This window comes from Ixodes scapularis, unplaced genomic scaffold, assembly GCF_016920785.2.
Source record: "Ixodes scapularis isolate PalLabHiFi unplaced genomic scaffold, ASM1692078v2 PGA_scaffold6__148_contigs__length_123643588, whole genome shotgun sequence".
Lineage (NCBI taxonomy): Eukaryota > Metazoa > Arthropoda > Arachnida > Ixodida > Ixodidae > Ixodes > Ixodes scapularis.
Window position 1 is genome coordinate 102,400,093 of NW_024609881.1, and position 135,759 is coordinate 102,535,851.

The following is a 135,759-nucleotide window of genomic DNA, read 5'->3' on the forward strand; positions in this document are numbered from 1 at the left end:
TCTGGTGTCGAGGAGGAAGCGCTTGTATCGAATCAAAGACAGGAAAGGGGCGACCAAGAAAATTCGCCATTAGAAAAATAAAAGCCGATGCGTTCTGAAATATTGAAAATCAGCCCTTCGTGGGCACAGCGGTTGATAGGGACATCTTTCCTCCAGTCGATGAGTGACGTTGGTAGACTCTATAGTTTTAAAAACACAATGAAAGTGAGAAAAGCTACACCATTGCTTTACGCGATTAAAACAAGTATATTTAATTTTAAAAAGAAGCCAATTGGATGAATGAAAATATTAGGAGCTTATATTTCTATTTGTGCTGTGCGTCTAGAATCTGCTGTGTTTCACATTTTCGTTGATCGTTGTCTCTGGGCGGCAAAAGTCTGGTTGTCTTAGGTTCAACATCTTCCAGCCTATATCACCGCGGGAAGGACCTACATTGGATGGTACTATATGCATATCCCAACAGAGCACCTTCCATCACTATAGTATTTTAGATGACAGCACTTCAATCCTCATTATAAAAAAAAACGCATGGAACTTGCAATGGTTTGTTTGCAAACAGTTTCGAGAGGCGTATTTAATGTGACTCCAAGTATGATCAACGGCACTTAGAGTTGAACTATTGTTGGTTGTTTCTGAATCTCTGAGTGATCATTGCTGCGAATAACTAAAAGAAACAACACTGGAACTAGGAAGATGACAAGACACAAACGAGTCTGTCTGTTCATATGGGCTTCCGTGTTTATGTTATGTCGTGTTAACCGTAATGTCGTTTGTTGGTAAATTGAAATCCTTCGAGGGGCACTTTAATAAAAGCTCATCTTTGACTTTTGTGTGAAGAAATCGTACGGTCGGTTTGATTTTTAGATATGTTGGCCCTCGTTTCAGAATTAAAATTAACTGCGTGTTCGGCTAGTTATGTAAACGTCTTAATTACAAAAGCGCAAAGGACAAGGACAGAACAAAGATAGGAACATGACAAGCGCTTACTATCAAACAATCAGTTGATAGTAAGTGCTTGTCCTGTTCATATCTTTGTTCCGTTCTTGTCCTTAGTGCCTCGTGCGAGATTCACGGGCTAAATGAGACATTTAGCCAGTGAATCATCACTGCTAGTCTACACTTTTAAATATGCCTCTACGTCTACTTACCCGCAAAACGCTCGAAGAGCCAATTTCTGCGATGTGCTCAATCAGCTCAGCGAATGATGAGGAGGACCTCCTGTTTAGGCCTCAAAAATTAAGTCACACTGGGGCTTTATGCAATGTAAGCAAGGCAGTTTGCATTGCATAACGTCACAGCGCAGACTTCATTTTTAGGTCTATACGGATGTTACGCCTCATCATTCGCTCAGCTGATTTCGTAGATCGCAGTGATTGGCTTTTTGAGTGTTTTGCGGATAAGTAAAAGCGCACGCATTTTTAGAGTGCAGAAAATTTAACGTGAATCACGCAGTAGTGCCCATGACCGTACGCCACCATCAAGCTCATCCACATGGAAACAAGCAAGGGTGGTCATTGGACCCAGGATGCCTCAGATCTACAACGCCAGCTTCCGCTTCACGTGTTCCGAGCTCCGGTACGCTAACACACTCGGCCACTGCCCATGCAGTTCAAAGTATGTCAATGTAACAGATACACAATAGCTTCTAGAATAGACGAATTTATTGCGAAGTGCATGAGATGCCAGGATTTCAGTGCAGCCTCCTCGTAATAAGGACATTCACTGCGGGTGGATAATAAAATGATAATATATTTTAATAGCTTTGGATATCGTAACAATTTTACCGGCGTCCTCATATTCTGTGGAAGACAATCCAAGGCCCCCTTCCAGGAATTGACACCATGGCATACTGGTCCAGGGGCATTTCTCCCTGAGTGTAACACAAGAATGTAATAGAGGACTCCATTTTAGGATGGATTGCTTAGTATCGCATGCAACAACAATGAAATTCACCAAAAGAGCTCATTTCAACATTAATATTTTGTTTTATTCACAATATAAGCACGTACTGTTGGAGTTGTACAAATCATTATTCGTAGAGAATTACGCAGTATCAGCCCTAGTTTAAACGTTCTTCAGAAAACCGTGAGCTTTTGTATTCATACGGGTTCTTTAAGGTCAAGGAAACTGTTCGTGTTGTTGCAAGCTCTAAACTGTCACCTCCCAGTGGTATGAATTTTTGTTTTACTTAGTCGTTTATTGACATGTTTATGCCTTATAATCTTTAAAAGAACTCTGTGATGTCGGAAATGTCATTGGAGATGAGGGTAATTTCTTTCTTTAGTTCTTTTTATAAATAGTGTAAGAACATTTTCTGGTTTTATGCGCTTATTTGTCTATACCGTGATATAAACTGGAAAAGCATGTCGTTCTTTGTCGGCATCTGTATTAAATGTACATAAAAACAAACAAACAAAAAGTTGTCGTTACTTTTTTTTTGCATTGCAAAGACGATTCTTGACTTGGCCTTTTTTTATTTAAAGCGACATTTGCACATTCTTACTGGTTATTATATATACCCGAATGCAGAGTGCTTAGCTGCTTTAGCTGCTTTATTCGCTAAATGATAACTGAAATGAACACCAGTCTTCAGAAACAATAAGCAAGTACGAAGGGCGAATATATTTCGATATTTTTATTCACTCTACTTCTCCCTTTCGCTCGGCAATGTTACCATACTCAATTCAGGTATAATAGTGAGCTCGCAAGTAATCTCTTAAGATATACGGTCATTTTCAATGTTTTTTCCTAAGCCGAGAAATGGCATTAAACGCAAACTTTTGACGTATTTTGTATAACAATCTACCTCTTCCATCTTAAATGAATTTCAAATAAAAGCGAATATATTATATTGGCAAACTAGCGCGCTTTCTCTATTATTCAGATTGAGCCCGTGCGCCTCATAAATGTCTAATATCAAACTAGAATTAAACATTTTTAAATAGATTTCAGACTAACTTCATATTAGATATTAATAAAGCTAACTTCTATGCTTTATATGCTTGCCTATCAAGCTAGTCTAGGCGTCGAATCGAATTTTCCTGTACAAACTTATACTCCTTCACTGGTAGTCTAAAATCCCGTCAAACATAAATAACACGGTAGTAAAACAAGCAACAATTATTGATTAAACTAACATTCACTGCCCTGAGTGTACAAATTCTTGTACAGCAATTGTGTTTCATGAATATAAATTGGACTATATTCGACAAAAACTCTCCAAGTTATCATAACAGATGAACTCAGAAGAAGGCTTTGCGTTACGGATAACGCTACTGATAACTCCTGTCTCAAATGCACATCCAGTCATTCTAAGTGACGCATATGTGTAACATTAAGACCTAAAAACTGCATACCTTTTGAGATTGGCCTAGTTCCCAACGGTAACGGTGTGTCATCATTGCAATTGTGTAGGTGATTTCCAACAGCGCGAGCATAGAACCGACACAATTTCTGGGTCCCAAGCCGAAGGGCTGGTACGCAATTTTTGGAAAGCTTCCGTCATTCTCGGCGCTGAACCTGAGGCCAAAAATTCAAACTGTTTTAGAATCATAAAATCTGGAACATGGCATCCCGCAATCTGCAAACCGCGTCTACGAACTAGAGAGCACATTTGAATAGGTAGTTGATTACTGAACTTTCACCGAGTTTTAGAATCACCTGCAGCTTGAGAGACGCATGGCGCGTCTTAGTGTGTTCAGACTTCCTTCTTCGTGATAGGCACTTATGTGTTCTCTTTGGCTAAGGCCGTCATCTTATTGGCGAATGGGCTATAATAAGACGGACGAGACTCAATACGCCCTGCGTTTCTGAGTGAAGTTATTAGCAACTGTGGATACTTTGATATAGGTGCAAAAAATATCGCAAAAAAACGAACAGCCATAGCAGAAAACATTTCCGAATGAATAAACACCGAAAACTGCATGGATACATCTCCCATTTTTGAGCCGTAATGTGAACTTGTAATATTGCATTTTCGTCTTCCTGTTTTCTTTTATCGCAGAAACAACAGCTTTCCCTTAAGTTTATATGAAAAAGGCTTTGGCGGCTACAAACTCTGGTAGCCTTCAATGTCCTGCTTTCAATTCAGCAAAGGCTGCTGCTTTCTGCATCATTTACCAGAGCGGTCTTCTTCTTTTCTGTTTCAAGAATCGCCACCAAGAGTGTAGAGGACAAATCGAATGCAACGAAATGCAATTTTACAATAGCGAGGCCTTGAATGAAATTATTTACCTTGAACACTGAAAGGCTGATACTCGCTATGCAGTGCAGCGGAAATCCCGCCTCATGTAAACAGCCTCAATATTGACCTACAAGTTGCGCCATAGTCACGCCCATCAACATCATCATCATCACCATTATGAACATAAATATTACCACAGTGTAGACTCAGATCTCTAAAGCGAGATTAGGTAAATCTCTTATCAAAATCTTTGCAAAGTTTAGAACGCCTCAAAATAACTGCTGATAACAAATATCAGATTTTTAGGGATCGTTTAACGAATGATTCAGTTTAATAGCTATTGCATCAGGTAACAATGACATGCGCCGGCCACCCTGGTTTACCGTTTACCACTTGCCAGTCTCCTTTTTCTGTAGAGATAACCAAAATACGACAGCGTGGCCGTGCAAAGTACCCCTAACAAAACCTAACCCCTTTTGGGTTACGTCCTTTTCCCCAAGACGCACTGCACTTCGTATCACATTAAATCCAACCCGAGTCGATGCTACGATTTAATGGAGTCAGTCAAGCGACGCCAAAGGAGCATGGTCACGAAGCTCATTCTCTTGGTGTGCTCGCTGTCAGCGACTAGACCAATCGATCATAGAAATAAGCGCATGAACGCCGAGTAATCGCTGAGCCTTATTGGTCTAGTAGGTCATATCAAAGGCACCAAGGCGATGCGCGCTATTGGAGGTTGCATTTGTGGCGCCCCTGGGTTGACTCCATTCAATCGTACCTTCTGTCGCAATCGGTCTTAACGTCAAAGAGAGTGTGTGTGTTGTGTGTGTCTGTGTGTTTGTTTTTCTCACTTTTTGTTCCTTGTCTCGGGTGTTCAAGCTGCCCGTTCTATTTGAACCTTACGTGTCTGATGAATTTAGAGAAACGCTTAGTGACAGCTTCGATGAAATATCGGTATGGCTTTGGCATTCTTCTCCATCGCTTGATCGTGAAAAGTAGGTTAGACCATCGACGCGAGAAAATATGTGATTATAATCGTGATTACCCTATTGGAAAAACGTGCGAGAAACATGGCTGCTGCTCGTACAGTTCTGGTATGACACCACATATTTTTGGTTATTATGGATGCAGCTAGTTTGGTTTGGCGTTCTGCATAACTGGAGATAGCGGCACCGCTATGGCTTCGCATCTGACTATACTGGCAGCCAGTTTGCTTGCCAGTATGATTCGGTGTGGCTGGTATCATTTTGCATCCGATGGCCGCAACCGACCGCCATCTTTCCAAAAAAACGCTCGGACCACAGGAACACCGGTATCACCAAATCATACATGCAGAAAGACGACCGACACCTTCCCACAAAACGTCCATCATTTACCAGCGGTATCGTTACGTTACCATACATGCCGAAATGGAACGTAGGCCGACGTTGAGCTCCACACAAATTCCTCGGTCAACTCTTCATGGCGGCGTCTTGGGGCGACTGTATCGAATAATGTGCACCACAAGTATTCGACAGCCGCACCAGCCGTACCGCATAGTAAAGCCAAAGTGCATGGCAACAAACCGAACGTGACATCAAGCCGAGGATGTCGCATCTCCGGTCGACAGCGGCAAACGGGCCGTTGATCGTCCTCGGCCAACTCGGCGCTTTTTCGTGGCTCGGGAACCACACCAAACGGTGCGGATCAAGGACCTTGTGCGTTTCCATCAAAAACACATCATTTGGGGGTGCAAAAGGAATTTAAAGACCTAGTTTTGTTTGTATTGTCCTATTACGCATCGACTCCTTCGACTAAATGAAGAGTCGACCCAGCCTGTTGAAAATATAATGCCTGCCAGATAATTGTTTTGCATTTAGTTAATATATCAGTATTCGGTTAGATATCCCAAGTCATTAGTCTTTGAGACGCAGTCTCTCTGTAAGTCAGTCATTTTTAACATTCATAAAACTGCTTGTCAAACAACGGCACTGTCGAGGTAATGTACTCAGCTCGAACAATCGCTGGGCACAAGATGATCGTGTGGTTACAGGCAGCAAACAACCCGGTTGGAACCTCTGAGTGCCTACCTCGCAATGTAGCTGAAGACTAGGCCAGGGCCCCACCCACAAACATCTATACTTTGTATCTCTTTAACCTGGGCCACTTTTGACACTACAAGCCATTGCAGCGAAAACGGCGTGACACGTGATTATAAGCTCGACCTACCATGGCCTGCAACTACAAGGTCACATGGCTTGCTTTCTGCACTGAATTCGCAAGGATGGCTTGAAGCTTCTGCCAACTTTAAGCTGAGATAGTTTGGAATAATGCTTTCGGTGTTTAGTGTTCCCCGGCACGGTTAATAATTTGGTGAGATAGTGCTGCATTGAAAAGTTGGCAGATTCATGACAGGATCACCTAGTGAATGCATGCAAGCTATTAAACTCTCCGTTCTGCAGATAAATGAAATGCACTGTACTTCCAAATGCAGTTGCTTCTGGAACTTTATTCTATGAGGCAACTTGTGACTGCAAGCTCTGACCAATTCTTGTTTTGTGGTCTGCGCAGGCCCATTGCATGGAGTCACTCCGAGAGCCTCACTAGAGTTTCCTGCTCGTGGTTGTTCTAAATTTTTCAGTTGTACGTATGCATCCTTTCTGTCTTTCCCTTAATGGTACTCGGGCGTATTCCTTTCATTGCCGTCGAATTGCCTCAAAATTGGTTAAGCACACGAATAGACGCTGTAAAACTGTGTCCCACATATTTTTGTTCCGATAATTTTCTTTGCCAAAGTTGGCTTTTTTTGAAGGTTGGTCTTCCTTGTTTTTATTAACTAATTTACTTGAGTCTCCACGGGCAACTCTAAAACGTTATGCTAGTGGCGAGGACAAGTTCACTGCTCGAACTTGTTCTCAACTGATTGTAAGGAATTTGGTTGTGGAGAATGAATGCCGAGAAACCGCCTTCCAGCACTTGGCACGAAAAAAAATATACGCAGGGCATACCCTGTTTTTTAGACAACTTGCTCATTCTGCAGGTCTGCCTGCCATAGATGTCGTGCTACTGGAGAGAGCAGGCGAATTCGATTGCTGGTTTTTCCATTGCTTTTTTTAGCGGTTGTCTCAATAGTTCTTGTAAATTTAGACTTTCCTGAAGAGCAAGCCGGGAAGAACATTTAGTTTGATTAGGTAGCTAAAAATAATGATTCAGCACCCTTTAGTCAGCAAAATAGATACTGTGTACCACTGTTAGTGCCAAGTCGAAATCTGCGCTTTTCGATATTTTGCTCAGAGTAGTACCCATTTTTATCGGTTAGCCTCTTGGTGCGCCAACTAAAATCTTCCTATGCAGACGCCTGCCCTCTGCTGGTACACTCTACCCTCATGCTCAGTGAATGTATGAACTGGAGTTGTATTCCCAGTCGACACTTGTTGAGCATGAGGGTAGAATAATCTTTCCGTTTCAGTAGTAGCTTTTATAGTCTTTACAGTTGAATGTGAATATTCGACAGAAATTTCTCTGGTTGAGGCGAAGGAGGGTTAAACGAACATGCTTAATCATTGGCCTTAATCAGGTACCCATTATTTCAAGGCTTACATGGCCTAGTCCTCGAGGTTGACTATGGCTGTGGCAGTAACGGAGCAGTTTTTTTTTATAAGTACAAGTACAAAGCATAAAAATAAAGGATCTATGTGCTGATCACGAAAGAATATGCTAGACATTCTAATGTATCTCTGCCAAGTACTTGAGTGTGATTTGTTTTTATTTTCAGGTACATTGGTGCCTCAAGATCTGGGGATCCTGGTAGCCACGAACCTGGACTCTATCTTCTACTGTGGCCTCGCGAGGACCATGGGCGAGGCAATGCGAGCAACAAGTACATCGCAGTATCTCCTTGCCTGTGACTTTTGATTTGCGTCACGACAGGGGAGTCCTTGTGCTCCCAGGTGTTAGGTATGCCACTCGATATAAGCGTTCTTCTTACCCATCCCTTAAGTGAGACAGCAAAAACACTACTAAACCTAAAGTGCAAAAGACATATTCAAATCTTGGGTTGGATGGAGTTCCAATTACAAAAAGGAGTCTGCAGACATCATTAACATGTTGAACTTAAAGCCCGCGGATGTAGGATCGTCGGTGTCACAGAAATAACTTTCCGCAGATGACTTCGATCGTGCAAACAAATTCTTAAAATAATCTTTGTATTACCTTGGTGCCATCAATCATGTGTACCTATCGCGCCCAGCAGTCGGGAGATGTGAAATATAAAAAAACTGGAACTTTCACAAAAAAACTGGAACTTGCACAAGATCTATATAGTGAAGAGAGCATAGCACGGTCAACTTAAGAAACAATTCAGTGCAGGCCTTGCTTCAAGGTTCTTACATGTGTAATTGCTCTTCATAATGAAGTGAAAACTGCTTAACTACAGGCTTGTTATTAGTGTTGAAAAGTGTTATGGTGATTTAAACAGCTCGCATTAATTATTTTTCTGAAATACATAGGTTCATGGTAATTATTATGTGGATGTTTGCAGACAGTCGTGGTGAGACCAATCTTTAATGTAAAGTGTTCCACTTATTCAGAGTTGGTTGAGCCGGTAAATATTGTAGGTCGCAAATTAAATTGTTATGCTATACTATGGGCACAATCATCCGTAAGGACTAGCTCTAGCTAGGGGCACTTTATACATTTACTACGGCCAGATGGTTTTGCAAAACAAACTATTTCTTTGATTGAACTCCTGCACTAAACTTGTCTCTAGAAACATTTCATATTTTTTACGATGCAGAGATAAAAATCTGGGAATAGTTTTTCTAGAACTATGCTAGATATTTCAAGTTCATCAGCTTTCTCGCAAAGCATTCGAGAATTCGAGAAAGCCAAACCCTGGAATGTACAAAGCAAACTAACCGAATGATGCGGCTGACAGTTAGTTTAAATCTATAAGAAACAGTCGGCACTGTATCAGTAGTAATGACATGTCACTCGCTTATGCAATGCTCATTGTCGCAGATCGAACTGCCTTTTCTGTCTACAGTCATTTTCGGTAGACTCATTCACTGAACTCCTTCTGGGGACTGCAGCGCTTGGTTCTCCAAAGTAATTTGCATAACTATAGATGCAACGGGTTTCTTTGAGTGTGTGTCTAACGCATATTCTTCATATTGAATGTGCTAACTGTATTCATAAGCATATCCATAATTGTATCCACATTCCACCTAATAATTTTTATTCTGACATTTGAGTCTTTGACAGTACTTTTTTACACATCTGTGCTTGTTGAGCCGTACTCAGGCCCATACATTTTGTCTTTCTCTATTACATCAATATATAAAAGTGTTGATGCCGAGTGAGATTTCAAGGTACCGAATCTGTCATGCGAGTTAAGAACCAAGAAAAAGCTCTATAGAGGAAATTTTGTTAAAGAGGGCTGTGTGGGCATCAGAACAGCACCATGCCACGCTAAACAAAATTGCAAACTCTTGTTAGGTATGCAAGGATGGCAGTGGTGCGCCATTTCTGATATGTCACAAAAGAAATCAGTGGCATGCAGTGTTCCTTATGGATGTTTAAACTGTCAAATTCAAAGCCTAGAAGTTTTATTGAAGAACGTTTCTCACTACAAATGTATTTAGAGATCTGAGCCACCGACGCATGCATAACTGTGTGCCGAACATTCATTTTCACGTGCATTAGGGTTCAGAAGGTCTAGCCTGCACTGATTTATTGCATTCATGCTGAAACTGGATGGGGTTCTCTGAGTATGAAAAACACATAAGCATTTCTTGAAATCAAAATATTTGAGAAAGGACGAAAGGAATGATATTGAAGCGGTGTCTTGGATTCGCTTTTTTTTGTCTTATCTCTAATTATCACTTTATTTAATCTGAGGTATTTCTTTTTTTAGAGCGGAGCTCTTAGGCGCCCGTTTCCGCGTTTCGCGGCATCACGATCGGCGCAACCGCCCCGCTAAACTTGGCTAGAAATTGAATTAATATTGAGGTCATGTGGCGTTAATTTTTCCGCTAAATCTAGCGCAGAAACTGAATTTGTTTATAGGTGACGTGACACAGAGTCATGTAACGTCATTTTCACCGCTACATTTAGCGGGAAAACTGAATTGGTGTTGAGGTCACGTGACATCAATTTGCCCAGTAAATTTAGTGGGGAAACTTAACCCGCTAAATTTAGGGCGAAAATTTTCCGGCTAAATTTAGGGAAATTTCCCTCTAAATGAGAGGGCGCAGAAGAGGAGGAGGGGAGGGGGAGGAGTGGAGAGAAAGGAGGGGCATACCCTTCCATCCTCCTTCTCAAGGGCTGCACTCTAATTTCGCATTACAGAGTATTGTAAATTTCTTTCATTTTTCATTTCATGTTTATTCAATTTTCATATCGCAGGTGTGCTCGCAGAACAAATCTGGCTTGTACTGATCATCTATGCACAAGTTGGGAACTCCTGAGAACTTTTAGTTCAGTATTGAATTTATAATTATCATCTTTTGAGCAAGGTTAAGCTTTGCTGCATGCAATTCTTCTAGAAATAAATACTTGCTACCAAATTTGCCACGTCACTACATTTCGCCACTGCTGTTAGTGCTCCTCGAGGGCGTCAGACAAGAGCGTATTGATGTGCAAACATCATGCTCGCTGATATCCAGCGTTCCAATGGAACACTGGATGTCCGCGGGTCTCTCCCAAACGATGGAAGTGGGGAAGGAACCATGCAATCATATCGTATTAAGGGACATTCTACAGGGCGTTTTTTGTATGCTTTACAGATTTTTTTGAAAAAAGAGAAGCCGTAAAAGCTACGCTTACGCGGTCTGTGCACGTGAGTTATATCGCCAAGGGGGCATAGTCAAAGGGCTAACTGTAATGATGAGTAGGCTTATTAAAGGAAAGTGCAAGACTTCTCTCAGAAAACTAGATGAAGGTTGATTCTAGCGTAGTTTTATCGCGTTAATCTGGATACCACGTTCGTTTTCCCCAAAGATATAACTAAACGTGAGAAAACACAATAGACATCTGACAAGTAGTGACGTCGTAAGAGGATCTTTCGGCCGCAAAGCGTGTGTCGCTTAAGGGCCGCGCGCCTAATCGCAAGCTTTCTAGGTATATTCTCCCGCACTGGCACCAGTCGTGACGTCTTTTTCTGTCCTTAAAAATAGCGTGTGTGTGCATAGCTTTGATGGGCACTGAAGATGCGCGAGCGGAGATTTCGAAAGCTCCTTTTGTGACGTCACTCTCCGGAAAAGAAGGCCTTCAGCGGTACTTTAAAAATGATTCTATGCAACCTCGATTCACCAAATTAAGAAATAATTTTTGTATTTGAGATTCCGGAGGTCAGATGAAGAAGATTTAAACGTGTTTCCTCAAATACAAAACTAAAGCACTGCGGCAATCATTGAGCTCGCCCTGAATCGGAGCTTCTAGTCTAAGGCGAAAAAAGTATACATTAGCGATCTTTGTTGCCAGCACTGCAAGAGAAGCTGACTTGCAAAGTGACCATCTTGCGCGTGTCACGCGCGCGGAGCGTATTTGCCGAAAAAATAACGAAAGGCAACACCTCCCGCGGCTCGCGCGCATTTAAGTGGTCAATTTTACGTTATAATCTCCACCGTACCTAGAAAGCGTGACAAGCTGTCACGAGGACCGCCTCAAGAAACCGTCAAAGGCCCACACCATATATAGCGAACTAGGTCCCGCTAAGTTAAAAGTTACGAATGCATTGCAGAAATGCAAAATTTGACGGGCGAGGTATCGCCCACCAAATTTAGCTCACGGTTGTCACGTGACATTATCAGTGAGGTGTGACCACGTTTCTTCATCAGCATACCGTCGTCACGTGATACCAACCATTTAACAATGTCACGCTATACTACACAAGGCACGTGACTTGACACCATGGCGTGACACTAAAAATCACGATGTCAAGATACTATGACATAACTCTACATTGTGTCACGTGACGTGACGTTATGACGCGACACTGTGACATCACGTGCCCCAACCATGTGACCATTGGACATATTGTACGTATGAAAGGGTTTAGAAAATCCCATAAACAAACACGCAGCGCAGCTCATAACACGCTGCTCATTTTGTGTCTTGAGTATGCCCAAAGGATTAAGATGAATTTTAATTAATTACATTATGGTCATATTTAAATAACTCGTTGAAGAACGGCAACTCAAAAATGTGTTCACACGTTCACTTAAAAAACACATCATTAATATAACTGCGCGGTAGAAGTCCGCGTAATAATTTTTCTTTTCGTGTGCGTGGCGTTAGTGCTGCTTGATATTTTTTTTTTACCTTGATTTGAGAAATTAGATGTAATATCGTATCTTCCTTACAAAAAAAAATGCTTTCACGTCCTGGAGAAACGTTCATGCTCCAACGCAAAACAAATTCGTATTTCATTTATATTTTTTATTCAGGAGCCCCAGGTTCGAACCCCAGGTTCGAACCCCGGGGGTTTGGCAATTATGTGCTAGGAATGAGTGATGCACATCTATCATGCACCATTTATGGTTATATAAATTCAGTTACTTTCTTATTATGCGCGAGAAACAGCTTTTTACTGCTCTAAACAGCCCTGAATTCATTTACAAAGCCCTGCCTTTTGTTCTTTTAATGACCTGGGCGCTTTGTAGAATTAACGGATTGCGAAGAAAATAGTACCATGATGTAGCTGGAGAACTGGAGCTTATATAACCGTTGAGAGCAACTCGGAATACGGAGTAGTTAGTTTGTAAATAGAGTTTTAACTCAAATATTTCTCTGTAAATCACCGTACACACTAAACATTATAACACCCATAATCGTGTAAAAAGGGTGTAAGTTAGGAAAAACACCCTTCTTACACTTCATTTACACGATATTTGAATATCGGTGGGTGTAAAAAGGGTGTGCTGATGTTTTTCATCCCTTCCACACCCTTTTACGACCTCGCTTATTGCGATGGCGTCTGAAATCGCGTAAAAAGGGTGTATGGGCGAATTATATGCCCTGTATTAACACGGTGTGAAAGGGGCGTTATGGTGATGCCACCCATGATTTCATATCCGTTAATGCTTATTGCTTTGCTGAAACTGTTGCTGATGTACGGCGGTATAAACATCCAGTATAATTAATCGCTACACGAAGTCGCGTATGGTTAGGAAGTGATGGAGTATAGTTTTTGCAACTCCGAACGAACTCTTCGTCCGAGAGGAGCCGAAAATTACGTGTCGCGTGTGCGTCAGTTTCATCAGTTCAACTTCGACTTAAAAACAAAACATCTCCACTCGCAAAAGATGAACGAAGACGTGTCAATATACAACCCAAACAGCACACAGCATTGCGCCGATATAGGATCAAATATGAAAAATTGCGCCGTTACCATTTTGGTCCAGCCAATATCTGTGAAAAAAAGGATGGGTCGCGGCGACGCCATCCTGACATACCGTAGGCGATGCCGTTTTTGGTTGAGCGTCAAGATTCCCGCATGAATGGCCTATGCCGGCGAGGTATGTCTATTTATTAACCGCCTAAAATCCGACGTTAAAAAAGAAAAGAAAAACAAGATGAAGCAAAACGGAATCTGCTTACTTTTAACCAGAGAAAGACCTCCTGCGCTGAACCACTGAACAAACTATGGGCCGTGGCGCCCTCATTTCGTGTATTACAAACTCACCTGACTGGTCCTCGCACTACTTATAGCACCTTCACTGAGATTTTATTTTTGTGTGTAGTTCTAACGAAACAATTCCGCAAGAGAATCGAAAGTGCCGAATTTATGACACCCCGGCTATAGTACGCGATCCTTAGTTGACACCAAAATATCTAGCCTCCCGACGCTTTTTTTTCCTTTTTTTTCTTTTTTCGTACGGGTGAAATTGCATCTCTTGTTTCATGCGTTCGAATTTGTTTTATGTTATTTATTTCGTGATTTCGCGGTCGGCATCAGAGCACGCACGCCACTGCGTGAAGCAAGTCCTGACGTGTCCCATTTTCCGACCCTCCTTGGGCAGCCCAGGTGGCTTATACAAAGCCGCAGAGGGAGATTAGCTGCTTTGTCCACCCCTCTTTGACCTCGTCTTCTGATAAGCCTCCACACCTTCTTTTGTGTCTTCGTGTGGCTGTGAGCGAGTGCGAAGGCCGCTTCTAGCAAATCAGAGGGGTGGTGTGTAACACGTGACCGTTCTCCGTGGGACAGGGACGCTTGGACTATAATATGTCACGTGACTCGCTCCGACGCGCTGATGGGCTCACTGGGGCCGAAGTCTTTGCCGTATTCCAAATTACGGTGAGTGTAGGGGCCACGTAGGTCCGGTTTCTAAAAAGCTTCCGTCAGGCGTCAGTGTTCTTCTGTTTTTCGTGCGTTGCAGTCGCAGCCGTGGTTTTTCGTCTTGAACGGCCGGAATACGTTCATACTAATTTTTTGGTAATATTTGTGAATTTCGTCGGAGGTATAGAATTATTGTGCTGTGTTTGTTGGACGCGTTTCGACAAAGAACTAACTGCTCGTCGGCGCTCGTGAGACTTCCGCTGATTGTGATCGACCGCCTTCATCCTCGACATTGTGTTTGCGTAGTTTTGTGCTGCCCGAGTCGGATTGTGCATCTATCACGACAGAGAGCTGCTCATCGGCGACGGCGAGAGTTCCGTTGAATGTGAGCAACCGCCTTCATCCTGGACGTTGTGTTTGCGAATTTTTCTGTGGTGCCCGAACCGGATTATGCAACTATCACGGATTACATGAGATCGGTGTTTTATTTGTAAGTGCTCTGCAAGCATGCTTCTGGTAGTAGTCCTGCTTCCGTCTCAATAGACCATTTTACTGTTTACAAGCATGAACTGCTGCTTACGCCTCAATCAACTCCCGGTCGTTCCGTCTCTGCCAGCCTGTCGAGTTTTGCCTACGTCAGCAGAGCTAGAAAGCTTTAAAGTAGGTTTAGGCGAAGGAAAGCCTTATTTAAAGTTTGAGTGCATTTATTTTAAGCCTCGAAGAATTTTGTAGCTTTGTCACAAAAACTTAACACTAGGTCACAAATGCCAGCATTTGAGGTTTGACATGGGTTTCTCGCGAATTCGCGAAAGAAGAAGATGAGGTCCATGCACGTTTTTTCTGGATTCAAAAAATAAAGTGTTCCACATGTTTCAATTTGTTAGCAATCATTTCTCCGTAAATACTTTTTGATGAAGTGCTGTGTTACACATTTAGTATGACTTCTTGTAGCTGAATGAAGTGAGAGTTACTGCGCAGGCGAGCTGGTGAAGGATCATAGTGAAAAAAACCCAAGACTAGGACAAAAAATCGGGACAACACAACACGTCTCAAGACATTTTGAGGCAGTATTGTGTTTTCCCAATTTTTTTGTCACTAGTCTCGGGGTTTACCCACCATGCTCTTCTAGCTGCAGTACACGTTTTTGGTAGGGTGTACTGCTGCCATCACACCCTAATAAATAGGTGTAGAGCAGAACCACTCCTTTCTGTGTAGGGTGTAAGGGATTACACCGGTTTTTGAGGGTGTGAGAAATAACACAATTTTTCTAGGGCGTTTTTGTACACCAATAAGGGGGTGAGTTGTGACCCATGCCATTTACACCAATAAGGGCGTGAAAATGTTTAGTGTGTACTCCCATACGTATAATGCATTTTTTTCCGATTGCCAGTTGGCTCTATTTATCTTAGACATACAGTCCTTAAATTTAGCACAATGAACAGAAAAGGTGTCTATTAAAAAAGTGCGCTAAGAGCAATATAATGCACCGCTTAGAGTTTCGTGAAATAAAATATATCTAGTTCGTCCCATTGAGTTACGGGCCGTCCCGCCACCGCTGCCGATAGATGGCGCAAGTAGTGTCGGCGCGCTCCTGTCCCAAAATCCTGGGTATGTTTCGTGAAAATAGACCCATGGTACCAATTAGAAACTTGCTATGCCTCGTCGAAGAACAAATAAGCTATCTCTTTTTATAAAGATATATAAGACAGGAGCAGCATTTTACGGTGTTCTAAAAAAATACTCAATTTGGGCGTGTTTCCAGACTTCGGTTTCTTATCAGAGCGCATATTTGCGCCTGCAATCCTGCTGCACGCTGGCCGCAGTGAGAAGCCACCCCCTGGCCTCCCTCGTAGGATGGAGGGAAGCATGGCTCACGTGTGTTTCGCGTCTAAGCCCCTCGGCAACAGGACCGTGGGCGAAGAGATGAGCTGCGATAAGAAACCGAAACCTAGAAACGCATCCAAATGAAGCATTTTTACAGAACGCGTAAAATGCTACCCCTGCGTTGTAACCTTCTAGAACGAGTGGATTTAGTGGTTTTCGATGACTCTCATCAAGTTTCTAATTGAACACATCTGTTCATTTCACTAATTAAAAATTTAATTAACAAATTGTCTTTAATTATCAAACTGATCGTTACAAATAGGCCCCCATACTACGTACCCCTGGCCATATGACTCAGCTGCGCAAACCGCATAACTGTAGCTTTTATGAACTTTTTAAACAAACATGTAAAGCTTAAAAACATCGTCCTGCATAACAGTGAAAAGGTGATGCCATAAGGATGGAGCCATACGGTTCCACCATGGTGGTATCGCCTTTTCGCTGGTATAGGATTCCCATAATATGTTATGCTTGTATGGTTCCGTGCGCCTTCATGGTTTCGTCATAATCCACTACGCTGGTATAGGATGTCCCTTAATACGACACGCTTGTATCGTTCCGTCTGCCTTTAACGTTCCGCATTAATCCACTATGCTGGAACCGACTTTTGCTCGTATAGGGTGTCCCAAATTACGGGTACGCTTGTATGACACTTTTTCCATCATCTTTGCATCATCAAGATTTTCAAACAGGGTGCAATAAAACCAAAGAATAACTAAACAAGGGGGACATAACCTGCGTCCCGCCATCCCCCCCCCCCCCCAATATATTTTTTTTATTTCCCATGGATTTGGTTGTTTTTTATCGATATAACTGTGTTGAGTTTACATTAGGTAGTTTGCTAAAATGCTTTATGTTCGGGGATTAGTACGGTGTATTTACCTGTCTGGGTCAAACTTCGTGGGATCGGCGAAGAATCTCGCGTCCCTGTGGATCTGAAGGGTGGGGGACATGATGCAAGTGCCGGCCCTGTACTTGATGCCCTTGTACTCGAAGTCTTCTGTCGCCTGCCTTGTGCTAAATCTGGAGATACGAGATGGAAAATGAAGATTGAGTGATTGGAAACATCTTGTCAGACCATAATAATTTTTCACCGGTAGTGCTGATGTAATTAGCAAGTTGAAAGACGTTCTGCTGTCTGGCACTTGTCCCGGTAAACCGCTATGCTAAGCGTGACGGTATAGACTGCGCTTTTAAGGTCTGAACCTATTTTATGCATCCTCATTTGCCGAACTTTCTTTCGAAGGATGCAGCAGTTGGCTCTCCCAAGTCCTTCCTGGGAAAGTGGACTCTCCAAATATCTTAAAAAAGAGGAGACTCTCCATTCAGTCCTAAAAAGCGCTGCTAATATTATGCCGATAAAACGCGCCCCAAATGAACTAAAGTATTTTTCCAAATTGTGATTCCTGCGCCGATGAGAGCGAAGTGCTTAATGTACGCTCACGTGAGTATAGGCGGCCAAAGCCGCAGCGCCTCATTCACAACCTGTCCGAGGTACTTCAGTTTCTGTGTCACGGCCTCATAATCAAGACATCCCTGAAACGAACAGAAGGATATATGTTAGTAACCGACGACTGAGAGGATATCCGCCTGCGCAAAGCAGGTTTTCCATATGCGTCTCCTATAACTACTGAGATATTAAGAATCTCAGTGCGCGGCGAGGTTTGAGAATACTATGAGCACTCTTCAGCTAATGAGGTTGCCGGATAAACTTACAGGGAAGGCTGAAAAGTGAATAGCTAAGCAAATATTTAAGTGAAAACGTCACGGCTTGCGTTTCTTAGACTATTAGAGACAATGATCGTACCTCTAAACGACAGCTCTTATGGGAAAAATACATATTCTCGATTGTTCCATTGAACATTTGAGGCTGCCTGCAACGTTTTCCACTCAATTTCAACCCGAAAAGGCGAAGTATTAGACGTAAAGTCGGAATTGGGGAAGATCGTTTGTAGCCGCATTATCTTATCGAAAATTCGGGCCGGAACCTATTGCAAATAGCGTTCGACGTTAATGCGGCATTCGCGACTGAAAACATGTGCTGATCTATCTGTCAATCAAGCCGTGATATAAAAAAATAAATAGCATAAGGATGCAGGCGAGCTGGTGAATATTAACGATGTTGGGTGAACCTGAGACTGGAGTAGAGATGTGAAGAACTTTATATGGGGGTCGTCTGTCTATTTTCTGTCTCTTCTACGCTTTGGTGTCTCTGTTCTACCCCGGTCTCAGGTTAATCAAACATGGTCATATTCAAAACTTTATTTTTTTGACAAACGCCGCGATATTCACGTTTATTATCCGCCTTCCTGGCACGCGTCACCGCGGCTTTCTCGAATGGTCCCTGTACGGAAATGACATGTATCGCCATATCAAGAATTGGGCAAATGAGATTTTATATAGCCGTCATATTTTGGTTGCTTACGACCGGGTGCGCAGCTGCACAATCGGTCGTAAGCAGGCCCAAACGGACGGTTATTTATGATACCTTACTCTCCTCCTTCTTGATGAGGCTCATATATCATTTCTGTACTGGTCGGTTTATCGCCTGCTCCTTCCTCGTCTGTCTTGAGACAACAGGGGAAATGCAGAAACAGAAGGCGCATACACACAGTCGCGTTTGAGCGCAGTGCGTTCAATTGCGGCGGGCGGATGCAGCGCGTTTGTTACAAGTTTGTACACACGCTTGCGTTTACACGCAGTCAAGAGGCAATGAGAAAGCGCTATCATCGCTTGCGGTTCACCGTATGCAGGCGAAATCCACGTCAAATAGAGCGGCGATCGGCGACAGCGCCAACAAGGCCAATTTAGGTGGCATCAGTTTGACTTTTCCGACTTCTCTCCTGCCTAAACCATCGCGACCTTGGAATAACCTGCTCTCATGTTCCCACCGCTCCCCACCAAGCCAACATCCCTGACCGAACAGCTCTCTCGAGGGGTGTTCTCGACGACAGATGACAACGGCCACCTCTCTGAATTTAAAACGTAACATTCCATAGCTACACACGCCCAGCTGTTTCATCTACACAAAAGCTGTAGGTGCAAATGCCACTGTTTTTTTGTTTTGTTTTTTCCCGGAGTGAGTTTTTTATTGAACTATTTAAGCTTACCGAGCCGTGGAGTGCCTCATTCACCTCGTTTCTAACTCTCTCCTGAACACCCGGGTATTTTGCGAGTGCGTACGTGACGTAGCATAGTGCAGTCGCAGTCGTTTCAAACCTAGATGAATTTTACTTTATTAGAGCACATTCAAAAGGATTTTTCTGTGAAAACAATCTTAATGTTAAGACATTTCATCTCCTAACTACTTATGATTGAATCACTGTTCACAACCTTTGTGCAGCAAATATTTAAAAGCAGCAGAGAAACCACGTGGACATTTTAGGGAAACGTACTTCTGGCAGAAAGGTAATTTTTTGCTTGTCCTAGTTGGATTTGACACCCACCAACTCAAAAATCTGTTATGTATTAAAGAGACGGTGCAACAATGTGTGTAGTTTAAGTAAATACCGCCCTATATTATTTCTGGGCATTTATAACCCAAGAAACAGGCCCGTGTTTCTCTCCATTCAATGGAAGTCGCGGAAACAAATTAAAGAAAAACGAGCAAGTTCACCCCCTCAACTCTCAGGCAGAAGAAGCGGTCATGCGACCTGAAGCCGATTATAATTCCGATGTATATCATAGTCAGCAACTGGGTTAACAAACTAGAGGGCACACGCTGAAATCCACAGAATGTTAAAGTTCGGCTAATCCCGTCATAGTTGGGATTGGGTAGGAGCCACTACCCGAATCAAGGTGAGGCTTTGATTTTCACTGCCATTTATTGAATGCTTACGTAGTGCCTCTGACCACTAAATGAGCCGTATCTTAATATTCTCAACTCGGGTAAAGCACCGCTTTATGATGAAATCCTGAGGATAGAATTTTTCACAACACCAACAATACAATCTCCAAAGCTTCGCCACCAACGTTTGCGAAAGAGAGACTGAGAAAAAACAACCAGTTTTTTCTTTGAAATTACGTGGAGACAAAGAAGCTACTTGATCAGCGGCACTGTGCGCGAGTAAACATGGCTCCCTGTAGTACCAAGCTTGTGTTGAATGTAAAACATTCCTACCCAACATCGTTGCACTGCCCCTTTAAGGCAACATTGTCTTTGCGAATTGAATTGAGCAGCTTCACTTGTATCTTCACTGTGTCAATCTACTACCACATGCTTCAAGGTGTGTGCTGCTTTCTAGAAGAACTGTGCAAAAACAAAACGTATATATGCATATCCTGTGTCAAAGTTACTGTTTACATTAAAATGTGACACCTATAACTAGCAACGAGTCCTCACAATAAACAAAAAATAAGATAATATATTAAAGACAACCATGAATGTTTTCAAATTGGGACATTGAGGTTCTCAAGAAACCAGCAATACAATTCAGAAAAAAAAATTTAACACATCCTACATATATAGAGCTGTTTTGATAAATTTATGACCTCACCAAAAGAAGACCAACGCGCGGCACTAATTACAAACCAGTGCTGCGTCATTGTTCGGCTGAGAGTCATGTTCAGTCAGTGAGATAAAGAGTCATATTTCAACGCTGGCACAGCACTTGATATTAATCTTTGCACCATGTTGGCCTTGTTTAAGTGACGTCCCAAATTGAACAGTCCGACCTTGCTGGCTAAAAGCTGTGTAGCCTCACCCGGCGAGGAATAGAAGGGTCGTGTTCATCACCACTTCTTCAAAACGTAGTCTCCTTATCTTGTCACTGCCTGGAACAGGTTGCATTCTTAATTCTTCTAAAATTGGTGGCAGCGCAAAACATTAATGATTCAAATATGGCCTTCAAAATACGTCCGGGGTGCCCATTAATGGTTTAGGCTGTTTATTCAAGCTCGTAAATGAGTCGCGCGTTTCAGAACTCGGACGCTTTACCATCGTCGGAACGGAACCCGACAACTAAACGCCCGATACTGAATATTCTGCCCCATATGTCGCCTCAAAAAAACTTCAAAAATATTTTTTTTTTTAGATCTCGAGTTAGCGATTCCAATGTACAGCATGAGCAAGGAGATTACTTGAAGCCTTCATGATTCACTGGATGAGCTCTAAAATATTTAGATACAACTTCTTGCGCAATGGCGTTCACGAGCCCAGTCTTTAGCGTTTATGTTTGGAATTCTAATATGGTGAGGTGTGCAAAATGTGCTGGTCCTTGAGGCCTCACTCACCCCGTATAAATGCTTTTCTTCGCGGATTTTGCCCTACATGCCAGAACGCCTCTTCATAACCAAGTTCGCGCACCTTCCGCCTTAAGTATTGTGACAATCCCAAGCACCACGGAAAAAAAGGCCTGACTTGGCCCACGTTCGGTAATCCTAAGGGCCTAACTTGAATTTAGCTAGGTTTCCCTACAGGACGTTAATGATGGGCAAAATCTTTTTCTTCGGCCCTAACTGGAAAATGATATGGCAAGTCTGTTTTTTTTTCTTGCTCGTCACATAATTGTTAAAATGCCAGACATGAACCTAAAATGCCATGTCACAACTGATCTACATTTCTCAAGCCTAATTCTTAAATATTTTAGGAAACCGAGGTCTAAAATGCCCGGTGACGACTCAACGACCGAGCTGTGAATCTTAACTTCGGCACGTGTTTGGCAATTAATGCCCATATTCCTAGTGAAAAACTATCTGTATGAGAACTTTCTTCTGTCCAATAAGCACTACGAATCATACAAGATATATGAGAACATATAAGAATCATATAAGAACTATATAAAACTATATGAGATATATAAGAACATATAAGAATCATATAAGAGACTTTTAGGAAACTTCTTACAAGTTCCCCTATATGGTTCTTATATGTTCTTGTATATCTTATGTAGTCCTTATACCGCGCTTATATGGTTCTTATATGTTCCTTTGTATCTTGCATGATTCACAGGTGATTATTGAACACAGATATTTTTTTATAAAAAGGAGATTTTTCAATAGGGATACATAGCTGATGAAAATCAAAGAAAACTTAACTCCCACTTCATGTTTTACAAAAAAAAAAAAACTGTGGCCCTGGGAAGTTAGGTGACGTCCAAACTCCCAAGCAGTGAACCTAAACTTCTGGGCAATATGTATGGTTAAAATACCCCTATAATGGCCAAAGAGGCGCAAGTTTTGTTGTACCATATCGACTTTTTGGGCCTCCAGGGGTGCCCAAATGGCCAGACGAAAAAAAAAACTAATTTTGGGTTCCAACCACGTTGCTACTTGGGATGCCATCTCAAAAAACTAAGAACTGTTAGACCAGTGGCTTTAGACTAGTAGTCATCAAGGAACAACAAAAAGACGCAGGCATGATATGACACCCAAACTTCTTATTATCACTGCACAATCACTGTGATTATGGCGTTAGGTGATAAGAAGGCGAAAGGACTAATAACGAAGGAAGAGTCATTAACGTTATTAAGCACACCCTGCACTTAGTAAAATATCGGTGAAAATATCTGCTTGCATAGTCACTGCCAACCTAAGAAGTACAAGGTGTTGCTAGTTCCGAACACCTCATTATTTGTCCGCAGTGAATGCGATTCTCACATTTTCCGTTAAAACCATAGGACGAATCAAATGCGATAAGTGTGAACATCATAGGTCGCGCCTTCGATGTCTTAAGCCGTCAATGTCTATAGACCCTTTTTATGGTAAACGCCACCAGGCGGTACATCTGTATGTGACGTCTCAGAGCCCTTTGCACTGGTAGAGTTTGGCGCTCTTTTGAAGATACCGACAGTCCACAACCACAGCTGGAGGTAAGGCAACCAGGAGGTGGCACCTTGCCTCTTCCTGGTTGGAAAAGTGTTTACCGCTAACGTATATGTTTTGACGCTGCACACGTAGTCAGAAGCTCAAACTTACTTATCTGCTACGATCTCCTAAAATTATAAGAGCTTACACTTACTCCTCTTTTGTGAAAAATGAATTTTTAATACTTTCTATATTAGGTCTAAAAATGACCACCGCTAAAATAGAGTGCCGTGACGGGTGCCATCTAGGAGAGCAGCTGCGAGCCCTTGAGCTCAATCGCCAGAATATTTTTTTTTTGTTTGAGAAAGCCTAATTTTATTTAAAACCAGAAGAAATTAAGCTATTTTGTAAGTTATGTTTTTGGAGATCAGTAAAGGATGGCCAGTACTTGAATATAATGACCAATTACATGCCTAGCAAAAAAATTATAGTACAAGGAATTGTGTTCATAAAACAACTACTAACCTCGCATTAGGATTAGCGCACGAAAGTGGAGTGGCCAAGAGCAGAATCCTTCATTTTGTGTTATCGTAAAGTCCGCTTGTTTTAGCGAGCGACAGGCTCCACCCATTGGCCAAACTCTCCCAGTAAATAGGGCACTGTGACGTTCGGGAGAACTTGCGGTTCATAAAAATAATAAACAAAGACCCCCTAAACACCACTGCTTGAAAAGTCAATGAAACATTGAACCACCAATTGTCCGGGTGAACGCCCAAGGACCCAAGAAGCGGAATATTCGTTCAGATATTTCGAATATTATCGTAAAACTTGTCTCTTCCAAGATTTTAAGTTGTACAGCCAAAGGCCCTCGTTAAATCTCCAGATTTGTTTTCTGTGCAGTATTTATACTTTCTAGCACTGGTGACATAAGCAAGCTCGAAAGGCTTGCAAAGATGGAGCGACCGGAAAATTCTTGGGACGCAAGCAGCGGTTCGTGTTTGTAAACAGCAGAAGGGTCTACAGTACATTGACTTCCACCGCGGCTCAGAGCTGCCATCGTCTGCGAGTCTCAGTGTCGAACGATCGTTTTGCACAGAAAGGGACCTTTGGAAAAAGAAACCTCGGGAACGTTTTGTATACCTAGAGTCCCAGTGGTCTTCGTTTGTTCAGAAACCGTCTTTGGAGTCGTCGGAAGTTCCTCATACTCTGCGTCAATAAGGTTTTGAAGTATGTCATTTCTTCGTAGCTGTAGATGAAAAAAGGAAAGGCGAGGTACATGTACGCTCGGTTGTGAGCAAGCAACTGATATTTTCAAAGGTCTTGCTCTTTTATACGTCTAGAATGAAGCCTTCATATGTTGGGACATTTTCTGTTAACTCTGGTTTGAGCATTGTAAGCATTGCAAGCATTGTAAAAATTCTGCAAATTATCCGCTATGTTGTTTGGAGGCTTACGCGACACCATATAATCTGGCACGTGAAATTCGCCTGGCTTGCGCATTTATATGTGTATTATGAAGGGGCAATAGCGTTTAATAATATTTAAACAAAGAGCACTCTCTATAGGCTTTTATCGAAATTGATTTCTCGTTAAATTTAGCGGGAAAATGGTGACACGGCATTGGGTGACACTGTAGCGTCACCTTACATAGTGATGTCACTTAGCATTCTTACGCCCTTAACTTTGTGACGCCATGTGACAGAATCACGTCACTTCAAAAAAATGTGCGTCGGAAACAAAGAGGACCAAGACGAAGTAAGACTACGCAATTGTTGTCTTACTTCATCATGGTCCTTGTTTTCTGCGCCTTATTTTTTCGAAACTATGAAGCAACTAGCCCAATTAACGCACGTTGCTACATCGTGTGGCACAGTAATGTCACGTTACGCTGTGAAGTGAATGAAACTAGGATATCACGTGGCACTGTGATGTCACATGACACCATGACTTCACGAGATATTGTGAAGTGATGCTGTCAGACCCAAACAACCAAGCTGTTGTTTTAAAACATGGAGTGTGATTAACGCACTTCAGGGTTGTTTTTCCGCAGGCGAATGACCTTTGCCGCGTGTTCGGCAAACTTTCGAACTGGAAATGACCCGAAAATCCAATTCAGCCATAGCAGCGGAGTAGCCAAATTTCCAAACGAAGTCGTGCACTCTGTAACGAAATAGAATAAACAAAGCAAAATAAACTACGGGAAAACTTTGACGATGTACGAATTTGTTAGAGGCATAACCAGCATTTCAGAAGGTTGGCTGGTAGAATATCTTACGAGTTCGCTTGGGCGAATTAGGGTATTGGTTTCAATCGAAAAAGACGAGTGCCATTAGAAATATTGCCCGTTGCAAAATTAATGAACACGGCGCCCCAGATATCTAAACACTGTGAGAAAAGTGTAATTGGTTTCACTTTCTAGCATACGTCGCCATAGTGTATAAAAACGTTCATCGATGAAGGAAAAGGAATAAATAGCGAATGCTCAATAAACACAACTTCGCTCAGTCTATTTAGTACCATGCAGATTGTTTATAATAAACACACATGCTGACTCTGATCACTGACAACTGGATAGACTGAGGGCGTGACTTGTTTTGTTGGCGCTTCATCTTCGCCATGCGTTTTTCGTTGCTCTTCTCGGCTAATTAAAATCGTGCACACTCGGTATAGTCACAATAAGGTGCTATGGAGTCTCCACGTATTTTTTTTGTGTCAATTACCACAGTTAAACGTGAACCCCCTTGAGACATTCCATTTTATATATAAGCACCCCTATTGCTCGAGAAAGGCATGTACCAATGAAGAAATTACTTTTCTTTTGGGTGGGACTTCAACCTTCTAGACAATGCTACACTCTTAGGACACTGGAGGAGCAATTGCCTTCCCGCAAAACACTTGTGTGAGACAATGGCGAATGACGAGACGAAACTCATGTGAATAAGAGTAGCGGATAAACAGGATTTTCGTCTCGTCGTTCGCCCAGCTCTTCAGGAAAGTACAGCCTAGACAATCCTACACTCTTAGGACACTGGAGGAGCAATTGGCTTCCCGCAAAGCGCTTGGGTGAGACAATGGCTGTACTTTCCTGAAGAGCTGGGCGAATGACAAGACGGAAATCATGTTTATCCGCTCCTCTTATTCCTAATCCTACACTCTTAGGACACTGGAGGAGCAATTGCCTTCCCGCAAAACTCTTGGGTGAGACAATGGCTGTACTTTCCTGAATAGCTGGGTGAATGACCAGACGAAAATCATGTTAATAAGAGTAGCGGATAAACATGATTTTCGTCTCGTCATTCGCCCAGCTCTTCAGGAAAGTACAGACATTGTCTCACCCAAGAGGTTTGCGGGAAGTCAATTGCCCCTCCAGTATCCTAAGAGTGTAGGATTGTCTAGGCTGTACTTTCCTGAAGATCTGGGCGAATGACGCGACGGAAATCATGTTTATCCGCTCCTCTTATTCCTATGGGAATAAGAGTAGGTGAAATACCGCCTCAAACCAGCCAAACAATAAAATGAAAGTAAAGCCGGAAGTAGAAATCGCGGTTGGTGGAAACGCCCCCAAGGGCGCCAAAGTCCGCTCAAAAGCCTTCAAATGTGCCGAAGTCTGTTTAATAGCGTCTTTTGATGTTGGTCATCGTTGGGGGTGTTTCTCTTTAACCGGAAGTCTCCCCCGGCTTCCCCTCTGGTGGGGGCATGTCGCATCCAGCAGCTTCGTGATCACCTCCATGATCTGCTGACTTTAAAACGCAGGAGTTTCTGTTAGAAAATTTGTATTTAATCCTTTAAAATGTAAACATAAACCGAAGGCCGCCGATGGAACTCCGGCATGGTAAGTTAAGTTTTATCTCCGCTCTTTGCTTATCTTTAATGTGATATTAGTAGTAAATTAAACCACTGACTCGATATATTTTTTGGTTCCGGAATCACAATGCCGAATGCTCGAACGTGTGAAACAGTATTTACAGCACGATCATTGGAAAACATCTATTCCGCTTCTTTGTTTTGTGTGATTATGATGGACAAATGAAACGTTTTTTCTTCAGGGAAACAGAAACAAAATGCCGAAACTTACGAGCCAACATGTGAACCGGGCCGGTCATGAGCCCATGTGCGGCCTCTTTGGCAGTGATGAGGAATGGGTGGTTCAGATTACGCTGGAAACTCGTGTCAATTCCGAAAGCTGCTCGGCCGAGGTAATCCATCGTGAGCCCCTGGAACTTGCTGACCATATGAACCTCTCTGCCGTTGTCAGCATCCTCGCCGAGGACATCCATGAACACATCACACATTTGTGCGATGTGGCCCATCATCTTGCGTTGTTGAAAAAACAATACCTTGTTTACCAATGACGTCTGTGAATCCCACAGCCTCTAGCATAAAATCTCCATGACTAGATGATGAATCCATTAATGCTTGGTCACACACTTGCGTTTGCTTGAGACCGAGTTCTGGAGATCTCTTACGACAAGAAAACACACTGGAACGCTAGCCCCATCTATGAGGTGTTCCTGGAACTGAATTTCTGCAGGGCGAACTTTTTCTGGTAGCTGCAAAATGAAGTTTTCATACAATTTCTTGAATGTAATCGTTTATAACATTGACGAGGGTTTTTGTTTTTATCCCAATGATATATACTGTAACTACGAATGTTACACACCTCCCCGGCGAATGTCGCCAGTGTGACCTTTCGTCGCAAGAGATTTTAAAAGGTCTTAAGGCCCAACAACATAGGACATATTCTCAACATATTTACGTGCGTTTCAGCGGACGTAATCACCGTATTTGGCGGGTGCGCGTTTTCAACAGGAGGGAAGAGGTCGCCAAACTGCACAATGCGCATTTCGTTGACGTCTCATCAGCGTTTTCTGCAGCGTAGTCCGACTCGCGTTTTTCATGAAACGAGGCAAAATGTACATCGGCTATTATAATATTCCACTCCGTAAGGGGTGGTAAATAACTGATTGTTAATCAACCACGAAGATCTGATTCGCAAAACCTTATCCAAAAATGATCGTTGCAATTATTGCAATCGCCAAGTGGTCCACAAGTCCCTGCAGGAGGACGGCTGCAAACTCTGCACGAAACCTTCCTTTTATAATTTTTTTTTTTTTATATCTTACGCAACATAGATGGTTGTTTCTTCAGCCTAAGTCGTGCATCGCTGGTTCGGAAGAGATACAGTGTTTCCGAAAATTTCGCCGATAAGCCCTCGCGCTCGACAAGCGAGCTCATATTTTGGCTCCTGAGTCAAGCCAGCGAGCCGGCCGCATAGCTATACACAAACTCATCTCTTTTACGTCACGGCGCGGTGGTGGCGCGTCGAGCGTACTTCCGGTCTGGGGCTTTGGGAGGAAGCCGCCATGGCGGACGTGCATTCCTGTTTTACTTCGGAAGAAACCGGACACAAACCTGTATTCTCGTCGAAACGCCGCGACTGGGGCTTTATCAAAAGAGTCGGGAAAGGTTTGAAGGTCAGTTTTCATTCGTTTCCTGCCTCCTCGGTTTGTCCGAGAACGTAAACAAGGGCCTTTAAAAAAAAACAAAAAGAAACAGACGCCGTCGGACCACGACTACTTGGGCGGAAAGCACTTTGGATTGAATTCACGGATACTTGTGGTCGTCAGATTTATTTATTTTGTTCCAATATGAACGCGGGGAAACTGTCAAGTTGCACGGACCACCTGCGGACTACGTTCAGTGCGTCACCACGTTCAAACGGCCGCCTCGTCGTTCGAGCTGTCGTCTCTTCTCTCAAACGTTTCTGCTTGTCGTCTGCTCGTTCAAACGAGACAGCGGCCCGTAGACCAAACGTTGACCCGGTAATTGCGCTTAGAAGTGCAGACCTCAAAACGCGTTTTAAGTCTGAAGGTTGCTTCGGGTAAATAGGCGCGGTGTAAACAGTAGATTTAAGGAGATGTTGATAATTGTTACCGGTAGACATCACCGACTTGTTATGCCTGATTCACTCGGTCCGATTCTGCTTGCGATTTTCAGTATCGACATCGACATCGAAGCTACTTTGCAGCAGACATTTGCAGCTCGAGCGACGTCATGACTGAAAATAGCTATCAGAACCTCACCAAGTGAATCAGGCTTTAGCGTCCATTCTGCGGCGTCCACGCGGAATGAATCGCCTCATGTTACGTTATTCATGCGAAGTTTTGCGGTGTAATGAGCCTCGTTGATTTCGCTGAGGCCGCTCAAGTAGTCAGACATTGCCAGAAAGACGTAGAATCAACAAATCCGATGCGAAAAAGAGCACGGGGACTCACACCGACGCGGACGTCATTCCATTTCAGTGGTTTGTTTATGGGTGACGGCAAGCTTCTTGTGCCATCGCGCATGCGCGCGTCAGTGGCGTCCGCTAGGGGCGCTCCGGTTTGTTTGTAAATACGAATTGGTGTATAAACAAGCCAACTCTCGAGCAACTTCCATATGTCAACTTCTTAGCTGATTGGCTGTCACTGCATCGTACACTTTCGGATACGCCACGCCGAATTACGCCGAAGCGCCCAGATCTCTCCCAATCGGATCCCCAGATACGCGCATATTTATGCCGACCTTGGGGCGTCGAGGAAGCGCTCGGCGCAATGACCGCTGCACGTCGGGATTACGTCCACCGAAACGCCAGTAAATGTTTCGAGAATACGCCCTATGTGGTTCGGAATTTAAGGCACGCCGTCGTGAGCAGTCGCAAGTGTATGAACCAGCCGTTATTCTTACCATCATCATCAAAAGGTGTCTCTAGTAATTGGGACCTCAGGGTATAAAACCGCTTTGTAGAAAATGGTACTGAATAGGGTCCTCCGGTAAAATGTATTGTACGGACAACATTAGAAACACAACATCATCGGCAGTGGAGCGATATAAAGAAGCTCTAATGTCGTCACCCCCCAAGCTTCTTAAAATGTCGGAGACAATGCTTTTAATAGTCACCTGCTTGATTTTGGAGCTTGTGAAACCGGAGGAAACGCACTGACGCGTGCTCTTCCAATGTGTGCCCTTGGCATGAACCAGACACTGACTGAGGTATGGATGAATCTCGTCCGATCGAATGGTCACCTGTGAGTCGACACTTAGGTCAGCGTCTTAAGAAACGACTCATACAAAGCCATCCCGCTTACGTGACATTCATGGAAATAGGTCCCAGAATATTAATTTGTGTATCCGCCATCAGCAATACAATAGCGCTACGAAAATACTCACTCCACGGTCTGTGAAATTTGACGAGCTCTTGACGAAGACGTACTGCAAGAAATCGAGGTCCTTCACAACTATCACTGGCACATCACCATTGTAAAATCTGAAAAAAAAAAAAAAGTTATTTAGAGTCCTCATGCAGCTCAAGCTGCCTTTAGTGTTTAAGCATCACTTAATATTACGCTTATTTCAGCCAGGGGACTTTATTTCTTGATACGGTTGTTTAAAATTCGTATGAACTTGTCATTAGACAATGAACACAGTCTTCTATTCACTTAAAAAAATAGCCAAATGGCTGAAAAAAATACCGAGTGGTTTTATTTCCGATAGTAAAATAACATGAAAATTCATTGAGACTTTCATTTGAATTTTATAAAAAAACCTTTGCTCTCCTACAGGGGTCATAAACGTTAATATAGGTCATATATTCTACTAGTTAGAAAGAATTGCTTCCGTCGGGTATTTCGCAGGGACTTGGCTTTAAAGAACATTAAAAAAAACAGTTACTTGTATATTCAGATTCACCAGTTGAAGATAAAGATATTAGGTAACATCAATCAAAACGTGTCTTACCCAAATACGTCACCATACGTTTTGCACCACTTATCAAGCGCCCGGAACACTCCCTGCCAAGATCACGAAAAGACAAAATCGCGGATTAATGAGGGAAATATGTTGTGCACAGGCGAATTCATGTTGCATTAAGTGGCGAAAACATTGAAGTTCAACGACAACTCCCTGGTTATCACTGCTTTACATCGTCTCAATAATAGCCTCCAGCAAGCTGCGATAGAATTCTCAGTGGCGTACCAACTTGTTTTTGAGTGGGGGGGCAGACCAGACCCTCCAATCCAGCCCACCCCCCCCCCCCCCCTCCCAGGGCCGGGGGGGGCGGTGCCTCTTGGTATCCCTTGGGCGCCGCCGGCCAGTGTTTGCCCTGCCGAGTGGCGGCTGTTTCGGGGGGGGGGGGGGGGGGGGGGAGGTCGTGCGTTTTGCCTGAAAACGAAGTGATCTATCGAACGAGGTGCCGATAGCTCGGCGACAGAACAGTTGTGATGAAAAGAGAGTCGAACCGCTGCCCTGCTTAGAATGCTTAGCCCAGCCGCAGCGAATAAGGATACTTAGATTGGAAAGCCGAAACACCAGTTAGCGTTGCGGGAAAGGTTAGTTCACGCATACCGCCTAAAAACAAATTGACGTGCTATCGAACGACGGTGTGCCGGTATTGGCGTGGCTTCCGTTTCACTGCGAGACGGAACCGACGGAACCAGGGAATCTCTGACAAATTTGGGGGTTTCCTGCGTCGACGAGCGGGTTCAAGAATGTTGTCTTTAATTTCAATCGTAACAGCATGCATGGTCAATAAATAGATCGGCCAGGGTAACCTTCCAGATATGTGCACGAAACCAGTCTTCAAACCTTTCAGGAATATTAAAACGTTCGTAGAAACTTGATAACGTCGCAGTCTCTTCTGCTTTAGAGTCTGCTGCTCCACACGGGCCTAATTGTTTATCTTCGAAATATTTTCGGCTTCTACCACCCGTATTCACAATCGGAAGGAGCTCGTGTGGCTCGTTGATAGTTTCTGGCCGTGTTCCAAAACTTACTCGATCAAACTCTAGGGTAAAGGTGGTTATCGAAAACCTACCCGCGTATAGCGTTGCTCTATTTTTGTTGTTACGTGACATAATCCGCCAGGGTAACTCAGATCCATTCGAGTAGGTTTGGAACGCAGCCTCGGTGTGTCGCGCTCTTGTACGCTATGCGCCGTTTAGTTGCTGCGCTCGGAGTATGAAACTCGGAGCATCAGAGTAGGAGTAAAGGAGCGCCGACTTAACGTGCCCAGTAACTACCTCGAAATGCTCCTCTCTCGATATGAAGCTCGAGGCATGTTACGTCTTGTTTACCTTCACGCGCCATCGCTGCTCGAATCTATTCTTCACTTTGTTCCGCACAACCACTGTTCCGCACAGCCGTCGTGACTGTGCAGAACAGATTGAAGAATAGATTCGAGCATCATCTGGACGCCGTAATCCTGCCAGGCTTCAGTGTCGTGGGACTAGACTGGGCGTCGGTCAGTTAAGACATTTTTTTTTTTATTTCGTGTATGTTTCTTTGTTCCGCTGAACTTCGTTTCTCGGGTGTAATTCTGCTGAACGTTTTTTTTTTTTTTTTTTAATGTTTTCCGACTAACTGTTTGTTACCATTGTTTAGTTGTTGGGTTTATTTCGTCATGGCGTAGCGGCCTGACGGTGCTGTAAAGAGCCATGTTCGCACGCATTTGGTTGTGCCCCCTTTATGGAATGCCCGGAGGTGTAGGTTTTTGTTCTTGCCGTGTGGCGGCTGAGGTCTTCCGTCTTGTTTAATTTTTTTTTTTTTTTTCACCTTTACGTGTCGTCGACTTTTTCATCTGACTCTCCACCAGGAGTGGACCTATCGCATTGCCACCGCTCGAACTTAAATCTCTTATTTGTTTAACGCCATTTTAGTTATGATCGGAGTTGAGTAATTTTATTCTTATTCATTTATTTTTATTCCCTACCCCTCTCCCTGGCAATCCCTCCGTGTGTTTCGAACCGTTTCTGTGTCATCACTTTTCTGTATTACGGAAGTTAAAGGCCATTCCCTGGCGATCTGTGCGATGTGCGGTGAACAAACCCTAGCGTTTGGTTTCGGCAAGAATTGTATATAAAATGAACTGGTGACTTTCTATGTCTCAGTAATACGACAGCTAATAGCTAGTCATGCTAGTTTACAGTGAAGGTTTTATAAATGGAAACAATACAACGTCTGTGCCTCTTCGATGTTGAAGGCCTACTAGCCCTGCTGATTTGATTAGATATGTTTCTCGTGGTTTCCCCCTCTTATTAAAACATAACTAAATATTAAATACCACGAAATGATTTTATAATTGATTACAAAACGCAGACAAAAATTGAAGAAAACTTTTTCACAATTCATAGAAACGCACGGGTTGCTATGTCTGACTTAGCTCTTGCAAAACGAAGACGTCTTTTTTCCGATATTGAGGCTTGAATATAGAACATAAAAACAAAATACACACCTTCTCGACTTTCTTTTCGAGTAGACAACTATCATATCTACATTTTAACAAAAATAAAAAAAATTTAAAAATGGGTTTTTCGAGAAAATCGATTTCAAAATTGGAACTTTTTGGTTTTTGCATAACATGAACAGAAACGTCCCGCAAAGGATATTTTAAACAGCTGATTCATATTGCCGCGCGCAGGGTTATGAACTTCTAGAAGGTTCTCGTTTATTCTTGCTCCGGACATAACTTCTATCATGTATTCCTGCTTTTGTTGTTCTAGAAAGTGCGTGTTCAATCTCGCTCCGAGCGCGCGACGTTCGAGCCTTCTTCGCCGAATCTTCGAGATAGTGACTCTCTCTAGATAAGAGGCCGCCCGCAACCTTGTCGAGTCAGTCTTGCCCACGGTGGTCTTGCCCCAGCGCTCGATCCTGCGGTTTCGCCGACGACGACGCACGCGACGCTCTGCTGTTTTTTTCTCTTTCCTTTTTGTTTTGGGCACAAGTTCGCCCCATTAAACGTTTAGTTTATTCAGTTATCATTACCTCATCAATTGTCATTCGTGACAATATATATAAATATCGTGTTTTGGGCTCTCTATAGCCATAAAAAAACATTAATGTAACCCAGGTAGATCGCCAGAATTTAATTGCCAAAGTTCGTCAACAATTAACCGATGGGGCGTTTTTGACATTTTTACAGAAGAAAAGCATAACACCTAAAATTATTTCATGGTATTGGAACCTATTAGATGTGCTCACAGAGTGCTTGAAAAAAGTTAATATAAAGTGGACTGAAAATCCACGGCGGGAGATCGAGCGAAACATCGGACCCACGACGGGTGTGAAAAACACTGCTTTTCGCCGCGGCCTGTTTTAAAATTCGTAAGTCGAGAACGAAAAATCTGACGAACTTGCGGTTTGTGGCTATTGGGTTTTTAGAGACGACGGCATAACATATATTTTTTCAGCGAAATTAAAAATTTTACCCTTTTTGCCGTCACGATATGAGATGAAAACACCCATATATATACAGGGTTTTTTTAAGCTTAACAGATTTGTTTAAATAAAGCCGTGAAAGTTGCACTTATGCCGCTTGTGAAGGTGAGTTATACAGGAAGGGGGACATATTATAAGGGGCTAATTGTAACGATCAGCCGGTTAAATAATTAAATTTCGTTAATTAATTTTTAATTAATAAAATAGACATATGGCTCCAATTAGAAACTTGCTCAGCATCATCGAAAACCACAAAATCAGTCATCTTCAGAAAGACTTTGAGTATTATTGTAGTATTGTATTGTAGTATTGTAGTATTGTAGCAACTTTACCACTCGTGGAGCAGGTACAAGGCTGGGGCTAGATAAGAGACGGAAAAATCGCGCGGGCGCCTTACCGCAACCGCTAGCTTTGTACCTGTTCCACGAGTGGTAGCTTTAAGCGCGATCCAAACCAACGCTTCTTTTTGCGCCTGTAGGTCGTGCGGCTGCGGATGTGACGCATTTCGTGGCGTTTTTGCTGTTTCCGGGCGCGCTTTCTGAGTCAGAACCGTGCGCTTTGGTTTGGACGGGCGAAACTTTGGGCGAGCGCGCACGCAGGCACGAGCGCACAAGCAAAGTGCAACTGCGACAGACTGGCCGGCCAGACGGCGAGAAAAAGAGAGAGAGAGAGATCGCGTTGTCATGTTGGAAGAGAATAGAAGGGGGGGAGGAGAGGGCAGCCAGACGGCGAGAAACGCGGAGCCGGAACTAGCTTGCCCTCCACCGATTGGCCGGGCCACAGGAGCGCCCTATACGTCACCGCGCGTTTTTGTGCGCGTTGAGAAAGAAGTTGAAATGATCCAACTTTCTTGTGCGCGCCCGGAAGGAGCGAAGAAGCGGCGCGACGTCACGAAAATACGTCACATCCGCAGCCGCACGACCTACAGCCGCAAAAAGAAGCGTTGGTTTGGATCGCGCTTTAGTGCACTACTACGCTTCTCACGCGCTCAAAGTCTTTCTGAAAATTACTAATTTATTGCTTTTCGATGACGCTGAAGAAGTTTATAATCGAAACCATATGTCTATCTTCATTAATTATAAAGTTAATTAACACATTTTCGTTAATTGGCCGACTTATTGTTATGATTAGCCCCCTACATTACCTCCCCCTCGCCATATAACTCACCTCCGCAAACGGAATAAGTGTAATTTTCACGGCTTTTTAAAAAAAAAATCTGTTAAGCTTAAAAAACACCCCACACACACACACACACACACACACACACACACACACACACACACACACACACACACACACACACACACACACACACACACATATATATATATATATATATATATATATATATATATTAGTCACAATGAATCAAAGGCCACCGTAAACTGTATTGACACTTGCCTTTCCATGGTATTCCCATAGGTTCCCCCAAATCAGATTTGGCTTCGGTCCCGGAATACCCAGATCTTTGAAGTAGGAAAAAGTGCTTCGTCTCCATCTACGGAATTGGGAAATATAAGGCAACACCCGGATATGGCGCAGAACATGCTGAGGGAGCCCCGTTGCTATCAATGCACTATCAACGACAATTATGAACACAAAACTCTTTGCCAATTACTTACTAGCCGATATGCAGTACAATGTTGCATATATATAGTATTGTAGGCTTCACCGATAAAAAAAGGTGCGAAATACGTTACTCGTTACTAGCAAATAAGAGGAACGCGTAACTCTTACCGTTACCAATCAAAACTAAGGCGCGTAACTCTTGTGTTGCTTTTTTAATTATGTATCAACATGTTTTACTGTTTTCAGGGTACAAGCATGTATAAGCGCCATGTTTCAAGAAACATTATATTTATGCAGAAACTGAAAATAATTAATTGAATTTTTTATGGTATCATCTAAATATTCACGAGAAAGAACGCAAAGAAAAACGCAAATTTACTCAAAAATGCACATGGCTTAGCGCCTAAAAACACGAAAAACACGAAGTGTAATTTTTTTGGAAGAAGTAACGAGCAACGTTACTATGTTACACGTTACACGTTACTTGTAGTAAGTAACGTAAATAAGTTATCCGTTACTGTCTTGAAAAAAAAAACATTCAAGACGTTTACAATTACCTGTAATGCAAAATTAGAGCGCATCTCTTCAGAAGGAGGAGGGGAGGGTACGGACTGGAGGGTATGCCCCTCCTCCTCCTCCGTTCCCTCTCCTCCATCCCCTCCTCCTCCAATTCACTTTCCCCGCTAAATTTAGCGGGGAATTGAAGTGGTGTTGAAGTCAATGTATCGGGGAATTAAATTGGTGTTGATATCACGTGACGGTAATGTTTCCAACTAACTCTAGAGGAGAGACTGAATTTGTCCGCTAAATCTAGTGGACAAACCTAATTTCCACGCTGAATTTAGCGGGCAACTGAATTGGTGTTGGTGTCAGGTGACGTCAATTTTCCCGCTAAAGTTAGCGCGGTTACGCCGACGTCGACAGCGACGGTGATGGCGACGGCGACGGCGACACCGACACCGCTCAACCCGGAAACTGGCGCCTAAGAACTGCGCTTTATAATAAAGAGCGCGTTAATACTTTGCAAAACAAGGACGCTTCACCGGTAACACTGCATATATGTGTTGTTATGGCTCCTTTCCGCCGGATAATAAACTGAATAAAAATAGCAAAACCGTACCAAGCTCTTCCTTCAAGGTTTACTGTGCGAAGGTGGGAATAAGCGAAGAGCATGTATTTACTTAAAAGATTACCGAAAGCATTGGCTGAAGTTCATCAAATATTCATTTCAGTCTAAAAATTGTATTCGTCAGTAGAAAGAACGTCTTATATATGGGAATTTCCTTTCAGATTCGCTGCCTATATACGAATGTGAACGAATATGATCAATTCAACCATAGTCGAGTTTGTTAATAAACAATACATCTATGAACTACGGCTCGGCACTTAATAGATTAACTTACTGATTATTTCGATAATGGTTTAATCACTATTAAAGCATTAATCCGTCATTACTTGACTAACAAAAATAAGTAAAAAACTTCATTGCTCTTGCCACGCAGAGATGGATGAGTACACATGTATGAAGCTAAACTTTACGTGAAAGTTTGACCTAAAGTAATTTGTAGGGGCCAGATTTGCAACTCCAAACAAGTGTGAATACCTGCCATCGCGAGATTTTCTGTCACGCCAATGTCTGCCGTTGCCTGGCTCGCCTCCGCACCGCAGAACACCAAAAGCGTGCAAGGAACAAGACAACGCGCTTCACCGCGATGTTTACCACCCTACAGGTGTCTATGTCCTTGTCGCATTTCCAATCCGCCAAGTCGGCAGGTGCACGAAGTTCCTCTCGCGCTACCGTGTACCCTACCGCACCGGAAGACAAACGCCACCCTTCAGCAATGCCACTGAAGCGCTCACCACCCCCACCTACGGCTTCTCTTACCAGTCAGACATCATCTATGGCTCCCGACTGACTTCACACTTCCCTTTCCGCCGGCCAGGGTGACCTAATGACCACAACGAATGACATTCGTGTGATGGACGAATTGGCTCGCGATCTTTCACGTGTGGAACGCCCCACGCTCGGAGTGTCGCGCGCTGATTGGCCGATCGTTCAAATGTCATTCGTTGTAAATGGCATTCCAGTTGCCCATGTGGCACGCGTCTTGCTCTAGGGAGGAAGGGGGGGGGGGGGGGGGCGGCAATTGCGCTACTCGAAGCTAAATAGTAATGCGCGCTAAAAAGACCACCGTAATTGGACACGCGAGCCGGCCGGGCTCTCAAGGCCCAACAACGGTGACGCAAAAAATGTCTCACCGGATATAAAGAAAAAAAAAAAAAAAAACACCCTTGAATTTGGCCGACTTTCCAGTGCCCTAGCTCGCTCGATCTCCTGCACTTGCTCCTGGCAACGGTCATCTGAGACCAAAAGTAAGCCCCCTCACAATTTATTATTATGCGAAAGTAGTTTACCAGAAACAATACACCGCAGTATTATGTAAATTTAAATCTAAAGAGGCAAGTAAATTTAACGTGCTTTTTTTTCTTATTCTGGTCAAAATTTCAATGAGGAGATGGTGTGAAGACAGTGCTCTCCGATCTTTCTTTCCGTAGCCTCCTGACAATAAAGTGTGCTTGTTTGAAGGAATTTACGAGAAATTTGAGGTCAGTATTTTGCTGTTTATAATCAGAAAGTCTCTGCCCCTATTTTTTATTACCCAAAATAATGTACATACCGGTAATTACAAATATACGTATTATTCTACGTACCTTAGTCTATTTTTCCACATAGTCCCCATACCGGTTCAGATATTTGTCTCATCGCAGCATTAAATTTGAGGTGTCCATGTCGTAGAATTCGTCCGGCTGACTGGGGAATCACCGTCGGACTGCTGTCTTGGCTTCAATGCTGTAAGTGAATCGCCGTCTTTTCAGGAACCTCTTGAGCGTCCGAAAACGTGAAAATAACTAGGGGCGAGGTCCGGACTGCATAGTGGGTGGTCCAGGCTTTCCCAGCGAAATGACCGGTGCTTGTCGGCGGTTATCATTGCCACATGTGGCCTCGCATTGTCGTGGAGAATAACCTTGGTTGTACACATCGAGAATCCCTCGCCGCTTTGGCCTGATGGCAGCCGGCAGACGTGACAGTCTAGAACAATAACTGCCGGGAGTGATGGCTGCAGCTTACGGCATGAAATCCAGCAGGAGCGGTCCACGGCGATCCCGGAATACCGTTTACATCGCTTTCGCAAAATATGGCACTGAACAGATTATTTTTTTTTTTCGTCACAGGTAAACACGGATGTTTTCACACCTTGATCTCCTGCTTTGATTCCGGCGTGAAATGCAGTATCCAAGTTTCATCGCCAGTAACACTGCTATTTAGGAAACTTTCATCGTCCTCGGCATATCGTTGCAGATGATTCAGTGAAGCCATCATTCGCTCGCCACTGACATAAAACCTTCCGGTACCCTAAGGACCATCAAAGATGTCGAAAGGACTGACATACTATATGCCTAGCTCCTGGGAAATGTCCTTGAGGTGCACACGCCGATCCACTTTCACCGTTGCATCCACGCGTGAAATGTTGTCGTGAGACAGCGACGGGACGCGGCCTCCCCGAACGCTCATTGTCATGCAAGTCTTTACGGCCTTTTGCGAACGCACAGGACCACCACCTCAAACTTCTCAAAGCGAGGCACCTTTCCCCATACGTGGGCTTCATATCTCTGTGGATTTAGATGGGCGTTTGTCCCTCGCTCCATAGAAAACGAATCACAGTTCGTTGCTCGTACACGGTGGACCTGTGAAGCACAACCGCCATCTTCAACAACTGACAGCAGCGCCGCGCCGCGGAGCTATCCGCAGATAAGGCCGGGCCGGTCCAAGAAAAGTCCATAGCTAGGAACGGTAATGCGGACTTCGTGTTTACAGCCGTAATATGGCTAAAAAAATATGGGCAAAGACTTTCTGATTCGCCCACGTATGTTACTGGAGAATATGCAATGTTCCATGAGGCACCCTGCATATGGCTCATTTTTCAGACTGGTGGGAAGAGTACCGATGAAACAACGTACAAAATATTTTCATTACCTTTTTTCTTTTTTTTTTTTTTTTTTTCATTGGGGATTAACTTCGGAGTGAAAAAGAAGCTTTAGGGACGATTGAGTAGGACCTCAAGAATCAGAATAAAAAAAGTGACCTTAAGGACACTTTTTTCTCTGTAATCTAGTACGCATGCACGTACTCTGAGCTAAGGCCAGCTAGGGCTTGAGCACATGTTTACACTTTAAACGTACCATTTTATGCACATGTAGTCCTAAAACTGCGGCAGGAGTCAAAATAATAAAAATATGAACCACAGTCTTCTTCCACGAATTCTTCCACACACTGCACGTTTGTTAAAAAGATACGTGACGTATATATATTAGGGCTGGGCAAATGATCGATTAACTTACCGATTAATCGATTAATGCTTTAATTGCGATTAAATTTTTTAAATGGTTAATCGGTAAAATTTAGACGAACCAAAAAATTCAAAATTAAACACTTCCATAACGCAGACGTGGACTAATACGCCTGTACGAAGGGTGACCTTCAGGTCAAATTTTAGAACAAGGTAAACTGTATAGGGGCGATATTTTTATAGCATTAGATTAAGTACAGAGGTTACGCATGTCCCCGGCCATTTCAATGTCGTTCGAGTATCTGTTTAGCGCAGTAGAGATTATTGTGAACAATCAAAGGAAGTCGCTCTTTCTAGAGAATATCAACGAACATCTTTGCCTCACGCGGCAAAAGTAATATTTAGCGAAAGGTCTCTGATACTGTTCTTAACTATATATCGAGATTAATTCATAATCTAAGTTGTACATTGCACCGTTTATCACAGATTCAGCAAAAAAAAACTTTTTTAATATTTTGCAATGAAATAAACGAGACCGATTAAGCGATTAATTAATCGATTAAAGGGTGGCGATTAATCGGGTTAAAACTTTTAATCGACGCCCAGCCCTAATATATATATAATGGAACTCAAGAATCAGTGATCATCAGAGACTATTTCAGATTCCACTAATACATATTTATGCACACTAAGCTCGTTCGGCGAATACAAACTGTCGATTAGCGCTTTGTAGAGCTGCTCCGATCGAAGAGTTATTGGCATAGATTAGGAGTCTCAAACGTGCGGCCCGTGGGCCGCATGCGGCCCGTGACCTACTGGGACACGGCCCGCAAGCAACCGGCTACAAGTACCGGTTCCCAAGTCTTGAGCGCTAGAAATAGCATTTGTGATCTCATCTCGACGATTCATTTTCGCTTGAAAACTTGCTCTGATCTGTTAACGTATTCATATAGTTTATACTTATGTGTGTGCAATTCCACTTTGTTTCGCTTTATTTTTTTGCTTCCCAGCTATTTGTAATTTACAAAAATTCAAGCGCGAGCTATTCGTTGAAGCATGCATCTCGGCTGTGCGAACTTTTGATCAGCACCCGAGTAACTGCCAAAGATAAAGCTACGAGCTCGCGATTCTCGCCTTTAAAAAAAAAAAACCATCACCATTAAAAGACAGCTATTTGTTCACGGTATTCTAATAAAAATGTCAGGAAAGCAAGAACTGTCAAAATTAACTATTTTTTTCCTTTTGAGACATGCTGAGCATGGTTAATTTCTGAGAGAATGAGAGCTTCTGGAAATGGCAGTGCCACCTGTGAGCGCTCCGGGCATTATCGGAACTTTGAGTTTGCCGAGCCCTTTAGCCAAGCCAAGGCTAGCCTAGTCGAGCTTTTACATGCTACTTGGTGCAGGCTACCAAACGAACTGCCGCACCATTCTTTATTCATTAATGTATCCAGCCGAGCTAACTATTTATAAAGATTGTTAAAACAAGCTTTTTATTTCTTCTTTTATTGGCGAAGGAAACTAAAATACACTTCACTAGCTCAACGAACTCCCGTAGCAAAAAAAAAAAATACCTTAGTTGCGTGAGTCATACCTCGTTCTTTCAACGCTTCACCCACAAGCAACAACCCAATAAAAAATAATAAAGTTTTTCCGTTTAGAACGGCGTTTCATCCAAAAACGAGCAGTAGACAAACGTGCTGTGAGTGAGATTTTTTTTCACCTCACATGGGCAACGCAGCGCAGCACAGGACGCTGCAAAGATTTCCGTCTGCAATACAAAAATACCCAACACGAACGTAAGCAACGTGGTTCTCGCGGGCGGTACGGCGGTAGCAGCAGACGACGAAGCAGAGACCCTCACTGTCCCCGTAATGCCTCACGCACGCCGCTTTAGGGCGCTCGGTATTTTCCAGAAAGGTCCATTGAGAAACGGGAACGACAGTCTACTCGCTCTCTTGTTTTATTAAAAATGCGAGCACGTTGGCGGGGTGATATCATTTCGATTCTTGTTATTACATCGGGCCAGGGCTTAAGGTAGTCATATAAAAAATCACATATAAAGATGTCACTGGTAAAACGGTCAGTTTACAAATAGCCTAGAACGCGAGGCCCCTCCCCCCCCTTCCCTTCCCACTTTCCCCCCGTCTAACCTTGGCTCTCGACATTTGTGGCGCGGGATGTCTGGCCCCCCTCTTCAAATGAGTTTCAGACCAGTGGTATAAAGAATCAGTATAAAATTTCAAAGCTTAAAAGGCAAGTCCACTCAATATTTCGAATTCGGGATTACGACGGTTTTCAGCGCAGTCAGTGTCCCTGAATTTCAAGGTATAATATGTGGTTCAGTATTGTGTGTAGTTTTATTAATGTCACGGGGTGAAAATATTGCTTTCAGGCGTCAACGGCAAACCGAAACTATCTTCTAAAAAGGGATGGCAACCCTGATACTCAGCTGTACGGCTCCGACGTGACGTCGCGATAGTGCCATGGGGTACGCGGTACAGCGTGCGGGATCAATTTCAAGAAGAAAGTTAAGCTTCTCCTATTTTAATGGTTTAGGTCGCACGTATACAGCGCATGTTGGAAAGATCAGCCCGTATTCATGAAGCTAGCGGCTAAAAGTCGAATTCCCCGTGATGTGCGATAAAAGAAAAGAGCTCTGTGTTGTTTGTTTCTTTTACTCGTCCGTTGTTTTTAGCGCTTTTACCCTCCCAAACATGGATCACCAACAAGCCTAAGTGCATACCCTTCTAAAGAAAAGAGCGGGTACTGTGCCGGCCACTGCGTACCGACGCAAGACGTGCGTGCATCTCTTTAATGCTGTTCCTAGCACGCGCAACAAGTCGTGTTGGGCATCGCGCAAGTCTGACACCGAGGTTGACGAGGGCGGCATCTAAGGCACCACGATGCACGTGAGCGAATGGCGAGTTGGTCGGGGAAAGCGAACTTCGGACTGTTCTACGCGAACGCGCAGGAGCACTAACATTCCAAAAAGGACAAACTGCAAGCTAACAGAAACCGGTAAAACAAAACATAAAGGCGGCAAAATGCGCAAAGCAGCTCGCGTCACGTCTGTATACAACGTAGGGAAGGAATGGAGGAAGAACCAACTCACCACGGTGACGCCAGGTTACGTCGTAAATCAGTGTTGCTTGACTAAATGCTAACCACCTTGCCACCTGCTAAAGAGCAGCTGGCCGCATCTTTAAAATCACTTTTAGCGGAGTACGCCACTTCACTTTGACATAATATTTAGGCTGGGATCACAATTCGTGCCACTCAAGAGAGAAAGTCATTTATTTTTTTCTCGTTTTCGACCGGTGTTGCCCTTTAAAAATAGTACCTCCATAAAAGTAGAAACAAAGTAAAAAGAAACTCACCTGAGGAACGCTGCTAGCAGTAGGACCAAGATCGCTGTAAACCCGAAAGCAGCCAACATTTCTACTTCACTCGTCAACTGGCCGGAGGTCTAACGCACACTGCTTCAGCAGCACTCACTTATCTCTGTTGAAATAGAAATTTTTTTGTCGTGTCAGATCGAATTAGTGCTGTGAAAGCAGAGTTCCATATGGTTTCATATTTTCCACTGGACATCTGAAGAACACTTATCTCTGAGACAAACGTGTGACATCCGACTCCAAACGCCAGCCTTCGTGTTTCAAGCCTCCGACGAAAATGGTTCGCTGCACCGCAACAGCCACCACGCGAGCCACTCGCTTGATCGAATGACGTTTTAGCGAACGCCCATGTTTCACCGAATGAAACTTTAGCGAATAGTCGGCCGCCGGGAGGCTGTGTTTACGAGTGGGCCATGTGGGCACAAAATTTTTTTTTAAATGAGCCGCCGCAGACTGTCGCCGCGAAGCGGCGCAAACGCAGCGCAGGGGGGTGGGTTAACACGCGCCACTATTATTCTCTAAAACTTTGATTCGCTCAAATGTTGCTATTCCCTAAAGCGTCATTCGATCATGTGATATCGACCCAGCCACCACCATTTCCTTAAAAGCAGAATGATGGTTAGGAACAGTCAAAGGCGGAGTAAATAAACAATCATCAGCCGCGAAAACCTGACCGGAGAAGAGTGAGGTAATGGTATGTGCTTCATTTTATGTCCGATATCTATAAAATCCAATAAAATAATTTAAAAAATATCTGCACATAATGTCAATGTTGTTTTGTTCTGTAACGTTGGATATATTTACAAAACTTCGCGTGTGTTGTGGCGTTATCAATTCCCGCGGTTACCACGCGGAGGTAAACGTTTTAAATCTCGCCAGCCTAGTTCTTTTATTACATAATATTCTTCTTTGTGAAATGCCTGGTTCACCATTTAGGACATTTCTCACCATAGCGCAGGTATTAAACAAGTCGTAGCACGTTGCTACGAAATAGAATATTTCTCACCATAGCGCAGGTATAAAACAAGTCGTAGCACGTTGCTTCGAAATAGAACATTTCTCACCATAGCGCAGGTATAAAACAAGTCGTAGCACGTTGCTTCGAAATAGAACATTTCTCACCATAGCGCAGGTATAAAACAAGTCGTAGCACGTTGCTTCGAAATAGAACATTTCTCACCATAGCGCAGGTATAAAACAAGTCGTAGCACGTTGCTTCGAAATAGAACATTTCTCATCATAGCGCAGGTATAAAACAAGTCGTAGCACGTTGCTTCGAAATAGAACATTTCTCACCATAGCGCAGGTATAAAACAAGTCGTAGCACGTTGCTTCGAAATAGAACATTTCTCACCATAGCGAAGCTATAAAACAAGTCGTATTACATTGCTTCGAAATAGACCATTTCTCACCATAGCGCAGGTATAAAACAAGTCGTAGCACGTTGCTTCGAAATAGAATATTTCTCACCATAGCGCAGGTATAAAACAAGTCGTAGCACGTTGCTTCGAAATAGAACATTTCTCATCATAGCGCAGGTATAAAACAAGTCGTAGCACGTTGCTTCGAAATAGAACATTTCTCACCATAGCGCAGGTATAAAACAAGTCGTAGCACGTTGCTTCGAAATAGAACATTTCTCACCATAGCGCAGGTATAAAACAAGTCGTAGCACGTTGCTTCGAAATAGAACATTTCTCATCATAGCGCAGGTATAAAACAAGTCGTAGCACGTTGCTTCGAAATAGAACATTTCTCACCATAGCGCAGGTATAAAACAAGTCGTAGCACGTTGCTTCGAAATAGAACATTTCTCACCATAGCGAAGCTATAAAACAAGTCGTATTACATTGCTTCGAAATAGACCATTTCTCACCATAGCGCAGGTATTAAACAAGTCGTAGCACGTTGCTACGAAATAGAATATTTCTCACCATAGCGCAGGTATAAAACAAGTCGTAGCACGTTGCTTCGAAATAGAACATTTCTCATCATAGCGCAGGTATAAAACAAGTCGTAGCACGTTGCTTCGAAATAGAACATTTCTCACCATAGCGCAGGTATAAAACAAGTCGTAGCACGTTGCTTCGAAATAGAACATTTCTCACCATAGCGCAGGTATAAAACAAGTCGTAGCACGTTGCTTCGAAATAGAATATTTCTCACCATAGCGCAGGTATAAAACAAGTCGTAGCACGTTGCTTCGAAATAGACCATTTCTCACCATAGCGCAGGTATAAAACAAGTCGTAGCACGTTGCTTCGAAATAGAACATTTCTCACCATAGCGCAGGTATAAAACAAGTCGTAGCACGTTGCTTCGAAATAGAACATTTCTCATCGTAGCGCAGGTATAAAACAAGTCGTAGCACGTTGCTTCGAAATAGAACATTTCTCACCATAGCGCAGGTATAAAACAAGTCGTAGCACGTTGCTTCGAAATAGAACATTTCTCACCATAGCGAAGCTATAAAACAAGTCGTATTACATTGCTTCGAAATAGAACATTTCTCACCATAGCGCAGGTATAAAACAAGTCGTAGCACGTTGCTATGAAATAGAATATTTCTCACCATAGCGCAGGTATAAAACAAGTCGTAGCACGTTGCTTCGAAATAGAACATTTCTCACCATAGCGCAGGTATAAAACAAGTCGTATTACGTTGCTTCGAAATAGAACATTTCTCACCATAGCGCAGGTATAAAACAAGTCGTAGCACGTTGCTTCGAAATAGAACATTTCTCATCATAGCACAGGTATAAAACAAGTCGTAGCACGTTGCTTTGAAATAGAACATTTCTCACCATAGCGCAGGTATAAAACAAGTCGTAGCACGTTGCTTCGAAATAGAACATTTCTCACCATAGCGCAGGTATAAAACAAGTCGTATTACGTTGCTTCGAAATAGAACATTTCTCACCATAGCGCAGGTATAAAACAAGTCGTAGCACGTTGCTTCGAAATAGAATATTTCTCACCATAGCGCAGGTATAAAACAAGTCGTAGCACGTTGCTTCGAAATAGAACATTTCTCATCATAGCGCAGGTATAAAACAAGTCGTAGCACGTTGCTTCGAAATAGAACATTTCTCACCATAGCGCAGGTATAAAACAAGTCGTAGCACGTTGCTTCGAAATAGAACATTTCTCACCATAGCGCAGGTATAAAACAAGTCGTAGCACGTTGCTTCGAAATAGAATATTTCTCACCATAGCGCAGGTATAAAACAAGTCGTAGCACGTTGCTTCGAAATAGACCATTTCTCACCATAGCGCAGGTATAAAACAAGTCGTAGCACGTTGCTTCGAAATAGAACATTTCTCACCATAGCGCAGGTATAAAACAAGTCGTAGCACGTTGCTTCGAAATAGAACATTTCTCATCATAGCGCAGGTATAAAACAAGTCGTAGCACGTTGCTTCGAAATAGAACATTTCTCACCATAGCGCAGGTATAAAACAAGTCGTAGCACGTTGCTTCGAAATAGAACATTTCTCACCATAGCGAAGCTATAAAACAAGTCGTATTACATTGCTTCGAAATAGAACATTTCTCACCATAGCGCAGGTATAAAACAAGTCGTAGCACGTTGCTATGAAATAGAATATTTCTCACCATAGCGCAGGTATAAAACAAGTCGTAGCACGTTGCTTCGAAATAGAACATTTCTCACCATAGCGCAGGTATAAAACAAGTCGTATTACGTTGCTTCGAAATAGAACATTTCTCACCATAGCGCAGGTATAAAACAAGTCGTAGCACGTTGCTTCGAAATAGAACATTTCTCATCATAGCACAGGTATAAAACAAGTCGTAGCACGTTGCTTTGAAATAGAACATTTCTCACCATAGCGCAGGTATAAAACAAGTCGTAGCACGTTGCTTCGAAATAGAACATTTCTCACCATAGCGCAGGTATAAAACAAGTCGTATTACGTTGCTTCGAAATAGAACATTTCTCACCATAGCGCAGGTATAAAACAAGTCGTAGCACGTTGCTTCGAAATAGAACATTTCTCATCATAGCGCAGGTATAAAACAAGTCGTAGCACGTTGCTTCGAAATAGAACATTTCTCATCATAGCACAGGTATAAAACAAGTCGTAGCACGTTGCTTCGAAATAGAACATTTCTCACCATAGCGCAGGTACAAACCAAGTCGTAGCACGTTGCTTCGAAATAGAACATTTCTCACCATAGCGCAGGTATAAAACAAGTCGTAGCACGTTGCTATGAAATAGAATATTTCCCACCATAGCGCAGGTATAAAACAAGTCGTAGCACGTTGCTTCGAAATAGAACATTTCTCACCATAGCGCAGGTATAAAACAAGTCGTATTACGTTGCTTCGAAATAGAACATTTCTCACCATAGCGCAGGTATAAAACAAGTCGTAGCACGTTGCTTCGAAATAGAACATTTCTCATCATAGCACAGGTATAAAACAAGTCGTAGCACGTTGCTTTGAAATAGAACATTTCTCACCATAGCGCAGGTATAAAACAAGTCGTAGCACGTTGCTTCGAAATAGAACATTTCTCATCATAGCGCAGGTATAAAACAAGTCGTAGCACGTTGCTTCGAAATAGAACATTTCTCATCATAGCACAGGTATAAAACAAGTCGTAGCACGTTGCTTCGAAATAGAACTTTTCTCACCATAGCGCAGGTACAAACCAAGTCGTAGCACGTTGCTTCGAAATAGAACATTTCTCACCATAGCGCAGGTATAAAACAAGTCGTAGCACGTTGCTATGAAATAGAATATTTCTCACCATAGCGCAGGTATAAAACAAGTCGTAGCACGTTGCTTCGAAATAGAACATTTCTCACCATAGCGCAGGTATAAAACAAGTCGTATTACGTTGCTTCGAAATAGAACATTTCTCACCATAGCGCAGGTATAAAACAAGTCGTAGCACGTTGCTTCGAAATAGAACATTTCTCATCATAGCACAGGTATAAAACAAGTCGTAGCACGTTGCTTTGAAATAGAACATTTCTCACCATAGCGCAGGTATAAAACAAGTCGTAGCACGTTGCTTCGAAATAGAACATTTCTCACCATAGCGCAGGTATAAAACAAGTCGTATTACGTTGCTTCGAAATAGAACATTTCTCACCATAGCGCAGGTATAAAACAAGTCGTAGCACGTTGCTTCGAAATAGAACATTTCTCATCATAGCACAGGTATAAAACAAGTCGTAGCACGTTGCTTTGAAATAGAACATTTCTCACCATAGCGCAGGTATAAAACAAGTCGTAGCACGTTGCTTCGAAATAGAACATTTCTCACCATAGCGCAGGTATAAAACAAGTCGTATTACGTTGCTTCGAAATAGAACATTTCTCACCATAGCGCAGGTATAAAACAAGTCGTAGCACGTTGCTTCGAAATAGAACATTTCTCATCATAGCGCAGGTATAAAACAAGTCGTAGCACGTTGCTTCGAAATAGAACATTTCTCATCATAGCACGGGTATAAAACAAGTCGTAGCACGTTGCTTCGAAATAGAACATTTCTCACCATAGCGCAGGTACAAACCAAGTCGTAGCACGTTGCTTCGAAATAGAACATTTCTCACCATAGCGCAGGTATAAAACAAGTCGTAGCACGTTGCTATGAAATAGAATATTTCTCACCATAGCGCAGGTATAAAACAAGTCGTAGCACGTTGCTTCGAAATAGAACATTTCTCACCATAGCGCAGGTATAAAACAAGTCGTATTACGTTGCTTCGAAATAGAACATTTCTCACCATAGCGCAGGTATAAAACAAGTCGTAGCACGTTGCTTCGAAATAGAACATTTCTCATCATAGCACAGGTATAAAACAAGTCGTAGCACGTTGCTTTGAAATAGAACATTTCTCACCATAGCGCAGGTATAAAACAAGTCGTAGCACGTTGCTTCGAAATAGAACATTTCTCATCATAGCGCAGGTATAAAACAAGTCGTAGCACGTTGCTTCGAAATAGAACATTTCTCATCATAGCACAGGTATAAAACAAGTCGTAGCACGTTGCTTCGAAATAGAACTTTTCTCACCATAGCGCAGGTACAAACCAAGTCGTAGCACGTTGCTTCGAAATAGAACATTTCTCACCATAGCGCAGGTATAAAACAAGTCGTAGCACGTTGCTATGAAATAGAATATTTCTCACCATAGCGCAGGTATAAAACAAGTCGTAGCACGTTGCTTCGAAATAGAACATTTCTCACCATAGCGCAGGTATAAAACAAGTCGTATTACGTTGCTTCGAAATAGAACATTTCTCACCATAGCGCAGGTATAAAACAAGTCGTAGCACGTTGCTTCGAAATAGAACATTTCTCATCATAGCACAGGTATAAAACAAGTCGTAGCACGTTGCTTTGAAATAGAACATTTCTCACCATAGCGCAGGTATAAAACAAGCCGTAGCACGTTGCTTCGAAATAGAACATTTCTCACCATAGCGCAGGTATAAAACAAGTCGTATTACGTTGCTTCGAAATAGAACATTTCTCACCATAGCGCAGGTATAAAACAAGTCGTAGCACGTTGCTTCGAAATAGAACATTTCTCATCATAGCACAGGTATAAAACAAGTCGTAGCACGTTGCTTTGAAATAGAACATTTCTCAGCATAGCGCAGGTATAAAACAAGTCGTAGCACGTTGCTTCGAAATAGAACATTTCTCACCATAGCGCAGGTATAAAACAAGTCGTATTACGTTGCTTCGAAATAGAACATTTCTCACCATAGCGCAGGTATAAAACAAGTCGTAGCACGTTGCTTCGAAATAGAACATTTCTCATCATAGCGCAGGTATAAAACAAGTCGTAGCACGTTGCTTCGAAATAGAACATTTCTCATCATAGCACGGGTATAAAACAAGTCGTAGCACGTTGCTTCGAAATAGAACATTTCTCACCATAGCGCAGGTACAAACCAAGTCGTACCACGTTGCTTCGAAATAGAACATTTCTCACCATAGCGCAGGTATAAAACAAGTCGTAGCACGTTGCTATGAAATAGAATATTTCTCACCATAGCGCAGGTATAAAACAAGTCGTAGCACGTTGCTTCGAAATAGAACATTTCTCACCATAGCGCAGGTATAAAACAAGTCGTATTACGTTGCTTCGAAATAGAACATTTCTCACCATAGCGCAGGTATAAAACAAGTCGTAGCACGTTGCTTCGAAATAGAACATTTCTCATCATAGCACAGGTATAAAACAAGTCGTAGCACGTTGCTTTGAAATAGAACATTTCTCACCATAGCGCAGGTATAAAACAAGTCGTATTACGTTGCTTCGAAATAGAACATTTCTCACCATAGCGCAGGTATTACGCATTACGTTGCTTCGAAATAGAACATTTCTCACCATAGTGCAGGTATAAAACAAGTCGTAGCACGTTGCTTCGAAATAGAACATTTCTCATCATAGCACAGGTATAAAACAAGTCGTAGCACGTTGCTTTGAAATAGAACATTTCTCACCATAGCGCAGGTATAAAACAAGTCGTAGCACGTTGCTTCGAAATAGGACATTTCTCACCATAGCGCAGGTATAAAACAAGTCGTATTACGTTGCTTCGAAATAGAACATTTCTCACCATAGCGCAGGTATAAAACAAGTCGTAGCACGTTGCTTCGAAATAGAACATTTCTCATCATAGCGCAGGTATAAAACAAGTCGTAGCACGTTGCTTCGAAATAGAACATTTCTCATCATAGCACAGGTATAAAACAAGTCGTAGCACGTTGCTTCGAAATAGAACATTTCTCACCATAGCGCAGGTACAAACCAAGTCGTAGCACGTTGCTTCGAAATAGAACATTTCTCACCATAGCGCAGGTATAAAACAAGTCGTAGCACGTTGCTATGAAATAGAATATTTCTCACCATAGCGCAGGTATAAAACAAGTCGTAGCACGTTGCTTCGAAATAGAACATTTCTCACCATAGCGCAGGTATAAAACAAGTCGTATTACGTTGCTTCGAAATAGAACATTTCTCACCATAGCGCAGGTATAAAACAAGTCGTAGCACGTTGCTTCGAAATAGAACATTTCTCATCATAGCACAGGTATAAAACAAGTCGTAGCACGTTGCTTTGAAATAGAACATTTCTCACCATAGCGCAGGTATAAAACAAGTCGTAGCACGTTGCTTCGAAATAGAACATTTCTCATCATAGCGCAGGTATAAAACAAGTCGTAGCACGTTGCTTCGAAATAGAACATTTCTCATCATAGCACAGGTATAAAACAAGTCGTAGCACGTTGCTTCGAAATAGAACATTTCTCACCATAGCGCAGGTACAAACCAAGTCGTAGCACGTTGCTTCGAAATAGAACATTTCTCACCATAGCGCAGGTATAAAACAAGTCGTAGCACGTTGCTATGAAATAGAATATTTCTCACCATAGCGCAGGTATAAAACAAGTCGTAGCACGTTGCTTCGAAATAGAACATTTCTCACCATAGCGCAGGTATAAAACAAGTCGTATTACGTTGCTTCGAAATAGAACATTTCTCACCATAGCGCAGGTATAAAACAAGTCGTAGCACGTTGCTTCGAAATAGAACATTTCTCATCATAGCACAGGTATAAAACAAGTCGTAGCACGTTGCTTTGAAATAGAACATTTCTCACCATAGCGCAGGTATAAAACAAGTCGTAGCACGTTGCTTCGAAATAGAACATTTCTCACCATAGCGCAGGTATAAAACAAGTCGTATTACGTTGCTTCGAAATAGAACATTTCTCACCATAGCGCAGGTATAAAACAAGTCGTAGCACGTTGCTTCGAAATAGAACATTTCTCATCATAGCACAGGTATAAAACAAGTCGTAGCACGTTGCTTTGAAATAGAACATTTCTCACTATAGCGCAGGTATAAAACAAGTCGTAGCACGTTGCTTCGAAATAGAACATTTCTCACCATAGCGCAGGTATAAAACAAGTCGTATTACGTTGCTTCGAAATAGAACATTTCTCACCATAGCGCAGGTATAAAACAAGTCGTAGCACGTTGCTTCGAAATAGAACATTTCTCATCATAGCGCAGGTATAAAACAAGTCGTAGCACGTTGCTTCGAAATAGAACATTTCTCATCATAGCACAGGTATAAAACAAGTCGTAGCACGTTGCTTCGAAATAGAACATTTCTCACCATAGCGCAGGTACAAACCAAGTCGTAGCACGTTGCTTCGAAATAGAACATTTCTCACCATAGCGCAGGTATAAAACAAGTCGTAGCACGTTGCTATGAAATAGAATATTTCTCACCATAGCGCAGGTATAAAACAAGTCGTAGCACGTTGCTTCGAAATAGAACATTTCTCACCATAGCGCAGGTATAAAACAAGTCGTATTACGTTGCTTCGAAATAGAACATTTCTCACCATAGCGCAGGTATAAAACAAGTCGTAGCACGTTGCTTCGAAATAGAACATTTCTCATCATAGCACAGGTATAAAACAAGTCGTAGCACGTTGCTTTGAAATAGAACATTTCTCACCATAGCGCAGGTATAAAACAAGTCGTAGCACGTTGCTTCGAAATAGAACATTTCTCACCATAGCGCAGGTATAAAACAAGTCGTATTACGTTGCTTCGAAATAGAACATTTCTCACCATAGCGCAGGTATAAAACAAGTAGCACGTTGCTTCGAAATAGAACATTTCTCATCATAGCGCAGGTATAAAACAAGTCGTAGCACGTTGCTTCGAAATAGAACATTTCTCATCATAGCACAGGTATAAAACAAGTCGTAGCACGTTGCTTCGAAATAGAACATTTCTCACCATAGCGCAGGTACAAACCAAGTCGTAGCACGTTGCTTCGAAATAGAACATTTCTCACCATAGCGCAGGTATAAAACAAGTCGTAGCACGTTGCTTCGAAATACAACATTTCTCACCATAGCGCAGGTTTAAAACAAGTCGTAGCACGTTGCTTCGAAATAGAACATTTCTCACCATAGCGCAGGTACAAACCAAGTCGTAGCACGTTGCTTCGAAATAGAACATTTCTCACCATAGCGCAGGTATAAAACAAGTCGTCGCACGTTTCCCTTTTGTCGCCAAAGGAGCGTGGTCTTCGTTGTACTCGTTGCATGCACAAGTTTTTCTTATTAAAATGTTGAATTTAATTTCTTAGTTTCATTTGTGGCAATATTTTAAATTTTTAATGTGTATGGATATTTCATGCCCCAAATATAGCGTAAACATGAACCCGCCCCGATCGTGCCCGTTGCATGTTTAGGGGAAGAACAGCGGCGCCCGACTGACGTGACTGTTCAATACTATAGATCAGAAAGACAATACGATACCACGTCTATGGCGTTTGAAGTGCGTGTCCAACTTGTGTGCCCCTTCCGCCTATTCATCATTCGTCCCAAAGTGGAAACAAATCACGTCACAAAAGCCAGAGTGCCATGCTGTCGGACATCGCGATCCTGGCGGTTGGTTGAAGAAATGCCGACGAAAGGCACGAGTTTAACGCGAGGATCGCTGCCGTTGCCGCGTCCCAACTCCTGGCTGCCGAAGCTTCCGTGCGCTCACACTGGAGAGAGGCCTGCAGCAGAACAGGCGTCTGCCACATCGACCATCGCTGCTGGGACACCGCCAGGATCGCGACCGGCGACACAATTGCGCTTCTATGGCGTCATCTAACGGAAATTGGGGGACCACTTTTTGGAACGCGTGGAAAATTCACCAGACGAAAGCGCGTCTTGGGCAGCGAACAATTCCACAAGCCTTCCTCGTGCGGTGCAACGCTCTATTTCCAGCTGTAACGCAATCGGATGCTCTTCGAGTATAATGGCGGTCTAAGGGTCATTTTGGCCTACTTATTTTACAGACACTAAACAAGGTGTAGGTGTGCCTTTATAGTCAATCAAAACAAAACAGAAACCCAGAAAAACTGTTTTGAAGGAAGTTGAGATCAAAGAACCTTGTGGAATACCGTTCACACTCGCAACACCAGAACAAGCGCAGATCTGTTCCGTAGGAAAGCGCCGCAATTTACCGACGCCTAGGAAGGTGCAGCAGGGTTTTAGAAAAGGGTTATCAAAGGAAGGCTTCCGACATTTTTAATTAACATGATATTTTATCCTTTTCTGCTGCATATTACAAACGAATTTGTGCGGGAAATACCTTGTAGAATCTCATTTTGACGGAGCACGCTAACTCTGATTTATATATTGCTAATTTCTGGGAAAATAAACCGAAACATCATTATGTAAAAAGAAAAAAGACTGGAACAAGGTGTAAATTTGTTTCTCACTGGCGCGTTGAACAGTTAGTCATTTTTTTATAAAATTATCTTTTTAGGATACGGGTGTTTTTTTCACAATTTATTTGAAGTAATGAACGAGCAACACAAACCGACCAAACTATTTCTTTGAGTCTCTCTTTCGAACTATGGGAACATACGAATTCGAATGCCGTGACGGAAGGGCACTAGGAGAAGAAAACAAGCGAAAGCAGGGTTTCATTTACTGCTATAGTCACCTTTAAAAATCTCCGCTTTTAACCGTATAAATATTAGTGGTGGGCGTCTAACAAAGTCCCTTGTTCAAACTTATCAACCGTTGCTTCTGTATGTTGCTGTCCGCAAGACGAGCAAGTGAAGAAGGGGTTAGGGCTTTTGGAAAGTTAGTCCTGAAAACTATAAGTCCTTCTTCGTAAAGGTTGGATTCGTTGTTCGATGTGAAGGTGGGGGAGAAGGGGAGAAGGAATAAAGGTTAACCTTTCCGTAGCTTTTAAGTGACCCAAGTTCGGGAAACAATGTGTTCGATGTCTGCTAACCTGCTCTTTTGTTGTAACTGTAGGTTTCTTTGTGGAAGTTCAGTGATGGCTGTAGTCGGTCTTAGATTTCTAAGTGTATCGGGATTCGTGGAAGCAAAGAAAGTAGCTCAGTTTGAAACGTCCCTTTTTCCGTGTCTTTTCCTTAAACTAAAAGTTTGGCTTTTTGTACCGCAGTCTCGGGCACTGAAAAAAAGAATCGAGGTCCACTAGCTCTCCTGCACCCGACTATTGCCAAGCGTCGACCACAGAAAAAGTAACCCTAACATAAGTAACCCAAAAGTTAACGAGATCCCGCTCTTCGTAAAGATATTGCTTTCATACTTTTTTTTTTAATTTCCCACTTTGAAATCAAATAAAAATTACCCCACTGAACGAAAGAAAGGAACGCCGTTACTTTTTCCGTTCCAGTAAAAATGTAACGAGTTCCTGTTCCAGTTCCCCCTATGCAAAATGGAACGGCGGCGTTCTTTCGTTCCTGCTAAAAGAAACGCGTTCCAGGAACGCCGTTCCGTATAACACTGCTCAGTACGTACACTGATCAGAGTTCCAGATGCAGTATCAAATACACAAGGTCTTTGAACTTTCATTACGCTCACAACGCGCTGAAGACACTTTGAAAGCGGGTGAGATCTGGTTGTACTAAAAAGCATCAATAACGATTTGTAAAATGCACAAAAAAAATACTTGGAGGAAGCTTAAGTTTGGTTTACAAGAGTGGAACGCGATAGCTTTATTGAAACCCGTTCGTATCGCCTTCACATTCGCCGTGCAAGCGTGCCTTGCGTGGCCTGCAAGGGTGAGCGCCGTGCGTTTGGTCTGGTCCCGCTAACTCATGGCCTCCTTAGAAATGTCTGCTCGTTTCGCGACCATCACCGTACTGAGGTTCGCCGAACGTAGGAGACAGAGGCAGCTGTATCGTCTGGTCGTCGAACAGGACCTAGATACGGTTGTGGTGCAAGAAACAAAAGTAGAGAGCGAGGATCGGGCCGAATTTATGGGGCGTCCTTTCACGTCGCGTTATAATTAATATATGCCTCAGCCGAGCGGGAGGGACGTCGGCGGTTTGTTTGCTGCTCGTACGCCTGAGTTTGGGCGCAGCAGTGTAGGCTGAAACGACGCGGTGATTCGGGATGCTTTGTTGTCTGTGATTTGTTTTTTTCTTCTTGCGAATGGCGAATAATTTGCGTTTATTTTCCAACTAGGCTGGAAAAGTGGCCCTTGTTTTTTTTTTTTTTTCATTTCATACAGTTATATTGTAACTGCGGACGCCTGCTTATTTTGTTTGGTGACCATAGTGCATATGCTCGTCCGTCACGTGACAACACGAGCACTAGGCTGGATAGTGATGAGAGTACCGTAAGCCTTAGTAGCTTAATTAGTGAGTACGGTCTAGACGACGCCGGGAAATGTTTCAGGAACGGGAGAAACGTAATGGGTTTACACACTTTCAAGGGGCAAGCCACGCTGGTTTAGATCAAGCAAATGTTTCGTTGGGGCCTTTATCTTTTTGTTTTGCGTATCGCGTACGACCTGTTTTGTTTAGCGATCATTGCTTGGTTTCTTGTTGCCTGATTAGTGAAAAACACAATAGAAAATGTTTTAGCTGGAAGCTGTGGAAGCTCAGTTCCAAACTTTTGGGGATCGATGTTTTTAATGCCAGAGTTCAAGCTTCTCTAGAGGAAGTAGAACATTGGAAAACTTCAGAGTAGGAGTCCCCTGCTGTTTAAGCAGGGGAGTCAAATTGTAACTTTCGCAAGAGCGAGTGCGATTAAAAATGTCGAAAGACGAAATCAAACGTTATTGAGCAACACGTTGGAAATTCTGATTAAAGAACAGGGCAGTACAACGCATTTCAAAGATTATTAGAGTTGTTCGTTGAAAATCAAGCTTGAGCTTATCGACAAAGAACGATGTTGCGGTGCGCACGTCAGAGCGAGGCAAGGAAAGTTGATAGCTGGGAAGACGCCCACAATCCTAGTACTCAACCTTGAAAGGCGTAAGGCGGGTGCGCGTCGGAATGAGCTCGCCGAAATAGATTGTAGTGTGACGGTCTCTGGTTGATCAGTCTGATATACAGCGTGCCTTTTACGAATATTACAGCGCTCTGTTCGCGTACACCCTAGTTTCAGTTGAGCGACCTAAAACGAAATTTCTGTCTTTTATGCCTCGTCTCGACGATAAAACGAAGCAATGGTTGGAAGCCCCCATTTCGGTGGAGGATGTTAAAATAGCAATCCAGCTTTTAAACCCAAGGCAAGTCCCCGGGTCCCGACGGGCTTAGTGCAGCCTTCTATCAGGTGTTGAAGAATGAGTAAAAGAACTGTAAGGGCGAAAACGAGCTTGTGTACATCAAGCAAGATTAAAAAAAAAACTCCGATACTACAGGTAATGACACAGAGACTCAACTGTCTCATACGTTGTACACTTTTGCGTGTTTGTCGTTACCTGCAACCTCGGGGTTTTTGAATCATAAAAAGTGAGATCGGCCCTGCTCTATGGAGTGTTCTATGCAGTTTCTTTTACATGCAGCTTGACGAGGCTTTCGAACTTAACGTTCTACCGCCATCTTTTTTGTCGTCACACACTGGCCTTATTCATAATATGGAGGACGCCACTAAACTACGTCAGGTCCAATGGTACAGTCCCATTGGCCTTAGAAACGTTGATTATAAGTTACTTGTGAAAATATTGGCTAGAAGGCTGCAGTTCGTCATAACAGAACTGGTCGGACCACCCCAACATCTGGGATAAAGGGGAGAACCGTTTTCACAAACGTTCAAAAAGCGCTCAGCGTGCTGGAGTGTTGTGATGCAATAAATAGGGGCGTAGCAATGCTTCAAATCGGTCTCGAAAAAGCATTTTATCGTGTACCTCATGATGTCCTTTTACCTGATTTAGATCATGTGAAGGTCGGCTCCGTTTTACGCGAAGACGTGCAGATGGCTTTTAGCAGCTGTACGACTATAGTCTCACAGTTAACACGTCGATAGGAGGTCGTATCAAAGTGCAACGCTCTGTCCGCTGTTGCAATCGGCAACGTCGGCGGCGATGGGCGTCGGCGGCCTTGGTTGGTCGTATCATGTTTCGCTGACGGGCGGTGCTCGTCGTCTCATCTTTCACCACCGAAAAACGTGGCTTCGCGGCGTCGTACCGGTCGAATGTCTGCCTTCTTGAAACCCAAGCGAGATGTCCAGGCAAGGTCAATCCAGCGTGCCTCGGACATTAACATTACGCCAGGATATCGTCCAGCCTGCTCTAAGACAACGGGAAGGACAACGCCTTAGAAGAGGCGTGCTTTACCGCATGACGCCGTCGAATAAAACAATCTCTTCGGCGCAGTGTGCAGGGATGTGTGACTTAGCTTGAACAGAAGGTTCTTCTGAGAAGGCGCCGGTGACGAAACTAGTGCAACGCCGCGATTGGTTGCCACCCGACTACATGACAACCAAAAAACTTTAAAACGAGCGGCTTACCACAACTAAGCAGCTCACCTAGCTCACCTAGATCAAGACTTATAGCTGCTGCTAGCTGCTTTGTAGTCAGGACTCATTGCTCTCGTGCCATGTAAACAAAGGAGAGTTGTAATTACCGTCATCTTCGCCTGCTGAAATACCTGCCTGGAGCTTCGTACGGATCTGGACCCCAGCCGAGCCTGGCCCATCCTGGGGACCCACGTCGGCCGCGACACCGCCAAAAATGCCCTATTATTTTTTTTTTTTTTTTTGTATTTGCATAGAGTCAATTTTTCTTAGCGTTGTTAAAAACCATGCTATCTCTGGGTTCAAACTTAATTCCTCCGAGGTGCGCATATCAGCTTATCCGGACAACATTGCTTCCTGTTGAGTAGATCAGGAAAGCATAGTTAAAGTCGTAAACACTGTGAAATGTTTTTTTTTCTTTTTTTTCTTTCGTTTCTGGTAGCTTTATTAATTGGGGTAAATGCTTGTGTTTTTGACCTGGCATTTCGCCTCCGAGCCCTAATGTTTTTGAAAATGTAAAGTGGTTAACCACCTCTATTAACTACTCGGGTGTTTCAGTCGAGGACTACCGGGACAGCGAGACCTTCTGGCTTGGGCAGGTCGCAGAGCTCCGTGAGAAGGCAAAGAAGTTCAGAAGTTGGGATTTTTCGAGTTTCGCCCGTGCCACAGTTTGCAATTCGTTTTTAGTTAGCAAAACATGATAATTGCTACAAGCTTTACACTGTTCACGAGTTAACGTTAAAAAATTGCACCGCGTTTTTGTCGTTTTTCTTTGGGGCTCGACATGGGAGCGTACAAGTTGCATGAACCTATTCCAGCGCGTCCGCGATGGCGGACTAGGACTGTCACATTTGTTTTTGCGCCAGATTATTCATCGTTTTTTTTTGTTGTTTTTTTGTGACGTCAGTGATTTATTTTTATGCACCGTTTCCCAAGTCAAGTTGAGTAGCATCCTACCTGAGTTCATTGTTTCCACGTCACGTCAGCTAGGTGGTGTTCATGATTACCTCAAATAAGTTTGTGGGCTCATGTGGAATTTTGTCAGCGCGCATTTTTTTCAAATACTTACGTGAAGTATCGCGTTCAAAAGCTCTACAAGAATCTTTGTGATGGTGTATTTCCAGTTCCTTTGCACAGAGCTGAGTATTGTGCAGCCCCAGGACAAGACGTCTTAAAACGAGTTAATAGAATGCTAGTGGAGCCGGGTGTAAAGTCGTTCTTTTTTTTCACACTGGCACGTGAATTGTAAAGACGTGGAGGCGGAAAAAGTTCGTCTTGTGGGGCGACCATTGTTTTCTGTATAAGAAACCTGAAACGATCGAGAACGTTCTTCGTATGGGACGTCCTCCAACGCACTCTGAAAAAAAGACTTTCCGCTAGACGTGCACAGTTTCAGATACCATTCGATAGCAAAAGCGAACTTGGTGCCTTTTGATATCCTAATTTTATTGGGCCTGCACGGTATTGGGAGCGCCGGATGGCTACATGTCATGCCGACATTGACGCGCGTGAGGCTAAGCACTATTCCCGCCAAATAATTTTTTTTTCTTGAAATGCATAAGGTACAAGTGTGCGTGCCAAACTGAATTCCGCTTGTCAAATCCCTTATTACAACGATACACTTTTAACCGCTCGCGCCTTGCCCGGGTGGTCTAGACTTTTCATTAGTCGCGGTTTTTTGCATTGTCACTTTCCTGCATATATGGTCATGTATGACACGGCAATATAGAAAATAAGGAAAAGCCTTGCGTGACCCAGTTAGTAGCGTGTCTCGCTCGGAACCGAGCGGTCGTGGGGCCGAGTCCCGCCTCAAGTTCTTAAAACTGTTTTTAAGGCAAAACCTTTTAAGACCTTTTAAATTTGGAATAATTTGAGACATCGGGCGACCGTTAATTCGCGATAAATGTCACGCTTTAATCACTTTCATTCCACGCGTGACGTCACGTTTCACGTGAGCGTTGTGGGCGGTTTGAAATTTGCGAGCGAGGTCATGCGGCTGTGACGTCATGACCTCATGAACCAATTAGGGTTTTCACGTCACGCCACCGACGCCCGCTTTTCTGCGACACGAGCTCCTGAACGCTGTCGCGTTAAAAGTTTATTCCATTCGGCTTTCCTGTGGTAAGCAGTACCAAGGGCAGACTGGCAGATGCCTGAACGATAGATTGAGAGAGCTCTATTACAATGTAAATAGGGTGGTATCTGGACACTTGAGCATTCATGGTCGTGACTGTGGGTCTGATTCAGATTTAACAAAATGCTCAGTCAATGGAAGGAGTGGCAATGCCTTGACCAAAGAAATCAGCGATGCGGAGATGATTGCGCGCCAAAAGGAAGATTCTCTAAGTGCCCCGTCTGTTTCGCTATCTGGTAAATATTTAGATTTCCTTGCGTGACTAGAGCGTTCTCGACAATGGTGTTGAGATCTGGTGGTGTGTTCATGGGTGTGTGTGTGTGTGTGTTTTTCTTTATTTGTTTAGTCGTCTTGTATACGGTTGCGCTTTGACGACTAAACATCAGTTGTAAATTCACCGAATGTGTGTCTTCTCTCTTATGTCCCATCAGTTTGCGCTGAACGTTTAATCATCAAATATTAATGTTCGTTACGTTCTGCAAAGATCAATACCCATGCTGGTGATTTCCTTTGAACACGTCACTGCATAAAGCTGTTTAGGCCGTCGGAGCCGTCATTTGATCACGTTGCGATAGTAAATTTTCATCAGTTGTCTATCGTACGCGGTAGAATTTTTTTTTTTTTTTATCACCAATGTACATAAGTTATACCTCCGTGACTGGTACGAGAATGAGAGAGCTTTGCGCCCTGCAGTCGATATTGGCTTAAAAAGATCCCGATCACTCTGGTGTCAAGAAGGAAGCGCTGTATTCAATCGAAGTCAGAGGACAAAGGCGACCCCCTGGGTTCGCTGCTAGAAAAATAAAAGCCAATCAGTTCTAAAATATTGAAAATCAGCCCGTCGTGTGCACACATGTTGACAGGGACATCTTGCTTCCGATTGATACGTCACGCTGATAAAAACAAGTTTCAAAAACACAGCCGAGACAAGAAAATCTATCGCATTGTTCTACGCGATAAAAACAAGCATACACACACACACACATACATCTCAGAAAGAGGATTGGTTAAGATGTACTCATAAGTTTATTGGACGACGTTGCGAGCGGGGACCGCTGTGCATCTGGTCATGGCAGAGTGCGCACGGTCAACAAACACCACCCGCCCCATCCAGCCCACCCCCCCAAAGAAAAAAGGGAGAGAGAGAAGGGAAGGAGAAGAAGAAGAAAATCTAACGGTTTCCTCTGGTAGGCGGTCGTTCCTGTGCGCGGGTCTCAAACCGTCGCGTTCGACGGGCCATTGGGGGCCACCCGCGTCTTCAAAAAAAAAAAAGCGTTGAGGGAAATAGGGAAACAGAAGGCCAAAGCTCCGCCGGGGTCCGTCAGTGGGGCCAGAAGGCAACCCTCAACAGACAACAAAAAAAAAACAAAAAAAGCGAGGGGAATCAAGCGAACACCAGACCAAAGACTGCGGGGTCGGTCGGTGGGGCAAGACGACAACACACCGAGTGCCGGTGATGCAAGTGCCAGGCCCTGTACTTGATGCACTTGTACTCAAAGTCTTCTGTCGTCTGCATCGTGCTAAATCTGGAGATAGGAGTTGAAAAACGAAAGTAGAGTAACTGGAAACACGCCATCAGTGCATATATGTTTGCACCCGTAGTGCTCATGTGGCTAGCAAGTTGGGGGACGCTCTGCTGTGTGGCACTTGTCCCGGTAAAGCGTCATGCCCAGTGTGACGGTGCAGACTGTGCTTTTAAGGTATGAACCTATTTTCTGTATCTTCATTCTCCGAACTTTGTCTCGAAAGTTGCAGCAATTAGCTCTCCCAAATCCTTTCTGGAGAGTGGAGGCTCGAAATATCTTAGAGTAGAGGAGACCCTCTCCGATCAGTCCCAAAAAACGCCGCTAATATTCGGCTCATAAAACACTCCCGCATGAAATAAAGTATTTTTCCAAGTTGTGATCCCTGCGCCGATCAGAGCAAAGTGCTTAATGTATGCTCGCGTGAGTATAGGTGGCCAAAGCCGCAGCGCCTCATTCACACCCTGTCCAAGGTACTTCAGTTTTTGTGTCACCACTTCACAATCAAGATATCCCTGAAACGAACCAAATGGTATATATTGACCACCGACGGTTAAAAGGATACGTGCCTGTGCAAAACAGGACTCCCGTTCACGTCCCCTATAACCACTGAGAGATTAAGAATTTCTGGACGCGGCAAGTTCCGAGAATCTTATGACCACTCCGCAGTTAATGTAGTAGCCGAATCAGCTTACAGGGAGTACTGAAATGTGAATCCCAAAGCAAGAAGCGTTAACTGAAAAAGGCCGCGCCATGCGCTTCTTAGACTATTAGGGATTATAGTCGTCTCTCAGTGCGGATTTAGTCTTCAAGGTGTCATCGTGGCAGTTCGTATACCCCGATACAAAGTGCACTGAATATAAACATGCTCATCTAGATATGAAGATTATTTTTTTCTTTCAATGTCTGGCTCCGGTGTATACACACGATAAAACTGACCAAGATCTCATGCGCATTCAGGTTTTCGGATAAATGCTAAAATATATTTTGAAAAAAAAAAAAAACACACTTGCCGGCTATATTTCTCTCAATGCATACATGCGTAAAAAGCGTCCAATTTTAATGTCACGACGGCGAAATGGACGGTATTTTGGGAATAGCGTGTTGTCTCGCCAGTGGTTTAATATGCTTGACCTTGACGAGATATACACTATACATAAAAATTAATATAAAATTAAATTATTTTTTTACGGTTAAAGACTTCGAAACATAAGCACCAGGGGTAGGCCTCTGTCACAGAATTCAACGGTTTTTGTCTTTGTTCTTTTAATTGGTTTCCGTTTTGAGTGGGGTAGCCGAGCGCCGAGGACACGAGCTCGGAGGAAAGAGAAAATAAAAATAAAAAAAGGTAAAATGAGAAGCCGCGCGCGTGCGGTGGTTGTTGGTTGAACGCGGAGCTAGGCTTCGGCGAGGTTCGTGGAATGCGAAGCAAGGCTTCGGAGGTATGGCTGGTGGAACACCAAGCAAGGCTTCGGCGGTGTAGGTGCTCGAACTCCGAGCAAGGCTCCGTTGGGAAGGTTGGTGAGCCTCGAGCAAGTCTTCGACAATGTGCGTGTGCTTGTGAGTGATCGCCATTCGGAACTGCAAGAACCCAAGCCACCACGACTTCTCGGACCAGACTGGCGGCGCAAGAGTCCGGACCACCACCGACAGCTTGGGACTCTTCTCCTCCTCCGAACTGCACGGCGCTTTTGATTTGGCTCTTGATCTGTTTTCTACGCTTCCGAATTTTTTGTGCTTTTCGCTTTGTGGTTCCGAAGAGCTCAACGCTCGCAAGATATCATCTAGTCCTTTATTCCTTTCCCTATTTTCTATTCTCTATTGTGTTTCTTTTAAATAGTGCTCGTACCGCCAGGCACGATTCGCTCTCCATTCCTACCGCCTCTTAGGAAATCCATCGCCAAGGTATGGTTTATCACCTGGTCAATTCAAATTACAAATGTGTTTGTTTATGGGATATTTTGCACCCGAACCTGTGACAGCTTCCACATTTTCCGGTTGCTTGTCGCGAGTTTAAAAGGTTCCAATAAATAAATGCGCTACTACATATTTATTGCAGATCACGAATCAAGAGATATGCACAACTTCATCGTGTCATTTCGACCAGTGGCAGTCAAAATGACGTGGTCGTTAAAGGTTCTAGAGGTGATTGAGCTCGCGAAGAATTATAGCAGAATAGAGAGCTCAAGGGAGCAGTCGCTGATGCTTCAGCACGTCCTTCTTGCTTTTCTTCATAACCTTCGAAAAATAATCCAAGGCCCCCTTCCCGGAGCCAACACCATCGCGTACTGGTTCAGAGGCATGTCACCCTGAAAGCAAGGAGAGCGCTCGGCTATAGAACGAGCGTATCCACATGACTTCACCGTCCTAATGATCATCGCGCACAGTGACGATAATAATAATCACCATGAACGCCGATCCGGTTACTGCTCCAGTGCATGGCAGGGGACATGCACAAATACGTAACAGATTCTACATAAACGTTGTATATAATAACAGTGACAATGCATGATCAGACACGCTGCTGGAAGCAGACATTATGACGAAATTATCTGCGGCCGCAACTCAAGCTAGTCCGAGTATTGTTTGCTTCATACACTTAGAATTTTCAAACATATCTTCGGATAATGTTTTTGTGACCAATGTATCGGGGGCGTCATACAGGAAAGAGAAACGCCTAAGACAGGCTCTATTTTGTATACTGTATTAGCAGTGCAACCTCGACCTAAGGGTGTTGCCTTTTCTAAAGGCCGGTCCACGTCCGATGCTAACTAACGAGTGGAACTCAGAGAAAGTGTGCGGCGAAGGTTACATTAATCGACTGTAATATGAAGCACACTCAACGCCCTTTTCTCAGCTTAACACACGTAGTCGCCAATGTACCCAGGAAAAGGAGATGCCGTATGAATAAAGGGTTTAATGCTAATTGCTGTACATTTTATAACGGGCGATTGCTTGCGCCGCCTAGCCTAGAAACCAAAAGTATCTATCCTCCCCTCGCCCTTTTAAGCCAATTTACTTCCCCATCTGCATTTGTGTAACTACCCTCAGGCATTGTAGCATATCACCGGGATGACCTTGAGAACCTTGAAGAATTCGGGCCGGAGCCACGCGGGAGGGGTACCTGATTTTTCTCTGTCCCAGTTGTACCGATCTGTGCTAGTTAGGTGTAGTGCATTCAATATTTTTTCGATAGTTTCCACCAATATTTCAGCCTCCACTTTGTGACTGTAATTACCCTCCTCTTTGTGACTGTAATCATTTTCTCCCCCATTATTCCATCCTCGCCAGCAAAACACAGCATTCCTGGCGGATTCGCTACCCCTTCAGAGAGGGCAGGGCTAAGCCCTGTACATTTTAAACCAAATATTCTTGCGTCTCACTTTCACTGCGGTAAACGGCACACAATGTGTCTTATCTGTAGAAATCTGGCCCGATCCGGTTTTGCCCTTAGCACTCCCGTTCTCGTTTCGAAGACAAATGAGCTTTTACGTAAATTATGAAAGACCTTTTTCTCCCTTCTATCCCCTTTTCTTGACCCGTACATTGTTAAAGTTGATATTATGCTACATTCTTCCCTCTAAGATTAATTTTCCTGCTTGCTTCATTCTAATTTTTACTATATTAGGCTGCTCAGCCCTATAACTATTTAAATGTCAGATTTCGGGTTCAATTGGTTAGTTTTGTCTTTAGACTTTATACGTATAAATACTTGAATACTTTACGTGCCCACCGGGAATCGTCCATTTAATTTTACATCGAATTTTAATTTAGTAGCTGCCTCTCTGCTGTCAAAGGACGACAGCCCTATGTTCCCCTGCACTTTCTCATTTCGCTCTTTCCCAGCTGGTCCCAGTGCTAACCTGCCCACGCCCTTTTGTCGAATTTCTAGCCCTGTTTGTATCTCTAATCTCATACACAGTAACCCATGGCCGAAAGTCAGTAATGGCACCAGTGCTGCTCGTCGTATACACCTGACCATATCGTACTTATTAACCTTCCATAGTGCCTTTAGTTTCATATTAGCCTAAATTTTGTTTTCATATTTAGTTATGTTTCTTCGTGTTTCACTAGATATTTCCGTCCCTACTTCAGCCATACCCACAGATATTCGTTTTTTTACATGATCTATTTCACTGTCTTGTATTTTCAGGGCTTCCCTTTTTGTTACGCTGAACTCCAGACTTGTCACTAGTAAGAATTAATGAAGCCCAAGCTGTACCCATTCCTCTCCGCATATTGCAGTTACTTCCTGTAATGTATTGCGGTTATTTGCTATAAGTACTATGTCGTCTGAGTGCATCAGTACTGGGATCACTTGTTGCATTTCTCTCCTTCCATGTAACTCCCATCAAAGCCGAAATTGCTCTGCTCTAATAACTTTTCTATTGCGCTTTTGTGAATCGCAAAGCGCGAGGGTGATAATGAGCAACCCTGTCTGAGCCCTCTTTTTTATTGATGTTGGTTGTGTAGCTTCTACTTCCCATGTTATAACTACTTCATTGTCTGTGTACGCCTGTTGGAGAAAATTCCTCAAATTTACACATAGATTATACCCCTCCAGCTGACCGCAGAGTTTTGCCTGCATCACATTATCGTACGCTTCCTTGATATCTGAATAGCTAAAAATTCGGGGCTTTAGGTCTTAATTACTATCTCTATATATTGAGAGATGGTGAAGAGGTTAGCGTCTGGCCTTTCATCACTACAGAATTAATTTGAAAGCTCGTCCAAAATTGAAATCATTCTGCCCTCTTCTTCATTGTTCCCTTTACAATATGCATAGCTATTCTCCAGAAATCTTAGGCTACTGTTATGGAGTAGTAAGACTTGATGTGGTCTTTGTTTCATTTGGATTTATATATTAGTATAAGTTTGCTTAGTTTCCAATCGTGAGTATGTCTCCTCTATTAATCATTTGGTTGATCACATGTCGTAACCTCAATTTCCTTATTTTTTTCAGGGTGCTTATGAGGCCCATGTGTATGTCATCCGGGCCTGTCACTTTACCTGCTGGAATCTTAATTACCCTCTGCCTTGACCCAGTTTCTTGTGGTTCCCACCGTTGCTACTCCAGTTTGCAATTCATGTACCCTTCTGCTGTCAGTGCACCCGTCTGCCTCACTCTGCTCAATTTGTGTAAATATCTCTTCGATTTTCCGCCTAATATATTTGCGTGCCTCTTCCCCGTCTTTCGTTCCTCCTATGTGGTCATCAAGTGTTGGCTACCGCTTGCATATCTTCCCAGCGCTCTAATGTGCTCCCAAATCCTTTTTGATACATTCTTCTTTCTTTTTTTTTCTTTTTTTTTTTTTGCCATCATTTACCACAGATTTGCACTCCCAGTTTTGCCCTGTATAAAATCTGATGCCTCCCTTTTCTAACCTGGGAGATTTCCCATTTTCCCGTTTCTTTTGTGCCCGAGTGGCCCTCCATTTCTTTGACCACCTGTGCTCACTAAATTCTTCTTGGTGTCGTGCTATGGCTGCCTTGACCTACCTATGTCACCAGCGTTTTGGCTTGTGCTTCCGTTTTCGCTTTCCTCATCGCATAATTTTATATATTTTTCATTCCCTTCTAAGAATGCCTACTAGATTCCTATACGTTTATTCCGTTTCTGTTTGCTTATAAAACGTGCTCTCAATCCTTTTGGATACTTCCTGCAGCTGAGTTTTATTTAGGTTCAATTTATCTCTCAGTTCCTAGCTTGATTTTCGGGGTCTGAGGATCCAAATTTAACCTCAATTCTCCTGTGGTCACTTCGTATACCCTTGGTGTCTTTCTCATCTATTTCCATAACTACTAATTTGTTGTACCGTTTGTGGGACATTAGGCAGTAGTCGATTGCTGAGTGGTATTTGTTGCTTTTTATCGTTATCTTTCCATCGCATTTGACTTGGGAATTAACTACCACTAACTCCAGCGCGTCGCAGAGCTCGTTTAACATCTTCCTTGTTGCATCCGTGAAGCCGTCGAAATCTTCTAAATAGGCATTCACGTCTACTAAGAAATATATTTCTCATAGCATAACTCTGACGTACCTCGAGATATATGCTAATGTCTGTATATCTTTATATCTTAACTCATTTCCTGTTCTCAGAAAGACAAACCCCATAGGAGTGGTCAGACGCCCCACTCTGCCTCGCAGCCAAATCTTGTCCCTTGATAAACATCCATAAAACACTGCCTATCCGTTATCCTCCTTTCCGTTGGCAACCAATCTAAGTGTTTTCTGGAAGATATGGCGGTTTGTTCGCACCTCTCAAGTATGTTTCCGCTGGCATATGTACAATAAAAGTGTATGTCTATAATTAATCTCCAATCTCCTCCCACGTTAGCCTGCTTCTACCTCCCGGCGTCTTTATAAAACCCACCTTAAAGTGATGCTAAGCGGAAACTTGCATTCTACAAACTAAGGCCGCATAAGTGTTAAACGGGACACTACGAACTCGAAAATATCACTCATCCATAAATATCTCAAACGGATGGCCGTGTTTTTGTAGAAGTGCGTGATCGATTGAGGTCCGTGATGGACGATTCTGCTGTAGCATTTGAGAATGAGGGAAAACGGCCTGGCTTCTCTCCGCCTCGCTTCGGTTCACCTGCTCAGTGGGACGAAGCAAAGAGGAGAGGAAATGAGAATCGTGACGTGGAATGTCTTATTGGCCTTGTTCAATTGTTCACTTCTTTTCCAAAAATATGGCCATTCGTCTGAGATTTGGAGGTATGAGTGATATATTTTGCAGTTTTTCCGCGTCGCGCATATCGCTACAGCCTTGTTTCAAGAGTTCCGAATTTGGGTTCAACATCCTTATAGCTTTTTACTGTTTCGAAGTTTGTGACTAAGTTATTTCGGGACCACGATTATAGTACGAAAATAAACCAAAACCTTCAAATCATTCCTTTCCCAACCAATCTGTTGCTATAAGTTCCGGCGCGCACAAATAAAGGGCATTAAGGATCATATACAAAGAAAGTGATGCTGAAATTTAACAAAATCTGTGACGATTGGGACTCACAGCATGCTCTTCAAAACATTTCATAAAGTGCCTGAGGATTATATATTTTGCTAAGTTTACCAGCACCCTTGAGAATGTTCGGTGTATTTCGGTGCGCTGCAAGTGCTAGCATTCATAATATTTGAATCTGGAATTCTTGCTAACCTTAGTTCAGGAGCTTTTGCTAACCTTAGTTCAAGTTTTGGAGTTTAAACACGATTAGAATTCCTTATAGAAAACCAACATATAGCGTGACAATTTTCATAAATGCGGAGTTAAGCACAAACTTTCAAAGCATTCGTTCACCAAATAATATGTTGATACAGGCTCCTTGGCGTACAAGCAAAGTGCGTTCATGATCATAGATATGTGAAACTAAAATGAAAATAAGTGACCATATGTGCTCACAGGGTGCTTTTCAATGCATCTAATAAGGTGACTCAATAATAGACAATTTGCTAATTAACCAGCTCCATAAGCACGCTCTGAGTGTATTTCGATGTGCTGTGGGTGGTAAAATATGCAGAAGCGACTATTTTAAAGCAAAAACACAAAATGTACAGCACCTTGAATGTGCATTCTCAAAGGCTTCATTTTTACCTTTTACTTAAATTATTCTATACTCATAAGGCAAGCGGGTGCAGCACGTTTACGTACGTTCATAAAAGCTTCATTCCTGCTAGGCTTATTTGGTAAACGCTATATTAAGAATGACAAGAAAGCGGGCAGGCGCTAAAAAAAAAATTCAGAAAAAAAGAAAATGTTGAAAAGTTTTCATCCATAGACCAACAGTTATCTTGCGAACAACCGCTGTAGAAAAATGGAACAACTTTTATGTTTTGTTTTATTCTGACGAGCATTTTCGGTACTCCTCAGATTAAGAAACCTTAAATTCACAAAGTGTTCTTTCAGCTTCACAAGCCCTCATATCTACGAATCTAAGAATCACTAAAAACTTAAAAAAAACAGTGGACAAGAATATAAACCCCCCCATGCATTACCAAGCTTCACGTTCCCATCCACAATGTAACAGTTTTTTTTGCCTATTATATTAAGAGAATAGAGATATTACTGGTGTTCTAAACCTTCTCTATAAGTTATACCTGAGAGGCAAAGTGAGAACATTTGCCACTGACAAGGGCCATACACGTAGCTAAAGTCTCAAAAACACCTCCTGGCATTTCAAATGGTAAATTCATGTGCAACCTCAAGTAACATTGCATACCTTCTGGGATGGGCCTAGTTTCCAGTGAAAACGCTGCGCCATCCTGGCAATTGTGTAGGTAATTTCCATGAGGGCAAGCTTAGACCCAATGCAATATCTAGATCCAAGTCCAAAGGGTTGGTAAGCAGATTTTGCAAAACATCCTTCATTCTCGGGGCTGAACCTGCAGAGAAACAATTAAAAGTGCTAAACTCTCCTACAAACTGCAACACGCTCAGATTTTAGTTTAATATTAGATGTGTTAAAATATACTCTCGTGAAGCAGCACGAGGATTTTTTGCGCAAAGTGTTTTGAACGCTTGCCAAGTACATATATCATATTAATTAAATTTGTAGACTTTAGACACTATGTTGATCCAATTACATTATGTCGTCTACTGTAGATGTCGTAAGCAGCCTGGAACTTGTTTGGGTTGAACTTCGCATGCGTTTCAAAACGCTTATCTTGGGTGTTTGCTATCGTCCACCATCGTACAGTGCGACTTTTGTTGACAATTTACATGATTCAATTCATAAAATTATGGTACGTTTCCCAAATGCTTCAATAATGTTACTAGGCGACTTTAATTATCCAAATATTTTATGGTCGAACGAATCTCCTTATCTTTGTTCCTTTTCTACCGAGTGTAGCAATTTCTTGAACATGTGTGCTGATTTCAATCTCTCGCAAGTTGTAACCCAGCCAACCCGAGTTACGCCCACATCATCAAGTTTCTTGGGTCTTGTATTGACCACCTCCCCAGACCTTGTCAGTCCCATAACTTACTTAACAGGTTTAAGCGATCATTTTTTGCTTCACTTCACATTGAACATTCCTGTTCCTAATCAAGATAACCACTATAAATGTATTAGAGATTATAAGAAGGCGGACTTTGTCGCTATTAATCGAGAGCTATGTCTGTTTCTGGATAAGTTCCTACAAGGGTTTAATGAGAGATCTATAAATATGAACTGGAACTTATTTATAAATAAAGTGGCTTCACTCACAAATAAGTTCATACCATTGAGAACCATCAGATCGAACCGGAAATCACCGTGGTTTAACCAGCCACTGAAAAGGTTGTCAAACAAGAAAAGACGCTTGTTTCGTTCCTCGAAATCATCCAATTCCCAGTCTCGTTGGGACACGTACCGATGTGCAGCTACTAATTACAAAGTAGCACTAAAAGAAGCGAAATACTCATTTTTTAGTCAAACTTTACCTTCCATGCTCATACATAACCCTAAACAATTCTGGAATGTTGTAAACAAGACTGACAAGCATGTTATAACACTTAGATGTACTGACGGTACTGTAGTTCCTAGCGGTCAATGCGCTAGCACTCTCAACGCGGTGTTTGTTTCAGCGTTTTCTAGTAATCTAAATGCTACTTACCCTGCCTGTCACACTTACGAGTTTTTTCCAATGGACCCAGTTCTTATTGACACAGTTGGTATTGCGAGAATAATAGAAAAACTGAAGATGTCGTCATCCTCTGGTATCGATAATATCAACTCTAAATTTTTGCTTAATGCTAAGATGTATAGCTCTATAATCCTGAGTAAACTGTTTCAGCAGTCTCTTGATACAGGTAGTATACCAGAGGATTGGAAGATCGGGAAGGTGATTCCTTTGCACAAATCAGGTGAAAAGCATTGTCCAAATAACTTTCGACCCGTGTCACTTACCAGCATTCCCTGTAAAATCATGGAACATATCATTTACTCCCATCTTGCAAACTACTTAGAGTCCAATTCTTTTTTCAATTCATCCCAGCATGGGTTTCATAAGTCATTTTCATGTGAAACTCAGCTTTTGTGTTTCACACATGATCTCCATTCCATTCTTGATCGTGGATCTCTGGCTGACTGCATATTCCTCGATTTTTCAAAGGCATTCGATAAAGTATCTCACGAACTTCTCTTTCTCAAGCTGACTAAACTAAAGTTAGACATTAACGTTCTTGCATGGTTGCGCTCCTTCCTCACTAACCGGTCCCAATTTGTGACGGCTAATAATATAAATTCTGATTTATCTCCAGTTGGCTCAGGTGTGCCCCAAGGCTCGGTTCTGGGGCCCTTACTTTTTCTCATTTATATTAACGACCTGCCCACTAATATATGTGCATCCGTCAGTCTCTTTGCCGATGACTGCGTCATTTATCGCGAAATTAACAGTGATTCTGACATCTCACTTCTTCAGTCAGATATTAACAGTGTTTCTGAGTGGTGTGATTTGTGGAACATGAAACTAAACATTAATAAGTGTAAATCTATGCGTGTTTCCCGTCTTGATACTCCTTGTGCTTCTTATCGTCTAAATAATCTCTTTTCGAAACCGTATCATCGTATAAATATCTGGGTGTGCATATCTGTGCTAATCTGTCCTGGTCGTGTCACGTTGAATATATTGTAAATAACGCCAACCGCATGCTTGGATATCTCCGAAGAAATTTTTGTCTTGCTCCCAGCTCATTAAATTTACTTTTATATAAAACATTAGTTCGTACTAAACTGGAATATGCAGCTTCGGTTTGGGATCCTGGTCAAGAATCACTTATCTCCGAATTAGAAGCGATTCAGAACCGCGCATCTCGTTTCATTCTTTCAAATTATCATCGTACATCCAGTGTGACCGCAATGAAGCCTAGCCTATCATTACCTCTTCTTTCACAACGTAGAAAAATGTTCCGTCTGTGCTTGTTTCATAAGATATATCATAATAATCCGATTCTAAAAGAAAGGCTACTAACAACACCTCATTACGTTTCAGTACGCATCGATCACCGTCATAAAGTTGCCATTCCTTCTTGTCGTACTAAACATTTTTATGAGTCTTTTATTCCCAGTGCCTCAACAATGTGGAATCACCTTCCCGGAGCCATTGCCGAAATCCCCGACATCGAGTGTTTTAAAACTGCCGTTTCCAATATTTTTTTGTAAAGAGCCATAACTACTGTATAATATTTTCTGTTGTACGCTGTATATTGTGTTGTACTTTTATTACCCACTCCCCTCTGTAACGCCTCTGGTCCTGAGGGTAAATAAATAAATAAATAAATAAATAAATAAATAAATTAAGAAAAATTATCTTTAATTGCATTTCAATTACAATTTATGATTATATTTTATCAGTTGTGTTAGAATAAAACAACTTTCTCAATAGATTTTTAATGCTGTATATTTCTGAATGGAGGAAATCGTTGGAAGGCTTTCATCTACTTGGCCCGACAACCTCGCATGGTAACTTTTTTTATTTAACATAAATTTAAATATAAATTACATGGATAAAAATAACATTAGTACTTATCCGTATAGGAGACTGCAAAATTAACTGGCTTCTATTGCGTGCCAATATTTGAATATGTCAAATAGCTGTTTGACCAATTGAAAAATACGGCATCAGACATGATGAATATAAAGCACTTAGTATTTAGTTACCAAACAATTCGGCAAAGAAAAAACCAACACACTTTATTTATTAATGATATACGGTGCAGGCGAGCAAGTCTACCCATTTTGCCTTTCCTTAAAAAAATTGAGAATAGGTGGAGATCGAGAATTTAAAGTGTAAGACAGAGCTGCAGAATGACGGAAGTCAAAGTCTCGAACTCCGCTGACTTCCTATTTATAAGCATATATTTATATATACAATATTTTCGAGTTCGCTAACCAACCATCACACAAAAAGACCTTCAAGTTCAGATGACAAAAAAAAGACACGGCATACCTCCTAGGACAAGTCATCCTCCAAGAAAGTAATACAGATTTTCTTTCTAAATTTGATGTTCTACTACAAAACAAGCAGAACACGTCTCTTGAAAAAAAAAAAAGCAAAGCAATTTTATATGAATATCTTTGGTAGGGAGGGTTTGGGTCAGTGGAGTTGTGCTAAGTAGAATAGAAGGGGGATATTGAAACTAAAGCAAGTGCGCAGGCGAGCTGAAGCTTTGAATTACTATATCAGGGAATACTGACCTTTCATTTTACCAGAGAGGATAGTCAGAACAAAAATAGTGGGTTGGTTTCGCACATTGAAGGATTTTTCGTGTTCTGCTTTTTTTGCAGTAGGTAGAATACAAAAAAGCAAATGTGTCTTCCTATTTTTTTAAATGACTAGTTAGAGGTTTTTTGTGGGTGTTTGTGCTCTGAACTTGTGTGCTCTTATAAACATCGCAACCCTATAACCACACCCCTCTTTTTGCGCTAAGCGCGTGTTGGCGAAAGCGTTCACCAAATTTATATTGCAACGTCAAAACTGTTGCTCATGGCAGACAATAAGTAGCTGCCAACACTTGAACAGCGCCATATCAGCTCTCTACTGCATGCGGAAGCCGGCCTTTGTGGGTGTGCAGGTTGGTATGCGACCTTCAGAATGTTGTACATGTGGAGATTCTACTGAATAAACAAGCCAGATGAGCTTGAGATGTTGACTTTTCTGATTCTGTTCCTTTGGCTTTTACTTTAAAATCTTCCGGTTCTCAACTCAGTATCAGGTGGTTTAAGGAAATGGTAACGCTCCATCACCAAGGGCACTCTATTCACTCGCACCTAAGTCGGGTAGTCAATGTGTAATGAAATCATATCATGCTTATGCGGGGAGGTTCGCTCACAACATTGTACAAATATTATCTCCAGAATTACCAACATCAGGATGTCAGTTTTTTTCGAAATGTTCGACGTAATATGCAGCCATAATTCAAGTAAGTGTTGCTAAAAAAAGTAGATACAAAAATATTATAACGACCCCGAGCTATATTTGTTTTTGCGAAGAATAGGGCTGTAAACCTTTACCCCGTCAGAAAATTTGCGCGTTGTTCTTTCTCACTTCTCTTCAAGGCAGGTTTTGTCATGCTGGAATTATGAGGTTGGTGAACGTGAAGTAAAACCTTAATCGCTCAGCTTGCACGACATCTGGGTCCGACAAGGGAGCCCATGTAGTACGCTAGAGAAGCACCTACCTTGTCATAAGTTTGGGAATCTTAGTTGTTTACGTGGCCCTAATATGATTTCGCGTTATGCCACCAGTGAGTTCCAGAGTGCTTTATTTTCTTTTTTTTTCTCTTTTATTTAGCACGCTGGCAACCAAACTGCAAGACTTGAGTCAAATATGCCACGTATGAACCAAAGAACCAGCAGGGAAGCCTAAATCTGACACTGGTTTTGCAATTTAGGTCCAAAGTTGCGACATGAAAATCAAATCGAAACACCATAAGTGAAACCTAGTTCTGTCATCCCTCTTACGATTAAGGCCCAAAGATGCCAAATGACAGTTAACCTACAACTAATGAAGCCTGATTTTGGGAGTTTCGAACTTATTTGACAAATTAGGGCCAAGTTACCTAGACTCTGGCAAAAAATGGCAAGATTAGCTTTCTTCCTCTGCTTCTTCGAGCTTTCTAAGGCCCTAAATTCCCAGACAAACATACAATATTACTCCAAAATATAGAGTGCTACCTGGGAGTTTGGTAGTCGTTTTAAGTTCATACATTATGTCCATCGTGGTGATTTTACCTATCTGGGTTAAACTTCATGGGATCCGGGAAGAACCTCGCGTCCCTGTGAATCTGGAGTGTACGGGCCATGATGCTGGTGCCGGCCTTGTACTTGACTCCCTGGTACTGAAAATCTTCCCCGGCCTGCCTCGTTGTAAATCTGAAGTCGAGCGTTTAAAAATGTGGTGATATTTCGAAAATTTCATGCATGTCAATCGTACTGTAACCGTATTTTAAGAACCTAATTTTAACAACCCCAAAACGTCAATTCGATCTAAAACGTGGCTTCATTGATAAATGTATAATTGCCAATACACGCCCTCATGGTGAAAGCTTCACTAACTTGAAATGCGTTCAGGCAAATCTCTTGGTTCAAAGCAAACCAAGAGATTTGGAGCAAGATAACCCCAACCTGCTTGCTAATGTTTCTAATTAATTAATCGGTTTATCTCATTGCAATAAATTATTTTAGGAACCATATGGTAGGCGACGAGAAGAAATGATGTATAAAAAAGCCCGGGAACGGTCCCGTAACCCATACACTGTTCCTCAGGGCATAACACCCATATATATATATATATATATATATATATATATATATATATATATATATAACATATATATATATATATATATATATATATATATATATATATATATATGTATTGTTAATACAGGTGGCAAATGAAACACTGTCTTCAAAGACAATAATAAATGCAAGGTGTTGATGCTGAAAAGCAAATAACATCGAAAGGTATACTGGAATAAAAATGAAGCTATGCCTGTTGTATTATAATCGTGCCAGTTAACATCAATTTATAATTCCAGCCTGCTGAAAACTGCAATTGAAATTACTGGAACAAATACATTCGAGCATAAATAACCCGAGCTCCTTCATTTATGATCATGATACTGATAATTTCCTTTGGGATTGTATTCGAACGCATCATTTATTTATTTCACAATGTGAAGCTATCGGTTTAACTTCATTGTAGCGAATAAATTTAAGAAATTCAGACACCCACCTTAAAAGCAAAACTTTTCTCCTGCCTGTTTTCAAACAATTTTCACTTCTACCGCAAACGATGCATCTTCGAACGCTCATTCTCCGCAAAAATGTAGCGCTAGTGGTCTCAAGCAGATTGTTGCCTGAAAATTGATAAAAAAAAATGGTTCCCATTCCCGGTAACTGGAGCCGTTCAGCTCCACATATTCAAGGACTCCGTCGGCCTCCATTTTCCAACTAAATTTCAAGAAAATCACTTCGAACGTATAAATAAGATTATGGTTAGTTTTGAAACTCTAACATCTGGTTCTGACCATTAGCACAAGATTAGGGCAAATGTTGAGCTTTCGATAATGAGTAGTCTATGTTGGCAATGAAAACAAACGTGTAATGTTTGCTTGGGGCGACACCTTGTACTTCATTTTTCCGGCGCTGTAGTGCCCTCAGATAAAAGTGTATGCTCACGTGGCTGTAGGGGGCCAAAGCCTCAATGCCTCATTCACAACCTGTCCAAGGTACTTTAGTTTTTGAGTAACTGCCTCGTAATCCAATGGTCCCTGAAAATAAAGAGTGTAACAGACGATAGACAGATTTAGCCGGCACTAAGCAGAATTCTCTTGTGTAGACCCCTCAACAAACATCGTTAATAAAAGCTTTATACATTTCTCCCTAATATTTTCTTGCTTTACTCCCTACTTCTGTTTTCACTGAGGTTCAGTGCGAAATGTTACAAATCAACCGCAGAAGGTTCCTTTAAACGTTTGTTCCCAACAATATCTGCATTCTCAATTCAAGCGAATATAGTGGTGAATAGTGACCAAAACGTAGTCCGCAACCACAACGAAAAAGCTGAAGAAACTGACCGATCCCTACTGTACTAAGAATGGTGAACACTCCCAGAATGCCTTTCGTTTTATTCGTTTGAGGGTGTTGAATTAATAAACAAAGCAGATCCCCTTAAAATGAAGGCGACTTGACTTGGTTAGAGTAACTATATCGCCACCTTTCGTCGTTTTTTTTTTTTTTTACTTTGAATTGCGTGTAAAGGCCCTTTATTCACCTAAGTAAGACTCAGTTCCTTTCACTAAGCTATAGTTACCTCTATATTGACGTACAGAAAGTGTCATACTCGTGCGCATTGTTGACTACTCCAACCAAGTCCGAACAAGATGGCATGATTCCTTCCCTTGTCTTAGGCCAGCGCGAACAAAAAAAAAGGTTTATAAATCTATCTGTATATTAAAACGGAGTTTCAAAACAAATCTATTTCTGATGGTTTATATATATTAAATGATTACGGAAGATCTGTTGCATGCAAACCTTTTCTTGTCGCTCTGCTAGGAAAAGCCCGCCCAGAAATCCATTAGCATCACAAAAATTTGCTGAAAGATCTCAAAACGAGGTCTCAAGAATGACATAGGCAGAAAGGTAGAATGTAGATACAAATCCTGTGATCCTAGATGTGAATTTATCTCATACATCCTACCTCTGCTTATATATATAAAATATTGGGCATACAAATCGAAGCTTTATTATAGTATATTGCCATGTGCATGGCGAAGTTGGCAACGCACACAACTGTCAAACGGATAAACGAATTCACAACCCGCAAGGCACGAGTCATTTGTTATCAAACTACTCTCTGGAAAAATATTGCAGCCCATTCTCGGCGGATGCCGTGTGTTCTTGTTCGGAATAGTCCTGAAGGTACGACATATATCAAAGCAGAGGCCGCGCGCAGATTCTTTAAAGTCATCCGTCTGTTGTTAACGCAGTACGGTCGGTACTTTGTCTTAGTTCCTAAGCACCAATTCGCCTCATCTACTGCTTCTTTTTTCAATTCTACATTCACTTTCCATATTTCATTTATGACAATATACTAAGTACATATCCTAGTAAACAAATATATAGGTAATCAAGAAAGCGAATGGTCGAGGAGCCGAGAAACCTCTCAACCCTGATAGGTTCCATGACGGCCTGAAAAGTTGAATGACCGATTTGCTTTGTTGGCGTCGATGCGATTTAGTATAGTGGCGAAGTAACGATGTTTCTAGTAACTATGCCGCTTGATAAAAGCAGGGCATTGCATAGGACGTTCACGCTTCTTGTTCCCTTATTTGTTTGTCGCTATTCGTATAGGCTAATGCGCTCATATTATTAGCTACAGAGAAATAATTAGATGATTGGGCATCGCCACGCCCTGCATCTTTTAGGCTGCCAGAGATTCAAAACTTATGAAACACGCGCGCCGTGAGTTATTAAATCTACGCCTTTTGTTTCGCAACAAAATGTTTAGGTGTTCTTATTGGCTACTACTGCCATCTTATTGACGCCGGAGTGGTGCTTGGATACTTCGGAGTGGCCACATAGTGCGTTCCTTAAAAATGTGAGTAAAGTTAAACTGTTCTTATTGTAGAGCGTAGATCTTAGGCAGCCGTTTTCGGCTTGAACGGCGTCGCCGTCGCCATCGCCGTCGGCGTAGCCGCGCGGTGCATTATGAAAACATTTCCCAGCTAAATTTAGTGGAAACGTTTCCTCGATAGATTTAGCGAAAAATATTCCCCTCGAAATTTAGCGGAAAATTTTCCCCGACAAATCTAGCGAAAAAATATTTCCCGCTAGATTTAGCGGGAAAAATTTCCCCGCTAAATTTAGCCGAAAAAATTCCCCGCTAAATTTAGCGGACCATTTTCCCCTAAATGGGAGGCGAGCAGCAGAGATGGAGGGACATAGCCTCTTCTCCGTAGCTTCCCCTCCTCCTCCTCAAGAGCTGCGCTCTAATGCGGCGTTACAGGGAGTTGTAAACTTCTTTCATTTTTTTGTGTGAATCACGAAGAACCTACCGAGCCTTCGATGGTCTCCTTCATCTCTTCCCTGACTCTTTCTTGGATGTCTGGGTATTTCGCCAGTGCGTACGTAACGAAACATAGCGCCGTCGCAGTCGTTTCAACCCTGGAGGATATGCAAGAAAAAAAATATGGTCGGTTTCAACATAAGACATGTCAGAGAAGGTTCGCCCGCAAGACGCAGGGCACTTCCCATGCAGAATAGAGTAGGTGTACAAGTATGCCTTTTGTGGCAAAATGTTTGAGTAGAGGAAGGTACTGAACAACGATAATCTGACAGTTCTCTGGAATATACATGGTGTGCATTGATTTCAACAGATTAAAAGAAAAAAACATGAAAGGTACGGACTGTGCATGCGAGTCATACGGCCATTGGGACATAATATAGGGGATAATTTTCACGTTGTCACAATTAACTACAATTTTGCAATCAACTTCTGAATTATTCAAAAAAGCATATGGTTTCAATTTGAAGCTTGTTGAGCATCCTCAAACATCCCTACTCAATTTTCCCCACGTGCTTCAGGGCGTCCTAAAATTGACTGATATTGGGGTTTTTGATAACGCTCAACAAGTTTCTAATTGTAAGCATATCTTGAAAGTCAGGCAGCAAAATGCACTCGCAAACTGGTGCCTGCTGCCAATATATTTACATTCACACATTAAAGTTTTAGTCAACTATTTACCTAATGACTTTTTTCAGTTCCCGACGACCGCCACGCGGCTTGCTGTTCGGTCACGGATTTTGAACTGGACCATCCAGTTTTTTGTGACTATTTTTTTTTAAATTTTCCTGAAGCATCGATTTATCGTGTTTTTTAGGTAAATATATCTGATCATAGATGTGCATGTTTTTTATGTCCCATTCTGTGACGCTATAAAATGTATTTCATTCTTTTTCTGCAGATCAAATTTTTTTTCTGTAAACTTGGCGATGGATCTTCTGCCGGAGACATGTGGTAACTGGTTGTAGATTAAGTACATTCACTAATTCCATGTACATTCCTGAGGCCTTCACTTTTAACTTGCTTGGCTTTTTGAGGAGGTAGGGTATTTAAAATATCTGTTGACGGGAATGGGTTCTGGTTCTTTTTGTATTACTCGTCATGGATAAGAAAAAAACGGCCGTTGATAGCCTCCTTTAAGAAAAGGCAGATTATTCAATGTATTAAAACTGTACTTTTTCATAAAACTGCTCATACTTGCCTTTAATGGCTTAAATGTTATCGAGTCCATGAAAAATAGAAAAAAGAAGGATATGACCAAAAACTATTGTTATAAAACACAACGCGGTAAATCTGGCTCACGGCAATCCAAGCTAGAAATAAATTTTAAAATTAATTATAAAAACAAGATTGTTAACAGTGAAGCCAATGGAAGCGGAGGTTTTAGGTAGACTTGCATCTTATTTAATTGCAAATCGTAATTTCTTTTATTTGTATAAATGTTCCACCTGGTGCTTGTCTGCCCTATTAAAAAATTATTAGTTTGTGATTGATGTAATTCTTAATATGTATTCACATATGCAAAGAACGCAAGTTCTTTGCATTAGATATTAAAGTTACTTCACTTCTAACTATTAATAGCCTAACTCGGATATCCACGAGATATTTGTGGAGGGGAAGGACGCGGAATGAAACTTAATTAAACGGCCTACAAATCCTCAATCTTTGTCTTGTTAGGTAAAAATTAATTGAGGCGCTTAATTGTTTTCGGGCAGGGAAGGTTACTTCCACAAACGCACGTGCATATAGAAACTTTTTTCTTTAATTAATTAAATTTTGATTTTACCCCCTTCCCCCGTACTTTACGCGTAGAAATATAAATTATGTTCCTAAAAAACAATTAGCGGTCCTCTTACACGACCGGGACGTGCACCTGTTTGAGCTCTACCGGTTGATAAATAATAGTATAAATAATAATAATAATATATATATATATATATATATATATATATATTTCGGCCGGAGTCCGGTCTCCCTGACGAAGGCCGGACTCCGGCCGAAACGTCGAAGATTAAATCGTCCGTTGTTGCTGTTTTTCACTAAGGGTTTTTTTCTTCTCAGTTTTTTTTCTTCTCAGTTTTATACCCACGCCTTCGGCCTCCCGCCACCATGCCCGTTATATATATATATATATATATATATATATATATATATATACCTAAATAATAAAGCAGCTAGTAAGCAAACACTTTATACGGCAGGCGGAAAGTTTCCGGTTTAAGTCAATATTCCGACTACCCTCAATAGCCCCCTCTTGAGCGATTAACACCGTGTCGGATAGCAGGTCAGGCACGTCGATTCATCCCCAATATGAAGTGAAAGTAAAAAAATTGTTTGACATCTCTCTGAATGTAACCTAGAGACTTATCGTCTACAATTATTTTAAGACATATCACAATCCAATTAGCGTTTATATGCTACCTAATAAATGCAGCAGTCTTTAAACCCATATGCGAACAAGTCCCGCGCTTCGGGCATCCTCGAGCACGCGCACGTGTATATGTCCTTGTGTCTTAATTTTATAGTTTTCCTTCATCAATAAAAAAAGACTTGTATGCCTGCTTTTTTTTTCACAGTACTTTAGAATACAACTTGAACAAGAAAGTATGCAGGCCAATCGCCACCTTTGCCAGCCGGCTTTTATTTTAGTATTGGCTTCAGGATTAGCGACCATTAATCGAACTAGCGCACTGAAATAAGATAGTGTGCCTTTAGGCGTCCCGGCCCGTTTGACTCCCTCACAAAATAACGAAACGCCGCACGAATATCGATGCCGCGCAGCCTACAGGAGAGCGGCCGAGGCGAGCGGGATAGCCCTTCTCCTTCTCGCCACCACGCCACGAAGCAGGGAACAGCGGCAAAAGACCGCGCTAAGCCGTCCCGAAGCAGGGAACAGCGGCAAAAGACCGCGCTAAGCCGTCCCGAAGCGAGCGAGAGACAAAGAGCGCAGGTAAATCAATAGTCACCTTTCCTCCTTTCTTATCACTCGTAGAGAACCAGCCGTACGAGCAACAGTGTCATTACGAATCGAGGGTCGACTCAGTTTCTCCGGAAATGTACGGAGAAGTCACATGGCCCGCCCTTCCTCGACGTCACCCACAAACCCTCATCGAGCCCATGGTAACACCAGAATCCTCGTGCCTCGACAGAGCCATGAACTCACCGAAAACATGAACTTACGCCCGTCACCGAACTCACGCCCCATACTGAACGTCAAACTCAGAGGCCAGATTCATAAAAAACCTCTTACCTACGACAACTTAGCTACGAAGTTCGTAAAGTTACGATCATCGTAAGATGAGGCGAGAACGGTATTCACAAACGTGTTCTTAAGTGAGAGGAGGAAAGTTACGACCTCTTACGGAGAAACGATGACTTCCGGTGCTGTTGCTATGGCAACGGCGTCTTCGGCAAAACGAACAACCAATTAGAGAGCTAGGCATAGTTCGGAGCACGTGGATTTTTAATAACAAACACAGGCTAACCACTCGTTGATAGACAGCTCTGTGTATGTCCTGTCCTGTCTGTGTGTAAACGTGTAGTGTTCAAGCTGATTCTCATAAACACGGGCGACCTTTCCACCACCTCTTGTCTGGGGTTCGTGTCCGTGCAGTGGTATATCGACGCTAACACGATTTAAACGCTTCGTTGACTGCTACAAACTCGATCGCTACGAAGTCAACACAACTGTCATCGTTGGGAAAACCCCGTGCCAGTCGTTTGCAAAGCGACGTAGAAGGAAACAAACCGCCGCGGCATTTCTCGCGGCCTCGGAAATGCAGGAGTGAGCCGACGTTAAAAAAAGATACGTTTGAACTACTAGAGTGTCAGCAAGAGTCACGCAAATACCTGTTCACACTCGGAGCGGACGCGTGCGTTTGATCGAAGTGCTGGATTCAGACTGCGTCTCGGTAACCGCTTCAGGACCGATCTTCTACGATTGCAACTCGATACTGACGTGACACTCGGCAAAGAAAGGTTGGACCGGCATCACGTAGCTCCCACAAACTGATACAGCTCGACAGTTAAAAATGGCATACTAATAACAAAGTGTACATACCGTGTTGCGAAGGTAATCCATACGGCGTTTATTTGAGCTCTATATCACACAAAACAAGGAGATAGAATCGAGGAGTCCCTTTTCGACGACAGCGTTCGTCACCGCTGCCTCGGAAATCAAGGTGATCGAGATGATAAGGGGAATCGGTTGACCTCTGAAATTTAGTTCAGCTATCAAACTATTCATACGGGGAGGGTCCCCAAGGGTCGCGCGGGCATATTCCATTCAGCAAGCCAGCCGGTCGTGGGCAGACGGTCTTGGCCAAGGACCGTCTGAGCAATGCTGCGCCGGAACGGGTCGGAGTGCCTGCTAGGCCTATATATTCTGCCGAGCTCGCTTGGTCGGTGGGATCGTCGCCTTTGTTGCCTTTTCCGGGTGTCTGTGGATCCAGCGTTCATGTTGGTCGTGGTCGGTTTCAAGTACTTCTTCATTTTTTTCTTGCTGCTTGAAGTCGGGACGCGCAAGAAGAGCAGGTAGAAAAATAAACGTCCGTTGGGTCGTCCCGACCGAGCAACTGAGCAACGTTGTCGGCCATGTTAGTTTGATCGTAGAAAGTACGTAAGACAGCTTCGGAGCTGTCGTAGGATTTTGTCGTAACCTGCGCAAAAGTTACGACAATTTCGTTTCGAGAATACGGATTTTCTCTCAAATTTGTCGTACGCATTTTTTTCGTCGTAAGTTCGCTTTGAGAATCCGGCCTCAGAAGTTTTCGAGGATTACAAACTCACTCACTTTAACATCACGTCAAATCGCTGAGAATGAGTGAGGTGAGTGTGTGTTGTCATGAGTAGTGTTGGCGAGGTGCGCTAATAAACAAACACAATCATGAAAAGCATATAAATCAGGAATGAACTCCCACATAAACTGGCCGAAAACAATTCATAAACAGCAGGATGTTACTCACGCGGCAAGAAAGAGCGTGGCGTTGTTCGTGATCACCTCTTCGGAACTGAGTTTCCTTGTGGTCCGGACACCTGCAAACTAAAGTATTTTGACTGTTCTATCCTTGAAAGCACAGTTCCTTAGGTCAATCTTTTGTATAGAGAATAAGGATTTTATAGTTCCCGAAAACATTAAGGTAGAGCCAAACTTCACATTTCTTTTTACCATACTCTAGGCACCATGGCCCTAACTCGCCGAACAAGTGCCAAAGATATAGGCTTCAGTGATGGTAGTTTGGCCTATCATGTAGTCGCACCTGTGAACCTAAATCGCCAAAAACGTTCAAGCGTTAGGCTTCACTCCTTGTTGTTCCCGTTTGTACGTGTCATCTTTGTGTCCAATCTGCCCCTTTTGTACTAATGTTATTGTATCAGCAAATCTCTCAAACTTATTGGGTGGGGAGCTTTAGTGTGATGCTTGGGACTTATAACGTCTCTAAGCTTCTTTGAAACATGGTGGTAGGAAGAATAGGAGTCGATATACCAGCTCAAGTCAGCCCAACGAGAAAACCCCATGTGAAGCCGGTAGTAGAGGTCGAGCTCGGTGCCAACGCCCCAAAGGGTGTCCTTTGGCGGTGACACCTATGTTCAGCGGTGTCGAAAATTGTCCCGCACATTGAGCAACCTTAGTGAAAACAAAGAGGCCAACGTTTTTACACCTTTACCCTGTGGGCTAGTTGCTTCATTGGAAACTGTGTTTGAAGTAGCCCGCCACTCTTCATATTCCGCGTCTATAAGGCTCTGAAGCAGGTCGTTTCTTCGTAGCTGTGAACAAACAAAAACAACAAAAAAGGGAAACTATGTGAGGCGTTTCTTCCTTCCAAATTACTAACTGCACTGTGAAACGCTGTGACGAGTTCACGTTTATAGCGACTTTGATAATGTTGACTTTTCGCGAGCTCTACTTTTAGGCAAAAATAATTATGATTTTTTTTTAAAGTCCATTTCGGGGGTATTACGTGAGAAACACGCGTAGAGCATCTAGAACGTCCCAGTGAAGAATAAAGATTAATAAGAACCGCCTCGAACTTGTTGGTGTGCAACCAAAAGTTTTGTTATACAGAGTATTCTCCGAACTAGTCTCCGTCAGCTTGCGGAAATCTGGTTCCGCACTCCAACCGGCCACCTGGTAAGAATCCAAGGGACAAATTTTTTTTTTTAATTTTCGCAGATGTTTTAAATGAGCAGGATTGTTCCATAACAGGTCGCGCAAAATACCAAAAAACTCCCGCTTGTAAAAAAAAATGTCAAGAAACCAATTGGACCCACCTGAGGGTTGTTTTTACGCAGGTGGATCACTTTTGCCGCGTGTTCAGTAAAATCTCGAAGAGGAAATGTCCCAAACGTCCAGTTCAGCCACAACAGTGAAGTCACAAATTTACCAAGCGATGTCGTACAGTCTGTAGTTCAAAAGGCAAACGTCGGTCATACATCAACTGCCATAAAACTACCATTTAGCGAGATTTTTTTTTATTATAAGTGTGCAAAAAAGCAAGAGCTCGTCAAACGAAAGACAAAAGCGCAAAAAGAAAAACAGAAACGTGAAAAGAAAGCCAAAGGAAACACATGGCAGTAATTACACGAAACATGATCGCAGCAGCAAAAGTCACACTTAAAGTTGATATAGACGAAGCTAATTGGTAGTTGCGAAAGTCCGGTAATGATAATGATGCAGGGTATTCTCTTCGTGAAAGTGTTTGAACGTTCTGACCCACAAGAGAACTGATTGACTGTGGGGCCAGGCAAACTTGCGCAACAGCAAAGTTATTCAAAGAGTGCTCTTTTAGCATTACCTTATTAACACTAAAACTAAATCATTACGTAATGCTTGTGTATATTATAATAGCAATGATTAAGGATGATAAAGTTGTTTCACCTCGGCAATGACTTCACTAAGAAACTTCATGAACAGTAATAATAAGATACATAATTCTGGGCCATGTGAATTTCGGATAAATAAGAGTTCGCTACAAGAATGCAGAGATAACATTTTGGTTTATTATTATATTGCTCATAGCAATAACACAAAAGTGTATTTTTCACCACTATTATAGGAGGGTTAGTAGAAAAAACACGGCGCTTGTGCAATTTGACAGCTTTCCTAACACGCCATCTCAATCACGCAATAGACAAAAACAACTATATAAGAAAATATCCCAAAATAGCATTTTACGGCGCGCGCTCTCAGGAAACATGACGATTAAAGGAAAGCTCCGGCAGTATTTAGAGCTACCAATAATAGGCATTTTTTCGGAATCTACAGGCTTTACTTTTTCTGCCATGTTAATTATTACCTCCACATTCCAAAAAAAGTATTTTAAAACAAAACTGAAAGAAAAAGCCACTCCAAAACCAACATTCAAATCGTTTTCCAAAGTTTTCAGGGGGTTGATGTCAAACGTAACTTGCAAGTCGAGCGGGTAGTCTTTATAAACACTATTTGGATAAGACTGATGGCGAAAGCGAGCTGGTGTAGATTCACCATTTTCTTGAACCACCTAAGAGTGGGTAGAGAACTAGAAGAACCAAAAGTGGAAAGGACAGAAACAGAAAGACAAAAGGCGTCGTTTCAAACTTTGCTAAATGTTTATTTAGTAACACTTTTATATATGCCAAAACCTATTTTCTTTTTTTTTTCTGTTTTCGTTCTTTTCACCTAAGTTTCTCCAGCATACGTTTCACATCATCCAACTTCTTGTAACCCGTCGAAAACGAGCTGACCGTCAGGTTTTAAGTGTTACCAGCAGAGCCTCTCAACCTCTAAGACCAAATTCGGCAATTCTAAGCTTCACGTAAAGAGGTCATTGTGACTCGTAATTTTGGTTCCTAGTTCAGAAGCGTCTCCTAATCTGTGGAATCAATATCGAGGCAAATAAGTGACTATGAAAATTTCCCCTGAGTCTGCCTTTAAAAAGGCTCTATCTGTCAATAAATAATCTGAGAAAACAAATTACACCGTAAAATTCTTAGTATTCGCGAACCCAAACGTTTCTCCGATTTCGGGACTTGTAAAATTTCGCGAAATACAGTGGGTGCGAATATTTCTATTTTTTGTGGAAGCAAATTCCTTCCTTTAAAGTTCGCGAAATTTAAATGTTGCGGAAATCATTCCGCTGCCCAATTTGCGAAAAATCAGGCCGTGAAAGTGAAGGCTTTTACAGTAATTCAAGGCACACACTGAGTAGGCATGTGCACGCGTGCAGAGAGCTGAACATCAAATACGGGCCAAATATGTGCGAAACGCTCACGATTTGCGCGTGGGACGCTGGACCAGAAAACCTAAAGTACAGCGCCTAAAGTCCCTCGAATAACGTTGTGCTGAGCAACGACAGGCGTTCCACAGCCCAGTAGACAAAGATGGCAGTGCGCACAGAAGGCGATGTTTGCAAATGTCTGTACGCCTTTTCACATTAAGTGACCGCACACTACGCTACAATTGGATGGAGCCAATCAAAAACCGCTAAAAGTGCATCGTCACGACGCTCGTCGTCAATGAGCCTTCGCTACGGGAGTTGGCATTTGCACATCATCAAACCGGGGGCGGGGGGGGGGGGGGGTTGTGTCGTTGTTTCTTTCAGTCACGCATTTCCGTTAGAGGGGGTCGCGTGACTTCTTTCTTCTTCGCGTTTTGTCGGCTATAACCAATGTTGGCTGTACACCTTTCCCACAAGGGCGCAGCCATCTTGAATGTCGTCCCTTCTATTATGCGGTAAAACATCGTTTTGATCTCTCCGCGCCGCTTGAGGGTGCTTACGAAAAATGCATGATTGTCGCATTCTTGTTTTGCCTCGCCTATATTTTCTCGCATTTCCCAGGTTCAAATGTTTTATCTTTTTTAGAGCGCAGCTCTTAGGCGGCCGTTTCCGGCTTGAGCGGTGTCGGCGTCGGCGTAACCGCGACCCCCCCCCCCCCCCCCGAGGACCTCGGGAGGACCTCGGGAGGACCTCGGCCTCCTTCGGGAGGACCACGGGTTGCTTCGGGAGGACCTCGGGAGGACCTCCCTATTGAAAATCGCTCTGATGGGACTTCAGGATTTTTTTAAAGGGTGTGAAAGGGACTTCAGGAATTTCTGAGATGTTTGACGGGGGCACCGATATTTCCTGGTGGGTTCACTGGCCCCGTCAGAGGCTCTCCTGAAATGTCTAAAGTCCCTTTTACGATGCCTTGAAATGTCTGAAGGCCTGTCAAGAACTTTTCTAATGGGGTCGGGAAAACCTTCAGGCCTCTTGATATGTCTGTGTGGGCAACGGCCCAGGTGGAAAAAACACATTTCGCAGAATTAATGAACATAGCTGCTTATTGTACGCTACGGGGGAAAAAATAAGTATTTGGAGAATGCCGATCGTGTGTGAGTACGGTCAGATTTTTATTACTGCTCTTCTATCAGATACGGGTGGGCTCCTGGACCCGTCTGTCACTGCCCGGGTGTTCGGTCGCGAAAGAGCTACTGAGGGCGACCGCCCATGTGGAGAATTGACGAGCCGCGGGCCGAGTGGTGTTGACCGAGCGGCGTTTTGAGGCGAACGCAATCCTGTCCGCTCGAGGCGAAATACGTGCAACCATGTATAAAAAAAAAAAAAAAAAAAAAAGGAACAAGCCGAGAGCAGTGCGCGCTTTCCAGGAACAGGGACGCACGCGGGAGCGACTCGTTCCGGGAACCGGTCCCCCCACGGGGGACTGTCCCCAAAAAGCAATCGCCTCTCTCCGCCCGGTAATGGGGAGAGGGTGCAGGGCTGCCAGGCCAGCGGTCGGGGGGAGGAGGGTGCTGTGTGCAAGCGGGGGAGGCCATAGCCATTTTCTCTCTGCTCGTGTGCGGTTCCGGTTATCCCCCGAGCCTGGATGTTTGGAGCGGACCAATTTCCTCCAGGAAGGTGAGCATGCATGGTTTTGAGGGCTCGCCCCTTGGTCTGTTTTGATCCGTGCAGTTTCTTTCTTGGTACCGCAGGTGAACCATAGTTCGGCGCAGGCCGCCTTCAGCACCGCTCGAGCGCCTTTGTGTTCAGCGCATTCAAGGAGATGGTGGCCGGTGTCGGCTTACTCGCTGCAAAGCCTGGCAGTCGGGGTGAGCGTCCCACCGCATGTTGTGCCTGCGCACCGGGATTATGGCACTGTGGGTGTTGAGACGGTGGATGACGGCCGCTGTCCGGACTTGTTCCTTGCGCCTCTTCGTCCGTCCGACTTCAGACCAGCGAGCAAAGAATACGCCGAAGACGCCGGCGCGACGTCATCATGGACGAAACCGTGACTGTGCTCGGGATTTCTCAACGGCGGCGGGTGCTGCTTACGAGTTTGTGGTTTTCGCTAAACGTGCTTACTGAGACTGTGTATGTGTCCGTGAGGTGCACCTGCTCGGTTTTATTAGCTGAACTACGGTACATCAGGAAAATACCCAGCGGCATTGTGAGTACTTTGAAATATCTTTTTTTTTTTGTGATCAAGAAGTCAGTTGTCCCTGTTTGATGTGATCCCTTTCATCTACAGCTCCTTGCGCCGGGTTTGAACAAGCGTTGCTTTTTGAGTTATAATATGCATGTAAAACTAAATGTCGGCAATAAATTTTCAGTGTTTTGACCTGCATTTTTGTCTATGGTTCGCAGACATTTGGGCGTCTAAAGGGTTGATGGGCTAAAGGGCCTGACGGGTTAAAGGGCTGTGGGGCTAAAGGGTTTTTCTATGGGGTATCCTTGAAGGGCTTTTCTGTGGGGTATTTTTGAAGGGTTTTGAAGGCCTGTGAGGTCCCATAATCCTTCAAGGCTGACGGGCCCTTTTAGAAATATTTTCAATAGGGCTGGGTACCTTCAGTGGCCTCGGGGAGGGGAGGTCACGTGACCCCCCCCCGAGGTCACGTGACCCCCCCCTACCCGAGGTCACGTGTCCCCCCCCCTCCCCCCCCCCCGAGGGCCGCTGGCCTCGGGTTCCTTCGGGAGGACCTCGGGGGGGGGGGGGGTCACGTGACCCCCCTCCCGAGGTCATGTGTCCCACCCCTCAGCACCCTTCCCTCCTCCTCCCCAAGGGCTGCGCTCTGATTCGGCATTGCAGGGAGTTGTAAACGGCTTTCCTTTTTTTCGTCCCGCATAACAGATATGGAACCCACGTGACTGAAAGCGACATGAAACAGAAAACGTCTATAAAGGGGGAGTGTGTTAACCCAGCAACCTACGTCGCCATCCCAGCGTCGCCATGCCTGCGACGATGGATGTCTTCTATGCCGTCGACGTTATTGCCAAAACAAACAGGAAGAACGCGTACTCGTGACCTAGGCAGCGTCACGCTGTGCAAGAATGCCACTTCCGGTCAGCGAAACGCCTCGTTCGGCGGCAGAAATAGGTCCTGAACCTATACGGCTCGCCGCCGCGTTTTCAGCCCAGCGTTTCGCCCCAGCGGCAAAAGCTGGGTGGATCCGCTAGCCGATCCGCAAGTGTAAACGTACATCATTGGCGCTGGTCAATCCAAGCGTGACGCAGGCCAATGGCGGCGGTCGGTGATCTCACCGACTTTTTCGCCGAATGTCGCCAAACTTAAAAGCCCGCGGTCGCTTATGCTTTCTCTTCGTTCCGTAGACGTGTTTTGTCTTCATTCAACTTAAACTCAACAGCATTGCGGGAACTGCAGCATTTGTTGCAAAGATTTTAGGGCACAATCAATATTTACGGTATCTCGTGGAAAACAACGTTTACAATAAGCAAAAAAAAAAACGCTTCGCTATTGAGGAAGTAAAAACAGTTGCAAAAAACTTACGAGCGAGCACATGAAATGGGCCGGTCATGAGTCCCCTTACGGCCTTTTTCGCACTGATGATGAAGGGATGGTTCGGGTCATGCTGAAAACTGTTGTCAATGCCGAAGGATGTTCGTCCAATGTAATCAACCGTGAGCGCCTGAAACTTTTCAAGCATGCGAACCTCTTTGCCATTGTCAGCATCTTCGCCGATGAGTTCCACGAACACGTTGCAAACGTCCACGATGTGGGCCATCATCTTGAATTTTTATTAAAGAATAATAGCTCATTTAAAATCGAACCTACACACCAACGCGCTGTTTACAGACAAGCCCCAAATTGCCCACCTCCGGTGTGCTACGAGCGCTTTGTAACGGCTGCTTCCTGCCGTACGAACGCCGTTCGGCATTCAAGCGCGTTCAAACGCAACTATCGGTGTGAGCCTCAACCGTTTAAACTGAAATGTGTGCATCGGCCTTGAGATATTTTAAAACACACGGAGATAAGCAGTTAAGTTTGTGGACCTGTCTGTAGGGCATGGTTCCGCGGTAGAGATTCCGATCATTTTTAATATTCACCTGCTTGAGTTTGACAGGGGTAAAAGCGGAAGAGACAACGTCACGGATGCTCTTCCACTGCGAGTCTCTGGAGAAGACCAGAGCATGTCGAAGAAAAGGGTGCATCTCGTTTGTTCTGATTGTGACCTGTAAAAGAAAATATTCCAAATCGTCGAGAAAAAAAAATGCTGGTTTATACATTTGTTTCAATCGTCGAATATGTTATGACCGCTTGTGAGAGTTAACGTCTGCATGGCTCTCTTGCGTCAGCCATCGGGTAGCCCTGGAGCACGTTCTATTTGTGTGTATGTACGTATTTTCCTTGGGCCATGGCATTGAAATAGTTGTGACAATGCTAATAGATATCATTCTTTATAGATTTGGGATTATACTGGACCTTGCAAGTACTGCAGAACCGTCAGTGTATAATTACACGCTGGTGGAAAGGGTTCCAGGCTTCCCGAAATTTGTAAAGGCTCCAGTGTGCCACTGTGTCCTCCAGCGGTTCTGTCGTTGTAGACAGTCACATGTGGTTAATCGATGGCAGCCAAACGCAAATATGTTCATTTCTCACGTTACAGCTTAGAACTATCTAAACCATAACTTATTTAGTCTTCGAAAACATAATACTTTTCTTTTCTTTTCCGAAACAGGTAGGCAAGGGCTTTGCAGCCTACGAAGCAGACTCATATTTGGCTTAAAAAATTATGCCGAACTTCAGAATTACCAGGGGAAATCCAACTGTTCGAGCATTGTCTTACTGTGACCACTATGTCAACGTTTGCCTTGAGGTTATCGGTATTAGGTGTCTCACCACTTCCTAGTAAAGAAACTAAAACTGTTGAATAATGTCAAAAATTGTGATTGTAGTTAGGCGAGACGAACTTTATCTTAGGCTGTGACAAAAACACACAGGGAAAACCTTCATTGCCTTTCCTTTCCGAAGAAGGAAACTACACGTCGCCAAACCCTCATTCTTCGCCGAAACATAGCGCCAGTGTTTCGAGCCAGATGACAAATGTTCAGAAGCAACCGTCATATTACTAAAAACGTTATGAGATTGTCAAAAATTTTCAATGAAACACGGAAACCGACAGATCCCTTAAATAAATCGAGCTGAATGATCCCAGTTACCTAAAACGGGCCCCATTTTCTCCTGAACATTTTCAAAAAATCTCTTATCACTTTTGAAAGAGATAACGGTTAGTTCTATAACTTTGGCTTCTGGATTTAATTGCTGGCGTTCCATTTGGACGGAGACTTAGACTTCGGCGGCGCCTAGTGCATTTCTGCGGAGAACGAAGCTCTATAGATATGTTTGGGGGAATGTAGTATAATATTACATTAACGTCTAGAGTAAGAAGAAGAAACACGCACTCCACGGGCTGTGAAATTCGACGAGCTCTTGACGAAGATGTAATGCAAAAATTCGAGGTCCTTTACTACCAGCATCGGCACGTCGCCATTGTAAAAACTGGAAAATGAGAAGTAAAGACAATACTTAAAAAAAGCGATTGAAACCACAATAGTTGATGGTTTAACAAAATAATAGGAAGTCACGAGTCGTACTGATTTTGAACTTTATCCTTAATAATTAAACATGTTTTCAATTCAAATAATTTTTCTTTAAACAATCTTTTTTTTACAAACACATTTAATTTGAACGCTTTCGAGGAAATATTTTTCCACCGGCTACCAAGAAGTATATTGAGCGGTAAATGTAAGTGTTGTTTACGCATTCAACGCCAAGAATCGTTCTTGGGGTCCATTCAAAAATATCGACTAAAAGATCAAAGATTTATATTTGAACGGTCGAAGTACCTTACCCGAATACGTCGCCATACTGCTTGCACCATTTATCGAGGGCCTGGAACAAACCCTGCAAAGATTGCAAAAAAATTAATAACTTAAGGATGCTACGCATATTTTCTTTAATTACACGAGGAAGCACTCGATTACGAGCAATAATGCAACTAGCTTTAATCCGTGTAAGGTTACAAAAGATCGCGGGGAGTCCTAGAGCCATCAAAGTCAGTCTAATGCCACGTGTCATGTGACCTTTGAGAGCCGTGTAGCGACGCAGGGGGAGCCTAGTCACGTGGTGCGTTCAGAGCGCTCACGTGACTGTAGGGTTTACTACAGTACAAAGTATAACGACTCTAGCCCGCAAGTATATTTTACAAGACGCCAGGGTCCGGCTTTCCCTTATGACTCACAAGGAATCAACCAGTTTGACGGAACGTTTAGAGCCGAAACCAGCGTTCTGGTCCGAACCCGCGCACTGAGCTAAGACACTTTGATACAAAGATTCTTGTTTCCTGTCACGCAATTAAAACCGGAGACAACATAAATTAAAAAACAAAAACAAGGCAACGAGGCGTCTCAATGGAGACGTGTTGTTTTCCTTTTTCTATTTCCGTCCTCTCCGGTTTTAAGATTGTGTAGCCTAAACCACCTCTCCTGTCTATACACATTCTCATTAATTGTGTTTTTGCTTTGGCTGACATGACCTTTCCAAGCGAATACAGGTTGCAGGCAGATAGCTGGCCGTGTTAACGCTCCTCAACACGTGAAGCTAAAGCTCAAGGACCTGCAGAGGCCACAATATTATGGTATTTATTAGAAGTACTCAAATTACTTGTAATGGATTACTTGTTGGAGTAATTTGGTAATAATTTGATTGCTCTTATTGGCGTAGTAATCACTAGAGTAACTTGATAACTTTTAGAATTAATACCACTACTTGTACATTTACTACTTTAACCCGCCCCTCCTTCCCCCCCCCCCCCCCCCCCCTCTCGGTTTCCGAGTTTACAATTACTGGATATATCCACTACAGCAGCTTCTAAATCCTGCGAACAACGAAATATAAAACGATTCTTACTGACCTGTACGAAAGGGTTGCAGGCCCTTTTCCTGGTCCGTCGATATGGTGGCTTAATCGATCGTTTTCAACCTGGCACTGTGAAGTCTGACTTCCCGACAAAAAAATTTAAGTTCGAAGGTTGATGGTTAGTGTAGCATTTACATCCTTATTCACCCTTCAAACTGTTCTCCCTCCCTAATTTTTTTTTATCCCGCCCCAAAGTACTTTCTCTATTTAGTGCCCCAGAACTCCGAGATATACAATACCAGATAATGTCAGCAAAAAATTGACAAAGATGTTCGGCATTCCACTAGAAAGCATTATTTTCCAAATTCAAGTTTCGAGTGCCTTTCTGTGTAACGTTCCGTGGGCGTAAAACAAGCGGGTGCAAACGTTACTTCGAGCGACGAAGCTACATCCGGTTTGCTCCCCTTTAGCTTCGCTAATCTAAATAAAACTTCCGAAGCTTCTTTTTTTTTCTTCATTGCGATTTCCCTTTTATCCCCAAGTTCGTACAAATAAGTTCTTATAAGGTTTTCCGCTCCACTTCCTAGTGGCTCCCTTTACGTCCAGATTTTGTTACACTGGAATTCCCGAACCAAGCCTCCGACAAGGGGATTGTTTACCAAGACTGGTTGATCAAGAAGATGAGTAGTTTTACGTCCTGTGATTATATTTCAAAATTTCACACTACGAAAGGCCCACTCTAAAACCGGGCGAAATGTCTGCCGTTTTGAAAAACTGAAGTAACCGGAAAAGTAACGGTCACTTTTGCAATTTTGCAAGTAACGTCCACTTCCTTTCTCCTGTCGATTAATCAAGTAGTCTAAATGAATGCTCTTCAACCGAGAGTGATTGTCACCTGTAATCGATTACTTTTTTTTTCTTAGTAACGTGTACAACACTCTGCAGAACCCAGGGGTCCTGGGTTCAATCCCCACACCTGCCCGTTTCGGTCTGGATGACCAGAGTACCGGCGTGCTGTCGTGTATCACTACTACGTGATGCACGTTAAAGAACACGGTCTGAAGGTTTTTCTTCACTTGCTACGTCTCTAATCTGTAGCTGAGACTTTAGACTCTCATGGAGACTGACTAACTTCCTCTTTTCTAGACCATCACGACGCATTTACCTCTAAATCGCTGAATCTCATAATTACTAAATGCCCAAGAAGCACGCCAGAAAAATAACCAACTTGGCAAAAGCTTGGCAATCTCAGGGGCCTGTCCTGAGCCTAATACGGTTTGGCGCCGAGGTGTCAGTGCAAATGTACTTTTCTTTCGCGTATATGTGGCTTTTACTGGCTTACCACATCACTGGCAAGGAGCCAGACTTCAGCCAAAGAATTGCGATGCCTAAAACGCACTTGTGTAACTTTTAGGCCAAAAGTTGCCGCATTTTGAAGCGAGCAACCAGAATTTCAGGTTGACTCTGGCTCTTCTTTCGTAATTTAGGCCCAAGGACGCCATATGCCAGCCAAACTACCGGTAGTAAGGCCTAACGTTGGCACTCTTTTAGCGAAATAGGGCCTAGATACCCAGACTCTGGATAGGAAAGGTCCAGTTTCGCTCTACCTTGGCTTTTTCTGGCGTTAAGGTCCAAGATATTCAAACATCAAATTTTAGCCCATTAAAGTTGCCTTACCTGGGTAGTCGTAGCCTGTTTGAATATTGCGCAGAAAACAAAAGTGTGCTCGTGTTCATGTTCAGAGCGCGAAACGACTCACTTTTTCGTGGTATTCCCGGAGATTTCCCCAAATCAGGTTTGGACTAGGACCAGGAATTCCGAGATCCTTGAAGTAGCAGAACGTCCTGCGTCGCCATCTACCCCCCAAAAACAACCACTCCGTTTAGGTATATCAAACGCTTTAAACGCCCAAAGCGATCAATTCAATTCATCTGAGCTGAGTTGGTCAAGTGTCAGGTGGGTAATAATTTAAAAGGCGCCTCCGGACATTAATGTAAAGTGAAGGCTCTCTTAGCAATGTACGAAATATGAAGTTGCGAGTCGAAAAGGCACAAATAATTTGAACACCGAAACATATACATATATTTTAACTATACTTGTCGTCATATAAAAAAAAACGTTTGCGCATTACTCATGCTTAGCACAAAGTGGATCCTGCAATATTGCTTGTTAAGGAATGAAAATATGTTTCTTCTTTGTGTTTGAAACGTGTGTCTCTCCATAAAACAACCTCAAGCTATTCCTAGGTGCACTCAGATACGCTTTTGTTTAACACGCGAAGGGGGAAATTAGTAACGTTCCGCGTGGATCAAGGCATTTTTCTTTTTTACGACGGTTACTGAGGTGGCTACGAGTATTCACCGGGGACAGACTACTCCAGCTAGCCCATGAACAGTCTTCTTTACCTCTACTTATCTTCATCACGCTTAAGACACGCCGGCCATGGTCTGTCCCGAAAATCGCGTTATATCGCTCCACAACTAGGAAGATTTCGGAATCGACACATAAGACCCAGAAGAACAAATCACGAAGCATGGAGTGTGAACAGAATGGGGGGCGCAAGTTCGTCTGTCTCTTGCACAGGGGTTGCGACAATGTCACAACGGCGAGCTCTTATTGGCTGTTTGGAAAAACATAGGGGGTAAACCTCAAGGCTCCTAGCATCGAGGTGCTTCCACTATCCTTTCAATCAAAGCCAATCTAAGCTCGGCGTCATTGTGACGTCACCGCCACTCCTGCTCAAGAAGCAGATGACTCGCACTCCGCGTAAGTTACGTCCTCGATGCTTAAGCTGGCGGTGGCTACAGGACTGTGCAAATAATGGTTAGAATCGGATAGTACTGAGTCACCTTTATAGTGAAAACCGAAAAACCACGGCAACCGGCTTTCTCAACAGTGCCAAGGCTAGGAATAAACCTGCGCAGTTCCATTCAAATCGAAATTCGCACGCAAACAAAACAAAATGAAAGAAAAACTCGCTATTACCTATTTGTGAAAAAACTCTACAGTCGGTGCAAGCTATTATTTCGTATTCACTCTAACAAAAATGCTGGTGCTTGTCTGCATTCCCGCAAAACACTTGGAAGATGCAATCGCTGCAATTTACAGAGGCAGCTTGGCGACAGACCAGGCTAAAAATAGGCTTAGAACTCAAACAACGCTCTGCGCTGTGAGACTGTGCTTGACGTTTTACTTGTTTACGTGCTGCTCATATCACAAAACAACTTTTAGATTTAGGTCTCAAAACATTTTGCAGCTTTGTGTTATGCCGAGCTTCCTCCGCCGATTTAAGCGTTCTACACTCCCTAGTGCCTTGTCGGAAACTAGGTGGACCGGATTTGTAAGGGCGCATACCTCCGAATTTCTACGAAAACTTACCTTAAGACCTTGACGACGAGAAGAATCAAGACCGTAAAAAGAAGCATCGCAGCCGGGTTCAGCATATTCTGGTTGTCTTCCTAAGAGTCTTTCTAAGAGTCTTTCTAAGCCAGAGTGCGTGAAACGTAACGGTTTTCTTTTATACAGTCCAAGTCTCACGAAGAGGGCGCGCGTTTTATATAGACGAAGTCTTGTTTTGGCGACTTCCGTTGATGTAAAAATAAAGCGCGTCTTCCAAGGGTTGTCTGAAGTTATTATAGAAGCTAAAACAAATAACACGACGCGAATGCTGATAACCTTGGACGGAAATGTTCCCTGTCAGTATAACGCGCACCAAGGCTTACGTGGAACGAGTATACCAGGCTCACTCCTATTCGGGTATTCAGCGTCGTGTTGCGTATAAATTTCCGAAAGCTGCCAGAGAGGTTTCCTACTTCGGTCATTCAAGGCGCCAGTTTTCCTAGAGGAACTCGCCGTGTAAAACCTCCGACTGCAGGCGGATGAAGGGAAAATTCAGCAGCTCAATAAAGCCTGTTTTTGTTATTTAGGGTTGCGTTTTTTTTTTATTGTCGTTTTATTAATTTTTAACTATCAGTATAGTTGTTAAACCAATGAATAATTTTATTATAAAAGGTGTTGTTGCCTTTGTTTCGCTCGCATAATCAAATCAAAAGTAAATCCGAAATGATCAAGAAGGATTCCAAGATCATCACTTTTATTTCTCGCCAACTTGACATTTAAGGGAAAAACAAAAAGTGGTTTATTTGTTTTATCATTAAACAACCTTATCACATCTGAATAAAGGAAAGCAAAATTTTGTGTCAGTAATGTGAAAAAAAAATTAAAAAGAAGCATCCCTGGCCTTTTCTTCTTCAGCTTGTCAAAGTCATCCAGGCGTTTGATTTGAATGGCCGTGCGCCTTCCGTCTTACGAACGAAAATGTTTCCATCTATGTAGCACGAAGAGGCGTAGTCTTTTTCTTTTGCTCGATCTTTGGCTGCCAGGATAAATTCCCTGTTGTATTGAGTCAGATTATCTTGGATGAATATAGGAGGAGTGCAGTGGGGGCTTTAGGTTGCATTTTTGTTCAGCCCTTTGCCCTTGATTTGTCGCCTTAGAAAATGAAGGAGTATTTCGGGGACGTGGTCTTGACTTGCGAGCAACTTGTGTAGAGCTACAACATAAGATTCCGCTAGATGAGGAACCTCTTGTTTGTCAGCAACTGGGTTCCATGTTTCAATCAGGTTTTCACCCTGCACTTCCAGGATACCATGTACTTTTAGATTCAGTCTTCCGACTTCGAAGTTTGATGTCGTTGACTTCCTGCTGCAGTTGGTCACGTCCTGCTCTGCTCAGTTCATCTTTATTCTCCAGGTCTGTCACTCTCTTTCTAGTTCCTTGATTTCGGTATCGTGGATTTTGACTGTCTTCTCGAAATCATCAAATTGTTTCGACAAAACTGAACTGATCGTTTCATGCTGCCCACTAACTCTTTTAGTTTCGAAAGTCCGCCCAGTCTCTGGTGGATAGACACAAGGAGAGTTCTTGCATCAATTTCAGGTTCGTCTTCCGCACTGTTAACTAGCGCGCGATCTTGTGGCTCTGAATGTAGGACACCGTCATGTCGCCATTTGACTCTTCACTTTTCCCACTAAAGGGGTTCTTAGTGACTCCTGCACACTTCACAAAGTGACACTTTCGTGCACATTCACCACACACTGCCGACCCGTAATTCTTCTCGAGGAAGGGTGATTCACAATACGATGAGGTGTCAGACATTGTTTACGCAGGGGAATAGTACGACACGAAACACTACTTTATTATATGTGACAGTAGCAGCGGCAGCAGCGGCAGCATAGGTTCGAAGAGGGAAAATTATCTAATCATTGCCAACCTGTAGCAGAAGTGTTGTCCAGATTAGCGATGTGAGCGATATGCTGCCGCCGCTGCCAATCACCGCGGCACGGAGGAACCGGTCCTTGCCTGCCTCCGACACAGGAAGGGCTGCGCTTGTGCGGAAAAGACCGTCGCCGATCCCAACTGAGCAGAAAACAGCAGCGGGAAACCACCAACAATGGGAAGCAGACGCTCGCCAAAAACAGTCGCCAAGAAACGAACAGCAGGACTGAAGGTGCAGATGAATGCCGAGACGAGCACATTTTACAAGGTAGAAACTGTAACAGAGGAGTTGTCCAAATCAGCAAAGTGAGAGATATGCTGCCGCCGCTGTCCATCCTTATGTTTGTAGGCACAATTTCGTATCGTTGAATGTTTGTTTTAGAGCGCAGCTCTCAGGCGCCCGCTTCCGGCTTGAGCGGCGTCGCCGTCGGCGTAACCGCGTGGTGCATTATGGGAAATGTCCCATAATGTACTTCGCGAGGGTCACATGACCAGGGTCATGTGACCTCACGAGGGTCACGTGACGTCGATAGCATCACGCGACCTCACGAGGATCACGTGACTCACGAGGGTCACGTGACTCACGAGGGTCACGTGAAGTCACGTGATGCCAAGGAAAAGCGAGGAGGACAGGAGAAGGAGAGGGTACGGACGACGAGAAGGGACATACCGTCCCCTCCGTACCCTCCCCTCCTGCTCCTCAAGAGCTGCGCTCTAATTCGGAGTTACAGGACGTTGTAAACGTCTTTCAGATTTTTCGTTCCAAATTTATCGGCTCCTTTTATTGATGACAATACTGCAACAGGCGGAAAGTGTATATAAATCAACGCGTAAAAAAGTGTCCGCTTAAATTACATAACCTGACAATCCATCCTTAAATACGTCTACAAAACCAACCAGAAATAATAGCGTACGTTTTATGCCCTACACTCACTCACAACAGTTATTTCTGAAGGTACCTAACTGTATCGTACTCCAAGTCAAATATAAGAACTGTACAAATTCGTGAAATGACTTCTGCCAAATCGGTGAAAAGTTCCGATGCGCTTTCTTTGATCGCATAATCGCCATTAAATGGTAAGGAAGACGATAAAGTTATCAGTACGTTGCAACCGCATGGCACTCTTTATCTTAATCATTTGTTATATATAAAGTTACTGAACTCTTTTTTTCACTCGTCACACACAACACTTCGGCGGGAATTCGCACATAGCGTATACGTTAAAGGTGAATGCGCCACGTGAAGACAGATAAGTGAACTAGAAGCGCCTGTAGCCAATTTCTGGTCATGGGAAAACTGAAGCGGTTCTGTACCTAAGGAAAAACACTTAAAGTCGTTTCCCTTTGCCCTCCAGAATGACAAACATCAATATTATAATTCTTGTTTTTAGTTTAATGCACGGAGCTTGCAAAAAATCATGTTTATATACTGCAGCCTCGTCGGGGCTATTGCAGGAGTGTGTGTGCGTGTGTGTGTGTGTGTGGGGGGGGGGGTTATCACGGCTAAATATTGAATAAGACAAGAGAAAAAAAAGTATCGTAAAATAAGATCAGCCACTGTCAACCGCACAGAGAAACTCGTCTGGAGGTAATGAACGGATGTTACTGTGTAGCAGATTCCAATGTTCAATTGATCTAGGGAAAAAACTGAAATTAAACATGTCAGTACGTGCATAAAACGGGGAAATATTTAGGTCATGGTGGCTCCTTGTTGATGACGCTATGTGAAACCTTATGTATGCGTCTAATGAGGTGAGACGTGCCGAGTTAACCAGACCATATGGGACTTTAGTGCTCTCAGTGTGACGTCTATTGGAAAGAGGACTTAAGCTTAGAGCAGAAAGATTAGAGGACGGGGAAAAGTCTCCGTCGTAGCGACGGAAAATATGACGTGCTGCTTTCTTTTGGGTTGATTCAATTTCTTTAATATCACATTGTTTCCAGGTATTTCAAATGATGTTTTCGTACTTGAGGAATATGGTTTCAACGTACCCCCGAAGCCCCTCCTTCTCCGAACGTGACGTCTCATCCAGATTGTTCGGAATCGCCGCCTTCTTGCAACTACAGCGCCTATCAAATCTTTGCAAACGCACTCCCGCTATTTTCAAAGATGTCCGAAAAAGACTTCACGACTGGTTTCAGTGTGGGAAAATATTCATGGCAAAGGCTTGCCATACACCTTTCTCGAAAGTCCCCGCCAAGGCCTGTCCGCCATTGCCTGCTCACCTACTCTGAGCACGCATCGGACACGAGTGCTGATGTCAGCGTTCGGCGGGGACTCGGATCCAATCTTCGAGTCCAAGCAATGGCGACCACCAATGTTGCTCGATGAACTTTAAAAAAAGGGCCTATTGTACGCGCTGCTCCCACGAGTGACGCCCGCTTCGTGGCAGAAAGGTCTGGGTATGACGTGACGACTGGTCGGTGGCTTTTCCTGTTTTCTCGCGTTTAGTTGCATCTTCGTTGAAAGCGAACGTGATATTCAGAATCAAGGGACTAAAATATTCTAAAATTCACCTCTAACTCGTGTTTTTTTCTTTAAAAATCTTCTCAGGTTCTTTTTTAAGCTCCCAGAGACCTTTTCGGGTGTTTACGTTTAGTATGTTGTACATAAGCTTACAGTGTCATATGCAACCCTAAGCAGCATATACGGCGAGCAAGTGCTCCGAAATACCGTCTTTGGTGCGTCGGAACCCAAGGAGGCAGTCAAGGGCGCTCCGTCATTGGTCGAGGTTGGTGAAAACCAAAACCACGTAGGCGCGTTTATCGGGTGAACAAGCGCACGAAGCGCCCAAGAAGCAGATGAACTTGCACGCCGTATAGAGTACTCAGAAATTCATGTACCCGGTTCCTATGTTTGCATATCTTGCGAAGTTATACAGTGTGTCTATTTGCAATTTAAACTTTTTTTATGTTGTTCTTTAAGTAGGTAAAAGTTAGATTAATATCGGTTTTACCATGTGTTTATCAGGCTCGGCGGATATTCGATGAGGGGATAATCATTGTAGTAAGTTGGCCAATGAAATCAGATGTGTTGATTAACTTTTCAATTATTCGCTTTACGGGGAATGTTGCAGTTTCAGTATGGACGACAGTTACCATTAGAGGCAAGACAATTTAAAATATTTTCTGAAGATGTAACGGGCTTGGAGATATCAGCTCAGAAATGTTTCGCGTTTTTTAGAGTGATTTAAGAGTTGAGTGCGAGAAGAGCGGCTCCAGCCCTGCCCACAATGACGCTTAGAAGGGTGACGGAGTCGTTTCACTGACGTCGTCACCTGTTTCGATAGTGTATCCACCAAGGAAACGTAGCCACGACAGTGACGACTTCACTAAAATTACTACGTCACTCTACCAAGCGTCACTGTGTGCAGGACTTGCAGCGCTCATTTGGGGTACCGTTTTTAAATTAGTCTAGAAAAAAACGCGTGTGTGTCATTTGATATCTCAAAACTTTTTTGATCCTTGTAAATCATTGCAAACGGTACAGCCTCTAATACTAAATGCCGTCAATACTGCAGTTTCAACTTGACCCCTAAAACGAAGAACTAAAATTTGAATTCAAGCATGTGAGGTAATTAGGCAACACACTATGACGATTATTCCTTCATCTAATGTCCGCGATGCATAGTAAAAACGGAAATTCTTCAAATTTTCACCTCGTTTTTCTTTAATTTGTTATAATTAAAATTACACGCTCTGTATACACCGGGTATTTTATCGAAGACTTCCGAAAAATCCTACTTATAAAAGTTAAAGTATTTTTTTTTCCTGGTAAGCCACGGCGGACGTTAGGAATAAAAAAACAAGGGATTCCAATCCACGCTGTGAAGGATGCTCGCGAGCGAAGTTGTGGCCAACAACCTTCGCAGCGGTGATTATCAGGTAGATAATAAAGGTTTCTCAAAGATTTGTTGCTGCGCGACTCGTGTTGGCCATGTCTACGCTCGCACCGCCCTCTCTTTGTCGACGTACCATGCACTTGCGTGCTTAACTTCCTTTCCTTCCGCCCTCCCGGGGTGGCCTTTTCGTCGCGCGTGTCTACTTCCCGCCGAGTGGCGGTCTCGTCGCGCGTGTCTAGTTTCCTCCGGCTTCTCCGGGCGGCATTAGTTCGTACCTTTCTTCAAATTTCTGTATCATGTTTGTGTCGTGTGCTAAGCAGCTTCGCGGGTCATCAACTTTCACAGAGTAGAATGGCTCATGATATTTTACAGTTACGGCATTTGCGGTCACCGTTGGCGCGGGGTTGCATGTTGAAAAGAAGTACTACTTCTAAGGAAGGACGTGAAAAGCCGAGAGGGCACCTATCTGAGTTCCACAGCTCTCGTGGTTGCATCCAAAGGTCAAGCGTTGCGACTAACTAGCGATGCGTGTCTTTCCTTTCTGTTGTTTTCCTCCGTGCAGTTTTGCGTTTCCTTCTTACTCCTTTTTGCTCCTTCACGGTGGAATTCTGTAATTCCTTTCCGCGGCTGAATCGCAGTCTTTGTTACGCGTAAACAGCCGCACATTTAACGAGCATCTCGTACAGTGTAGCCCAAAGATCACTAAAGTGTCTAATTCTAGTAGTTAGCAAAGGTGCTTTCACTTGGGGTACGTACGTAAGTGTTCGTGAACATCACACAATGTGGCACAAAAACAATTTTATTTACACAACATAAAAAAAGGTAATACAGGAGCTTCACCAAGGCTGTCCCTGCGCACCGATTGCTCTAGAGGGTAATTTCCAGTCCGGTTCCAATCTGTGGCTTGGTCTTGTCAGCGCCACTGATGCTGCGCCGTAACGTGACACAATCACGTAACGTGTAGCTTCAGCCAATCAGCTAATTCTGGCGTATGGACGCAACGGAGAAAGGTGTCTATTGTTGGGCTTGCTGTAGAGTTCATAATCTGTGGAAGACAATCCAAGGTCCTCTTCCCGGCGTCGCCACCGGGCCGTACTGTCCAAGGGGCATTTCTCCCTGAAATAATGCGTACATTAGGAACCAACAAAACAGTTCACATTTGATGAAACATTCTAAAAACCCGAACTTGTTCATTCATTACACTGATGGTCTCAGCTGCAAGCGGCAACCCCTTAAAGGGCCCTGCAAGGTCTTTTTTACTGGTTTTTAATTTGCACCGAACCTGAGCGCACTGAACGTAGTAACTTAATGAAACTTTTATTTTCTCAAATTTCGCTTTATTTTAAAAGTTATAGGCAAATTAAAATGACAAAAACAAGCAAGAAATAACCTCCTTCATGACGTCTTTGATTGCTTGAGTGGCCGTGAACTAGAAAAGGGGCAGTGAGCTAACCGAGCGCTCACGGCTGCCGCACTCCGTGTCGACGGCGCGAGAGGGCGCCACTAAAGCATGTTCTGGACAGGCTGTATGCAGCGGGCAGCCAGAGCGGCTCTCATTGCATTTGCTGCGCGATTACACACTATTTCGGCATGGCACTTCATTGGCCACAAACGACAGCAAACACGGGGTACAGATCAGTTCAGAATAGGAGCCACTTCGCGCTGCCATACCGCGAAACGGCCAAACCGCAAGCCAAAGCTGCTCGCCGAAGGCCTTCGGAACGCTTGGAGCCGGTCGGATCCTTCAGTCGATACGACCGCAGCGCCGCCGCGTACATCCGGGATTTTTCTGTGTCGGCGCCCGATCCCACTACTCCTTCCTAGTATGCGCCGCCTTTTCCACCGCTTGGTGGCGGGTATGTCGACGGGTCATTCGTTCTTTCTGTACTTTATAAACTCCACTTGTTTCTTTTCCCATCTAAAGTACTGAACAAAAACTACTTTCATAAATAATTGAAACGGTTCGCGCCACTTATATTTTGTATTTCGACTAAAAGAAGCTTTTAGCGGCTCTGTCCAGTAGTAAGCCCAGGACCAAAGACGTCACATATCGCGCGCTTTCGGTACCGCGGGTCGCCCCCGTCGGTGGAGGAGGTTTCCGCGCTGTCCGGTTAAAATATAATGCACTGATATTTAGTTACTCTCTCCGTGCCCGCTTGCTTGCCTGAACTCCAAGAGACGTGGAAACCGCAAAAAAGGTTGACGCTAAAATACGATTGCAGGGCCCCTTTAAGCGACCCTTCAAGCTACAAGAGACTAAAGTTTCTTGCAGCTTAAGAGGTCGCTGAAGTGTTTTTTGTAGAAACGTGTTTTTGATGGCGTATTGTTTTTGGGAGTTTCGGCGAATAAAAATAATCAGTTCTAGATAGCAAGACGTCCTAGTAAAGTCACGACAATAGAAATACTGGGGCACTATGTTTTCTTGCGTAGGTCATCGTCATCGTGTCCTCACCACCTCCATAAACTTTGACCAATGAAAATAGTTAATTGGTTAGTTGCGTGGAGATTCCGAGAATCACTATTTTTGCTTGTTTGAGGCGCGTTGTTCAATATATTTCGACAAGGACTTCAAAGCTTTGGGTGTAGGAGATGTAATACCGGCATTTTTCTTTTTAACACCGTCCGGTGGCGTCTTTTGGCGTGTTCTCCAAGGCGAAGATAGAGGGGCTTGTCAAGATCTCTGATTAGATTTTTAGTAGGGAAATCGGCGTTCGAGAGTGGCATTTTGTTTGTTTGTCTTAGGTTGCCTAGAGGTCTAGATTGAGTAAACCATAAATAGGCGATCTCAAAATCCATTTCAGTGCCAATTTAATAAACGCTGGACGTCGCTAAAATTGTTTGCCTGCGCAGACGTGGGCTTCTTTGTAAAACAAAGTGTTTACTTATAAAGCGGGGGCAATTAACTGTAGTATTGCGCAAGGCTACCTCTGAAAACAATTTAGAACTGATCGTGCTGGAGAGCCATAAAGAATCACGCTCAGCCGTCTCATTGAAATCATTTACTTATAAATAGCGAAAAGAACAGCAAACAAAGACAGCCCTAACTCTTTCGGCTACTCGGCCAGAGGGTCATTGATCCGCGCATCCGCACGGTGAAAGAGGTTCAATGCGACTGATTTTAGCTCATCCTGGACGTGATGTGTACCAAAAAAAGAGTATAAAAAAGTGATCTAAGGTGATCGTCCTTGAAGTATCTAAAATTGGTGTTAAAGAAGTGACACGACGGGGAAGCGTTGCGAAGTTTGTCTTCGGCACATGGTAAGGCAATTGCCTTCCGATAGTTGGTGTGCTCGTCTTTAAGGACGGACACGCTAACCAAAGGGCAACAAAGAGAAGTCGCGATGACGAAACAACCGAGCGCAGGCTGTCGTTGGTTTAGATCGGATGGAAACAAAAGTACGTGTGCGCAATTGAGGATGTAAACAAATGGATGAGGGGCGCAAGGAACAGACAAGCTTGCACGTCGTATAGGCATCTGATTTACTTGCCTTCTGTGATTCTCCAAGTTCCCAACGGAAGTTCTGCGCCATCCTGGCAACAGTGTAGGCAAGATCGAGATAAGCAAGCCTGAATCCCAGGCAGTTTCGAGGTCCCATTCCAAAAGGCTGGAAAGCCAACTTCGGGATACTGCCTTCGTTCTCCTCGCTGAACCTGCAACACAAGGTGAAATGCTTTACGTGTGAATTCAGCTTAACACGCGAAACTTCAATGTCCTTGGCGCAGACAGCTTTTCCGCACTTGGCAGCAGTTCACGCGCGCAACCCCCTTTGTATTCGGATGACGGGTGTCCATGACGATAGGTGGCTACTGCCATCTATGGTCGTTGACACTCGTCGAGACGGCGGAGACGGCCGTCTCTGCTGTCTCTGCGAATCCGGTATCTTGGAGCGTCCACGGCACACCTCTACCTCGGCACAGCGCGAAAGCGCGACAGTGTGAACTCCGCGTTGCTCAAGCGTTCTCCGGAACCCGGGAGTCCCACCCGCTAAGACAAAATTTGGCACTTTAGATATGCTGTCTAATGCAAATGAAGAGAGTATAATGTATTGTCCCAGTAAAGCATTTGACACGGTGATCAACAAACACCGGACATTTTATGAGGGATGCGGGAGCAGGGTTTAATACGGCACCAAGTGCAAAACAAAACTTTAAAATCCAAATGCTCAATAAATTTGAGCTTATACGTTGAGAGGTTGTTAGAGCTTTATAATGAGCCCCATTGCGACACCCCATTTACGTTATACTTTTTCCCGACTAAGCTGATTGCGCCGTGAAAGCTACGCGATCGCAGGATCAATCAACCGCTTCCCCTCGACCACTTGCACTCGGCTCTCTGCAGGTGGGTATTGGTGACAGTGCCCATCATGTGGAAAAAGATAGACGTATAACTGGGTCATCGCGCTCGTAGCTTTCACCGCACTGTCGACTTTGGGCTAAACGGAGTACAGTGGGTGCAGAGCTCTTTGACGCACACCCTGTATAGTTACCGACAAGTTAAGGAACTCTGGGTGTGGAGAAACCTGAGAATTAATTTTGTCACTCAGCAACCCATATGATTGCGAAAAGAGTGCAAAAAAATTATAACGAGGCAAGAAGCATTATAAGCCACTCGTACACTTCATAAGCTGTAAATGACTCTTATCTCCTGCAGCTTAAAGGGGCACTGAAGTCATTTTTGAAAAAGGTCATTTTTGATGGTCATTGGTTAAAATGTGTTAGTTCCCACACCATACCAAGTCCTATATTACAAAATCACCTATTCATCTCAAGGCAATAGAAAAACATGTCGACTCCTTTTTATCGCGTATTGCGTGGACCATTAACAGCCCTACAATACGCGCAGATTTCTGATGATTTTATTATAACCAGTTTTAAAGAGAGTCTGATAGGTACGCATTCTGATAAGACTCCTCTTTTTCACCCCGGGAGAAGCCAGCGCGTGCAACTCACCGCCAAACGCCCTTCGCCGACCACTTCACTCGGAAGAACCGTCTTCCCAAAAAGGGCGTGGGCCGATGTTTGAACACGCTTTTAACGAGGAAGCAAGCTACGCACGGTTGTGGTTACGGGCTTGTTGGGATACTTACAGCGTCTAGATCGAGTTGTCACCACAAAAGGAAGATCTCAGAATTGACTTCAATGCCCCTCTAAAGAAGGATGAAGAAATAGACGATTTCTAAAATTGTAAAATGATGCATAGATTCTGTGCAGCAACCAGGTCTCATCGCGTCTGGCGTGAGGCCCGTGATTGATTCCGAGTTGGTGTTGGGCACTGACGCAGCTCTCGTGGGGGATGCGTTTCGATCCGAGTGCACTTTGAACGCTGACGAAGCACTCGTGTTAGAAAGCGCGCTCACGGTGCACGAACAACTAATGGTGGCCACCCATAATCTATGCATCATTTCAAATTTTGAAAAAGGGTCGATTCCCTTGCGTCTTGTTATTCGTGCGCTGCCAAAGAGCTTGTGGCATTAGCCACAAAACACCCTAGAACGAACGAATCGCGACGCCAGATGCGCAAACATGGTCATCAACGCCTGCAATTTTCAAAGGGTCAGTGACTGTGGGCCAATGAAAGAACTAATGTTTTTGGGCAAATGCGACGTAGTATAAAACTTTTTCTAACCGGCTTTTAACACGAAATATGTTTTAACAACCGATTTGTTTGGAGTTCTGTAACATTACGCTGTAAAGGCCCGCTGTAACGAAGACCGACACCCAAAAGCGTTACGTCCATAGGGGATCGTACACAAATACTTCAGCTCCCGTTACGACTCGAACCCATCTCCTCTATACTGTAAGACAGGTTCTTTGACCACTGAGCTATACATGGCAGGTGGTCAAATCACGCAGAAGCGAAGTTTTTGGCGATTGCGAGCGAAAAAGCGCTAGCGCGTTACGCCCTTCTCTTTTTTCTTATATAGGCACAACACACGTTCTGTGTTTACCAGTCTTTGTCTGCATAACCAACCTCGTATAACATTTCCTTTTTTTCGGAATTTTCTCTACGACTCCCTTCAACGTTGCTTTAACATTCTGGCAGTGAATCAATGCCACGGTTATTTAATATTAACATTTGGCATCGATGTTGAGTCAAAAGTTTGTCTGCAATTTTATGTTATTTCGTGTTTTAGAAGTCACCTGATGCTTGGAGATTGACCTAACCATAAATAAACTCGGCTCAATCATAGTGGAAACCTTAAAGATAGTTCGCAAGAATTGCAAATGCACCTGAATTAATGACCAAGATAAAATTATCACACAACATAATCGACATCGCAAAAATATAGTCACTATTCTCTTCAACATGATACACCTTCTCGTTGTCATCGGGATGAAAACGGCTTCATGTCAGTAATACCTGTCAGGGTCAAACTTTGTGGGATCTGGAAAAAACCTCTCGTCCATGTGGATCACGGCAACTGGAGACATGATGCAAGTCCCGGCCTTGTATTTGATGCCCTGGTACTCAAAATCTTCCCTTGCCTGCCTCGTGGTAAACCTGTGGATGAGGTTGACGACCTTTTATTATGTTACATACAACGCTTGACAGGCATGCCCCTGTGGAAACTCAAGTAGTACAAAAATTGGGCCAAAATTTGCTTGTTATCGGGAAATTTAGGGCTTTAAAAACTCGAAGAAGCCAAGATAGGCGGACACTTGAAGTTATTTAGCCAGAATCTCGCTGACTTAACCCTAATTCGCCAAACAAATAAGTGGCAAAGTTGGGCTTCACTGTTGGTACTTTGGCTGTTATCTCGTATCTTTGGCCGAAATCACAAAAGAAGTGCCAGAGTCAGGCGTCACTTCTAGTTGTTCCGTTGTCATGTGGAATCTGGAGACCTAAATATAAAGACTAGTGCCAGATTTAGGCTACACTGCTGCTGGTTCTTCGATTTATACGTGGCATCTTTGGCTCAAATTTGGCACTTTGGTGATTATGTTGCGCGCCAGAGAAAAATCGTAGAAGCTCAAAAGTGAATCTTGACCAATTAAGTGAATCTTGACCAACTCATCAGAGAGTATGAAGGGTTTACTTAAAGAGAGAATAGGCGCATACAAAAGTTTAGTTTGGTACTTCACTTCTGTCGTCTTACTCTGGACTGAACTGTTCTCCTGCATCGCACGCCTACCACTTCGCATGTTTTATTTGTTTTTGTAACTTTGTTTTTACATTCGAGTGATTTAGTTGGCTGAAACTATGGCAAACGCTGAATTGAGCAGAAAAAAAACAGGACTCAAAACTTCGCACCGTTTTCGGTTAGCGTAGAGCCATCTGCAAGGCAACTAGGTTCTTGACAGACCTGTGAAATTTTAAGGTAACTAATGTTAACGTGAAATATTAGAGTTGTGGCGTAACTGATATGGGTTTACAATCCTGATGAATTCAGTGGTAGGTATATATACAGTTCTAATTTAATGTGGCTTTCTTTTCACGTTAACATACAATCAAAACGAAAGCTGCACAACAGTTAATGTAAAGGCAAATGCCAAATGGTGTCTGTATTTTGGTACTTCCACTAAAAAAGCCACTTTTGTACTCACGTGAGACCGGGTGGCCACATCCGCAACGCCTCATTGATAACCTGTATGACGTACTTTAGTTTTTTTGTAACAGTCTCATAGTCCAGCGACCCCTGAAAGCCATGCACCTGATTAACAAAAAACTCTCTTTACGTGTACAACACACGTTTCAAATGTTACTGTGCAAAAAAGTATAAACTATTTGTATATCTTAATAAATAACCTGATAACTAACCCCCCTCGCCGACCCTGGTTGACTTTTGTTTTGGTTTTGATTTCATTTCGTTTTAGTGCGCAGCTCTTAGGCGCTCGTTTCCGGCTTGAACGGCGTCGCCGTTGGCGTAACCGTGAGGTCACGTGACCCCCGTCACGTCACCCCTGAGGTCATGTGACCCCCCCCCCCCCCCCGTGGCCCCAGTGAGGTCACGTGATCCCTTTGACGTCACGGGGGTCACGTGACCTCACTGGGGCCACGGGGGGTGAAAGAGGAGGAGGGGAGGAGGAGAAGGAAGGAGGAGTAGCAGGCAGGATGACGAGATGAGGACGAGGGAGGAGGGGTGTACCCTCCCCTCAGTATCCTTCCATCCTCCTTCTCAAGAGTTGCGCTCTAATTCGGCGTAGCAGAGAGTTGTAAACGGCTTTCATTTTCTAACTTATGTGCTTCATTTGTGCGTGTGTGTTCCTTTTGCTGACTTCCAGACGCTGCCAGACAAGCTCAATGAGGCTGTGTCAGGTCTGTTTTTGTATGTTTACTTTACATGCAATAAACATTATTATTGAAATTTTGTGACAATTGAAAATCATTATTATTGAAACTTGTGACAAACTTTAAAGTGCTTTTGTTCCTGGACATGTCTTTTTTTCAATAGTTTTTTGAGCGGCATTACACAAGCCATTGTTGGCCTTGATTGCCCCCGCACTCCTGTAGTACTTTCATGAATGTGTCCTGAGTACAAGTTTACTACTATTATTATTTATTATTATTAATACAAACGAGGATGAAATAACGTTCTTAACTACTGAACGTGAACTGGAAACGAAAGGACATTAAGAAACCAGATTAAATCTTAAAACATGAAGTTGTCTATGCCCATGTTGCAAGAAGCTTGTGAAAGCAAAAACGCCAAATCAGAATTTTATAACGCAATCAAATGCAAAGGTGCAAGCGAGCTGGACAAGAATGATGAAATTAATCCCTGGAGAAAGGAAACAAGAGGGACAAAGGAGAAACACAAATCTTCAGACAGAGCTAGGTGACTGGTGCGCGACCGACAAAAATCCCCCTGGTCCGGGTATTGGAGATTTGTGTTTGACCTTGGTCCCTCTTGTTCGCCTTCTCTAGGGATTATTTTCGTCCAAACCAGAATTGTTCTTTTTTGCTTCGGCTATGTTCATAAATTATGGCATCCTTTCTGCAAAACGTGGTCGGCTTCATGACAAGGCCCTTCGAAATTAAATACGTCCCCAGCTCCCCTTAAAGCCCTGAACAGTTTAACGATTACTGTTGAATGCAGTTTTATTGTAACTTTATCATTCTAATATCAGCCAGAAGGAACCGAGTTTGTTGAGTTACCATACGCGTGAAGTGTGTGGTTGCATTAACTCCACAACAAGGATTCAAGCCGAAAAATATAGCGTTTCGGTCACGGTTATAGTTACCGTTTCCTGGCGACATAGGTTTCGTTTCTGTGTTTTACAGTTTTAGTTACCGGTTACACGTTCCTAAAAAACGTTTTTTGTCGGTATTTTCAATATTTTTGTTTGATTCAGATGCTAGACCGTCCTTTTCTAATGAACGGTCTAAAGTGTTCCTAGATATACAACAGTGGGACATTCGTAACAACAGAAAAATCCAGAAACGTCTTATTATTTCTAGTTGATCAAATTTGCACACGCTTCTAGCTCCAACACTTGTTCACTACAACTATAAACATTAAATTGTTTGGAACCCACGCAAACATGTTACCCCCGCAACTCGGCGATCATCGCTTTCTGTAGAAAAATAAGTAAATAAAAATAAACATCGCTACTTTGTTGTTTCGTAGCGTTTGTAAATAACTCCCAGAACGTTCCCACTGGGTGCTGGAGGAACCATTCGCACCTTCTCGTCGCTATAGTTTGCTGCAACCGAAGGTATGCACAAGAGGCTTTGTCCACTCTGGTGGATTGAAGGAGCAAACCTATTTCCCTCCTCTACTAAAATACTGCTAAGTGCAATAAAGTAATCAAATTGAATGTTGGACTAGTTGGTGAATGTTAAACATAATGTAAACGCAATAGCGCAAAACAAGGAAAACTACGTAGAGGAACGAACAACACAGTAAGCTGTAAAAATATGTCGTGTGTTGTTCGATCTTTTCTTGACTCTTCTTTATTATGCTCCTTTACACCTAAGTCTTGTTTGCTATTTTCAAGCAAATGCATTTGGTTATACAAGCGCACGTTTCTCGCTCTCCAATTGTGTGACGCTTGAAAAACGACGTATTTATACAGTAGCACCATTTTTCTCCGATGTCTGAAGGTGGACTTTCTTTTACAGATATGTTGCAACAAGGGATGTCACGAACTTTCGTCGAGGCACCCCGTACTGGATACATGTAGCAATTGAAGGCGTGTGGAATATTTAGAAATAAAGACTTCATTAGAAGCTCGACCACTGATTCCAAATAAGTATTAGATTTGGATTGAACGGAAATGTATTAGCAGATGCACTACTCGCTGACGTTAACTCTGTTAAATGGCAATGACATTTCAAGATCTGTTTACCAGGCATTCTTCAGACCACTAATTTTCTTACTTTTTTGTTTAATATCGGTTAACAGTCAATCATTCACACTACGCTTACCGTTATGGTTTTTATAAATTTAAAATAAAGGTTTCGTCCCAGTTACGGTCACTGAACAAATTTTGTTCCTAAATGCTTTTCCGTTCCGGGTACGCATAAGGTTTCAGTGCCTGCTTCACACACATCATCCTTGCTCATCCTCAAACACAGACAGCATGCCCAACCCACACACGTCCAGCGTATGGTAACTAAGCACATTCTGTGTTCCCCGGTGTTCGACAGTATGAGCAGAGCTAGTGTAAAATATTTACTTTATAGACCAACCATTAGCTCTTTCCAAGCCCTACTCTGCTTAGCACAGCCAGTGTAGTGTCCGGCTTCGAAGAACTCAGGCTCAATTCCTGTGGGTGGTGTTCTTGCATTTATGTTTTGCAATTGCACCATGGTGCCTATATTTGTTATCTCTTTAATACACTTATAACGGTTGAAAGCAATAGTCGAGCGCTACAATATTTTCATAGAAAACCACCGGACAAACACATTCCGAGTAAATAAAACTTACGCCCTGGTTGACCAGATCCTTCACTTCCTGTCTAACCTTCTCCTGAACATCCGGGTACTTGCCGAGAGCGTACGTAATGAAAGACAGGGCGGTTGCACTTGACTCGAAGCTGTGAGTGACAGAACCATGCGTCAGTGTCAGCATCTCAAAAGGTTCTTATATATGAGCAAAGATTCCTAAGAGCCTCCTAAAACACCCTTGAAATGAAGCATTTACTTGGTATTTAAGAAACTAACGCTTCAAAAGGAGCTTGCTCTATACTGGGTGTCTGGGAAAAAGATATACAGTAATGTTTTTAACGCAAAAGATAAACTATATATTGCAGAAGGCTCGATCAGTTTCCGAAAAAAATTACCATGGGGAGCTCGGACCAGCTGGGAAACGTTCACAACTTGAAGTTATAGGACCGTGCTAAACGATTTTCGAAAGGTACTTATACTTTTAAAGCATTCAGCTATATAGTTAAATAACCTGGTTCATGGGGACCATGATAAGACTGCTCTTGGCTGGTTACGCTAGAACTTCTCAGGTTTGCTTGGTCACCAGATGCAAGCTGTCGAGATTATAGAATTAATTTTTGTTATTACTAGAGCTCTCATAATCGTAAAACTCAGTGTACATCTTAGGTAACCTATGAGCGTTTCATACCAAGCGTAATTTATTTGTTTTATTTTTGTGTATTGGCTCATTTAACCTGCACAAAAGCATACTCGCATTAATATATCAACTTAAAGAACATGAGTGACTATTGGTAAGGCCTTTGCATTCCACAGGGTCTTCATAAACTGGTAAACGGCTGAAGTTTTTATTAAATATTGCAACAAACTGATAGTTTTTCGTCTAATAACTGGGTGGAATTTTTTTATTTTCTTATTTTCATTGGAGATAAATTTTATATATGAATTCTCTTCAAAGCCACACAGTATAAAAATAAGTGTTACCAAACATGCAGTTGATACTACGTGCACGAAGATCGGTTTCTGATAGGACACCATCACGTAAGTCTTTAAACTAAAGAGCTAATATAGAAGCTTCGTTTGACAACGCACGTTACACTAATGAAACGCGTTAATGAATGGAAACGAACAAGCGAATCAAGCTCACCCTCCAAGAAATAGAACAGTGGAGTTCATGATTACTTCTTCCGAAGATAATGCCCTGGTCCTCCGATCACCTGCTAAGCGGAAATAATTTGAGATCACTTTCCGTTGCTTCTTCCTTTTAAGCCCGACGAGATGCGAGTTCATAAATAACAAAAATGGTGCAAAATGTCTTTAGAAAAACCGAGCAAACATTGTTCAAGTGCAACGATCTGAACATGGTAGCCGGATACTTATACACTATCACGGTAATTGTGGGTTTTGTACAACAAAGAAAAATATTATAATTCAACTACTTTTAGTTGAACACACACCTGTTAAAGCCCAAGTACAGGGCTTTAACAGGTGTGGGGTATATTACAACATTCAAACAAAACATCAGGACATGCAGTACACATTCAGGGACATCTACTTATAAGAAAGGGACTGAAATAGCACAAACAATCAATATATTATCTAGCACTGAACAAAATAAATTCTCAACACTTGAAATCTACTACTTAGCAAAATAATTATAACTACTATTATCAGTCCAAATCACACCTATTCAGAAGGGAGTCCTCAAATTGATCCAAGCAGTCCAATGACCAAATATATTTTTGGGAGATTTTTCCAATCTTTCACAGTTCTAGGGAAAAAAGAAAACTTATAAGCGTATATATTATATTTGGGCACTTCAAACTGATTAGTGCTAACGTATCCGAGTTCTATCGATGCACGATGTGTTAATATATAATCCCGGTCAATATTTCACAGGTGATGAGAAAACATAAAGAAAAACTTTAGCCGAGCAATTTTTCGACGGATGGAAAGTAAGGGGAGATTGAGGCTGAGCAGTATATCTGTGGCAGAACCAAGTCGCTTGTATTTGGACACAATAAATCGCACCGCCTTCCTCTGAACTTTTTTGAGTTAACCAATTTGAGATTTTTCTATAGGGGTCCCATACCGATGCAACGTACTCCAAGGTAGGCCTAATATACGTTGTGTAGGCCATTAATTTCACTTTAGGTGAAGCACTGTTTAGATCCTTTCAATCAAAGCCAATCAGAATTCGGCGTCGTTCTGTCTTCACCACCTCTCCTGCGCTATAGCAGACGACTTACCCTCCGGATTGGATCCCCGACTCGACTTCAGCGGCAAACCCGCTTAACCTTGACGAGAGTCTTGCTCAGAGCTGCAGACGCGTCCATAGTGGCCTCGCCGTGTGGTGCTATAGCGTCTCATGAGCGCTACGCTTGTACGCAGCGACGTCCCGCTTTGCTGCAACTCTCGTCAAGCCTCAGTCTGTTTGCCGCTTGGGGTTAATCGGGTGCTACGTCAACGTTCCGCTGGATTGCTTGTCTTCACTGATTGGACACTATAGCTCCAGCCGAACGCAGACGAAACGCACGTGTCTATCCCATGCACCGCGCTGGCCTCTGATAGGTGACATAAAACCTCTAGCCCTGCGGCCCTGTTAGCTAAAGCGTGTCGATTTTTAAAAAATGTGAACCCCCCCCCCTCCTTCACCCTTCCTCTAACACTGCAGTTGTTTTAAAGACATACAGCCGTATTCACCAGACGTGACTCTAGCGCTTGTGTAACCGCTGACTGACTACGTAACCAATTAAAATGGTCACGTGACCGGTGGCAGTTACAGCTCAGTAAACACTCGGTGTTCAATGATCATGACTAGGGCTGTGTCGCCCCGAGCGACTTAGAAGATGGCTGAGAAATCTAAGTCAAAGGGTGCGGCTAGTTTAGCCGGTGTAGCGGGTGACTAGCGGCTGGGCGCCATGGCCCACTCCTAGCGCCGCTGACCGACAGGGGTAATTGAGCACTTGAGCGCCGAATCGTCAGACTTCGCTGGCACGTAGTGCTAAGGGATCAAATACGATGGCACAACAAAAGTGGAAATGGAAGGTTACAGTAAGCGACACCTTAACAAGCGCACTGCGCGGCGAGTCCTTGTTATCTTATTACCGCATTGGGGCCAAGATTATTGCGACGTCAGTCCTTCATAACACCGACGAAGGAGAAACCAAACTAGAAGCGCAAACATAATAAGCCACATCCTGCATTTCTTAAGTTATGAATCACTATAAAAAAAAACACCAAACGTTTTTGCGAGAAAGTGAAAATCCGCAATAGACGTAACTAAAAAAATGCTCGTACTATTTATTTTTTTTACAAAAATGGCATTAGCTTATACCTGTCCGTCCCGTACGTACCTTTAATACTGCCGTTTGCTGCTTCACCCGAAGATGTCTGCGTAGGTGCAAGATCCTCATACTCCGCATCAATGAGATTCTGGAGCAAGTCGTTTCTTCGTAGCTAATAAAGATAATTCAAGAAGTAAACCAAACTGTTCAACTCGTTCATATTTTTTTAAAGAGCGTGTTACTTATTAGTTGCAGCGCCAAAAGACTTACTTCAAAGCTCGAAGCGCCTCATCGCGGCGTAATTCCACGCTATGCATTGTGGGAATCAGTGGCAGCAAAATACATACGCGTTCCGCTGCTGGCCAACAGGTTCCCAGAATGCAACGCGCGGCGTCACTGATTTATGGAAGTAGTCTGTTATCTGAGTCTTCCATAGCTTTCGCAAGCATCGTGAGCACGGATTTGAACACGAAGACCGCGTCAGCGTCCGGCAGGGGCTCGGATTCACTCTCACGCTTTTTGCCTCCAGAAAAGGTGATCGCCAATAATGCCTGACGGAGCCTCGAAATGGGTCAAGTAAAATTCCCCGTTTTCATTTTGTTTAATCTTTGGTTTCGCCCTGGCTTATTTATTGACTTTAGCCCTGATAATATGCAGACATACTAAGCTCTTGTCTCAGTGCCTCCCTCTCCCACCCTTTGAAAAAAAAAATATATATATATATATATAATCTCGAACAGCAGAAAAACGAGATGAAGCAACGATTGGGATTCGCCAGATGACTTGATACACTAAATCGCAGAACATGAGGAGCTTATTCGTTAATGCTAAAAAGGTGGTCTGTGATGCTTGAAGGAGATTGTTCGCTTGTGTTTTTAAGTGAGACCTCTGGCAATATTATCTACACTAACCCTGTCTCCAGTGCAAGGCGCATGCTGCTTCTCTAAATTCAGACCATACGTTTAGAAACCGTTTCCCCTTTGCCTTAGTAGGTAGACATATAACTAGACTAAAATATTGGAAAATGGCTTGGCCACGTTGAAGCCATGGTGTCAAATTCCAAATGTGGGTGAAGCAAAGGGCTCAGCTGACACGTGTTATTCATTCTTAGCTTCACGTAAACTACGGACCTGACAAAGTAGCAGATAATAAAACACAGCTTTAAAAAAAAACTTTTTTTAGGTATTTTGGTTATACCTAATAAAATCGTTATTGTGAAATTTCTAAATCCTCGTGCGGTCATTTGTGAACCAAGACTCAAACTGCAAGTTTTAACGATTGGACGTTGTTGGTTGTCGGCATGGTCACATGATCGCTTACGCCAGCTAATGGAAGCCCTGCTGCACCGGTGTCTCTATCACAGCGGACACCAAAGCTGGAGTTGTTCCAAGTCTGCTAAACGCTCTGAATTCGGAAGGCTAGGAAAAGCCAGCCAGATTCAGTGGACGCTGGTCGAGTCACCAAATGACGAAACAGGCACGTTCACGTTATGGCTTGTGGTCACGTGGCGCTGATAACGTTATTCTGATAACGTAACTCTCAGGTCGATTTTCCTGTTTCGGTCAATTTCTGACTTTAATCGTTTCCTACATAACAGACTTACACGTACCACAGGTTTAACAGTTTAAATGAACAATTACTATTTTGTGTTGTTAACGTGAATTGATTAAAAAAATATTAGTATAATGTTAGAGGAAAAATCTTACACTAAACCGCTTGGAAGCCACTGAGGTTCGCGTGACATTTTCAAGCATTTTTGGGTAAGATCTACTATCTTCTCACAATTAGTAATCAACATAATATAAGGCGAAAGCATAACCAAACCCACCTCTGGATGTTTTTTACGGATCTCAATCACCTTTGCCGTGTGTTCACCAAAATTCTTAATCGAGAAGTTTCCAAATATCCGGCTCAACCAAAGGATTGGAGCAGCTAGAGGGCCAAATGAGGTTGTGCAGTCTGAAATAAAGAACACAACGTCGTCATACTGCAATATTTCAACTGACCATGTGCAACATACCCTTTTCAAAGCTCTATAAAGTATAGGGTTATCATACTCCTCAGATTTCAAAACGGGGCATTATGATTACAGGTACAAGGAGGGAAATAAAAAAGGGAAAGCAACATGAGAAAAAAAAATCCCTGCTACCTATTTAGTTTACCGTGTAAACGCACACTTTTCAGAGATGTTTCTTTGAGTTGTAAAGTACACGGGACAACCTTTCTTGCAAATTCTTCAAACCTTAAGCATGCCAAATATGCTCCGTACACGAAAGTGCCACGTACACAAGTCTGTGCGGAGAAAACTTGTTGACAAAAGGAGTCACAAAAGAAAATCTCAAAATTGTTCCCAATTAAGAACACATTTTATACTCTTCCTTCTAAAACACTGTCGAACGTAATAGTTTTAGTTATTTTCTTCCACTCGCCTGGTCCTGATTTGCCGAGCAAGCTCCCAAGAATATATAAGCGGCACCGGAATTCTGGCGACCTTTGAACACATCCTACATTCCTTTCTATTGTTATTTTGCTTAGAATCATCGCTCGTCTTTACACACCTACTGTGAAACTCAGGTTTAGCACTGAAATATAGCGAAGTTAAACGTCGTTTATTTCCGAAGAAATATGCGCCAACTAAAGGAGTTTATAAAGGTACATACTCTTCGGCACTACCCGAAATTAAAAAAAAAAAAGTGTCCCACGTTATTTTCCGATGAAGACGTCAATTACACGCCCGTTGTCCCATCGGAATGTCAAGGAGCAGCGCAAAAGCAGACAGACTGATTGCTGTCTGCTGCAATTCGCCTCCCGAAAGTCGCCCAGACACTATCGAAAGTCGAACCTCTAGCGTACATTTTAATAACTATATGTGTCCCACCACTCGTTCTCGATGCGAGCGGGGCCAAGTTTACGCCGAACTCTTGCCCAACCTCCGATGTAAGCTCCGAGCACGTGCCCAAAACATAGGCTGACTCGGATAAATGGCGCTGCCATTACTAGACGGCGCGCACTTTTGAAAAGGGTCTATTGAGGTTACGCTCGAACACGTACTGGCTCACACGAATGGCTTGCCAAGACCGGTAATCTCGATTGTGACGAGTACGCGTTTCAAAAAAACTGCGGCAGCTCGCTCTCGCCACGCGCTCAGCGGCCGTGCACACAGATATGGCCGCCAGTGAATATTCCCTATCGGTCAGGCACAAACAAAATAAGAAGACCATAGTGCGGCATTTTCAACACCAGCCCGAGGAGGCGAGTGCGTGTCACGGACTAGAAACGAGTCCCGCGTCCGTGCTGGGCCGGGACCCGTGTCCTCCCTGATTCGACACGTGTCTTAGCCGAACGCGGACGCACTACTCGCGTCCAATCAACGCCCCGCGTCCGCCTCCTTGAGATGACGTTGGCAATTCAGCGGTAGCGCCTTCTGACCTGTCAACAGCTCACCCAATAGTGGCGTATTTGCTGAAACCCGTGCAATGGAAATAGACCTCACTGTAGGGTAGTGTTATCCTCAATCCCTCAATCCACCATCTTGTTCCCGACCACATCAATGACCTGACTCTAGACCACCTCAACATGACGGAAACGTTACGCGGCGCCAGCACCACTCACAGTAGCAGCGCACAGAAGCCTTTCTTGCAAAGTGTAAATCGGGTATTCACTCCACAGTGCTGGTCAAACGCGTTAGAACACAAAACGCCGCCGTCCAGCTTTCGGCTTTTACAATCGAACGTGCTGAACAAGCGCAGTGGAGAAAAGGCAGCCTTTATCTTCACCGCACTCGTCCAACGCGTGAAAGCGCGGAACGCATGCGTCTAGCCGTTTAGCTCTCGTATTCGAACGCATTCGACGAGTCATTCGAATCAGAGTTCGGCGTTCCGATGTCCCTGTGCGCTTTTGCCACCTCCTCTCCATCAGTCTCTCGGCGCATTACATTATCACTATGGTCGGCGCTTGCGGATGTGGTCTTCCATCACACGGTCGTGAACTGTAGAGCCCGGAGGTTTGTCCGTACTCGGGGAGGCGGTCTTTCGTTGCAGAATCATGAATTGCATACACGATCCCAGAAACAGTGCAATACCCGTCGGTCGGGGCTAGAGGAGGCGCGAAGCCGCATCACCGCTGAAATGCTACTACGATATATTTCGTATTTTTTTAACAACGTCCTGTAATAAATCGCAAGTGCCAATCAATAATTTTCGTCTATACTTCGTCTCACCCTACGATGGACTAAAGGCAGAAGCTACGAACCGCCAGATCCAATCACGAGCCACTTAGATATTGCGTGCTATTTCGCTTCGATGCACGTATCGGTGCCCGCGTCTCGGATCACTGATGGGAATGGACGGACAGTGGTTCGGATCAAGCAGTGAGTGACTCAAAAATTTTTCATTCCAAAGAAAGCCACGACGTACTGGCTCTTTGCAGTGTCGAAGCTATAAAAATGACGCAGCGTTTTTGGATTCAGAGAATTATTCGTCCAAACGTAGTCAACGCTAAGCGTGTCATAGTTTTGCGTGCAACGTGATTGGACCTGGCGGCCCGTGGCTTTGGCCTCTAGTCCATCGTAGAATGAGACGAAGTATATGAAGATCAAATGTACAGTCGGCACGGAATGAAACGCGAACAGTGAGTGCATGGTTTTCGCTATATGCTGCACCGCCTGAGCCAGATGGGAGCTGCAAGAAGATGGCTCCTCCTTCGATGTGTGAGACTCTCTCTCAGTGCATCCAACCCTTCGGTGTTGCGTCTCTAGGTGACTCAGCGTGGGTCGAAAACCATGCGCTCCTTGTTCGCGTTTCATTTCGTGCCGACTGTACCTCAGGTTTCGAGCTGCACATGTTAATGCGAAGGTATTAACTGTCCCTGGGAGCAAACCGATGTGTTTAGCTTCTGAAGCCGCGCCAAACGGCACGTTCCCCGGTCCCAATGGAGCGAAGGCTGTCGTCTGTAGCAGAAATCTGATGGATAGACTCCCATTGGCAGGCGCTCGTCATAGCTCCAAGGAACGCCACCACAAAAGCCCTCTCCATGGCGGCGCCGCGCACGCAGCGGCCCGGCCGTTGGTAGGACGAAGCAGCTGTCCGCAGAGCCCGCACGGGCAAGCTCCGGAGAGGCTGCACGGCCGAGCTCAGCGCAGCGCGGACACCTCACGAGAGAGCGCGCTCGGCCGTCGGCCGCTATCTCGACAGTAGCGACACATGGCCGTCCAGGACAGTACGCCGCAGACGAACTAAGGGAGCGGAATAAAGACACACTTTCGCATTCACAACTCATTAGAAGTCTTTAGGTGTCCTCGGATTTTTTTTTCGATTGCCTCTATGACTTCGGAATTGAAATCTTGCGCTGTGCGTTGGCATTTGTTTCGTTCGGTTTCTTGTGCATCACTCTATAGTTTACGTTTACCTTGAGTTTAAATATTTGTGTCCTTCATTTGATGTTTGGGATTTACAAAATAAATGTGTTATATACTTGTGTTTCTTTCCATTATTGTTTTTTTACATTGAATACATCCGTTTTATTTCCCTAGACTCTGCACGTCTAAATTTTGTAGCCGTGTCGTATTCACAACCTGCTCGTTTTTGTCTTTCTTTTTTTTTCATCTATGTGGTGTTCGTTGGTCTCGCGCTCTCTCAAACCCTCCCCTCCTCTGCTGAAACAATGTTCCATTGCATTGCTGTGGTGTAACCAACGCCAACACGAGCTAGCGAGGTCCTTCGAGAGTTTCCACATACAGCTGCCTGTTAAAAAAAAGCAAAGGTGCTTACGGGCCAGCGTGTGGAAGGGCCCGATCATGACTTCCTTTAGTGTTCGCTGCGCCGTCACGAGAAATGGATGGCTCGGGTCCTTCTGAAAACTTGTGTCGATTCCGAACGCTGCGCGACCGATGTAGTCCATTGTGAGACCCTGGAACGTCTTCAGCATGTTTATCTCTTTGCCCTGGTCGGCTATCTCGCCGAGGACATCCATGAAGACGTCGCCAACTTCTGCGATGTGATCCATCATCTGCGCACACAAAGTCAAAAACAAAATCGTGCTTATAAAAAGCGCTCTGACGTTGTTGTTGTTGCTTTTTTTTTTTAATTTTCCAAACAAAACTTTTTTTTTTTTTGGGGGGGGGGATATTTAGTTTTTGCTACTCACGGCATGCTGTTTAAAAATCTCGAAATTCAAATTATGTATTAAGAAACGGAAACTAAAATTTAAAGGCAAAACCAACATTAACATTTTACCGCGAACTTCAGTCGAATGACGTCAAAGGTAGTGTAATTTTTTTGGTGATGCCTGTCAGTAGTTCCTCTCCGCGTCTCAGACGAAACTTGAAACGTTACAAAAAATAATGTAGTGTCACTTGCAATTTTCCTTACTACTTTAGTAAGGGGAATCTCTTCAAAATGTACCTCGAGGTACTTACCTCCCCAGTTAGAAAATATTAGAATAAAAAAAAAATGATGGCTAGTTTTTGTCTCTCTCTCTTTCTTATACTGATATTCTGTAGCCAGGTAGATGTCTAGCGAAATATTCAATTTAGCATCTTTGCTCAATGGCTATGGCCCTGTCGTGATCCGACTTGCCAAATGCTATGTTTACCGGACTACCTCTGTCTCAACCGCCAGAACCCATCGAATTTTCATAGGCACCAGACACTTAAAAAAAGTATTCACCCTGAACATTCGAAGACGTCAAAGACATAAACAGTCACCCGCGATCAAGGGTCCGAGCTGGCCTTGAAACGTTGCGCTATCAAATTTCATGTGCTTAGAAATTTCTTTCGTATTTCTCTTAATGTGTAGAACCAATTTTGAGGCAATTCGATTACTATAAAAATTTCGCTGGACAAGCTAAAAAAAAAAAATGCGGCAGATTTCTTGAGCCAATTTTGGCCCGGCGTAAATTGCCCAAGGCTACCTTTAAAAATATGATTGTGGTTGATTATATGAGAAAGGGAAGTCAGCAAAAAATACAGCTGTAGCATTATATTTTTATAAGACGACGTATGTTTAATTATACCGTATGTTGTAAAGACAGTTCGTTTGTAGAAAGCAATTGAACTTGCATCCAGAAAGTTGTGCAGCTCCTTACTAATCCTCCAACATCTAATTAATTGTTGGAAGTCACAATAATTCTCCACTAAACAAAATAGTCTAAAACGCATTACAGTACTTTGATTACGCGGGCCGAACGTGGAACTCGGCGCTTTCACCTCATTTAAAGTCAAAGATGGCGCCTCTGAGCCAAAAATATCCCATAAAACTGTTTCAGAAGTGCAGCACAGCCTATACACTACAACTGCCACTCGGCCTCAGCTTGTGATGTTTATAAGACGCACTACCGACGCCTTACTCTTCCTGGCCTGCCATTTATTACCTCTAAATTCCATATAGCTATTCAGAAAACGGCACATAAATGTGATTGCAAAACCGACATCCGATTTTACCCTTCGCTTTCCAGGGCGTGACATGTCGCAAAACTTTGAGGTGAATCTGGCAGTCTAATAAACAGATTCCGTTGCGTTATCTGCTTATTTTGTTTGAATGAAGTGTGTATTTCCAACGTTCGTTTTCCATCGTCAATCCCCCAAGCCGTTGGAAAGAAGTGCTGCACAAAGGTACACCTGTCGTCACGTTTAGAGCAACATTACTAGAAAACTCAGTTGGGAAACTGCTTTGAAAACGTGTCTTGAATCCGTACTCGAGAACTGACACTGGACACGCTCGCAACGCCGCCAGTTCTCCCGCTGAGGCCACTCCGGGAACTGCACGTGTGCACGTATCGGTTCAGGTCGAGCCGCGCAAGGACCAGTGGCGCCACCTCGCAGTGCCATATCGCAGTAGCTATATAAGTGACTTTTCATGTTTTCACTCGCCACTAAAGGGCGGCGTTGTAATCGTTATCCAGAATGCTGTCGGTGGACGCGAGCGGTCCGTGTTTCAAGGGTGAGTTTCCCAAGTGAGTATTTTAGTAACGTTGGTTTACAGACATGCTCAGATCAAGGGTGTGCCAGAGCTACCCGTAAAATGTCGCCATTGTGCTAGAGTGTTTTAAGTGGTTGTACTTGTAAGGGAAAAAAACACACCCGAGCACACCCATACACTAATGTGCGAACCTGCCTTATCCGTGTGAGCTTTCCCTTCAGCTGTTGTTTTTGTCCTTGCTTTCTGACACGAATTATTATCGAACAATGTCATCGTGCCAGCTCAGCCCCCGTGGATAACTTGAATGGGTGTGATGACTCGGAATCGAAACGCAGTCTAAACCTATTTTGCGGCGCTCGCTAGGGCCGCTGTGCCAAACTTGATAGACACACGCCTATATACAGCAGATCGACCCAACTCTTACCTGCTTGAGCTTGAGCGAGGTGAAACCCGTCGTGACGCAGGAACGCATGTTCTTCCACTCAGAGCCCTTCACGTGAATCAAAGCTCGGCCAAGAGTTGGGTGCATCTCGTCGGTTCTCATAGTTACCTGCGTGAAAAATGTAATTATTTTTGCCTTTTGGGCCGAAGTGAAGACACCTGGAACACGTAGCCTAAATGCAACATGATTTCTTTTTCAGCATTTTACCCTCTCCTCCATCTGTTTTCACAAAGCGAAAGCTTTTTCTTTTGTCCTTGTAAATAATTAAATAAATTTAAGTGGACCTTCATTTTTTATACACTATTTTGGTTGCGTCACCGAACAGAATCTAGAGAACTCATTTATACTTCAATCAAGATGACGCCCCACGCTGATAGTTGTCACTAATCAGATGACTGCTAAAAACTGATGGAGAATGCCTACGACGAATGACGAAAATCATCTCTACAGAATGGAAACTAGAGGGACAAAGGACAAACAGAAATCTCCAAACACAGCTAAATGACTGGTGTGCGATCGGAAAAATCCGCCTGGTCCGGGTATCAAACACGGACCTCTCCATTTACAGTGTAGCTCTCTATCAACTAAGCTAACCAGGAGTTAGACGTCAGGAGAGCAAACAGGTTTTATCAGCTGCCACAAGCCTAACACCAACAAGGATAAAAGCTTGCATTTTAAGGTTAGGATTATAATGCAATTTAATGCAAAGGTGCAAGCGAGCTGGAAAAGAATGACGAAAATAATTTTTGGAGAAGGGGAACAAGAGGGTCAAAGAACAGACACAAATCTCCAAACACAGATTTGTATTAGTGTTTGTCCTTTGTCCCTCTCGTTCCCTTTCTCCAGGGATTATTTTCGCCATTTTTGTCCAGCTCGCTTGCACCTTTGCATTTAATAGCATTATAATAAAAAAGAATGCCTACTTTGCTTATTTGCACTTTGTGATGTCCTTATTATTCTTCGGGTTATGGACAAAATCATTAGGGAAGGCAGTTGAATGACAGTGCTCTAAATGTCCTTTTTTTCAGCAGGTCGAAATTAATAAGGCGTAAGCTTTGCACCTTTCGACTGCTTAGGCTGTTCGACATTACAGACCACACTCTGGACAATATATAGCCTAACAGTCATTCCTTAGTTTACAGACAACAATAGCTCCTCTTACAACGAACGAAACACCGTCGCGCGGCTCGGACATCACGCTGCTGTGGTGGCGCTCTTCGCCAGACGACTCATGCTAAGACACTTCACATTACGCGAATCTGGTTTATGTGCTCGCGCAGTGGCCACATCTGGCGTGAGCAAACGCAGACTTGTTCGTAAACACCATTCTTGCTCGTGAAAAGTCAAAGGACCCGGAGCTGCCAGCATCAATCATGAACCGATTGACAAACACGTGGAAACCTAGACTGGCACGGACGTTGGCGGCAAATACACCACGCGGTTTCAAAGTGGATTGCAATTTGATCTGGCAGCCTGTGCCTCTTTTTATCAATGCCCATCTCAGAGTAAAAACATATGGCTTTCGTGTCCTTTGGAATATGAAACGTTCACTGAATTGCTAATTTGGTGTAAAATGATCTAAATTTTTAATTTATTGCGTCGCTAACCTACAACAGATTATACTGACCTACATTGTAAAGCCAAAAAACATGAATGTTGTGGACTAAGAAACAACCTACACGTTTGCACTATCGTGCGGAGCCAAAAGCTTTTAAGTTTAGTTCGTGTTTCGGAATGATTTGATAAATCTGAAAGTTCGTAACTGGATTTTATTGCTATCTATGCAATTTGTATATTTCGTGTCAATCCCAGACTGAAAACAATACTTCTGATACCAATTCCGTCTAAGGGAAAAGAAAAAAAAAATAACAGACTTCTAGTGCAAGAAACTGTCGTCCTCTCGACGTCGCAATCATTAAAATCCACCTCAAATAAGTTAATCTAGTGAAGTAAAACTCCAAATTTCCTGTGCGAAACAAAAACTATACTTGGTTTGGTCAAAATTATTCAAGTTGCAAACGCCTTGCAACTGCTATAGTGTTGGAGATAATCTTCTCAGCTGATATATAGGGTGGCCTTTTGCTTCGCTTTTCTTGAACTTAACCCAAATGTATTTTCTGTAGCTAAGTGATTTTTATGAGCGACAGTGCTTTCTACATACATATCAGCCTTCTATTTTAGCACTTCATGGAAGATTTATCGGAATTTTCAAACCCGCAAAAATTTACAAAGACTGACATAAAAAATATTAGTTAAATAAATTCGCAACAAATATACACTCTCACAAAAATTAAGTAGTTATAAATAAGTATTCGAGTTACTGCAAAAAATGACACTTACGCCACGGTCAGTGAAGTTGGAGAAGTTTTTGACAAAGATGTACTTCAAAAATTCAAGGTCACGCACCACGAGCATTGGAACATCTCCATTGTAGAAGCTGTAAGAACATTGAAAAACAATCGGAAAAGGTACGCTTGAGCGTAGATTGGAAATAATCCTAATTTGAGACAGTATTAGTCCTTCTTCATAAGCATCACCATCTGTTTATTTTGTGTAATCATGAGCATATAGATGGCCCGCTTATGATTACTGTTTCCCGTTTTGGGAGTTCATTTTTCTCAGAAGTTTCTTAGAATCCTCGCAGATTCGGTGTTTCTCTGTATGAATTATCAAGGTCGGAGAGCAATAGGATTTATCGAGGCTTCTCTTGAAAACAATAGGGCACAGGTGTGGGATTCCCCGGCTTGCAGGCAACATAAAGCGCGAAATATATACTTAAGAAATGCCGCGTACCGATTAAAGATGGAAACGAGATAAAGTGTGTGATTCCGAAGATAGAAGCAGCCTCACATACAGTTCATGAGGGGAAGCCTTCTAAATCAACCCAAAAAAGATCCAGATGAAAATTTTCTTCTCGTGAAGCTTCGGATTTGCTTATTTGGTAAGAACTCAAATCAAGGTTTTTCGGTTTTTTCCTATTTTATTAAAACCGGCTGAGGGTTCAATTTTCGAGGTTTATCCATATTCACAAAAAAAAAGCGAACCCTACTTATGATACACATAAAAAGCATTACTCGCATCGGTTCTCCGAATGGTTCATAGACATTCTGTCATAAAATGTCATTGCACTTTAAGAAATCAGTTTACAAACAGTCTTAATGTATAAGAAGAAACCTATATCGGCATAGTGTATTAATTATTACAGCTGGTTAAATGTGCACTTTCAGGTAAGTGGAAATGAAAGTTCATATTCATGTCTGAAAGACTCACTTCCAAACGTGTGGATCGATGGTTTATTGCAGAAATAGCCCTGCACTAAAAAAGAAAACGCCATGCAACGAATTGCCAAAACCCAGATTAAGATCGATCTGTTAAAAATTTAGTACAACCTAAAAGTTTGAATTGAAGGTAAATAATTTGAGGTCGTTTTTTCTGCGCACTTTTTTAATGTTGACAACCATGAGAGTCTTACCCAAATATATCACCATACTGCTTGCACCATTTTTTCAAAGCCTGGATTAACTCCTGTTGGGAATAAGTGTGCCGAATAATCAACAACGACTGCAGAGAACGTTCTATGCAACCTTTCGCCAAATCAAGTGGTATTTTTAAGTTAAGGCTTCAAAACGCATACAATTCACCCCTTTTGAAGTAGATTATTGACAAAATATTGTTAGGAGTTAAAAATAATTACGACAAAAATTATGTAGCATCATTCCTGATGACACTTTGCTTAGCTATGTTCATGTTCAAATAATATATGGCAAATTAACTCTTAAAAACTATAAATGTCTTAGGTATTTTAAAATAAAATCTTAATATGCCATTAAGGACAGGCTGCAACTTTCCTGATGAGTCAAATTTTAATGCAATCCACAGCAAACGGATTTTTCAAGCTATCGGACCTTCAACTTTTAACTTGATACATCGTTGAAACATACTGGTAAACAAACATTTTCTGGAACATGTCAAATAACTTTACTGCACTCGGCAATAAAGCGAACCTTCCTTTCTAGGTCCACATCACGATGTAAGACGATTATCCAAATACATTGTCACGAATGACAATTAATGAGGCTATGATAACTGAAGAAACAAAACGTTTACTTGGGCGAAAACTTGTGCCCAAAGCAAACAAAAAAATGAACAGAAGAAAACAGCAGAGCGTCGTGGGCGTCGATGTTGGCGAAACCGCAGGATCGAGCGCTGGGGCGAGACTGACTTCGGGTTGCGACGCGGAGCGCCTTTTGTAGCCACGTGGGTTTCCAGAACATTCGGCCTCGAACGTTCGGTGCGTAGAACATTCGGGCCGTGAACAAGCAAGAGGATTCTCGAATTTACCAGAAAACTAAATTCCAATAATAAATAAAAGACGCGTCACTCCCAGGAATGGAACCCTGGCTTTTCGCGTGGGAGGCAGGCACAATACCCGTTAGGTCACGAGCGCGCTGCCTACTTGGCCAGTTGCGCGCGCGGCAATATGCTTGCAAACATTCATGCAAGTCTAAAATTATAAAATCAGGAACTAGTTTATCAATTATATAATTTATTATTTTCACACGTCTTTACCAGAAACAAATAATATTATAGGGTAATACAAAACACAAGATATCATTGAAATATACAAATAGTAAAAATATTCATATTTGGGCAAGGACCTCCCGAAAGAAAGCAAATAATCACTCGATTTCTTGTCATGTCAAACAAACGCATTGATACAAAATAATAAAAAGAAAAATTGAAAGCCTAAACGCTAATTGAGTGCGAGACCATATCTTGGCTATAAATCTGTCCAAATTAACGAAGGTAAGGCAAGGATGGATACGACTCTGCAAAAGGTATAAGTTATTTCTGAGGTAATAGAATAACAGTCCACAGGTGTGGACTTTGCCTTCCTTTCCCCACTTCGGAGGCTTAAATTATAACACATTTCTTTTCGAAGCGCTCAAGATTATCAATAGCTCACAGCTTACAAAAAACGACCACGCTCACCTTTTCGTGGTATTCCTTAAGGTTTCCCCAAAGCAGGTTTGGTTTGGGTCCAGGAATTCCAATGTCTTTGAAGTAAGAAAAGGTCTTCTGCCTCCATCTGTGGAACAAACACGTAATATATAATAAAAGGTATGTCCTATGGTGATCTTGATTTTATTATCTTTCAATCTGGAGTTGGGAAAAGATTCAAAACGAGAGCGTTTATTGATGAAAAACAAAATATGTAATATATTTTCAGGGATACGCGGTACTTCTCTAGAAGCAACAACTCACCTTAAGAGTCTGATTCCCAGAATGATCACGACGGTAAACAAGGCAACGATTGGCAGCATGTCTGTTTCTCTCCGGAATCGCACTAGTATTTCTGACGAACACCCCAAGTGCACCAGGCGTTTTCGTTACAGACCTAAGGGAGACTCAATTTAAAGGAAACTCAAGGGGACTCTTACACTTATACCCTATCACCTATGGCATTAGTCCAGCTTAATCTCTAATCGGACTCACGGTTCATCTTGGCACAAAGATGATTCCGATGCAATCGAGAATTACAATACGTCACATGGAGAGCTTGAGATTATAGCTCTCCTCGTGGCGGATGCCTCACCGAATGTTGCAATATGCATGACCTTCGAACGTCGATTAGGAAAGACACTTTCTGACGTTAGTCCTTCCCAAGGATGGGCAGTATTTCAAATACAAGTATTTGAAATACGTATTTCAAATACTTTGTGTATTTTGCATTTGTATTTATTACAAATTGGGTTATGTATTTGACGTGTGTATTTAAATACTAAAACGTAGGTATTTAAAATACAATTGTAATTAAATACGATTTTGCGGGCGAAAATACATCCCTCAATTTTATTGTCGAGACTCATTTTGCTCATCCTAAGGCGTGTACAAAGCAGGAAGAAAACTACGTTCTGCACCGAATGCAGTGTCTCTCAATCAAGCACAAGCGTTTAGTGATTTTGTGATTACGGTGCTAGTCCAGGGCAAGAATAGTGACAAAATCGACGTTCACAGGCAGACTGGCTAAATAAGTGCCTGTGACAACTTGTGATGCTTTCCAGCCTGCTTTCCATCCATATTTTTGCCTGGAACATTCTAAATGCGCGGGTCGTCCAGATTTTCGTAACTGGTGCGAGTTGCAACAATAAAAAATTCTCTGGCTAGCGCTGCGCGTCTTGGTCGCCTCAGTTCTTTGTTGGTCTAAACCAAAATGTAATCGACAAAGAAAGCTGCTTGAAGCTCTGTACTTTTTTCACTTATTACGTCCAAGCTGATTGCATTTTTTAAATTATATTTCTATTACGTCACTAGAGCCTCGCACACTAACTCTCGAGTGTGCGATGCAAAATTAAAATGAGATACCCAGAAACCCGTTGCAGGTGCCCTGAAGTCGCTGACGTAAATTTTGAGGAATGTATTTGGAAAAGTATTTGGAGGAGACCAAATACATTTGGTTGTATTTGTATCTTGTACTTAAATGCTTTTTTGGAAATGTAATTAGATTTGTAATTAAATACATTTTTGACGAAGTATTTTGCATTTGTATTTCAATACATATTTGCATGCATTTTGCCCATCCCTAATCCTTACGCATTTTAAATACTTTTTGAGTGTTTGTAAACTAAGGGTAAAACTGACAAGAGCTATCTGTATCGGCTTCCTTTGTGAGTCTTTGCAAAGTTCTAAAATCATTGGTGAAATCCAGAAAAAAGGGTTCTTAAACATTTTTAGAAAAGAATTCAAGGCAAATTGCTATGTAATTGTTTTGCACACGTGAAACGTTCCAGCATCACGGACGGATACGTCTACGGCACTCTTCATCAGATACATGAACGCGTACCACGTGCAGACTTTATAGTTGTTCCTAGAATGAACCAATACTACCGCTAATTAGCTAATAAACCTGGCTATCTGTCAAAGCTTTCCATACGCCCAAGGTCCTCTCCCTCAGTGTGCACAGGTGGTCGAGCTCCTCCTTGCTTTCCTCACTCCTCCTGACCCACCCTTCTGGTCACATGACCTCCCGTTAACCAATCAGCGTTCAGCATTCCCACCCGTCAGCCAATCAGTTTCGAGATTCGCGACCGCGCTTTTATCTGGGCTTCAGGAAAGGGTGGCACTCAATTGGTCGAAAGACGTTTTAGCGAACGCCAACATTTTCATCGTATAGCGTTTTAGCGCACGGTCGGCCGCCGCGAAGAGGCGTTTACGGGGTAACGTTTTTGTAATCAGTTGGCCAACACTTTTGCAATCAGCCGACATAGGCTGCCTCCGAGAAGCGGCGGCAGCCTGCTGTCGGCTGATTACAAAATGAACATGTCGGCTGATTACAACATGTCGACTGATTACAACATGTCGGCTGATTACAACATGAACACGAGCCCCCTTTATTTTCTATAACTTCTATCTGCTCAAAGGGTGACATTCGCTAAAACGTCATTTGCTCATGTGATATGGACCCTCAGAAAATGCCGAACACCTAGCCAAAGAACGTTTCACAAAATTTAGTTTACTGCGAGTCTCAATTTCCAAAAAAGCATACGAGCGGTTCTAAAGACGATTGCAAACAGAGCGTCTGGGAGCCGCCATGTTCCTCCTCATGTGAGCACGCACGTGCGATTGTGGCCCTGCCAAAGCTATCTTAATGCGCATGCTGCACGCGCATGCCCCGGAGAGGGCATCTGCGCTGGCAGATGTTTGGTGAGTGGCGACACCACGGATCCTGAGCCAAAAGTAGCTAAGGCCCACCCACGTCTGGCCGTGCGTGGCGTACTCGTTTTATACCTGCAAAGGAAAGCACTAAAACAGCCGTAGCATCTTACCTGACTGATCGGAACTACTTTTGCGACTAGGCCAGTTGTACCTTTCCGGTACCAAGTTACGAACTTCCCGTCCAACAATGGCCAAGCCATAATGATGCCATAATGCTGGAGCCGGTAGTTTTGGTTTGGCTGTAGACCCCCGAAACAAAACTTCGAGATATAACATCTACCAAACTACGCCTGGAATCTAAACAAATGACACCTCGTACTTGAGGGACGCATCCTTCACTAAAGATAGTCGTTACCCTAAAATAGACTAAATGAACAGGAGTTACCCTTTGACTTTTCCTGAATTCAAGCTCACAAGCCTGAAACACTATCCATATATATACCAGTGTTCGATTTTCTAGCCCCTAGCGATTAAAATGGTAAATAATAATCTCAAACACACGGTCTTGAGAAAAAAGCGGCTGCGCACAAAACAATTCCTTTTTTCCTTTTTAGAGGACTCTTGGCTTCAGTGTTGTTTTTGAAGCTTCGTGAGTTTGCATTTCTGACCATCTTGCACTACAATATTGCGAAGGTTGATAAAAGAAACTAGTCTTGCAAAAAGCGTAGCCCCTGTCTCATGTCGTCAGCATGAACAAAAATGGCGGTGCCCATGGAACAGAGCAGATATTGATCTTTTAAACGAGGTAATTGTTTACCCAGCCAAAAGTAAAGTAAAATGCATTTGCGGTCACTCACCTCGACAGTAAATATCCGTGAAAATCGAAAGCATCCAGGGTGCCATACGTTGACACGCCGTACCCGCGACAAACGGATATGGACGGTGAGCAAACATGTACCAGAGTGACACAATTCAAACAAGGAAAACAAAAACTCCCGCCTTTTTTATATCGAAATCTGCATCAGTAAATGGTTTGAATGGGGTTATTTGCAACCGGCAAGATGTTTTTCTTCGGTAAGAATAAACGTCATAGACTTAAAAGTTCACGTAGGTAACGTGACGGATGTTTCCTAATACTCTCCGAGCACGTTGAACATAGGTGTCGATGTCTTTCCCGCTTCATTTGATTAAAATGATCGCTTACAACTAATACTGCAGTCCCCGGAACGTCATAGTTAGTGTCACTAAATAAGCTACGCT

The 135,759-nt window shown here is 43.1% G+C and overlaps 2 protein-coding genes across 2 annotated transcripts; both read right to left on the reverse strand.

Annotated features, from left to right (window-relative positions):
* Positions 1-1,729: 1,729 nt before the first annotated feature.
* LOC8024930 (cytochrome P450 3A14) lies at positions 1,730-98,694 on the reverse strand. Its single transcript, XM_040221238.1, has 14 exons — positions 98,630-98,694; positions 97,011-97,107; positions 94,245-94,297; positions 30,279-30,375; positions 30,009-30,134; positions 27,145-27,382; positions 25,099-25,229; positions 24,210-24,315; positions 21,029-21,098; positions 19,436-19,544; positions 17,770-17,861; positions 17,208-17,348; positions 3,357-3,519; positions 1,730-1,870 (listed from the first exon to the last, which is right to left on the reverse strand). The coding sequence occupies exons 1-14, from the start codon at positions 98,692-98,694 to the stop codon at positions 1,793-1,795; spliced, it is 1,566 nt and encodes a 521-aa protein (XP_040077172.1). The 3' UTR covers positions 1,730-1,792.
* Positions 98,695-105,153: 6,459 nt separating this feature from the next.
* On the reverse strand, positions 105,154-132,324 carry LOC8024928 (cytochrome P450 3A14). Its single transcript, XM_029967543.4, has 14 exons — positions 132,109-132,324; positions 131,836-131,932; positions 130,316-130,368; positions 129,184-129,280; positions 126,826-126,951; positions 124,254-124,491; positions 120,314-120,444; positions 118,555-118,657; positions 116,346-116,415; positions 115,242-115,350; positions 111,916-112,007; positions 110,732-110,872; positions 107,859-108,021; positions 105,154-105,486 (listed from the first exon to the last, which is right to left on the reverse strand). Exons 1-14 carry the CDS (start codon positions 132,165-132,167, stop codon positions 105,409-105,411), a joined length of 1,557 nt encoding a protein of 518 aa, XP_029823403.2. The 5' UTR covers positions 132,168-132,324; the 3' UTR covers positions 105,154-105,408.
* Between the last annotated feature and the right edge of the window lie 3,435 nt (positions 132,325-135,759).

Bases quoted from the DNA above. Each gene is read 5' to 3' on its own strand.
- LOC8024930 (XM_040221238.1), bottom strand. From the start codon at position 98,694: ATGCTGAACCCGGCTGCGATGCTTCTTTTTACGGTCTTGATTCTTCTC. The intron at 30,135-30,278 runs GTGAGTATTTTC...GTCGACTCACAG, and splicing joins CAAATTTCACAGACCGTGGA to GTGACCATTCGATCGGACGA. The intron at 19,545-21,028 runs GTGAGGCTACAC...AAATTCATCTAG, and splicing joins ACCCTTCTATTCCTCGCCGG to GTTTGAAACGACTGCGACTG.
- LOC8024928 (XM_029967543.4), bottom strand. From the start codon at position 132,167: ATGCTGCCAATCGTTGCCTTGTTTACCGTCGTGATCATTCTGGGAATC. The intron at 129,281-130,315 runs GTAAGACTCTCA...ATGTTCTTACAG, and splicing joins CAGTATGGTGATATATTTGG to CTTCTACAATGGAGATGTTC. The intron at 120,445-124,253 runs GTAAGCACCTTT...TCTTTATTTCAG, and splicing joins GCCCTTCCACACGCTGGCCC to ACTGCACAACCTCATTTGGC.